Consider the following 144,179-nt stretch of genomic DNA (forward strand, 5'->3'; position numbering starts at 1 on the left):
TTTTATAAAGGGGATTTATTAAGCTGCAAGTTACAATTATAAGACCATGAAAATGTCCAAATTAAGGCACCAAGAAGAAGATACCTTATTGGAGGAAAGGCAGCTCTGTCACATGGGAAGTCCTACTCTCCTGGCTTCTGGTTTCAAATGATTTTCTTAGTTCTGGTGTCTCCTGAGGCATTTTCCTTCTGCACCTCCAATCATCTGTGTCATTTCCAAAATGTTCCTCTCTTAAAGGACTCCAACAATCGGATTAAGACACACCTTGAATAGGCAGGGTCACATCTCCATCTAATCAAAAGTTCCCACCCACAACTGGGTAGGTCACATCTCCATGGAAACAACCTAATTAAGAGGTCCCAACAACAGGTCTGCCCCCACAAGACTGGGCTAAAAGAGCATAACTTTTCGGGGACACATAACAGCCACAATTTGTCCCTCATCTCGGACACAAAGTGTGGTGTGTGGAGTATGGTGCACTTAGCCAACGCTGGCCCAAGCAGCTGTTCTCCCCCCGGCCATGAGGGGATCTTTTCCATGCTCTTCTGGACTCCGTGAGCTTTGTACGTAATGAAGAAGTCATCTGCTGGGAGTCTCTGTTATGCCTAAGCCTGTGCCCCCACGATGCATGAGCGACTCGGCTACAGCAACACGAGCGACTGCACAATGTGGAGGAAATAGGCTTCACTAAAACAGTTCCCTTAGTCACTAAACAATTAAACCAACCAACTGCAACAACCAGTTCTGGGAGGGGGGTCCATACACAGAATTGCTACAATATATTCACTAAAATGTCCCATTATCAATGAAATAATACAAGGTGAGAAACAGGAAGCACTAGCGTGGGATCCTTACAGGAAAACAGAAGACAACAGAAAATGCCTTTGGGAGACCCAGAAGCTGCACTTCCCAGACAAAGACCTGAACACAGCTATTGTAAAGATATTCAAAGACCTGAAAGGACCACACATGCAGAAGCAAGGAAAGTGTAGTGACCATGTCTCATCAAATAGAGAGTGTCAATAAACACTAAAATATTCGACAAATGTAAATTCTGCAGTTGAAAATTATAACAACTGAAACGAACAATTCTCTAGAGGGCTCCACGGTAGATTTACCCTCCACAGTAGGTTGGCAGAAGAAAGAATCAGTAAACTTGAAGATGAACTGATAGAGCCTATGCAATCTGAAGAACAGAGAAAAAAGAATAAAGAAAAATGGACAGAGCCTTAGAGTAACAGGGCAAAATTAAGTACTAGCATCTATATAATGGTAGTATTGGAAAGAGGGAACAGAGAGTAAGGCACATAAAAAAAACTTTGAAGAATTAATGATTGCAAACTTCTCAAATTTGATGAAAAGTATTAATGTGCATATCCCAGAAGCTAAATGAATTCTAATTATTATAAAAACAAGGAAATCTATACCCAGACACATCATGGTAAAAAGTTAAAGGGCAAATACAAAGAAAATATCTTGAAAGCAGCAAAAGAAAAGTTACTGGCCATGCACAGCATATGGCAGTTAGGTTCAGGTGTCAGCTTGGCCAGCTGATGATGCCCGGTTGTTCTGTCACTGTGGACTTAAATCATCAGCATGTGAAATTCATCGATGACTGATTACATCTGCGGGTGGCTAAGGGGAGTGCTTTCCACAATGAGTGATGTTTAGTTTAATTAGCTGGGGGCTTAAAAGAGAGAGGTCAGACGAGAGCTCAGCAGCTCAGCACCCCTCATCTCAGCACTCGGTGCTCAGACCCAGAGGTCTGGAGATGTAGAGAGGAATTGCCCTGGGGAAAGCTGTTTGAACCAGAAGCCAGGAGGGGAGCCCAGCAGATGTTGCTGTGTGCCTTCCCATGTGACAGAGAAACCCAGGTGAAAGCAGCTGCCTTTCCTCTGAAGAACTATCAATTTGTAACTAAATAAATTTCCTTATTAAAGTGGCCAATCCATCTCTGGTATGTGGTGTTCTGGCAGCTTTAGCAAACTAAAACATAGGCTAAGATCAATAAAATGACCAGCTGCCTTTTCATCAGAAACAACAAAGACGTCTTCCTCCAAACAGGCAAGGTATTCAAAGTGCTACAAGTTAAAATCTTAACTTTTAATGAAGAATTAAAAGTTAATTCTTCAATTAGAATGAAGAATGAAGAATTCTCCGTCAATGAAGAATCTTAAATCCAGCAAAGCCACCCTTCAAAATGAAGGCAGAATAAAGACCTCTTCAGATAAACAAAAACAGAATACTTATTCTTACCAGATCCACTTTTAGAAGGATTACTACAGGAAGTTCTTCACGCTGAAAGCAACTGACCTCAGACAATAGTCATTTAAAAAAGAGCATCAATAATGGTGATTATGTAATTATAAAAGAGTAGAAATGCTTATTTCCCCTCCTTTCTTCTCTTAACTGATTAGAAATAAATTATATAAAACAATATGTATACAGTATATTGTTGTATCTATAATAGACAGAACGTAGTAATATTTTACTGTAAGAGCAGAAAGTTGATGGATGAGAACAGAGCTTCATGGAAGTAAGGAATGACAACAGAGAGTAACTTGAGTCCACAAGAATGAATGAAAGAAGCAAAAGCTGTAAATAAAAAGTTTAATATAATGAATTTTGTAAATATTGACTTGTACTCCTTTCCTCCACCACTTTCTTAAAAGGCATAAAATTATACAAAATAAAACCATAGCAATGTATTGTTCGACTTGCTATATATATGTAATATGCATAAAATACTAGCACACCAAAAGTGGAAAGAGGCAATAGAGTAACATAGGATTAATGTTTCTATATCTCACTGGAATTATTCATATATATTTTAAGTAAAGTCTAGTAAGTTAAGATGTATATGGTAGTGCCTGGAGCAACCACCAAAAAAAGACACCAAAATATAATTAAAATAATGAAAAATGGTACACTAGAATATATTCACTTAATGACAAAGAAAGCTGTAAAGGAGGATCAGAGAAATAAAAAGGTCATGAGACCTATAGAAAATGAAAGGAAAATGGTAGACATGAGTCCAGCTGTATTAGTAATAACAAAGCATGAATGGATTAAACAACCCAATCAGAAGATATTGACAGACTAGAGAAAAAAATAAAAATAAACAAAACGTAGCTCTACAGTAGCAACATTTTAAATCCAAAGATAAAAATAGGTTGAAAATAAAAGGATGGAAAAAGAAAACCATGCAAACAACCACCACAAGAAAGCTGCAGTGGCTAAATTAACTTCAGATGATAAAATAGACTTTAAAGGAAAAAATGTTCCTAGAGATAAAGAGAGAGATTTTATAATGAGAGAAGGACAGAGCATCAGCAAGATTTAATAATTTTAAGCATATAACAAAGACCACCAAAATACATGAAGCAAAACCTGATAGAACTGAAAGGAGAAACAGACAATTCGACAATAATTGAAGACTTCAATACCTCACTTTCAGTAATGGGCAGAACGACCAGGCAGCAGAGTGACAAGGAACTAGAGACTTAAACACTTATCAACCAATGCACCTGACAGACATCTGTAGAACACCCCATCCAACAAGGGCAGAATACATATTCTTTTTACGTGCACATGGAATATTTTCCAAGACAGACCTGCTAGACTATAAAAGTGATTGACATCATGTAAAGTGTATTTTCTGATCATGGTGGAATAATAATAGAAATCAGTGACAGAAAGAAGCTTGGGGACTCAGTCTCTCTAAGTCCAACTCTGCAAGTGAAATCCCTGCCCTTCCCGCTACGTGGGACATGACATCCAGGGGTGAAAGTCTGCCTGTCGACGTGGGAGATGACTCCCAGGGATGATTCCAGACCTGGCACCATGAGATGACAACTACATCCTGACCAAAAAGGGGAAAAGAAGTATAATTAATAAAGTATCAGTGGCAGAGACAGTTCAAATAGAGTTAAGAGGCTACTCTGGAGGTTGCTCTTAAGCAAGCTTCAGTTAGACACTGCTACCTATCATAACCTGCCAACCCCCAACCTGGACCATTCCAGCCAATCCTAAAGAACACCTAGGACAATATATAAGATTCCACAAGGGTTCCAGGCACTAGAGTAACTTTCCAGAAATCTGCAACCTCCATATGGGTCCCTGGTCCAGATAAGTCCTGAAACCTGGCCCAGCCTCTCCAGAACATCATGTAGTTCCATCTCCCTACCCCGTATTAGTGAAGACTCTGCCAATATCAAAAATTTAGAATTGCCATAGCCCAAACAACCCCAAAGAGAGGTATAGAAAGATTAAAGGTGAGGATGGAATTATACATAGAAGATAGAATTTAACAAATGAATATGAATGCTGAATCATTTATCTCTTTTAGTCTCCAGTATTTTAGAGCAGCTAGAAGTAAAAACCTGAAATTGTAACCCATGTCCAACTCTGAAATATGTTCTACAAATAATTATGGTGCTGCGCTTTGAAACTTATAGATTTTTTGTATATATGTTATTGTTCAAAAAAAGAAGGAAAAAAGTCTATTGTGATAAAAAGAAGTATTTAAGCCCTCTGGCTTCCTATACTCTGGAGCAACTAGAAGGAAAAATATGAGAGGGTCGTATGGTAGCCCATGACAAACTCTGGGATCTGTCCTGTAACCACATGTTGAAGAGTGCTTTGAAAACTATTGCTTTTTTATTTATTTGCTTTGTATGTATGCTATGTTATACAATAAAAAAAAAAAAGTTCCCACCCACAATTGGGTAGGTCACATCTCCACAGAAACAATCAAAAATCTCCCTCCCAGCAATACTAAATGAGGATTAAAGAACCTGACTTTTCTGGGGTACACAACAGATTCAAACCAGCCCAGATGCTGATCCTTCTATGGCCTTTTAGAAAATAAAAGCTCGTTTATTAAAAAAAAAAAAAAACATTATGCTAAGTAAAATAATCCAATCAACAAAGAGCACATATTGCATGGTTTTATGCATATGAAACGTCTGAAATAGTCACATTTATAGAGATAGAAGTAAGTTAGTGGTTGCCTAGGACTGGAGAATTGGAGGGAAATGGGAGTGATAATTTATCAATGGTAATTTATTGTCAGCCTCCTTAACAGCTTTGGTCCACAGATAGATCAAAATAAGGCATACCTAATTGTGCAGTTTATGGGGATAGAAAATACTTTGAATTTTTCTCAGATAATCCTGCTAGGAAGTTGATGGGCTACCTAAAAAGAACCCTCCCCTTGATAACCCATTCCACTGCAATGCTGTGAGACAGTAGATCTGTGGCTATGCCACAAAATACCTGTATCCTGAACTAACTTTGGTTTATACCTCTGTGCATCACAAAATCTGGGGCCTTGGAAGAGGTCACTTCTGCTAGGGATGGTCAATGATTTTAAGAGTTATGATTTCTGATTTGTTGGCATAAAAGCCAAACACAATGTAAGTACTTTTCTTAATTAATACAAGTTACTGTGTTAACTTTCCAATTATTTTTCTGACTATTAATGTTACCTGCAAAAATTAACTAGACTTCAATGTATTAGTCAAGGCTCTCTAGGTCAATAGAACTAACATGAGACATTTGCAAATATGAGATTTTATAAATGTGTCTCATGCAGCTGTGGGGATGCCCAAGTCCAAATTTCACTGACACCTCTGATAAAGGTCTTAATGAGTAGCCCAGGAGAGGCTGGCTGCAAGAAGCAGAGAGAGAGAGTCTCTCTTCTGACTTCTCCTTTAAAGCCTTCAGCTGATCAAATTAAACATCACTAACTGCAGAAGTCATTCCCCTAAGATGACTGCAGGTGTAATCAGCATGGATACAATCAAGGTGCTGATGATTTAATAAACCAGTTTATTAACTAGCCATGAAATGTCCTTGCAGTAACAGTGAGTCCAGTGCTTGCTTGACCAGACCACTGAGACGCATTACCTAGCCAAACTGACACATGAGTCCAAACCAAAACAGTCACTTATATAGTGTTGTAACCTTCATCACATCAGAAAGAACATCTTGGAAATAGCTTATCTCTCTATTCATTCCAAATGGGATTCGAAAAATGTGAAATAGATCATTTTATGAAAATCAGAATGCAGAATTGGATGAAATTGGTTTTCGTTGGAGGAAAAATGAGCATTAAATAATTACGATATCGGAAACATCAATGCTAATATAATCCATATAGAAATGTGACTACAGAGAACTTGCAGCCTTTTATAAATTCCTCTCAACCCCCATTCAATAGGCAGCTCTTTGTTTCTCGGTGAGTTAATGCTCAAACAACTTGCTCAGGGACTCAAAGGCCCTTCCTAACGTAACGGGGAATCTTCTGTAGGTAGCTTAATACTTCAATTGACAAGGTGAATAAGTACTTCTACCTTTTCTAATTAAATAGTATTTTCGCATTCTAAAAATTCCATTTAACTGTGACAGTACATATGGTTTTCATTCTGAATATCCAATACAGCCCTCCCAAAAAACTAATTTTCCAACATGGAACACTTGGTCTGAATGGGAGAAACTGGTAAAAACTGAGCTAGGTGCCTCGCAAAGATAAGGAGAATTAAAATTTCTTGGGAGTTAGCAGCTCCCGGGAAACTCATTTGAATTCCGTATTTCACATTTAATGGACTCATCTCTGTGGTTCCATTCCCCCCTCTTGCAGCACGTGAGTAGAAGGCAGTTCACACAGGCAAATAGCCAGGGTTAGTTTTCTACAGAAAAAGATGCTTTACATTTTCGAATTACAAAGTAAACAAGAAAGAATAAACCTTATTTTCAAATGCTATATAAAGCAGAGAATGAATAAATCTCTAAAGTAACTAATACGGCATCATCACTCCCCAATTGTGATGTAGTGTGACCAGTCTGTCACCACCCCAAGAGTCCTGTTACTCTGTTACACACTTTCCCCCAGCAACAGGACTGGACAATTCGATATTATGCCTCACTACTGCCCTCTATGGAGTGCTAGTCACATTGCCTTAATCTCAGTTAAATGTCAATTGTAGTAAACCCGAAAGGAACAAAATCAAAGTAACAGATCACCAAAGCACAACAATAAAATGGTTGTGTTCCCAGCATTTTATTTCATCAGTGCTATTTGATTCCCTGAGCAGAGCAGTAAATGTATGTTAGGGCATAAAAAACTTAGTTTTAAACTTCAATTATATAAATGCAACATTTAATTTGATTAAAAGAGGCCTTGCTTTGACAAGGGCAACTATTTTTAAAATTATGCCAGTCTTACTCCATCTCACAGGTTTACAATATAAGCTATAAAAATAATGCACAGTATGAAAAAAACTGGCAAACCATAATATACTATATATATAATATAATATAAACTATATTTAAATGTAAAATATTCTATACAATTTAACCCATAATCGAAATGGCATTTTTGTTTTGTTATATAATTTTTTTTCAAAAATTCCACAGCTCCATTTAAAAGTCAAGCTAGGCTGCTAATTAAATATTCAGGTTTAATAGGTAATATCACCAAAAATAGATTTCTTACATATGATGGCTTGGCAGGCCATTCTTATTGTCTTCTCATTTCTATAAAAATAAAAGGGTTATATTTGTGCTCTAAAGTCATATTTATATTTTGGTTCTGAAAATGGAACTCTGAGTATGGTACATGGAGACTTTAAACATGAAAGCGGATTTGATTCAAACTTCTGACTTTGCTGAAATCACTGAGATCCATAAAGAGCATGAGGAATTTAATGGAGTTAAGTATCAAGTTCACTGAGACTTGACTGTGGGTTTTAAGTTTTATATATATATTTTTATTATATTATGATTTTCTTTTTTTTTTTTTTTTTTTTTTTTTCATCATGGGCAGGCACCGGGAAACGAACCTGGGTATCCAGCATGGCAGGTGAGAACTCTGCCTGCTGAGCCACTGTGACCAGCACAAGTTTACTATATTTTTAAAAAGCCCCTCTAGGTGTCTCACCACCTGTCTTTAAATCTTGCCTGAAATAATAAAATACTAGTAAACAACAAAAGAAAAATAAAATAGTTTCAATTGTCTGTTTAAATACATTCCTTCCTTCCATTTCTTTCCCACCAGGCATGTAACGCAAGTAGAACAGAAATTTTGCAGAACCGAACACAACTGACATTGCACGACTCCTTATCCTTGGCATCCAGTCATATAACAAGCAGCTTAACAAATCTGGAATGTCTAAGTATCTGCAAACATCTCAGTCAGTATTTGTCACAGATGTAAAAGATCACTGTCTGGGATGTTTCCCTTTTATATGACATTTGTAATTTTGTTATGGCCGCTTGGCTTTGGCATTTTGTTAATGCAAGCATAAGCCAAAATATAGATGTGGGCCACACTTTTTCATGCAAACACACGGGTATCTAACGGAAATCATCCTTTAGCCTGTTTCTCTCCTGCCTTCAGGTCTCTGTGGCTCACCTTCTGAGCTCCAGGCACTTCTCTGCCTGAAGAGCTCAATTACAAACAGGAAAACTACACTGAAAGCCGATGCCCGCATTTACAAATGGGCAACGTGCTCTGAGGAAGGTGAAAAAGACTGATATGAGTTCGGTCCACTGAATATAACCTGCAGTGTTATTGCCAGAGAAGACAAGAATTTAAATGAGGCTAGGTTGGAGAAATAAATTACCTTGTTACCTCCAAAAGCAATCTCCCTCTAAAGCCTTTTCCTTTGAAATTGTGTGGCAAATCATCCCTATTGCTTTTTTTTTTAAGATAACTAGGTGATTTGGACATTTTTGTGGTCAGTGATCTGATATTTTTTCACAAATTGTCTTCTAGAAGATGGAAATTGTTCTCCTTAATTGAGTGGAAATGATGGAGCTAACAAATGTCTTTCTCAAAATCCATCATTATGTTAAATCAAGCAATGTCAGGGCACTAATAAGACTTCTTCCTTCCGTATTTATTTTGCCTCTCTGGGTTGGCATGTCTGTATGTATCTACCTAATGTCAACAGAAGAAGAAGTTAAGAATATTGTTCAAGAAATGTGATTCTGCTGACATTGACTAACTAGGTACTGCCTTGATAAAACAGTAAACATTTCATTTAAAACACAAAATGTGAGGGTAGTTCAGGGGTAGAATTCTCGCCCATACAGGAGAGCCAGGTACAATTCCCAGTCCATGTGCTTCCCCCAAGAAACAAACAAGCAGCAAGCAAAACACAGAAACAAACAAAAATTCATCAAATGGTGCTGCAGTAAAGGGATGCTAACATGGAAAAAGAATGAAATGTGACCTTGCCATATAGCACACACACAAAAAAACCCCAAACAAACATAAAAGTGTATTTGTGTCTACAAATATATTACCCTAAGGAGAAAAACAGCCCAGCCTTGAGAGTCAGCACAGGGCCTTGTGGGTTGTAAAGGGCAGAAGGCGGCTGGCCCGGGTTTGCGAGCCCGATGTCCAGGAGGCAACGTGCGCTCTCTTCCCCGGGACAGTTAAGACTTACATTACTGCCACTTTACAGAAGGAGAGCCGAGCCCAGTGAGGCAGAGCCGCAAGTCCAAGGCCACTCGGAGAGTCCCCCGGAAAGGTGAGGCGCCACGTGGCCAGGGCCTGGGGGCTGGTAAATTGTGCAGCCCAGCTTGGACACGCTCCCCCTTCCTCCGCCCTCCTGAGCACTGCAAACGGGCGTCTGGAAGATGATGCTTAGGGACGGCGGCGTGGGAGGGGCTTCATCTGGGTGCCTGGAGGCCTTGCAAACTCGTACACTTTGGGGAGGACATGACCCTGGACGCGACGCCCCAAGGGATGCTGCAGCCAGCCCCAGAGCCTGCGACCCCGAGGCACCAGCCTCTAACCTCCGCCACTGTTGCCAAAGCCACCACTGCGTGGTGTGTCTCCGCAGCCAGCGATCTAAGGCAGCTCCCTGGTCCTGAGTCCCCGGGCCACACGTGCGCCCGCGCTGCGCGCCTAGGCCACCGGCTGCCCGAATGGAGTGACTCTTGGCTCATCTATCAGGGGGGGTCACGTGGGCGAGCAGTAGCCCTGTGCGTTGTCGGATGCTCTAAAAAAATTCATGAGCAAAAGTTTGCTTTTAATTAAGTTGATTGGAAACAGGAGCATACATAAAAGAAATTTCAGTTTAGCCTGAATAATGGGGTAGGATTTTAATGAGGAAGATGGGAATACAGTGGGAGAGTAAAGGAGGGCATTTTTTGAAAATGCAAAGGATCCACGAGTGAAAAAAAATGTCACATTTGAGGAATTGGAAATAGTCTGGAGTGACTAAAGCGTATTTTTTTTTTTTTTTTTTTTTTTTTTTTTTTTGCATGGGCACTGGGAATCGAACCTGGGTCTCGGGCAGAAGCCACCATCCCACGGCCCTGAACCTTAGGTTTTCGAGAAGCATGGGTGAGCAGACTAAATAGGCCACAAAGGCCAATTTGGAATATTCAGAATGCAAAATTAAGATGGGTGGTCTGTGGTTTTTAAACGTTGGGGGGCTATGGAGAATTTTGAAGTGAGACAGCACAGCCATGAACAGTTTGGTTATTCTGGCACTGGGTGTAGACCTTTCTGATAGAACAAGAAGATAATTAAGGGGCTATCACTAGGAGACCTGAACTTCAACAGTGTGGGAGTAGTGAGCATGGAGAGGAATGCAAACAACCATGGGAAATGTGTTTATTGTTCCTGCTTCTTGTGGATGTCAGTTGGATTTTTCAGTTCTTAGGTCTAATATTTGTCCATGTGGGCATCAAATTAAAACACTGACATTTTTTTGGAATTTGACCTAAGGACAATGACTGTGAAAAATTATCCAAAGAACTTGAATTATGATTTTAATAGAAATAGTAAATGAAATTAAGAGCCATGATGCCTATATTGGTTTGTCAGGGCTGCTGTAACAAAGTACCCCAGCCTGGTTGGCTTCAACAACAGGAATTTATTGTCTCAGTATTGGAGGCTAGAGGTCAGAAATCAGGGTGTCAGCAGGACTGTGCATTCCCCGAAGTCTGTAGTGTCCTTGGTGGCTATCCAGAGACTCACAACTCAGTCTCTGAGTCCATCACATGGCTGTCTCTCTCCCCGTTGATCTCCTCCTACTGCATCCAAATTTCCTCTACTTATAAGGACTCCAGTCATACTGGATTAAGGCCCCCGATTCAGTTTGACCTCAGCTTAACTAATAGCATCTTCAAAGACCCTATTTACAAATGGGTTCACACCCATGGGACGGGGGAATAAGGGGGTCGTAAGACTTGAGCATGTAGGGAACTCGATTCAATCCATAACCAAACCCACTGCTCCCTGCACTGTCTCAACCTCACAAAAACATGCATCTACCTAGACAGACAAAGCCACATCTGCACCAAGATACCTCTCCAGCCTACAATCACTATAGGAAGCTGTTTATAGACTATTGGGTTCTAGGGGGGTATTCAGGGTTATCAAAATCTTGATATATTTTAGCCTTCATATAAACACCCTCTAAGAGCTCCTTTTATAGAAGACTCAGGGTAAATTACCAGAGCCGCACTTCCATTAAAGAAAAATCTTGAAACCCTGTGAGGTTGTTGATGTTTTTGAGTCCTAACACAGCAGGAATGTCACTATATATCATATCAGCATTGCCACTGAATTCCAAATTGTTCTATCCATCAACTCCAGGATTCAGACAGGCAGCGGTCTTTCTTTTTTGCCAGATCTCTTTGTGTCATTTGAAAATCAATAAGCATTTTCTTCCAAATTTTATTTAGACATGCCTTTTTTCTCTTACCCATTTTCTTACACAAGTTTTCATTCATTATTCAGTGTTACATATTTTTTCTAACAGATTTATGGGAATAAAAGCATCTTTCAACTTATTATGACTCTAAATGTTATCCGAATAAGCCATTATTATTATTATCTTCACCATTATTATTGTTTTTAACCAACTATTAATAACTTCTACTAATATCAATATGATTAATATTATTTTGAAGCCTACTTTGCCACCCAAAATAACAAGATATTCTACACACACATCATAGGAAAAAATGTTATTAGAAACTTTTAGCACATAAACCCACATCTTAAATTGCTTTGTTCTCAAGAATTTATCACAAATTCTGGAATCAGTTTCCATTCCTTCGTATGTACAGTGATGCTTGCAAAGATAAGGTCAGTAAAGGCCATGAAGACACAGGAAATTTCACTACACCTTGAAAATAATAAATCCCTGACATATAAAGCCGGGAAAAGAATTCCTTCAGAAACTCTCAGAGAACGTATGATGGTTTTAGTTCATATGACTCATAAAACTCAAATAATTAGAGGCAGTAGAAGATTAATATAATCATCTCACATATGGTTTCTTATTTTACCAATTCTGGTACATTTGCATCCTGAGATCTATATTAATATTTCAAAGATAAATTAGCACATCTTCATACTTGTTAGGTAGGAATTTGTAGGAAAAATGGACATTAAATTTTCCCTATAAAAGGGAGCAAAGGTGGTTTATAAATGAGGTGTTCATAACAGGAATGACATTAATCAGCTTTCAAAAGCTAAATTTGCTTCAAACTCATTATTATTCAAAGCAATGAATTTTCCCTGGTAACATGTCACAAAGAGAATAAGGAATGGAAGTTCCAAATGATAGCCCAGTAATTTAGCACAGTGTCTTAAATCAGTAATCTGGAATTTATGCGCATAAGACTGATTATATGTGCTAAAATTCAATTCTACACATATTTTTAGTCATGTCATATATTTCAAAATTCCAAAAATATATATGGTTCAGTGTATACCAAAATTAAGAAGCATTTAAGAGTATGCTGCTTTGCTAAACGGAAATGATCATTAATTTCCCCTACATTAAAGCCATGCAATAAAAGCATTTACAATTCCTCATTATGTTCAACATTGAAAAGTCACAACAAATTGATGAATTGATGACACTTGGGATGAATCAGGGATAAATTCTGTCAAAGGAATAGTAATACACTACTAAAGTTTGATACTTTAGCAAATAATTTCCCACAAAAAACCTCTGACAATGTGTTATTTCTTTAAAGATATTTGGATCCCAGAAATTTTTTTAAAACTGAGCATGTAAAAATTTTTAAATTCAGTATTTTTCAAAAAGGCAACTATATGAGGTCTCAGGGAGAGCAGAGCAATGGATGGTCTTCATTCAAATACAGCAGCTTCTCAAGTAATCTTCTCATATGTGTTTCCCATCCATGCACCTCAAGTTCTTAGATTGGTTTCCAAGGATATGGATGCTGGGATGAAGAGATGTGTGCAGAGGTTGCTGAAGGAAGTCTCAGGAGTTGCTCCTATAAGAAGTATGGAAGACAGAGGTGGACCAAGGAAGAAGCTGTTACTGAGGCCTTGATAATCTTCAGGGGAGCTCTGAGCTGGGATGGTAGTTAGAGTTGTTCCAAACTGACATGGGATGGGCCTTTTAATGCTTCACCAGCCAGTTACTGGACACACATTATGCTCTGGGAAGACTACACATGCCCCAGAAGAGAGAACCCACCAGGTCAGGCTACTCCCACCAAAAAGGAGCATCCACTAGTCGTGACACAATACATAAGCTCATCATTGACTGGTGCCCTAGAAGTTGCTCTATCGTATGGCCAGGTAAATTACCAATTTAATGAAATTGTAAATGTCATTTAAAACTTAAAGCTCAAACAGATTCCAAAAATGCTGGGCTTTGCAGGCTCTGAAGGATTTCTAGACTCAAATGTTTAAAGACACAACAAATGACAGCTTCTCCATCACAATCTCAACAATGACAATGTAAACATATTTCATGCCTATTTGGTCTTCACAGAGTTGGGTACTATGTTAAATACTTTACATGATCTGTCTTATTTAATCCTCATAACAATTCTGTGAGGTAGCATATGCCACAGAGGAGAAATGGAACCCAGAAAATCAGGAAACGTATCCAATATCAAACAACCTAAGTTGTAAAATAGGGCGGTCAGAGTCCTTTGTTTTAATAACTTCACTAAACCACCTATAAAGCCTGACTTATTGCTGTGAGTACAGTACTTGACTTTTTTTTTTGTCCGACTGTTTTCATTCAATATTATGTCCTCAAGTTTCATCCATGTTGTCCCATGCTTCAGGACTTCATTTCTTCTTATTGCTGAGTAATAGGCCACTATATGTATATACCACAGTTTGTTTACCCATTAATTGGTTGCTGGACACTTTCCATCTTTTGGCAATTTTGAATAATACCACTATGAACATTGGTGTGCAAATGTCTGCTTGTGTCTCTGCTTTCAGATCTTCTGGGTATATACCGAGTAGCAGAATTGGTGGGTATAAGGCAACTCAGTTTTTAGTTTTCTAAGGAAGCATCAAACTGTCTTCCAGAGTGGCTGTACCATTTTACATTCCCACCAGCAGTGAATAAGTGTTCCTATTTCTCCAAATCCTCTCCAACACTTGTAGTTTCCTGTTTGTTTAACAGCAGCCATCCCAATATTTGTGAGATGATATTTCTTTGTGGTTTTGATTTGCGTTTCCCTAATAGCGAGTATTACTGAGTATCTTTTCATGCACCTCTCAGCCATCTGTATTTCTTCTTTGGAGAAATGTCTGTGTATGTCTTTTGCCTATTTTATAATTGGGTTGTTTGTCTTTTCATTGTTGAGTTGTAAGATTTCTTTATATATTCTGGATCAATATGTGGTTACCAAATATTTTCTCCTACTGTGTTGGCTGCCTTTCCATCCTTTTGACAAAGTCTTTTGAGGCACAGAAGTATTCAATCCTGAGGAGGTCCCATTTATCTATTTTTTCATTCATTGCCTGTGCTTTGAGTGTAAGTTCTAAGAAGCTGCCTCCTATTACTAGATCTTAAAGATGCTTCCTTAGATTTTTCTTCTGAGAGTTTAACGGTACTGGCTTTTATATTTAGGCCTTTGATCCATGTTGAGTTAATTTTTTAATAGGGTGTGAGGTAGGGATCATCTTTCATTCCTTTGGATATGAGTATCCAGTTCTCACAACACCATTTTTTTGGGGGGATGGGGTGCATGGTCTGGGAATCGAAGCCAGGTCTCCTGCATGGAAAGTGAACATTCTACCACTGAACCACCCATGCACCCTAACACCATTTATTGAAGAAACGATTCTGGTCCAGATTAGTGGATTAGAAGCCTCTTTAAAAAATCCATTGACTGTAGATCTAAGGGTCTTTTTCTGAATTCCATTGATCAATGTGTCTATCTTTATGTCAGTATCATGCGGTTTGGACCACTGTGGCTTTATAAAATGCCTTAAAATCAGGAAGTGTGAGTCCTCCCACTTCTTTCTTCTTTTTCAAGATATTTTTGGCTATTCATAGCCCCTTTCCCTTCCAAATAAATTTGATAACTAGCTTTTCCAATTCTGCAAAGTAGATTGTTTGAATTTTGATTGGTATTGCATTGAATCTGTATATCATTTGGGTAGAATTAAAATCATAAGGACATTTAGCTCCCCCATCCATGAACGTGGAATATCTTTCCACTTATTTAGGTTTTCTTTAATTTCCTTTAGCAGTGTTTTGTAGTTTTCTGTGTATAGGCCCTTTATATCTTTGGTTAAGTTTATTCCTAGATACTTGATTTTCTTAATTGCTATGGTGAATGGAATTTAGTTTCTTAATTACCTCTTCAGATAGCTCTACCGCTTAGTTTTGCATGTAACCTTGTGTCCTGTGACTTTGCTGAATTAATTTATTAGCTCAAATAGCTTTGTCATAGTTTTTTCAGTATTTTCCATATATAGAACCCTGTCACCTGCAAATATGGAGAGTTTTACTTTACTTTTTCTTTTGCAATTTGGATGTTTTTTATTTCATTTTCTTGCCTAATTGCTCTAGCTAGAACTTCTAGCACAATTCTGAATAACAGTGATGACAGTAGGCATTCTTATCTAATTCCCAAACATGGAAGGACAAGTTTCAATCTCTCACCATTGACTATGATGTTAGCTGTGAGTTTTTCATATATGCTCTTTATCATGTTGAGGAAATTTCCTCTGATTCCTACCTTCTGGAGTGTTTTTATCAAGAAAGAATGCTAAATTTTGTTGAGTGCTTTTTCTGCATCAATCTAGATGATCATGTGGTTTTCTCCCTTTCACTTTGTTAATGTGTTGTATTATATTAATTGATTTTCTTGTGTTTAACCAAATTTGCATTTATGAAATAAAACCCAATTGGTTGCTGTGTACAATTCTTTTAATGTGCCATTGAATTCATTTGCAATTAATTCATTGATAATTTTCACATCTATATTCATTAAGGAGATTGGTCTGTAGTCTTCCTTTCTTTGCCATTGGGGTGATGTTGACTTAATAGAATGAGTTAGGTAGTGCTCCCTCTTCTTCAATTTTTTGGAAGAGTTTGAACAGGAATGGTGTTAATTCTTGGAATGTTTGGAAAAATTCCCTTGTGACTCTATCTGTCCCTGGGCTTTTCTTTGTAGGAAGGTTTTGATGACTGGATGAATCTCTTTACTTATGATTGGTTGGTTGAGGTCCTCTATTTTTTTCCTGAGTCAGTATAGGTTGTTCATGTGTTTCTAAAAAATTGTCCATTTCATTGAAGTTGTCTAGTTTGTTGGCATAGAGTTCTTCATAGTACCCTTTTACAATCTTTTTTATTTCATCCGGGTCCATGGTAATGACCCCCCTTGCATTTCTGATTTTATTCATTTGCATCTAATCTCTTTTGCACTTTGTTAGTCTAGCTAAGTGTTGGTTGATCTTATTGATCTTCTCAAAGAACTAAATCTTGGTTTTATTGATTCTGTCTGTTGCTTTTTTTTCTCAATTACATTTATTTCCACTTTAATCTTTCTTATTTCTTTCCTTCTGCTTGCTTTGTGTTCAGTTTCCTGCTCTTTCTCTAGTTACTTAGGTTGTTCAGTTAGGTCTTTGATTTTAGTTCTTTCTTTCTTTTTAATGTAGTCATTTAGGGCTATAAATTTCCCTCTCAGGACTGCCTTCACTGTGTCCCATAAGTTTTTATATGTTGTATTCTCATTTTCATTCATCTTGAGTTATTTACTAATTTCTCTTGCAAATTCTTCTTTGACCTACTGATTGCTTAAGAATGTGTTGGTTAACCTCCATATATTTGGGAAATTTCTAGGTCTTATTGATCTAGTCTCATTCTACTTTGATCAGTAAAAGTCTTTTGTATAACTTCAATCCTTTTAAATTTATTGAGACATGTGTCATGCCTGAGCACATAGTCTATCCTGGCTGTGAGCACTTGAGAAGTATGTATATTGCAGCAGTCTATATATGTTTGTTATATCTAATTCATTTAGCATACTGTTTAGGTTCCCTTTTTTAATGTTACTGATCTTCTATATAGATGTTCTATCTATAGAAGAGAGTTGTGTGTTGAAGTCTCCCACTATTATTGTAAAGATATCTATTACTTCCTTCAGTTTTGCCAGTGTTTGCCTTATGTACTTTGGTACACCTTGATTAGGTGCATAAATATTTTATTATTGTTATTTCCTCTTGATGAATTGCCCCTTTTATTAATATATAATGTTCTTTGTGCTGGTTTGAAACTGTTGTGTGCCCCAGAAAAGCCATGTTCTTTTAATCCTGATCCAGTATTGTAGGGTAGAACCTTGTGATTAGGTTATTTCCATGGAGGTGTGGCCCAGTTCATTTAAGGTGGGTCTTGATTAGTTACTGGAGTTCTTTAAAAAGGGGATAAAAAAATAAATAAATAGAAAGGGGACATTTTGGAAAAGCACAGTTGCTTCAGAGCAAACACACATTGGGAGATGCAGTAGATGCAGAGCCCAGCAGGCATCGCCCTGTGCCTTCCCATGAGATGCTAAGCAAAGATCCACGTTACTGAAAAGCCAGAACTTGGAGAGAGCCAAGGGAAGCAAAGAGAAGAAATCCAGTGTTTGCTCCAGAGAAGCTAAGAAAGGACCAGCAGACAGTGGCCATATGCTTCCCTATGTGACAGAGGAAACCTGTACACCAACTGGCCTCTTCTTCAGAGCCAAAGTATCTTTCTCTGGATACTTTGGTCTGGACATTTCTAAGGGCTTAGAACTGTAAACTTGTAGCTTAATAAATCCCCTTTATAAAAGCCAACTCATTCCTGGTATATTCCAGTTTTGCATTCCAGCAGCTTTAGCAAACTAAAACGTCTTTCTTTGTCTCTTATAACATTTCTGTATTTAAAGTTTATTTTGTCTGGCATTAATATAGCTACCCATTCATTTTCGACCTATTTGTATCCTTGGGTCTAAAATGAGTCTCTTGTAAACAACATTTAGATGGATCATATATACATTTTTTTTTCATTCTGCCTATCTGTGTCTTTTGTTTGAGAAGTTTAATCAATTAACATTCAATGTTATTACTGTAGAAGACATCCTTTCTTTGACTATTATGTCCTGTGGCTTTTATTTTTCAGCTCTATTATTTTTCTCCCTTCTTATCCTTTTAGTTACCTTTACTAGTAATCATCATTTCTATAATCTCTCCTCCAAGCCTCTCTCTCCTTTTTTTTTTTTTCAGCCAACAGAACTATGTTTAGTATTTCTTGCAGTGCAGGTCTCTTGTTAACAAATTCTCTCAGCTTTTGTTTATCTGTAAATATTTTAAGCTCTCCCTTACTTTTGAAGGACAGCATTACTGGATAAATAATTATTAGCTGGCAATTTTTCTTTTTCGTAATCTTAAATATAGCATACCATGACCTGCTCGCCTCCATGGTGCCTGATGGTAGTCAGTGTTTGGACTTATCTAGCTCCCCTTGTATGTGGTGAATCACTTTTCTCTTGCTGCTTTCCAGATTCTCTCCTTCTCTTTGGAATTTGACAGTCTGATTATTATGTGCCTTGCAGTGGGTCTGTTAAATTTATTCTATTTGGAGTACATTGGGCTTCTTTGATTTGCATGTTTATATCTTTTATAAGCATTGGGAAATTGTCCACAATTATCTCCTCAAATATTCCTCATGGCTCTATCCTGTTTTCCTCAACTTCTGGGACACCTATGATGCTTATATTTGTGCACTTCTTGTTGTCAATCATTTCCCTGAAATCCAGTTCAAATTTTTCCATTTCCCCCCCTTTTGTTCTTTTGTGCATTCAAATTTAGTGGCTCAGTCCTCTGGCTTTCTGATTCTTTCTTCTGCCTCTTCGAATCTGCTATTGTGTAGTCTCTAGTTTGTTTTTATTTCATCTGCAGTATCTTTCATTTCTATAAGATCTGCTATTCTTATGTATTCTTTCAAATTATCCTTTATGCTTGTCTAGCGTCTTCTTGATATCCTAAATCTCTTTAACCATCTCATTGAAGTTATTTAGGAGATTTATTTGAACATCATTGATTAGTTCTTCCAAATTCTGTGTCTCCTCCAACTTTTTAACTTGATCATTTAGCTTGGTCATATCTTCTTTTTGTTAATATGCCTCATGATTTTCTTTGCTGGGTTCTAGGCATCTGTTAATCTTGCTAAGATTATTTTGAAAATTAATTATCCTCTCTTGTCTAAGATTTTGTTGTTTCTTGGGTTCATGCTGAAGGTCTCGTTTTCCCTTGGTTTGTACTTCCCAGCCAAACCAGGCTAGAGTCTTATGCATGGAGTGTAACCCTCTCTAAAAGCTCTCAGAGGATGGGCAGAAAAGCAGCTTGCCAGACTGCACTTAGTTTTCCCAGCAGATGGTACTCTTTATCTATTTCGCACAACCTCACCTCCCCCTCAACCATAACAGCCCACTGGGCAGGGTCTAGACTGGGTCGAGGTCCAGTCCAAACTTGTGGTACCAAAAAGGTAGCACTCTTCAGCCAACTTTTAGCTCAGGACTGTTCTTCTTCTCCCTCTTTTCCCAAGGGGAGGACTTTGTCTTACCCAGATCTGGGCATGCCTGAAGCTGCCAGCCTTAGGGGTAAGAGATGGGCACTGTGCTCTGCAGTAAAGACTCTGCTTGTGGGCACAATGGAACTTGCAGTTCCAAGACTCCCATTTGGAAAGTCTTTCGGCTGTGGGCAGCCAACTCAGGAGGGCACTGCATTTTGTCAAACTGCAAGACCCAGCTCAATGCACAGTTGCCAGCCTTGGGGGTGAGTGAAGGGCACCTGGTATCACAGTGGTGCTCCCTCCCTCACCCCTGCCTCTGCATTCATGAAAGCAGCCAAGTCATGAGCTCCTTGGTCCCCTGTGCAGAGAGGAACAAAGCTGCAGATCCCAAAGTTTCTATCTCACTGACCATCCATCAGATCAGTATTGTTCTCCCCGTCCCCCATCCCCACATCCCCTCCATCTCTCCCAGATATGGGCACCTTAGGGTGGGCACTAGGAACTGCAGCAAGGACTGTGTATATGGATATAATGGATCTGCTGGCTTCCAGGCTCCGGTGTGGAAACACTCTATGTTGCAGGATTTAAAGAGTTAACTTCACTGGCCAGCAGCCAAAATAAGAGTGTGCCACTTTTTGTGGGCCAACAAGATCCATGTTAGTACACAGCCACCAGCCTCAGGGGTGGATGCATTTGAGTTCACTCATCCTATTTCTCAGTCATAGTTTCTCTACTTTTTCACCCAGCCCCTCCGTTGCAGTGATCCTTCTCTGGTCACCTGAGCCCCAGAAACACTGCTTTGGACAGCTTGTTCTCTAGTTGTTTTGATGGAAGTGAGAGTTCTACCTGTCCTTATTCCATCATCTTCTTGGAAGTCTTCTGACCTATCATTGGAGGGGATAGGAATAGGTCCTAGGGACAATGTAGTCCCTAGAGCTGAGAAATCCAAATTCAATGACCACATCTGTGGTGAATGTGGTCAATCTTGTGACATCACTGTTGAGAAATCTTTACTTTTGAACTAAGAGATGCAGTAGATGGGATTTGTGCCTTCCCTAGATTGTTGAAGGCCACAATTTTTGGAAACCCCACCACCTCCTAATTTCTGTTGTTGTTTCTGCAAGAAAATTATAGAATTGGAGTGGAGGTGAGATCTGTGATTGGGAAAGCCTTGACACTTTACGTTTAGTTATAAGGTTAAATCTTCTGTAGTACAAATATTAAAAAATTAACCTTATACTTATTCAGAAGTCACATGTCCAATGATCTTAACTCTTCAAAATGTTGAGAAGAACAACGAAGCAAGTTTAAAAGCTTTGGGTCCCATTAGAAATAGAGTAGCAGGGCTTGTTTTTATCTTCTGCTTTAAACCAGAAAACTGGATAAAATATATATTGTATTCATTGTCGAATACACAGCAGTCCTTGGGAAATGATCAGGAAAGAACTATAATCACTGAGAAAAGGAGTAAGCCAGGAAGACCCCAAGTGTCCCGTTCAGGAAGGGTGCCCTAGCACAGCTCAGTGTCTCACTGAATTGAAGACCAGATCTAAGTGAACAGGTAAAGGTGGCTAGGCTTTGCAGAGCAGAGTATTGGTGAGACAGGACCAGAACAGAGAGAACCACAGAGCTCTACAGAGGGTCCCCTTGAAGCTTTGACTGGGTGCTGATCTGCTCACACATGAGAAGAAACTCCCCAAGGCCAAAGAAAGAACCACCAATAAGAAGTGGAAGGACACAGGGATGAGGACCATTTGTGTCTCCACACACAGAGTGGAATGACCTTCTTATAAATGGCGTGTCAGGTAGAATACCTAGAAGCCTATGGCTTCAGTAGTGACACTAAGTACCCCCTTTACTACAAGCTGCTCTGTACCCAGTTTATCACAGCTTATCAGAGCTTCAAAGAGAGCCAACTCATTCCAGTAACCCAACTGCATGCCACAACAAAATCCAACATGATCTAAAGGAAAACAATAAAAAAAACAACAACCAACAAAATAAAATTCACATTGTCTGGTCCCAGTCAAAAATTCCCAGTTATGAAAAAGAAAGTAGGAAATATAACCAATGAGGAGAAAAACAATCATTTAGAAATAGACCCAGAAACACAGAAATGATGAAACTAGAAAACCTGGTCCAGAGGCTTTAGTTTGCTGACCCTCATCCTAGAAATAAAAACACGATATCAGTAATGAAGACTGTCCTGAGTAGGAATAGCACAGATGGGACCCTGCAAAAAGAAAAATCAGTGAAACTGAAGGTACAGTAACTATTAAAAATAAAATAAAATAAGAAAAGATCAAAAGGAGGAATGCAGAGAGCAGAATTACCTGTGGAATCTTATTAAACAGACGAGCATATATGTTATTATAACAGTTGCAGAAGAAAAGGAGTAAGGGGACAGAAGAAATACTTGAAGAAACAGTAGCTTTTTTAAAAAATTCAAAATTTGTTCAAAATGTACCCATAGACTCAAAGAGTTCAATGAACTTCAAGCAGATGAGGGAACTGAAGCTGAAATTCATTAGATAATTTTCCCCAAGACATTTTAATTCCATCTGTGATTCAAATCTGTCTGCTGATTCAAGAACTCATGTTCTTACTTGTTCCCAAGCTTGATAGAAAGAGTCTAATCTCCAGAGCAAGAAGGAAAGTGAAATTTATTGAGAGAGGAGTTCTGGGAAGATGGCAGAATAGGATAATTTGTGTTCACCCCTGCTCCAAAGAACAGCTAGAGAAGGGACAGGAAGGTGGCTGGGACAGCAATTTCAGGGTGTAAGTGACCTGAAGGGAGTGCTGGTTGCAAAAGCTGAAGAATTAGGACACAGAGAACTCAGAGACTGTCTGGCAAGTGCAAACAGCCTAATGCACCCCTTTCCAAACAGAACCCCAGAGCCCTCAGGAGTGCAGGGAAGGGGACATTTTCACAGCCTTGCCTTATTTTGGACATTTTCACAGGCTTAGAACTGTAAATTTGCAACTTCATAAATTCCTCCTTTTAAAAGCCATTCAGTTTCTGGTATATCGCATTCCGGCAAGTTAGAAACTTGAACAATGGTTAGTATAGAATGCTTAGATAACAGCCAGAAATGGTAGAGAAAGACACAAAGCCAGGTCTTCTTTTTAAGCTGCACTCTCCCATGGAAGTTTGTGCATGGAGTATCTGAAAAGGAAATAAGGTATGTATATCATGTAACTAGAAACTACGTCGTTTAGAAATATTTTTAAAAGTTTTTGGTAAAGAAGGAAAATGAGGCTTTCAATTTAACCATTGGCTTAGGCAAATACTGGCACTATACAAATTGCCGACAGTGAATCTCAGAGCCAGCACAATAGCTTTGAGTATGGTTATAAGACTTAAATCATAAAGCATAGAATTAGGAAAAGCTTACAGACCATAGTATACAAATCCATCTTTCAATTTCCCACCATCTTTCTGGGGAAATTGAAACACATACCAGGAGGTTATATTTTTTTTGCCTAAAATAACATCACTGGTTATTTATCCTTTCTACTAAGCTATCCCCAATTCCATTCCTGAAAATCTAAATTATTCATGTAGAAAGACAACCCAATTCTATTTGGCGGGACAGAGACTTCAATGAGTAGCAAATTGGTTAAGTGCTGTGATTTATAAATCTGGGTCTCTTTGGGGAATGAGAGTAAATTACTCTAACACAATTCAACATACTAAGAGTCAAAGAGTGTTAGAGAGGAAACTTATATTAATGACAGCCCTCCCTCTTGTCAGATGTTAAGTAAGTCAAGATAATTTGTAACTCTACTCTGAAAAATTAAACATGAATCTTGCCATATATTAAACAAATCTTCAGCAGTATATATCTCAATGATGTACATGCATACACAAGCACTTATGTGCATACATACATCCATAAACACGCAAGCACATACGCCAGCCCGTGAAGGCAGGATTACCCTGCTCATAACACGTTCCCTCGTGCAGCAGGTGAGACCATAGATATTCAGTATTCATTGAATGAATAAGAAAAATGGATGAATAATCGGATACATAGGAAAACATAGTTCTAAAACCACCCATGCAATGTCCTCTAAAGTACTAAACACTGGGCAGATGATAAATAATCATTCTGTATAATATTTATGGATTAGTTTTCATACATTAGCCATTATGCGTTGTGTTTCTTCTCCCTTCTATTCCATTTAATCTTGTCTTGGATTCCGCACAATATTAGGTATTTTTTTTCTGGATTAGACCATTCAGGCCTTAAATGTTTTGGATATACGATGGAAAATTTAGGATACCAAGAATATCTGTGTCTTCCCGGCAAGGTTCCAGGTTTTAGACTAGTGATGGAGCATAGCGGTGACAATAAATGTCAGCAATTGTTATCAGTATTATTTGTAGTAGTGATAGTAGATCTGAGTTTTCCCTCACTTCTCTATCTAAGGTTGAGAATTTTAAGAAAGTCTGAGGGAACAAACTGGTATTGCTGGCTCAAATTTGGGGCCATTTACTCAGGAAATTAGTGGAAATGTCTTGGTACATTCTTTTAATCTTTGGAGATAATATAGCAGAAGTGGATTTTAACAACAAAATTTCCTCAAATCCTTCTTGGGGTTCAATCCCACTAATACTTGCTGAGCATAAGCCATGTCCTGGAGTCTTAATATCTAAAGAAAGAGAAGCCCCTCTTCCCAAATAGATTAAAGAGAGATCAGGGAAGGGAGGAAGGACATTAAACCATATGGATATGTCATTCATCCCTCCTTAGAACACCCTTATTCCAGCCAAAATGAAGGTTCTTCATATGAGGAAAGCAGTAACCCAGTAACCCATTCTTCCTTAAGAATAGGCATCTCTTTGTAAAATATTTTTAAGTTCACTTAAGGAAAAATTAATGAAAATGTTCCTGCAAATTTTTTAATAATCCATATATACTAACCCCATGAGGTAGGTTTTGTGCTCATCCCTAGTTGGAGAAAGTGAAATTCATAAATGTTAAATAATTTGCTTGAGATCTCACATCTAGTCATCAGCCCATGATTTTTTATGCTATGTGCTCCTTCCTCATGGATTCCTCAGGATTGCTCCATTGAGGCCATATAAGAAATGAACATTAACTGAATTCATTTCTGTGGCGTCCTCTGCGTGTCTCGACTCTTCCTCTGATTTGTGCTGTTCTTGGTTCATCCTCTGCTCAGCCTTTCCTTATAACAGGGAGGTCAGGAGAGGAAGCTTGGAGAAGGGCTAAGCTTTGCAGCACCACCCAGCCACAGTGCCTCCAACAAACCCTGAACTCTCCACAGGAGAAAGCAGGGAGGTCGGTGCTGATTGTCCCCTTAACCCCACATGTTTCAGGGTCCTATCGATCAGCCTAATACTATTATCATATGCTCTACAGCTTATCTATTAACTATCTTCTAGATGTTTCCACAAGCAACTTATTTCTATCTGTCACTACTTGGTTTTGCCTCTACTAACTGTGTAGCTTTGGAGAAGTTACCCAAGTCCTCTAAACCTCACCTGAAAAGTGGACCTAAATTAGTACAGAACACATGAAGGTATGATAACTCAGTGAAGTAATTTGTTTAAACACGCCGCACAGTCCACACAGTTATGGCCAACTGATTTTCAACAAGGGTGCCCAAAACATTAAGGGGGTAAAGAATAGCCTTTTTAACAAATGATGCTGGGAAAACTGGATAACCACATGGAATAGAATGAATCAGGACCCAAACTCATACCATACACAAACATTAACTCAATATAGATCAAGGACCTAAGATGCTTAGCGTACTAGTAAATGTAAACCATTCGATATGCACAATATAGCATTATTGGTGGAGAGCGTCTTACTGTCTTCTTTAGTCTTTCTCATGTTCATCTGAGAAAGGAGGGGCTTAGTGTGTCAGCCTGCAGGCAGGACATCAAACTTCAGTTCTCATCAGTTGATTCTAGGCTCTCTAGACAGAGGCATATGTTCAGGATCCCCAAACCGCATTTGGAACAGGCAGGACCTTTGTATGTTAGATGTCATCAATCAATGCCCCACCCAATGGCAGAGTGTATAATCACTGCCAATTCTCCTCCCTGCAGGCACTGGTGTGGAAAGGTGAGTCCATGTCTTCCTGTCAGTGGGGCAGAGCCATGAGTGTCCCACAAGTTAGGTGCTACTCTAACAAAACCTAAGTTACATGGCATCATCTTTGGGAGCTGGAAAAGCAGCAAAAGTAAACTACTATTGCAGGCTAGAAATATGGTGAGCCTTATTTTATAGTGCTGAAATAACTGAACAACCTGCCACCTGCAATAACTGAAAAATAAAAACAGTGGGTGAGGGAAATGAGCATTTGCCATCAAATGGCACACTGAGGTAGACTGTACAAACAATTGGTCAGACATTCTTCCTGTCCCTGCACTCATACCTCTGCAGGGTGGCTTTGCAGATCTGTCAAGAGGTGGATGCTTATGGAAGCTGGGTTGGCATTGAGACTTGCCTTGGCTAAGGGAACATTAGCCAACATGAAGTAAGTAGAAGCTTAAATACGTTTGTGCCCTGAGGCTGGCTTCCTTTCGCTGCTTTTGGAAACCTGCAGTTATCAGCATGTAGAGAAGCCCAGGCTGTCACCCTAATTAACAGTTTTCATACAGAGGCTATTCTCTCTCTCAGGTAGCCCACTGTCTTTTCTGGTGAGTTTTGACACACATTATTCATTGCCTAGCACATTCCTCTTGGGAGCAAGTTGCCCACGGAGGTGAGAAGTTCTGCTTTGCTCGCCTCATGACATAAATCCTACAGGGACAGGGCTATCTCATGCGTGGAAGCCTGGCTTCAGCACCGGCCAAGACTGCCTCAGTGCTTCTGTTTATGGAATTTAGTATCAAGAACTACACCTGCCCAGGATGGTACATGACATCCCCCCAACCTATTTTTTATGGGTGACATTTTGTTCCCATCTGCTTATTTCTTTGTCTTACTGCCATGTTGGATCAGAATCTATAAGTGAAAGGGAGATATTACTTATCTGGACCACTCAAGGATCCCAACAATGAAGATTTCCTTCTTCTGCATAGACAATTAAAGTTCAAACCAATTTTATCCATCTCTGAGCGGTCAGAGGAAGGCATTAAGGGTTTCTACATATCCAACACTTGAATATATTTGACAAAAATAAAGATATCCATTACTGGGCAATGGTAGAAGTCATGGCAGGGCTCTTCCCTGCAGCTGGGTGCCATGACATCTGGGCACCCCTTCCAAGGACCCAACACAGAGTATGCCTGGAAGTGTAAGAAGAGATTCAACACCAACTTCTCCAATACAGCAGCTCCTAGGAGTCCTTAGGTGGCCCAATTTGATTGGTTTAATCCAGGAAAGCATTCTATTTATAAATGAGCCAAGAATGGCCCTGTAAATCGGCTCCGATGTTGTTCACTTCTTCACAGAAGCCTGGGACCATTGACCTAAGTCCTGCCAGTACCAAACTCAAATCTGTACACATCCACACACATTTGTATTGGTCAGGGCTCTCTAGGGAAACAAATCCAACAGGAGCTACCCGTAAACATGAAAGTTTATAAAAGTGTCTCACACAACTGGAGATGCACAAGTTCAAGTTCTGTAGGGCAGGCTGTGAGCTGAAACCTCCAATGAAGGTTTTCAATGAATTCCCCAAGAGACACTGGCTGGCTGAAGTGGAGAGAGAGATTCTCTCTTCTGACCTCTCTTTAAAGACTTCTACTGATTAAATTAAACATCACTAATTGCAGGAGACACTCCCCTTGGCCAACTGCAGATGTAATCAGCCATGAATACAAGCAACCATGCTGAAGATTTAATAAACCAGCTTTCTGGTTTATTAACCCACCACTAAATGTCCTTGCAGTAATGGTTAGGCCAGTGCTTACTTGAACAGAGAATTGGGCACCGTCACTTGGCCAAGTTGGCACATGAACCTAACCATAACAACATCCAATTGCTTTTAAAATAGCCCAAATAAGCATTTGTGTAACTATTTAGAGCCTGCCTACTTTGTGCTCCCTGCAAAATTGCCCCTGACATCTGCTAGCCATGGGAGACCCCAAGCCACTGCTGCCCCTTGGTGCTCTCTGACCCAAGACGCTCCCCACCGTGCAGCTGAGAGGTGTCACCTCGACCTGCAAGACCCCTCCCGGATTCCCCTCTCTCCTGGGAGTTTCTCTTGTCCTCTTCCCCTTCTGGATGGGGGCCCTTGCACTGCTGTCTCTGGTCAATCTCTGGAAAATCTCCCGTTGTCAGAGATGTCCCTCTTTCATGCAAATGTATGCAAGCGCCACCCACATAAAACTCGTTGTATATTACTGCCACCTCATGGTCATATCTTTTCTTTGATCAGCCCTAAATCCTAGAACTCACAACACACTCCCATTCACCAAGGTCACTGGCCCTTGCCATTGGTTGCAATCATATGCCACAGTCACTTCTCCATTTGCTACAGGAGAGCAATGATGTTTCTGGGGTTACAACCTTTAGCAGAATCACAGGAAACAGAAATGAGAAAGGCAGGTGAAAAAGCAGGTTCTCTCCTCCACAGGCTGCATGGTACTATGAGCAGGATACCAGAAGGCGGCTGCTCGTCTCCCTTGGTCCCTCCTTCTCCTCCGCAGCCATGACTTTGTCTGTTACGATATGTGTTCGCTGTAGGACAAATGAAAGGGAGGGGAAGGGAAAGGATCGCATATATGATGTGTTCTAGATCCTGGTCTTATCTTAAATGCAGCCCCCTACGACCTTCCTTAGAACAGAAAAATAACGTCCGATTTTTTCCATGCTTGTGGCAAGCACTCAGAAAAAAGAGACAAATTGTGGAAAGCATCAGTAACATTTGGTGATGTCATAACTATCAGAGTATATTATAATTTCTTAGACATCTCAGTCATTAGTTATATTCCATGGAAGTAAACATGAAAAAAATGCAGAATACTTCCCATGAGCTTATTTTCTAGGAAACTCCTAAATTGAGGTGAAAAAATAGATTATTTGGACATTTCAGGAGTAAACTTCAAGCTAAAGGGGGTTTTCAAATGATTGCAGAGGCACTGAGTGCCCAGAGCCCTTAGCCTTTTGGCCGGCAGGCACTCTCATTGGATGTCTGTCTGTCCATGCTGACTGTGCATGTTAAAAGGATCATGTGACCTCTGCTTTGTTTCTTTGTTTCTAATTTGTTTGGGTCAGAAACAGGAAAGACTGGGGCCCCTGAGATCTATGGGAGGAAAAGATAGAAAGAAAAGAAGGAGGAGAAGAGAGAAAAGTTGCAGCAATAAGTACTTTCTGCTGTATGAGTTGTGAGAGAATATGAGTGAGTGTGATTTTGGCAGAAATGACCTGGATCCGTGAGTCAAGAATTAACCCGCAGTGATGCCAGGGTAACATCTCTTGAGGCATGTCCCTAAATTACATCAAGAACTTCTAGGAAGGTTTTGTAAGTATCAGACAAACAAAGAAACAGAATCAACTGTATGAGAGCTGTCTGTGTGTTTTAACCTCATTTGCATGTGTGTTGGCGAATAAAGTTCTCTGCATATGTGGAGAATAATATAAACATCAACTATGCAGTTCGTAATATTCTGAATTTAAAAATTATAAATAAAAGAACTCAAGCATGCTCTTAAATGCCGGTGTTGTAAAATAGCTCACTCTTTCAACTCTAAATTAAGAAGAAAAAAATAAGCTATAATAACAACTAATACTAAGTAGACACTATTTGATTAAGACGGTGCATTTACTGACCGGTTTAGTAGCATGTAATTTTCTAAGTGGTACTAGATATCCCAAGATTCCAGATTAAAAGGGTAGGAGATATTTACTGAATTCAAATATTTTAAATAGTTTCAAAGTTACATAGTTCATAAGAAAGATATTCCTATTTGTCTGTCGCATTTACTATTTTTTGAGTGAAAAGAGGGTTGAGAAATCCCTTAATGCAGGATTTGCTTTTGGGTTTTGATGATCCTAAGGGTCTTTCTTGCTTTAAAATCTCATGAATCTAACTTTGTAAAATGTGAACATGAAAACATGGTTTTAATATGCCCTTCTCAGTGATTGTTGTCAAGTGATTTTTTTCCCCCTAAAACCGTAACAGGTCAAGTTCCCAAAAGTGAACGGACACTTCCACACCCTTTTCCTTGGGTCAGTCCATGTGTTTTTCCTCGGTGTGCTGGGCTCTGCAGTGTACGGGAGGGAACCAGGCTCTGCGCTTCAGCTGAGGTCCAGACGAGACAGAAATGAACCTCTTGTGCTGCAATTAGCTGAGACCAATCACCCACAGGCAAGTTCTTCTGTGCGGACATTCCTTACTCCACACCATTTGAAATGTTTCTTTTCTAAAGTCCAAGTACTCTCATAATATGAGAAGATATCATCTAAACAGGGGTTATTTTGAGGATGGTGTTAAATTTTCTTAAATTAGCTGAATGTTTCAGGTAAATTAATTTGAGTTGGTCAAGAATTCCTGTCGACGTCACTTTTCTGTGCTTTCTTGATGTTGGAATTATATTCCAGGGCTGTATTTAGAAACTAGAAATTAAGTAGCTACTAAAACAAAGCATATCATCGTTGTTAGAAATTGTTAGGAAATAACAGCAAAATATGATAATATTTTCATGAATACTATGCTTAAGGTTAAAGTTTTAAAATCTTTATTAATTAATTGATATGCTCAACATGACATCCTTCATTATATTAGTTTAATTGCTTATAAGATTTTTATTAAACTTAGGGATTTTAGTTTGCCTCTCTTGAGAGGTAGCGAATTTTTGCATATCGATGAATGATATGACAGGTATTTCTGGCATACCTTAGGGGTTCTGGACATTACAACTAGTGATTGTCCTGGTTCCTGGAGCTATTTTCCATCTTTATACTTCATGCAAAACATCAGTCAAGAATGCATTCTTCAAAAGCCCATCTTCGCTGTGATTTATATCCTCTCCATTTTGCTAAGAATTAGCCTGGAGGTGATAGCATTTTGGCTTCAAATTCACCTCTTTGGTTGCCTCTTTGCTTGCGTGATGTTAGATCTCTTGAGGGAAAATTTGGCATCATAAAATGTATGGGGCCAGGACACTTTGAAAAGACAATTTTTCTCACTGCAATGTATACCTTCACTGTAATTACAGTGGTGTTATGTACTGCTGAGATGTTTGAGATCATATTTAGAAAATTATGCCTTCTAATCAATCCATCAACGACCGACCGGTTGAGTTCCTACTGCCGTGCCACTGGCATTTATTAATATCTTAAATGTTTGTTTTTTAACCTTAGTTAAGTGTGTCTGAAAAATATGTCCAACATAAAATATAATACTAAGTTCTAAGGCAAAGATTCTTGCATAAATATTCCATTCCATTTTAATTTTGTGATTCATTTTAAAGAAAATACACGTGGAATTTATGTTAAATAGTGTGTGAATAGCTCTTTTATAGGGCTGTCTTGCTTAGTCTCACTTGATGACAGCACATGGAGGCAAGAAGATGTTATTATCTCTTTTTCACAGAGTAGAAAAGTGAGGCTCGGTGAGGTTAACGTGCATCCCTAATGCCAAACAACCAGAATAGAAACCTAGTTCTTCTGCTACAGAGAATTCATTTGTCTCTCCCTTTCAGTGTGCAGCTTTCACTTTGGAGATGTAGTTACTATTTACAGTCATGCAAGACGTAACTTACTTAAGCACAACATGTGAATTAATGATTGGCTCATTCTATAGTTTAATCATTAATTTGAAGCAATGGAGCCAAAACCTTTTCAATATTTGACTCATTTATATTGACATTTTTGGTATTAAATTATATGGAAATGTAGCTATCCCATCAATAAAATGTGCTATAGACATATGCATGTTTCCTTGTTTTTTGTTTAACAAACCCAACTCTGTGCCCATGGATAGCTTGTGATTGTAGCTTCTGTGTTCAGGATTATTGAAGTGAAAAGTTTATTTATATTAGCCTAGGCTGTCTAGATACTTATGAAACTATTAAACAGAGAATTTGATATCAATTCAGGGTGTGTTAAAAATCTTTCTGCCTTACTAGCAGGCAGATATTGATCTTATATCATTTTGAATCCTCACATTGGTGATTTATTATTGGTGCCTTATATTTATTATTGGTATCTTTTACAGATGCTTTATTAGTAAAAGTATAATCAGTCAAATACTGAGGCTTTCAATTTTTTCCTTGAGCATTGTTTCATCTGTGTTAATATCATGAGTTACTGGATCTAGGATTTCTAAAATCACTGAGGTCAGGAGAAAATCAAACTTCCCTTCATTCAGCAAATAGCTGTGACCTGTAATACAGCATTTATTGCATTAAAAGCTTCACATACAATGATAGCCAAGCTTTCTGCCTTCATGGGATTGCCTTCTGGTGAGTAGTGCAGTTGCATGCTAAGAAAGTAGGGGCTGGTAGAAATAGCCCAACCTGAAGGGAAGGAGAATTTTTTTTCTTTGTTTAGAATCACTGTTGCTTGATATATTAATTAAAAAAACAAGCAACACAATCAGTTTGATTCTTATTTTCAAATTCTGTATAGATAATGGACTCTCTACTGACTGCACCCAAGGTGGGACACCTCCACCACTCTCCCTGACTCCCCCCAACCTTCATTATGGGCTGTGGTGGATGGACACATTTTACCTTGTTGGAGGATGGACAGTTTTGTCTATGTATAAATATTCTTAAACTTTCTTCTGTGTTTCAGTCTCCTGGGCTGCTTAAAGCAGACAGCATGAAATGGGTTGGCTTAAACAATGGGAATTTATTAGCTTACAGTTTGAGGCTGAGAAAATGTCCAAATCAAGGCATCCTTAAGGTGCTACTCATTTCCCAAAGACCAGAGCTGAAGTCTGAAATCAGCAAAGAGAGAATTCTCTCTCTCTCTCTCTCTCTCTCTCTCTCTCTCTCTCTCTCTCTCTCTCTCTCTCTCTCTCTCTCTCTTTCTCTCTCTCTCTCTCTCTCTCTCCCTCTGCATTTTTTTTATAAAGTACACCAGTAATAGAATTAAAGCCCATCCTGAGTGAGGTAGGCCACACTTTAACTGAAATAGCCTCATCCAAACATCCTACTTATGATGGATATAAACCCACAGGAATGGATTAAATTTAAGAACATGTTTTCCTGAGATCCACACAGCTTCAAATCACCACGCTGTGGAACACAGTGGAACTTGGAAATAGTTTGATCCTTTCTGCTTCCTTGAAAGGCTTTCTAGATGGATTTACTGAGACAAATCCTTCCTGAATTACTCTACAGGTGCCCCTTGGATGGCTTGGAAATGCGATACTTCCACCCCACCATCCTCATCACCCTGGAGCCCACCCTGGAGGACTCATGCTTGCAACCTAAACTGTTGTGGTTCCAGGAGGCAGATTGTCATCGCTGCCAAGGAAAGTAGGGAGGAGAAGGGGCAAAAGGATGTTCTCCGGGCTCCGGGAATCGAACCCGGGTCTCCCACATGGAAGACGGGCATTCTAACCGCTGAACGACCCATGCACCTAGGAAGGTCATTTTTTAAAAAGCCTGCAGCAGATTTCCTAAACCCCACTGCCCATCACAAACAAGCCCTTTCATCAATTCTCATTCTATTCTGACTCATCTTCTAGGCTTGAGCATTGTAAAAAATATGCCCCTTTCACGATAAGGTGTTCAACTCTGGTGGTGGGGAACAGCTAGCATTCCCTGTGTGAATCTTGGGAGTTGCTCCTTCTAACCATTTCTGGTGGTTCTTTCCCTGGAAAGATGTTTAAGGACATGGCACTGATCAAAACTCAGTTGGAGGCTGGGGAAGGGGTCTCTGCAGCTCTCTGGAGCTCTGACTTTGCAGCTCTCACTTTCATGATAGGCTTCCCTTTGAAATCTGGACTCTTTTACCTCCTGGGCTCTGCCTGCCATTGGACGAGGTAGAAGGATGGCATTTTTCTAAGCCATCAAAGAGCACTGCTTGCCCCTACTTCTTTTAAGTGAGGATACACAGTCTTATATTTAAAGGTACAGATCAGTCAGGTGAGAGAGCTGGTTTGGACAACAACTGTAGTTCCTCACTGACCAACTATTCTATGATCCATTATATTAGTAACTGTCTCTGGGTATTACCACACAGCTATTTAGTCCTGGATAATAAATACCATCTATAAAATTCAGATTAAAGTATAAAAGCTGATTTTTCTCATCAAAATGTAAATATAATAAAAATTAATATGAATGTCAAAATTATACAAATATCTAACCATTTAGAAAGGTATTTAAAGTCATTTCATCAAAAGCCATTGGGTTGAATGAAATCATTTAACCTGAGGTTACTCAGACAATTTTTAAATGAAGAAGTTTGAATACTGCATATCAAAGCCCATGAAATATGACCAAAGTTCAACACGTAGAAACTAGACAGCTGAAAGTTTATTTGTTATTAAAGAATAATACATGCAATTCAAAAAGAAAAACTAAGAGCTTCCAAATAAAACCAAGAATGACAAAAAATTATATAATAAGGTAATAAGTATAAAGGCAGAAAAAAATTAGAAAAAAATGCTGAATAGATAAATAAATTGAAGATGAATCTTGAAAAGATCAATAAAATAAATAAGCTTCTGACAAATCACGTCCATTTTAGAACAATAGTACTATGGGATTCTTATGATTTATGTAAATTTATATATCATTATTTGAACTATGGTATGATCATCCAAATATGCATGCCATAAAATCTACGACAACCAGTAAAATAAAAACTGCACAATGGTGGCACACTAAAGACAATAAAGGAGATTGCACAGAATCATAAAATACGCACAATTGATCCAAAAGATGGTAGAAGAGAGAAAAAGGGAATAAAGAACAGGTGGGATAAATAGAAAACAAAAAACAAGGCAGTAGAGCTAAACTCCAGTACAACAAATTGCTACATTAAATATATAAAAAGCCTTAATACTCCAAACAAAAAGCAGAAATTGTCAAAAGAATTTACAAGAAAAGCCAGACCCAATTCTGTATGAGAACTCCACTTCGAATAGTTTAATATATTTAAATGTTTGCTATTTAAAACATTTAAATGTGATTACAGCTAGATAATAAAAATAATAGTGGAAAAATATATCATGCAAATAGTGAGCATCAGAAAGCTGGATTGGCTAAACTAATTTTAGAAAACTCAAGTAGATTTCAGGTCTAGGAATATTACTGAGGATAAAAGAAACAGTTAATAATAATAAAGGTATAATTTCATTAGGAGGCATAATAGTTGTAAATGTGCATGTGACTAGTGAGAGAGCATCAAAATACATGAATGAACACTGAGAGAATCGAAAAGACGAATAAATCCAATTATAGCTGAAGATTTCAACCACTTGAGAAAATAGACAGAAATCAGAAAGGATAGAAGGACTTAAACATTAAATTGCATTACCAAATAGTTGATATGTAGAAAACACTCCATCTAACAATAGCAGACTATACAGTCTTTTCAGGTCACATGAAACATTCACCAAGAAGTACCATTTGCTGGGCGATAAGGATGAAAATCATACAAAATATGTTTCCTGATTACAAAGGAATTAAATTAGAAATCAATAAATTAGACTAGGGGACTTCCTGGAAGATGGCGGCTTAGTAAGACGCGCGGATCTTAGTTTCTTCTCCAGGACACCTACTAGGGGAGTAGAAACGATACAGAAAGCGCCCAAAGCCACATCAGAGATAAAAAAGACAGCGTACCCCATCCTGGAACGGCTGGCTGGCTGAGAGAAGCAGCTCGGGTGAGATCGCCGAGGCGCGCGGGCCTTACCGGGCGGGGTGGCAAGCGGCCGGAGTTACTCCCTTCCCCCTTCCCGGGCCAGCTGGGAGAATTGGAGAGGCGGTCCCCTGAAACCACCGCGGCTGGCGCCCACACCACGCGCAGCCCCCGGACCAACTGAGAGAATTGGATCGGAAACCCCCAGGCCGCGGAGAACGGTGACGGGTGGGGGAGGCCCCTTCCAAACCCGTGACTCCCGGGGAACGTGCACTCTCTTGGGCGGGCCGCTGCCGCTGGCGCCCTCCCACCACGCTTGTTGCCCAGGGCCGACTAGGAAATTCGGACGGGCTCTTTCCCTGGCTGCAGCGACCAGCAACCCTCCCTGCGTTCGGACACCCTCCCTGCGTTCGGACCCCGGGCCGGCTAGCGAACCCCCAGGACGGCGAGAGTTTTCCAAAGTTTAAGGTCCCACAGTACCTTTTACTGGTGGGACCCGCAGACAAACGGGTGCCACGAGCGCCACCTACTGGGCAGGATAAGAAAAACAGAAGCCAGAGATTTCACAGAAAAATATTACAACCTTGCTGGGTCCAACACCAAGAGAAATCTGAATAAATGCCCAGACGCCAGCAGCAGAAGATAACTGTCCACGCTCAAAAGATTGAGAATATGGCTCAGTCAAAGGAACAAACCAATAGCTCAAATGAGACACAAGAGCTGAGACAACTAATGCTGAATATACGAACAGAAATGGAAAACCTCTTCAAAAATGAAATCGATAAATTGAGGGAGGACATGAAGAGGACATGGGCTGAACATAAAGAAGAAATAGAAAAACTGAAAAAACAAATCGCAGAACTTATGGAAGTGAAGGATAAAGTAGCAAACATAGAAAAAATAATGGATAGCTACAATGATAGATTTAAAGAGACAGAAGATAGAATTAGTGATTTGGAGGATGGAACATCTGAATTCCAAAAAGAAACAGAAACTATAGGGAAAAGAATGGAAAAATTTGAACAGGGTATCAGGGAACTCAAGGACAATATGAACCACACAAATATACGTGTTGTGGGTGTCCCAGAAGGAGAAGAGAAGGGAAAAGGAGGAGAAAAACTAATGGAAGAAATTATCACTGAAAATTTCCCAACTCTTATGAAAGACCTAAAATTACAGATCCAAGAAGTGCAGCGCACCCCAAAGAGAGTAGACCCAAATAGGCGTTCTCCAAGACACTTACTAGTTAGAATGTCAGAGGTCAAAGAGAAAGAGAAGATCTTGAAAGCAGCAAGAGAAAAACAATCCATTACATACAAGGGAAACCCAATAAGACTTTGTGTAGATTTCTCAGCAGAAACCATGGAAGCTAGAAGACAGTGGGATGATATATTTAAAATACTAAAAGAGAAAAACTGCCAACCAAGACTCCTATATCCAGCAAAATTATCCTTCAAAAATGAGGGAGAAATTAAAACATTCTCAGACAAAAAGTCACTGAAAGAATTTGTGACCAAGAGACCAGCTCTGCAAGAAATACTAAAGGGAGCACTAGAGTCAGATACAAAAAGACAGAAGAGAGAGATATGGAAAAGAGTGTAGAAAGAAGGAAAGTCAGATATGATATATATAATACAAAAGGCAAAATGGCAGAGGAAAATATTATCCAAACAGTAATAACACTAAATGTTAATGGACTGAATTCCCCAATCAAAAGACATAGATTGGCAGAATGGATTAAAAAACAGGATCCTTCTATATGCTGTCTACAGGAAACACATCTTAGACCCAAAGATAAACATAGGTTGAAAGTGAAAGGTTGGGAAAAGATATTTCATGCAAATAACAACCAGAAAAGAGCAGGAGTGGCTATACTAATATCCAACAAATTAGACTTCAAATGTAAAACAGTTAAAAGAGACAAAGAAGGACACTATATACTAATAAAAGGAACAATTAAACAAGAAGACATAACAATCATAAATATTTACGCACCGAATCAGAATGCCCCAAAATACGTGAGGAATATACTGCAAACACTGAAAAGGGAAATAGACTCATATACCATAATAGTTGGAGACTTCAACTCACCACTCTCATCAAGGGACAGAACATCTAGACAGAGGATCAACAAAGAAATAGAGAATCTGAATATTACTATAAATGAACTAGACTTAATAGACATTTATAGGACATTACATCCCACAACAGCAGGATACACCTTTTTCTCAAGTGCTCATGGATCATTCTCAAAGATAGACCATATGCTGGGTCACAAAGCAAGTCTTAACAAATTTAAAAAGATTGAAATCTTACACAACACTTTCTCGGACCATAAAGGAATGATGTTGGAAATCAATAATAGGCAGAGTGCCAGAAAATTCACAAATACGTGGAGGCTCAACAACACACTCCTAAACAACGACTGGGTCAAAGAAGAAATTGCAAGAGAAATTAGCAAATACCTCGAGGCGAATGAAAATGAAAACACAACATATCAAAACTTATGGGACGCAGCAAAGGCAGTGCTAAGAGGGAAATTTATTGCTCTAAATGCCTATATCAGAAAAGAAGAAAAGGCAAAAATTCAGGAATTAACTATCCATTTGGAAGAACTGGAGAAAGAACAGCAAGCTAACCCCAAAGCAAGCAAAAGGAAAGAAATAACAAAGATTAGAGCACAAATAAATGAAATTGAAAACATGAAAACAATAGAGAAAATCAATAAGGCCAGAAGTTGGTTCTATGAGAAAATCAATAAGATTGATGGGCCCTTAGCAAGATTGACAAAAAGAAGAAGAGAGAGGATGCAAATAAATAAGATCAGAAATGGAAGAGGAGACATAACTACTGACCTCACAGAAATAAAGGAGGTAATAACAGGATACTATGAACAACTTTACGCTAATAAATACAACAATTTAGAGGAAATGGACGGGTTCCTGGAAAGACATGAACAACCAACTTTGACTCAAGAAGACATAGATGACCTCAACAAACCAATCACAAGTAAAGAAATTGAATTAGTCATTCAAAAGCTTCCTAAAAAGAAAAGTCCAGGACCAGATGGCTTCACATGTGAATTCTACCAAACGTTCCAGAAAGAATTAGTACCAATTCTCTTCAAACTCTTCAAAAAAATCGAAGTGGAGGGAAAACTACCTAATTCATTCTATGAAGCCAACATCACCCTCATACCAAAACCAGGCAAAGATATTACAAAAAAAGAAAACTACAGACCAATCTCTCTAATGAATACAGATGCAAAAATCCTCAATAAAATTCTAGCAAATCGTATCCAACAGCACATTAAAAGAATTATACATCATGACCAAGTAGGATTCATCCCAGGTATGCAAGGATGGTTCAACATAAGAAAATCAATTAATGTAATACACCATATCAACAAATCAAAGCAGAAAAATCACATGATCATCTCAATTGATGCAGAGAAGGCATTCGACAAGATTCAACATCCTTTCCTGTTGAAAACACTTCAAAAGATAGGAATACAAGGGAACTTCCTTAAAATGATAGAGGGAATATATGAAAAACCCACAGCTAATATCATCCTCAATGGGGAAAAATTGAAAACTTTCCCCCTAAGATCAGGAACAAGACAAGGATGTCCACTATCACCACTATTATTCAACATTGTGTTGGAGGTTCTAGCCAGAGCAATTAGACAAGAAAAAGAAATACAAGGCATCAAAATTGGAAAGGAAGAAGTAAAACTATCACTGTTTGCAGACGATATGATACTATATGTCGAAAACCCGGAAAAATCCACAACAAAACTACTAGAGCTAATAAATGAGTACAGCAAAGTAGCAGGTTACAAGATCAACATTCAAAAATCTGTAGCATTTCTATACACTAGTAATGAACAAGCTGAGGGGGAAATCAAGAAACGAATCCCATTTACAATTGCAACTAAAAGAATAAAATACCTAGGAATAAATTTAACTAAAGAGACAAAAAACCTATATAAAGAAAACTACAAAAAACTGCTAAAAGAAATCACAGAAGACCTAAATAGATGGAAGGGCATACCGTGTTCATGGATTGGAAGACTAAATATAGTTAAGATGTCAATCCTACCTAAATTGATTTACAGATTCAATGCAATACCAATCCAAATCCCAACAACTTATTTTTCAGAAATAGAAAAACCAATAAGCAAATTTATCTGGAAGGGCAGGGTGCCCCGAATTGCTAAAAACATCTTGAGGAAAAAAAACGAAGCTGGAGGTCTCGCGCTGCCTGACTTTAAGGCATATTATGAAGCCACAGTGGTCAAAACAGCATGGTATTGGCATAAAGATAGATATATCGACCAATGGAATCGAATAGAGTGCTCAGATATAGACCCTCTCATCTATGGACATTTGATCTTTGATAAGGCAGTCAAGCCAACTCACCTGGGACAGAGCAGTCTCTTCAATAAATGGTGCCTAGAGAACTGGATATCCATATGCAAAAGAATGAAAGAAGACCCATCTCTCACACCCTATACAAAAGTTAACTCAAAATGGATCAAAGATCTAAACATTAGGTCTAAGACCATAAAACAGTTAGAGGAAAATGTTGGGAGATATCTTATGGATCTTACAACTGGAGGCGGTTTTATGGACCTTAAACCTAAAGCAAGAGCACTGAAGAAGGAAATAAATAAATGGGAACTCCTCAAAATTAAACACTTTTGTGCATCAAAGAACTTCATCAAGAAAGTAGAAAGACAGCCTTCACAATGGGAGACAATATTTGGAAATGATATATCAGATAAAGGTCTAGTATCCAGAATTTATAAAGAGATTGTTCATCTCAACAACCAAAAGACAGCCAACCCAATTACAAAATGGGAAAAAGACTTGAACAGACACCTCTCAGAAGAGGAAATACGGATGGCCAAGAGGCACATGAAGAGATGCTCAATGTCCCTGGCCATTAGAGAAATGCAAATCAAAACCACAATGAGGTATCATCTCACACCCACCAGAATGGCCATTATCAACAAAACAGAAAATGACAAGTGCTGGAGAGGATGCGGAGAAAGAGGCACACTTATCCACTGTTGGTGGGAATGTCAAAGGGTGCAACCACTGTGGAAGGCAGTTTGGCGGTTCCTCAAAAAGCTGAATATAGAATTGCCATACGACCCAGCAATACCATTGCTAGGTATCTACTCAAAGGACTTAAGGGCAAAGACACAAACGGACATTTGCACACCAATGTTTATAGCAGCGTTATTTACAATTGCAAAGAGATGGAAACAGCCAAAATCTCCATCAACAGAAGAGTGGCTAAACAAACTGTGGTATATACATACGATGGAATATTATGCAGCTTTAAGACAAGATAAACTTATGAACCATGTAATAACATGGATGGACCTAGAGAATATTATGCTGAGTGAATCCAGCCAAAAACTAAAGGACAAATACTGTATGGTCCCACTGATGTGAACGGACATTCGAGAATAAACTTGAAATATGTCATTGGTAACAGAGTTCAGCAGGAGTTAGAAACAGGGTAAGACAATGGGTAATTGAAGCTGAAGGGATACAAAAACTAGGACTAGATACAAAAACTCAAAAATGGACAGCACAATAATACCTAATTGTAAAGTAATCATGTTAAAACACTGAATGAAGCTGCATCTGAGCTATAGGTTTTTGTTTTGTTTTGTGTTGTTTTGTTTTGATTTTACTATTATTACTTTTATTTTTTTCTCTATATTAACATTCTATATCTTTTTCGGTTATGTTGCTAGTTCTTCTAAACCAATGCAAATGTACTAAGAAATGATGATCATGCATCAATGTGATGATGTTAAGAATTAATGATTGCATGTGTAGAATGGTATGATCTCTAAATGTTGGGTTAATTTCTTTTTTTCCGTTAATTAAAAAAAAAAAAAAGAGAAGGGATAATTGGAGATGAAGGGATACAGACTGTACAACGGGACTGGATATAAAAACTCAGAAATGGACAGCACAATACTACCCAATTGTAATGCAGTTATGTTAAAACACTGAATGAAGCTGCATGTGAGGTATAGGTTTTTTGTTTTTGTTTTTTTTTCTTTCTATTATTGTTTTAATTCTTATTCTGTTGTCTTTTTATTTCTTTTTCTAAATCGATGCAAATGTACTAAGAAATGATGAATATGCAACTATGTGATGTTATTAAGAATTACTGATTGTACATGTAGATTGGAATGATTTCTAATTGTTTTGTTAATTCTTTTTTTAATTAATAAAAAAATAAATAAATAAATAAATAATTAGACTAGGAATATGCCCAAATATTTGGGGAATTTATAGTATACTTTTAATAAATTATGGATCGAAGAAAAAAATTAAATAGGAAATTGAAACCTACCTTTAACAAAATGATACTGAAAATCTTATTCATCAAAATTTGTGGAAAGCAACTCAAACAGTGCTTAGCAGAATACTAAAATTTCTACACATTTTGTTAGAAAAGAAATTTAAGCTTATCACCATAAGAAACTATGAAAAGAACAATTTAAACACAAATTAAGTACTAGGGAAATAAAAATAAGAGTATAAAACATTGAAATAGGACACTGAAAGACAATAGAGAAAATCAGTAAAACAAAAACTAGTTCTTTGAAAAGATTACTAGAATTGATAAATTAACCACATCATAAATGAAAAATGGGACATCATAAGTCAACCTAAAGACATTAAACTTATTATAAGGAAATATCATGAATAATGTTATGCTAAATAATTCTTTAATGAAATGGACAAATTCCTTGGAAGGCACATATTACTAAAACCTGACAAGAATAAATGGAAAATATGACTAAATCTATACTTATTAAAGAAAATAAGTTTAAAATTAAAAGTCTCCCATGAAGCAAACTCCAGCTCAGATGGCTTCAGTGGGAACTCTATCAAATCCTTAAGGAAGAAATAACAATATTCCACAAACTTGGAATTAGGAAAGAATACTCACCAGTTCATTTAATGAGATGAGCATAACCTTGACATCAAAAATTCCTATCACTATATTAACAAATGTAACCCAGCGTTATCTATAAATTTCATGATCTGGTGGGATTTAACCCATACATGTAAGGTTTTATTTCTTTTTAACATTTGAAAATCAGGTAATGTAATCCAACTGTATTAATGGAATAAAGGAGAAAAAATATATATCATCTTAATAAATGCACATAAACGCATTTGATTAAATTTAGCATCTATTAATTTGGTAAAAAAAAACCCTGTCATTATAAAAGGGAACTCCCTCACCTTGATAAAAAGCATCTAAGAAAAAGGTAAGGAAACATCCCATTTTATAGTGAAAGAATGAACAATATCCTCCTATAATCAGAAGAAAGACGAAGATGTCCATTTTACCATTTCCATTTAACATTATTCTGCAAAGAGATAAATAACACGAATTTCAACTATTTACTCAGTAAGTGCAATAAGACAAAAAAAAAGCAAACTACATAGATTCTGGGAAAGAAGGAAGAGCATCTTTCTTCACAGGCAACATGATAATGCACATAGAAAATTCTAAGGGACATACTAACAGTTATGACTAAAATTAATAATTGAATTTATCAAGGTCAATAAGGAAAACTTGATCATATTTCTCTATGGTAGCAAAAAAGTGAAAGTGAAATTTTCAAAAGAAATGTCATTTACAATAGGGTCCAAAAAGCATGAAACACATAAGGACACATTTAACAAAGTATGTGCTACACTTGTACAATGAAAACTACAAAACAGTGCTGAGAGAAACTAGAGAAGTTTTTAAATTATGAAACAGTAAGCCCATTCATTGTTTGGAAGCCTTAATCATTTATAATTTTTTGGTAGCTTGGAGCTCTGTACCCCAGAAAAGCACGTTCTCAACCTCAATCCATTCCTAGTGGGAAGCCCTGTAAATGGACCTTCTGATGAGGTGATTTCAGTTAAGGAGTGGCCCAACTGAATCAGGTTGGGTCCTAGTCCTATTACTAAAGCCCTTTATGAGCAGAATGAAATTCAGACACCCAAGGAGAAAGCCTGGGGGAGAAGCAAGAAGTTGGAGGTCAACGGAACCAGAAAGAGAAGGAAGATGCCACCAGACGTACCGCCATGTCACAAAAAAAAACAAGGACCAAGGATTGCCGGCAGCCAAACGCAAAGCACACAGTCTTTGGGGACAAAGCATCGCCTTGCTGACACTTCGATTTTGGACTTCTGCTTATGCAAAAGCATGAACCAATAAATCCCTGTTGTTTATGCCAACCCATTGCATGGTATTTGTTTTGGGCATCAAGGAAACTAAAACAGACAGCAGGGGCCTTTTCGCAGATTAACTCATTTAATGTTCCCCACAACCCTATGGAGAAGGAATTATCATTACTATTTTACAGATGAGAAAATTGAGACACATAAACTTTAAGGAAGAGTGCTTGGCATTACAATCCAAGGTGTTGGTGTTGCATTTTGACTTGTATAATGTCCAAACTTACTATAAAGCTACAGTGGCCAAGCAGTGTGGAGTTGGCATGAGGATGGACATATTGACTACTGGAACAGAACAGAGAGGCCAGAAATTGCCCTACTTATATAGAGTCAGCTTTCTTTTCTTTTCTTTATGGGCCAATGTAATTAGATGGTACTGGAACGAATGGAATTCATTGAAATATCAGCTTCATGTTGGGGATTTGCTAGGGCACTGGTCCTCAAGCAGGGCTACAAATTAGAACTTTATGAAGCCCTTCTAGAATTACTGACATTGAGGATTCAACCCCAAACAACTAAACCAGAATGTCTGGGGTGATACCTGATACGAGTATTTTTTTAGTTGCGCTAATCTGTAAGTGCAACCACGGCTGGGAATCAAGGAGAAATAGGAAATGAGTAAAAGAGAGCATGGCCACTGTGCAAGCTCTTGGAAAGGGTGGGGCTGCTGCTCCTCAAACCCAGAGGACAAGCCCTGGTTCAACAGATGACTCTCAGACCTTGGAATCTAATGGCATTTGTCCTGCAGGGTTTTGGAACTGTTTGGTATTGGTGCCCTCTGGTTTCCCTCCAATTTCGCTCTGTGGCAAAGGAAATGTTTACCCTATGACTGTCCCTCCTTTGTATATTGGAATGAGATAACTTGTTCTACATTTCACAGAACTACAGCTGGAGGGAATTTTTGCCCTAGGACAGACCACACCTATAACTGATTTTTATGAGACTTTGTACTATTAATTGATACTGAAATGACTTAAGACCTTTGGAACATTGTGATGGAATAAATGTTTTTTCATATGGAAAGAACATGTCTTTTGGGGATCCAGAGGGTGGTGTGCAATGGTCTGAAGCTGTGATGTACCCCAGAAAAGATCATGTTCTTAAAGCTAATCCTTTCCTATGGGTGCAGAACTATTGTGGGTCAGACCTTTTGATTAGGTTATTTTGGTTGAAGCATGCCCCAGGTGTGTCTTAATCCTTTTACCAGAGCTCTTTTTAAGAGATGAAATTCAGGAAAATTCAGAGAAGCTGAGAGAGAAAAGCCAGGGAAGCTCACAGAGAATGGCCAGGTGCTGAGAGAGAGGGACTCCCAGAAAACAGGCAGACAGAAAGCTGCAGGTAGAGCGGCCAGAAGGTGCAAACAAAGAAACCCGGAGAGCAGGAGAGATCAGCAGATACGAAGTGTGTCTTGCACATGACAGAGGATCCAACATCGCTGGTCGCCAGTCTTTGGGGAAAAAGTATCACTGATTGATGCTTTGACTTTGACATTCTCACAGCCTCACAACTGTAAGCCTGTATATATATATATATATCCTTCATTGTAAAATCCAACCCATTTCTGATACATTGCATTTTGGCAACTTCAGCAAACTAAAACAACTGGAAACTGAGATAAAATAAAGAAATGAAGATAAAGTTCATTGGAGGATGTAAATGAGGTGTAAGGTCCAGGAGGATGAAAGTATAGGATGGAGAGAGAGAAAAAAGATCTGAAGTCACTGATGGTAAAAAGAAAAGTTGATGCCCGACTGAACACTCAGGAGCAAGAAGAATGCTGAACGCCTTATCTGTGCATTCATACAAGATAATGATTGTGAAAAAACTTTGGAATTTGTTAACCATGCTACAGAAATAAACAATGATAGACCATGCATTCACTAAAATATACTCTAGTCAGTTTGGTACCTAAGTTTGATCTCCCTTAAACTTAATGTGTTCAGTGTTTAAGTTGAGAAAACGTTTATTTAATTCAATAAGTCAACTTAGAAAAATGTGAATTAAAAAGCTAAATCTACCATCTCTCATATTAAACAAGAATTTAATTTTAGTTTCTGAGATCATGGAAATGGACATTCTTCATATAATCTGTGAAGCCGGAACTGATCATTCCTGAGTGGTGCCAAACGCAATGAATGCCTTCCTTCACTCTTTTCTCCCAAAGAAAACGTTCTTTGTTTTCTTCTTAGGTTTCCCTTTCAACCAGGGAAAAGGAATCAGAAAAAGATAGAACCAAAAAAGCAAATCACACGCTCTTCTTGCTCTCACCAGCAGAGGGCGGTGGTGCCGCACGGAGGAACGGTCCAGGCTTTTAATCCTCCCTGGGTTTGACAAGCCGTGAGCCAGGTGAGCTAAGTTTGTCCCGACTGGGGACCCATAATTGACTTGATGTCGCCAAGCAACGAGAGTGGGCGTGGCTTTCCTTGCGCGCGGCTCCGCAGCCGGAAGCGGAAGTGCCGGTGGCTCGCGAGCAGGAAGTGGTGATCCCTGCGGAGAGATGGATACGTTCGTGGCGCTGCCGCCGCTTCCCCCACAGTTTAAGAGCATCCAGCATCACCTGCGGACGGCGCAGGAGCACGACAAGCGGGACCCCGTGGTGGCCTACTACTGTGAGTCCTCCCAAGCGGACACCCCTCCTGACCACCGACGCCCGGGCTCGCTCCCGCTCTGACGGGCCCCGCCCCGGGTGCTTCACCTGCGCTTTACCTGCGGGCAGGCCCCGTTCCCGGGCCCTACACCTGAGCACTGTTCCCGGGCCCTACACCTGAGCACTGTTCCCGGGCAGGCCCCGTCCTCCGGGTGCTACACTTGAATTTTGGCCTCTGGCCTGCCCAGGGATGCCATGAAAGCATCTAAAGCACCCTGTCGACCACTCCGCTGCTCCTGAGGTGAACTGGGGAAAGCACTGCCTGTGGCTCTCCTTCTGAGTTTAGCCAGAGCCTTGTGTCCTTGCTAAGGGATCCTGCATAATTGAATTGGGGTAAAGTGAAAACAGTAGCGACGTAAGCAAAAGGAAGATAGGCAGCAGTTGGAAGCAGTAGTAAGTGCAGGTGAACTATGACAAGGTGCAAGGCCATTCAGAAACTCACGGAGGTTTCCGTGGGAGGCGTCTGCTGCCAAGGGAGAAGTTCAGTTTGACCTTTTCACCCATATTGTTCTTTCCCCGAAAGAGAATTTTCAGTCTTGAGTTCCTTATATAATACCTGGGTTCAAGACTTGGATAGCAGAATTTTCAGTTTGGTTGATTCAGATGCATAAACTCTACAATTGATGGAAGACACAAATTAAATTTGTTCCAAACTTTTCCTTTTCAGTGAAGGGAGTGGTTCCAGGTGTCTAGACTTTATTTTTACTGGTACTTCTCTAACTGCCAAGAGGATAAATGATAAAACAACTGTAAATCTTCTGACAAGGGTTTTTATTTTTGAGGTGTTCAGTGTACTGTGTCGTTCTGTGTTGTGGATGCCTTCAGGTTAGCTGGAATTGCAGGCTCTTCAGCATCATTCCTACTGTACTCCACCCCATCTTCCTTTCCCATATGTGCAAAACTTCCAGGCTTTCCTATCCTTCACTCTCTTGGAACACCCACCTCTTTTCTCCAAATGGAACACCACTGATTATTCAGGATCCAGCTCAGATGTCACCTCTTCTGTAGAGAGAAGTCAGTTCTTCTTTGCTTTTCTTTTTACCTCATTTTTGTTCAAATCTTACAGCATTGTTTCCATTATACCTGTCCTTCAGGTTTCTCCACAAAAGACTTTTAACCATTCAACCTGTATTCCCTGCACTCCTCCCACATGTGAGGTATTACTAGGTGCAGGGGTCACATCTTCACAGTGTGTGGGTCTTGAGGGCTATGAAATGAATGTGTTGCATAGAATAATGGAAGGTTGGGCTCCTCCGTGGTGGTAGAGAGTGCTGGGAAGTTTCAGGTTCAGAGTGCTCAGGGCAGTTCTCAGCGAGGTCTCAGAGCAAGACTTGAAAGAAGTGAACAGGTGGTCGTGCAGCCGTCTGGGGTAGAGTCTTAGAGGAAAGAGCGAGTGCACAAGTGCTAAGGCGGGCCACACTTGAAATGCCCAAGTTGGAGCAAGGAGGCCATCGTGGCTGGAGTGGGTAAAGCAAGGGTGAACATGAGAGGAACTCTTGCTCCTCTCTAAAACAATTCCTTGTCCTCTGTGACTGCTCAGGGACCTAGGGCAGCTCTTCCTTTTTGCTATTTCTGTCTGAACTTGCCCCAGTCTCATTTTTAAAAAGCTCTCACCTCGACAGCACCCAAACATTGCAGTTCCATCTGCCTATCTCCATAGGTAAGTGGTTCTGTACTGGTCTTTGCTTCTCCATCCCCACAGCCTTCTTAGCCCACTGCCATCTGGTTTTCACACCAATTATTTCACTGAGACTGCTGCACCAGGGTCATAACCCAGTGTTTCCATTGTGAAATCCAGATGGCACTTAATGAAACATGTGCATTAAAAAAAAACATGTACAATGTATGTTCAGAATTAAAAAACAGTAAAACCTACACTGATGTTCCTGCCGCACTTCAGGATTTTAGACCTTTAAATTTTTGCCCATCTGGTGGGTATGAAGTGGTGTCTCATTGGAGCAAAATTTGCAAGTCTATGAGTTTTGATGGGGTTGAGCATCTTTTCATATGTTAATTAACCATTTGTAATTCTTTTGAAATGCCTATTCTTTTTTGCCCATTTTTCTTTTGCATTGTCTTTTCTTAGTCTAGATACTAATCCTTTGTTATATGTGTTGCAAATGTCTTCTCACAGATCATCGTTTAATTTTTCACTCTATTTAGGAAGTTCTTTGATTTTCAAATTTTTCAATTTTAAAATGCAGCCGATTTAGCAACCTCTCCGTTTAAGGTTTATATTCTGACTGATCTAGACCTTGATTTCTTTTTTGTGCCTTGCCTAGCTGTTGGACTACCAGAGTCCATAGATTGGTATCTTTCATCAGTTGTGGAAAATTTTCTGTTATCTGTTCAAAATTGCTTCTCATCTATTATCTCTGTTCTTTCCTGAAATTTTGATTAGACATGGTCATACCCTTTCCCTTAAATCCTGTCTCTTAACTCTTACATAGGTTTTGTCTTTGTATCTCTGTACCCTCCCTTTCTATATTCTGTGTAATGTTGTCAGGTTTGTCTTCACTTTCATATATCCTACTATTTAACCAATGTATTAAATTTCTACTGTCACCTTTTATTTCTGTATGTTATATTTTTGTTTTGAAATCAGCCTAGGCATTTCTGATAGTCTCTTGTTCCCAGTGGTATTTTTAAAATATTCATTTCGTTAAGCACTTTAAATATATTTATGTTTGTGTTCTCTGATAGTTCCTGTAGCTGCTGTATTTGTGGGTCTCGAGAGTGCTTCTGGAGCCCCCAGGCACATCTCTTAACCTGTGCTCCTCAAATGGGCTGGGCAGGTGATTCTGAGGGCCTCTATTTCTCCATTCTCAGCTTCCAGGTCTTTCCCTTGATCTTCCTGACAGAGCTCCTGTGGTCAGGAAGCCAAGTGGTGCTGCTTCTCCTTTCCCACCACCCTGCCCCAGTTGCCCTTCTGCTGTAAAAAAAGGAAAAAGGCATCCTTTCACCATCATGGATACCGAGAAGGTGTATTGCCCTGAGGGAGAACCTGGAAAATCCTCCAGCAGACTCATAGAGAAAAGGACAGTTCAAATTACTGGTGAAACCTCCTTGAAGCAAGATATCAGATAGAGCTTCCTATCTTCCGCTGTCTTATGTGGGAAAAGTCAACCACAGCAAAGAAGAAACCTTTATGGAAAATACCTGGCATGAGAAAGTTCTTGATTCAGAATGTCCCAGGCATAGGAAAGGAAGATGCAGTTTTCATAAACTGGGGATGAGGATGCGGCAGGAGTCTGTTTCCTTTCAGGAATAGGTGGTCAAGGATGGATCTAAGAAGAGACAGGATTAATCTTTAGAGATTAGCAGCCATTGTTGGGATCCTTTGGGATTTTTCCAAGAGACATGGTACAGGGTCATATGCAGGAGAGGATGAGAGGGGGCAAGGACATGGACGGACCACAGTGGGAAATCTCAGTCCTTTCAGAGTCTTACGCTTAGATGCGTCTTTGCTAAGGGCACTGCTGGGTGTAAAGACTGGGCTCTGTTGCAGTACTCTCTGCATTCTGCAGTAGGTAGAAGTTCTCAATGAGAAACTTACATCTGCCTTCTTGGATCACTATTTAGAACACCATTCCTGAGTTGAGAGCAAAGCAAAAAGAGTAAGAGAGAAATGCTGAAGGTGGTACTATCTTATTTCCTCCAGGCCACCAGCTCATGTAAGGCTCTGGCTTATCTCTAGTTTAGAATTCAGAAATGAAGTGTGTTGTATGTGTTTTAACTCTATAAAGATGTATTTCCAATAAAATTTTACTTTTACTTTTAATGATTATTAAAATGGATAATATTTATGTTGTTTTGACAAATTTTATATTGCAATAATTGCAAAAACTCAGTTGCAGAGAGAAAGTTTCCTTATTTCACAGGAAATTTTGTAAAAATTTAAATTCCAATTTTATGCACTTTTTGTTGCAGAGAAATATGAAAGCAAAATCAACTTTTGTACAAATAAATTCCTTTATAATATTTTATAGATTAAGTAAATGAAAGTATTGTTTAAAAAAAGAACAATGCAAAGTTTCTGACTCTTAAAGTGTTTTGTATTTTAGATATGATAGATACCATATTGCTATGGTATTTACGTTTGAACAAGTGAAAGGATAATTTTAATATGTCAGTATTTGTTGTAGCACAGAAATCACAATCTTAAACTTGTGATGAAAAGTTTTAGATGTCAGCTGAAGGATGTGTGAACAGGCACATTTCTGTAATCTTAGCGCAAAAAATAATACTCTAAATTCTAAAATCAAAAAGGAAATCTTTGTGAGAAAAAAATTCGGAGTTAATTTTACTAAGCTACTGGCTGATTCACAAACGCGCACTGTACTGTCTTTTATTTCTGGGATGTTATATATACTCTCAGCCTGAAACGCCCTCCGACTGCCTGTTAACTTGGCTAACTCACTCCTTCTGACCCGGCACAGATTCCACTTCTTAGGGTTGCCTTTTGTGACTTCTTAAGACTGGTTAAGAAATTCTTCCAGCATCCTGCTCATCTCACCACACACGTTCTGGTGCGTGTGGGCTTCTCTAGAGGACAGGAGTCAGGATCTGTTTCCCTTTACCGCTGGGCACCTAACCGACATTTCTAAGTATTTCATGAGTACCTCCTCTCTAGGTGCTAATACTCCACTGGAATGTAGGCTCTGAGAGCAAGGCACAGGTCTTACGGTGATAATCATTGAATTTCTGGCTGCTGTTCCAGAGCCTGGAACCTGCTGGGTCCCTGAATATTTTATCTGTGGTGTGGAGAAAGGAGCCATGTAGCCATTCATAGCCCTGTAACGTGCTGTGGCTCATCAGTGAGAAGGAATAACGGAGACCACCTCACCATTGCACTGTATAACATCCCTTCTGTGCTGTAATAGATTTGGACTAACTCAGGTATACAGGCAAATTATGTGTACATTGTGCCACTGTTTTCCAGTATCTGTGCCTTCCAATAACAATTTATCTCTGACTTTAATGGGATTTATGTAGTATTTGATCATTTTTTGAATTGTTACCTTAATATTCCTGTATTTCTAAGTTTTATGTTGTTTTGTTGTTTTTTCTTTAAACAGCAATGAACGTTGAAGTACATCAAATTGCTTTTTGACTAAGGAAGTGCTAATATGCTTTTGGTTTCAGAATTTAGTGTAGTGAGTAATAGCAAGATAAGTTTTCTAATATTTAAAACATCCTTCTATTCCTGGAAGGAATCCCATTAATTTTTTATTTTCCTGTAGTTATTAATTTCACTCTGGAATACCAGAGATCCTCTAGGGCATCTCTTGGTGGTATCGTGCCCTGTGATTAAAGTCAATGGGAAACTGCAACAACCCGATCCAGGCAGGACTTACTAATGACCCAGAACTTCAGGAATGAAGGTTTGTGTAGCCCACCAGGCAAAGAACCACAGCCAGCCGACATTTTTGCTGAGGGTAAAAGGGATACAGAATGGATAGTAGAAGAAGATAGTTTTAAATATGAGTTATGACCAACATGACCAGTTACAGAAATGAGGACTGTAATGATTATTTCTTTCTTATTACGAGTATGTTTGTATATATAAACATATACAGGAATCTTTCTTTTCCTTCCTCTCTTAGCCCCTTATAAGTTATGTTAGTTTTGTGTCATAGTATTAAAGTTATAGGGGGATATCAAATTTAAAAGTGAATGTTATCCAAGGACTTGCACCCTATTCTGGGGAAGGTTAGTGTGTTTCTGTTTGTGCAGGACCTTTGAGTATTGTTATGCAAAAATGAGTTACTGTTTTGGTTTGGAGATTGGACTTGGTTTAAAGAGATGTATCTAGCTGCCAAGTTGATGGCTGGGTTCGTGTGTCATCTTGGCTAGGTTATGGTTTCCCATTGTTTGGTCAGGCAGTCTTGGACTGATTGTTACTGTGAGGATATTTTGTGAATTTGAATCATTAGTAAATTGAGTGCATCTGTGGCTGATTATATCTATAATCTATAATCAGCTGAGGAAAATGCCTTCAGCAGTGCTAGAAGTCTCATCCAATCGGTTGTAGGCTTTGAAAGGAGAAGTGGTATGTCTTTCTGATAAAATTTAAGTGTCTTCAGTGTCTAAAACTCTGCACATCTTTTGATTTGAACTCTGAATCATCTTTTGTGCTTTTAATCAAACTGAATTTCATTCTGTTTCTGGAACCTCATTCACTTTCTCTTGACTCCAGACTTTGGACTTGCCATTCTCTCTGCCTTGGCTTCAATTTCCTACCCACCCACCTCCCACTCCATTTTATTCTTCGGCACTAGCTTGAATGCCACTTCTTCTGGAAGGCCTCCTCTCAGGCCCATCTTTGGGTGCATCTTCTCTGTCCTTCTTGTACCTTGTATGACTTCATCTTAATTACATCTTCGTTTGCCTGTCTTCTTGACTGGACTGCAAACACTTGAAGGCTTGGGTTCTGCGGGGGCCTCCGTATTCACCCATTGTACCTCTAGAGAAGCTTACCAGCCAAGAGTAGATGCTGAAAAAACATCCTTTGCTTAAAAATGTTTGTTCCATTGACCTCAATTTTAAGGCAGCAGTGGTCCCTGGAGGGACCATGCAGTAAAGGGGCCCAATAGCTCCGTTCCTGGAGCTCTTTAAACTTGGACAAAGGCTTTCCTTTAGGAAATCTGATTTGATCCCCACAGTCACTGTCGTTCTTTTAGTAAGTTATGGATCCAGGACGGGAAGGCCAGATGCCAGATGAACATTAGTGGGGAAGGGTTGAATGAGAGATTGTGGGTAGTAAGTAGTAATTGGGGGACCAGTTACAGATTGAGCAGTAGAGTGAGTGAGGGTAAAGGGACTAGATAAGTTGGTGACCTCCAGGTGAGGGAAGCCAGTGAAATGGTCTGTGAGATCCCTGAGCAGAGGGCAGGCATGGGGGCAGGCTTAATGCCATTCACGTTATCTCTGAGCTCTGTATAACGAGAAGTTACTGGAGCCCCTACTCAGAGCAGGATACCATATGATATTTTGACTCTTACCAGGTTTGCTGCTGTACATAATTTAGAGAGATCATTTTAAGTTTACTGTAAGTAATTGAAGATACACTTTCAATTTTAGTTTGTTTTAAAAGTTTCCTCTAGGGGGTGACATTGTAAAATTAATAGACTTTCAATGAGTGTGTAAATGTTCTTGAGATTCCTCATTTGTTATTTATATTATCCTAGAAAGGTAAATTAAATACATTTGTTCAGAAAGTTGATAATGTTTATGGTTACTCCAGTTCTGAGATGTTACAGAACATAAAGCCCTGTTGTCAAAGTACTTGTCATTATTTTTATCGTAAGCTGATTTGTATACTTTATTGTAGCAATGACAGGTCACAATAGCATTCCATTCAATTATTTTATGTTTGTCTTTGCAAACAATTTTATGCAGATATTTTCATTTTATTCTGTAAAAGTAGTCACTCTAATCATTATTCTCCTTTTTTGATTAATCCATCACTTCTCTGGAGGGGTAGGGTCTGTGGTAACTAGTAACAACTCCTTAACTTTGGTTGTCTTTCTGTTGCCATTCATTTAGGTTTAAACATCTTTAATAAGGTATAATTATTATTTATGACAATGACATTTCATTGTTCAAAGACAAAGCTTACCTACTCTTGAGCAGCACAGGGTTATATATAATAGTTTCCATAAACATGCCTAATAAGTGCCTGCTTACACTCAAAGTCACCACTGGGCCGTTACGTTTACATTCTTTATTTTTCTGTCTCTTGTCAAGGATATTTTTTCCAACTCAATATCTGTTTCTCTTTGGAAGCCTTATTCCCCTTTGTAGTCAGGGCTGCCTGATGTGGTGTAGGGCATCACTGCCCTAAATACCGTCGGCCCCCCCCAGTCATTGTGTTAGCCAAAGACACCGAGAAAGGGACCTCCATGGCTTTTCCAGCTCCCCAGGGAGGTAGTGTGGCTGCCCCTTAACAGGCATTAGTCAGAGTATACAGCTCATTGTGGAAAGATTGGCATGTACCGAAAAGAAGAAGGAAGCACTCAGTGGCCCACTCAAAATCACCACTGTTGGCATTTTGTCATATTTTCATTGTTTTCTTTGGTGAGGTTCATTTTCTCAAAGTAATTAAAATTTAAAATAAAATTTAAAATCATATTTTCTATTTATTGTAACTTCAGAGGCCCCTTAGTTTCTTCTTTGGAAAAAAAGGAGTGGATCATTAAGTTTCTTATTGAATTAAAAATACTCTTGGTCTATGATGATTGCAAATTGATTAAACAATCACTGTATGAAGAGAATGAATACTGGACTTCTTAATGCAGTAGTCCAATTTATTAGAATTTACTTAAAGGAGATAATGACACAAGTGTAAAAAAATACTCAAATATATTCTTAGCAGTTTTATTATTATTAGTTTATAATAGAGAAAACTGTGAAACTCCTAAATGCCCCTCAACATGGATGAGTTCAGTTGCATCAATAAACTACAAAAAATGTTGCAACAATAAACCATGAAAATGATGTAGAGCTGCATTCATTACAGGAGAAGATGCCCACAGCATACTATAAAAAAGGAGGATACAAACCAGTTACACGGTCCTTGTATGTAAAACTTGTGGGTATGTGTAATTCCATATGCACCTGTAAACTGGTATCTTCTGGAAAGTGAGATGTGTGACTTTGGAGCTGACCCTTGGAGTCACATCCCAGCCACCACTCACTGGTTGTGCAGCTTTGGGCAAATTTACCTCATTTTGAACTTCAGTGTATTCATTTTTGAAATAGGGGGAATAGTAAGACTCACTCCATAGATTTGAGATTTTTGGTGGGTTACTTGATTTTTCTGCTTTTCAGTGTTCAAGTCATTGAGTGGGCCAGGATGAAAATTAATTTAAGCCTAGCTATTACTAATGTTATTGCGATTTCTGTTCAGGTGATCTTGGGATAATTTGTGTTTTCTGTTTTATCCTTTTCTCAAATGATTGCAGTTTTTACAGTAAACATATGCATGGTAAAGGAAAATAAAGTTATTAAAAAATTCAGAATTAGGCACTGAAAGTATAGATGGGTGACATAGGATATGTTAGGTTAGAACATACTGATGTATACACACATAAATGTGTATTTTCCACTCTTGATTTTATTGAATTCACCATTCAAGTCATCTAACCTGTGTTTTCCTTATGGGAATATTTCACATTATAAATTAAATTTCTTTAATAAATGTAGAACTAGTCAGATTTTCTGATTTTTCTTGAGGCTATTTGATGATTTGTGTCATTCATGGAATCTGTCCATTTCAATCAAGTTGTCAAAGTTGCCCAGAATTGTTTGTGGTATTCTATTTATATTAGTCTTTTAATGTCTGTAGAATCTTCCTTCTTTTATATCCGATACCGGTGTTACATGCCTTTCTTTTCTTTCCCTTGAATAAATCTAGCTGTAATGTTTATCAATTTACTGTTCTTTTTGAAAAAATATTTTTTGGTTTTATTGTTTTCGCCATTATTTTTCCATGTTTTCTTTCATTGATATTTGTTATTATTTCCATCCTTTTACTAATCTTAGGTTTTATTTACTCTTATTTTTCTAACTTCTCAAAGTGAAAGATATGATCATTGATTTTGGACCTTTCCCAATATAAACATTTAAAACTACAAATTTCTCTCTGAGTACTGCTTTCTTTGACTGCATCACATGAATTTTGGTATGCCTTTGTTTTCCTTCATTTAAAACTTTTCTTTTGTGGTTTTTTTTCTTCGACTCATTGGTTATATAGAAGTGAGTTTAAATTGCCAAATATTTGGGGTCACCCTAAATACATTTCTTTTTCTTGACTTCTAGTTTAATTTTTGCCAGAAAATATTGTTTGCATGATTTCTGATTTTATAAATTTATTGAGACTAGTTTTATAAACTGGAATTTGATAACTTTTTGGTGCATATTCCATATGCACTTTAAAAGAATTTGCTCTGTGGTCGGGTGACATGTTCTGTAAATGTCCTTAGGTCAGATGGTTAAGTCTGTGGTTCAGATCTTTTGATTCTCTGTCTACTTGATCTGTCAAACACTGAGAGAAGACAAGTGTTAAAGCAAAGTGTCACTTTGTGCATAATTTTCTTTTTTATATCATCTCTGTCAGTTGAATTTTGAAAATTTGTCATTGGGCTAATAGCCATTTAGGACTTCTGTGACATCTTGATAACATGGTTATGAAATGTCCCATTTTATCCTGCTTACTAATTTTTTCTGCCCTGAAGTTTTCTTTGATACTAATTATGACTAATATATTATCATGATTATGGTATTAACAGTAATATTTCATATGATTACTGGTTGCATTGGCTGTTTTTCTGTTCTTTTAGCCTGTGTGTGCCTTTTATTTAAAGCAAGTCTTGTAGATAGTATATGATTTTTGTAGACAGAATATGATTGGGTCTTACTTTTTTATCCAATATAACAACCTCTGTCTTTTAATTAGAGTGTTTAAAACATTTATATTTAATGGGACTTGTTAATGTGTTTAGGTTTAAGTCTACCATCTTACATAACTTTTCTGTTTATTTGTCTGCCTTTTTGATAACTGGAATATTTTTAAGAATTTCATTGTACCTCCACTATTGGCTTATTAGATAGTTCTCTTTATTTTTTTAAGTGATTGCTCTGGTATTTAAAATAATTTATCAGAGTCTTCTGTCATATAGTATAGCATTTCACATATAGCTTAAGAACTTTATGTGCATTTTCTCTCCTGTCCTTTGGCCTTATATGTCATACATTTTATTGATGTACATGCTATAAAACCCATAATACAATGTTATTTTTTAACCATCTGTTCTGTTTTAAAGAAATTTATAAAGTGATAAAAATTTTAAATATTTTCCCACAGAATTACCATTTTCAGCACTCTTCATTTTGTTATATAGATCCAAGTTTTAAATCTGGTATCATTTTCCTTCCTCTTGAAGAGCTTTATTGTCACTTATAATGCAAGCTTCTTGCCAGTTCTTTCAGCTACTGTTGTTCTGAAATAGTGTTTATTTTGCCATTAGTTTTGAAAGACAATTTTGCTGAATGTGAAGAACTGGATTTACTTTTTTATTTTTTCTTCTTTCAGAACTTTCTTGCCGTTCTCTACATTCCTTTTCTGGGACACCAATTACACATTTGTTAGGAAACTCACTATTTCCCCACACCTCACTGAGACTAATTTTTTTGTCCTTCTTGCTGTATTTTGGGTAGTTTCTGTTGATATGTCCTCAGGTTCACTCGTCTTTTTCAGCTTAGTTTGGAAGTCCCCTCCCTACTCCCAGCTTATTTGTTTCCTTCCACCCAGGCATTGTGGTCTCCCACAGTCCGTTTCCGGTGTCCAAGAACTCATTTCATATACTTTGTCCGGTGCTTTAGTTTCTTACAGTCAGATGGTAAGTCTAGTCCAAGTCACTCCATCACAGCCAGAAGTAGAGCCTGTGGCCTCCTTTGAAGAATCAGGTTGTCAGTCCCCTGGCCCCTGCCCTGTGCCAGTGCCCTGCTAGTGTCCAGCATCCCAAGGGGCATTCGCTTATCTGGTGGGGAATGAAAAAACAGGATATTCTTTCTTTATATGTTGGTTTTCCTTCTATTTTTAATTTTTAACAAATTCAAGGATAGTAGCTTTCCCTTAAAATTGCTATGTTATGACAGGATATCTAAAAATGTTTGTTTAATGAATGGATGAGTACATAAATCCCCTTTATTAGTAGATATTCATTCTTCCCCCTCCCCAAACCATGTACACACATTCATTTTGTGTATTGGAACGTAGTAAAATATATTCAGATATGATGGTGGTGATGGTAGCACAACATTGTGACTGTAATTAACAGCACTAATTATATATGTGTATGTGGTTAAAGGGGGAGCTTAAGGTTGTATGTATGTTACTAGAATAAAAATTAAAAGAACAAACATAGGACCATACAATACAACACAGGGAGCCCTAGTGTAAATGATGGAGTGTCGTTAATAGTACAATTATATAAATGTTCTTTCATGAATGATAACAAATGTACTACACTAAGGGAAGGTGTTAATAATAGGATGGTATATGAGGAAAATAAATAACAATGCACTCATGTAAACTATAGACTGTATTTAATAGTACAGTTACAGTATTCTTTTACCAGTTATAACAAAGATACCACACTAATGCAAAGTGTTAATAATTTGAGGGGGTTATAAAGGGGAACTCTGTATTTCCTCATGATTTTTCCATAAACCTACAGCTTCTCTAATAAAGCAAAATTAGTAAAATATTTATATATTGATTATAAAATCTGTACATTGTAATTTAGCTCTTGATTTAGAAGATAATACTAACTAGGTAACAGTTGTTTGTAATATACTATTTGATGATCAACTATTTCGTTCTCTTTTTGGAATTAAATATGCTTTTTAAAATATTTTTTATTAGAGAAATTGTAGATTTATAGAAAAATAGTGCAGAAAATACAGAGTTCCCATACACCTCACATGCGGATTTCCTTATTATTAAAACCTTGTCTTAGTGTGGTACATTTATTACAAATAATGAAAAAGTATTATTACTGTTGTACTATTAACTATAATTTACATTAGGATTCACAGTATTATCCTGTTTTGTTTTTTAGTTTTTATTTCAGTGATATATATATAAAACCTAAAATTTCCCTTTCTAATCACATTCAAATATATAATTCAGTGCTGTTAATTACATTCACAGTGTTGTGCTGCCATCACCACCATCCATTTCCAAAATTTTTCCATCATCCCAAACAGAAATTCTGTAACAATTAGGCATTAACTCCCTATCCTCTACTCTTACCATGGCCACTGATAACTTGTATCTAGTTGCTTAATCTGTGAATTTGTTTAGTTTGATAGAGTAATAGATTCCTTTATCTTTGTTGGAATAAAATTTGTTTTCAAACATCTGTACATGTCGTGCTGACTCCTATTTGAATGCCGCATTTATTTAAGCTATTGAAAAATCAATCCTTATATCTTATTTCTATATGCTTATTAGATTGAATTAATGAATTAAATATAGAAAATCTATGTAATTGGTATGAAGTGTTTCAGCTTTCTGATTTTTTAAAAATCTGTTTCTGTGAACTACATTGCAAAGCCTTGCATTATGAGTTATATATATGAATTTTATAATAACCATTTTCAGGTTAGCTTTACTATAGAATGTATTGGTTTGGTAGAGCAGTTCAAAGTGAGACGTCAGATGTCAAACAGATTTAAACAGTTTTTTCTTTTAAAATGAGATATTTCACTTACCACTGATTCAAGGATTAAATAATATATTGTGTTTCAACCACATGTACTGGCGGTGGGCATTAGTAAGCATCAGTATGTGGCTCCTGTTTAGTTATGGCCATGTGAGGAGTGATGCTGGTAAATTCTCTGAATAGAAGCCATGTCTTAGATTATCACTAATAAAATTAGGTTTAGCAGATTGAAAACTTGCTGCAAAATACTGTGCATCGTATTATGCTCTTTATATTTTGTAAATAGTTACTGTAATGTAATAACATTCTCTTATTTTCAGAATTATTTGCAAAAGATTGTTCTGTTTTTTTCTTCACTCAGGCTTAGACTTGTGGCAGCCATGCATGAATTGTTTGAAAATATTTTGAGACTAAGAGAATCAATAAACTCTTGAAGAATTGGAATATGATGGTATGAAAAGCCCAGGGCTTCACTATTCATATTTTTTGGTAGGAATGATGTGCTAATAAATTGAGGTTAAAGAGAGAAAAATGATTTTTCTGAAGTTGTACGGTTGGATCTCCCTGTTCCGAATTCCACCCCATTTCTCTTTCCAGAGTGCATCTGTGCCACTACTTTAGACTCTGTAATGAAGGGACCTCATTAAATAATACAAGGGCTTTAAAATCTGTTTTATATTGTAAAGCGTGTTATAGGATCAGTATAATTTTAAATTATTATTTTTTCTACATATGTTTTTTGAGTACCTGCTGTAACCTGAAGATTCACTAATGAAGCAAACAGAGAAGTTTCTGATATTATAAAGCTTACATTACTTTGCATTCCAAAATATTCAATGTATTCAGCTTAAGTTGTAATAGTCTCAGCATGCATGGTTGGTTCAGTGGTAGAATGTTCCCTTTCATACGGGAGACCCAGGTTCAATTCCTGGACCATGCACCCCAAAAAAATAAAAAAATAAAATTTTAATACTCTCTTACAAATTTGAAATGGAAAATTGCCGAGCCACCTGTGTAGTATCTGTGAGTGGGGTGCTGCTCAGTTCTGTCTCTTATTTGCCCAGTTTTGGGTATTTAATTTGTGCATTCCATATTTGTATATTTCTCATAGATAAGCAAGACTATGTTAGAATGTTCAAGTTCAGCTTTCATGGAACTTTGAATTACACATAACTTCAGGATAAGTGAATGTTTGTCTCCTAAATGCCTCACGTCAAATTAAAGTCGGTTAGGAAAGCATTTAATCCTTTTGCAAATATACTTCATTACTCATCACCAAATAATATTTATTCATAAAAATAAACACATTTCCTTGAGGAAATAAAGCCAATATATTTTCTTATAGATGATTTTAGCTACAAGTTTCTGTTTTAACAAGCATTTTTCCGTATTAGACATCAATTTTTCATCATACTGCTGCTGCCACAATGAATTGCTTGTCTTGAACCAGAGTTCTGTATGAAAGGGGTCCTTTATTCCATCCTTTATGGTAAAAAGGCCTTTCAGTATACTTACTAATTTTCATAAATGGATCTAAGCTCTTTTCACTTTTATTAATATTGGAGAACGTATCTTGGGATTCGTATTCTGTATTTGGAATTGCAAACCACAGAAGATATTCAGAAGTATAAAGCCAGACCAATTTTAATCTTAAATTTTTCCAGTTCTCAGATGATCGGGTTTTTCAGTTACAGGTATTGCTATATAATTATGTCTTTGCAAAGACTAAACAGGCTGATAGGCTGAGATAAAGAAAGTGCATGTCCACCAAACCGAAGATCTGTGTTGTCATTACTCACTATATTTCAGGGGTCACCCATCTGTGTGGTGTTTAGCTTTTTGAAGGACAAGAGTTGATGTTTGTTTCTATTTGTTTGTGGGGAGGATTGTAATCATTTTGGTGATAGTGAGTTGGAATATTTTGATTTTTACCTCAAAAAATAGATATCTGCCCTCACCTGCATGTATATACATGTGTGTATGTACATATATATATACATTTTTTATCGTAAGCAATGTAAAAGCAGTTAAGAGTACCAAAGTAGCAGCAGAGAATTAGACTTTTTGCATAAAAATAAATCACTTTTGTATGGTAATATAAAAGTGTTGGGCAGTGCGATGGTGGCTCAACGGCAGATTTCTCGCCCGCCATGCCAGAGACCCGGGTTCAATTCCTGGTGCCTGCCCATGCAAAAAAGAAGAAAAAAGACTGTAATTAAAAGTGTTGTATTAATCTTCTGCGTGTCTGCTTAATCCTGAGATTAATCCTGTCTCTGTTAAATTCTGAGACAACTGCCATAAAAGTGAATGGGAACCTATAAATTAACTTCACTCCTTCATAACATGAGTTATCCTCTGTGTTGGAATTCCCATTTATCCTCCAGAATGACCTACTTAGTAGCTAATGCCCTGACGATGGTGGGGTTCACGTCATGCTCACAGTGTGGGGAGACAGCACAGGGAAGGGTCTGCTGGGGAGGGAAGCCGTGTACACACATACACCCATTATCGTGTTGCCACCTTGGTCAGTGCATGTGGACAGTGACATCATTTTCTCTGGTGTGCATTTCAGCGGGGCTGTTATATTAAGATTGAAGTGCTCTGGAAAGCAGTCATTTGAGATACTGGGAAAACACGTATTAGGCCCACTTGAGGTTGATAATTGTAACATTGATAGTAATATTCATCTTCCAGTGGTTTCTGTTGCTTGGTGTAGGCACAGAGGAGGGTGGTGGGTACAGAGGAGATGTGTGGCATGTGGGCTTGGCGGGCACAGAGGAGGGGGGCATGTGGGTGTGGTAAGCCCGGAGGTGGGGGTGTCATGTGGGCGTGATGGGCATGGAGGAGGGGTGGCATGTGACTGATAGCACAGAGGAGGGGTGGCATGTGGGAGTGGTGGGCACAGAGCAGGAGAGTGACACTGAATATAGTAAGATAAGAATTTCATAGAAGATGAGCAGTAGTAATAATCATGAAAAATATACTGTAGAATGAAAGCTGGTTGCAGAGGGAGGTTCACAGAGAGAGGGTGACAGGGAGGCCAGTGGGCTGGAATCCTGCTGAAATAGGCACAGCTGAATGGCGGGAGACAAGGAGTGTGTGCTTGGGGCAGCTGTCCAGGTACTGGTTTGGGAGGAGAGCAGCGTGAGATGTAGTTTACTTAAGGCCTGACTGGTGTCTTCAGAGCACCATTTATTGGAGGTTGGGGTGGATAATTAGTAGTATTAGATTTTGTGTACTAGTAACTATGTATTAATAGCATTAGATTTTGGTGCTTATCACAGAAAATTCCAAACGATGATGGATGAGGAAAGTACGGACTGACCCCTTTGTGTGAAAAAGAAAGTCTAATGTCATGGGTACCCAGTGCCAGCTTTGTGCAGTCATCAGGGCCTAGCCGCTTTCATTTTTACCTCGACCAGCCAGTACATGTTACTCTGTCCATGGTTGCCTCCTGGAACAGGAAGGCTCCGAGCGCTTCAGCTGCCCCGTCTTTATTCCAGGCACCAGGGAAGAGAAAGGGAGGAAAGGACAGGAAGATCTTTGCCCCTTTGAAGGAGACTTCTAGAAGTCTCCCTGAAATTTCTAGTTATATGGTATTAGGCTCAGTTACAAGGCTCTTTGATGGGGTCAGGAATCCTGGAAAGTGTAGTCTTTTGCCTTCGCACCCTCTACCCACAGTGATAGGTTCTTGGTAAGGAAGATGGAAAGAGCAGGTATGTTGGGCAGCTGGCAGCCTCTGCCCAGGTCAGTTATTCATGTGAACAGTGATATCACCTTGTCTTCAAGGTAATGGAAAGACCCCATATGTTAGCCTTATCTCCAGTATTTCTATTTATTTACATATATATGATTAAAGCAGTTCTTGCTATAAGTCTCAGCTTAAGTCTCACCTTTATCCCAACATATAGCCCGTACTTTACCCGTGTCACTTATCTGGCCCTGGGCAAGACTCTTGTACAGAATTAAATTGTTAGTCCCTTTGGCAGGTTAGGACCTAGTCCCTTTTTTGAAACAGAAGGTCCTACTTGATAAAGATTCGTTATCATCATCATGGATCTCTTGTATTCTCTGCATAATATTTTTTGTATCTTTATTTTTGTAAATAAAATTAATAGTAAATCAAAATTTGTTTTATTTCTAAATTTGCTTTAAATTTTAAATTATATGTTCAACAGAACTTTTAAACATTGAGTCATAGAAAAGGATGTTTATAAATGAAAGTGTCCAATCATCTTATTTTTCGTCTTTGTAGGTCGTTTATATGCAATGCAAACAGGAATGAAGATTGATAGTAAAACTCCTGAATGTCGTAAATTTTTGTTAAAACTAATGGATCAATTAGAAGCCGTAAGTTAAACACAGAATATTTATTTGGGGATTAATGTTTAAGATGCCATTTTATGTATTTTGTGGTAGGCTGGGGGGATGGGGGATGGGCCGGGTTCTTTCCTTAGCAGCCACCAGCAGTGTCAGCATAGCTGAAAAAACACACAGGTTTTGTTTTTACTATTTACTTCCTATCTCTGGGGGAAGTGTAGGCATAAATTTAAAAAGAATTGAAATATTTTTGCATCTTCTTCCACATTATTGTAGGTGGCCTCTGAATTTTCCCTCCTAAGTGGCGAATCTTTTCTAACCTCCCCTCCCATAAAGTCTGTAAGCATTTAGCTCTTAGGATAAATATTCAGTGGAGAGACAGAGAAGGAACTGAAGCAGCTGGCTGGTGGCCCTCCTACCAGGCTTGGTCCCAGCAGATGCTCTCCTAGTCCATGCTATGCCCCCCAGTCTTTTCTGGCATGACCCTGGTAAGTGGAGGGCAGACCCCTGGGCCTTGATGGTGCCCCATGAGCCACTCTGGAGGTGTGAGAGTCTCAAGAGGGCCGGACTAGCCCAGGGCCCTACCTGGCAATCAGGCTCCACAGGGCGCCTGCCACCCCAGCCGTCCCTGGCTTCTCTTTTACGGTGTTGAGGTTGCCTCCCCTAAGACTGCGGTGACCTGCTCAGGAGACTGAGAAATAGCTACCTATTTTTTGGGTCAGTTTCATTGTCTTATTTACGGAGTCAAAATTCAGGCACGTATAAGCTCAGGATATTTGTACTGGTCAACCCAGAGCTTTTACAGTATCAAAGCTATTATTCAGGTCTCCACCAAGAGGCCTTGCCTGCTGGCAGCAGCCCTGGGCAGTGGCGTTCTCTAACTGCTACGGCTCTCTGGTTGCTGGCCTGTGCCCTGCCACCCCCCTCTGTTGACCTCCTAGAGGGGATTGTCCCACACCAGTGAGAGGACAGCCAACAAGCCACGCCCTGGGTCTGTCTGCCCAGGACCTCTGTGGGGTGAGAGGAGGGGTTTAAGTGTAAAATCTCACATATAGAAGGACCGATTAGCAGTTTATTGTTACTTAAAATAAAAAACAGGCTAAGTTTATATCCTAGTGCAAGCGCATCTACATGTGCTATATAGCATTTACAGTACTGTATTAAAATCTTCATGTATATTATGATTTTGCTGCCGGATATTTTATGCTCAAGATGAGATTGCATACTCCCACTAGAACATTTCTAGAATTAAATCTTCCTTTACCAATCATTTCTCACTGTGGGTACAGTCAATAGCATTATCTGTGTGCTTTTTCATTTTTGTTCAGACTAAGCATAGCCAAATTTTCCTTAAATTCCAGTATTCGATCACTCTGGACATTAAATTATTCTTTTGTAATTATGACAGTGCTAATTACAGTTTCATTTTTGTTGTTGTTGTTTTTTGAGAAATCTGGAGGCCTTTTTATGGTTTATTTTTTTAAACAGTAATGTGGTGTTCAGACCTTATATTCTAGAGAGTCGTTTTATTCTAATAAGACAGAATGGAAAATAAGAATTTAGGATTATGTTTAAGCAGACACCTCTGTGCATCTAAAATCAAAAGCTTTGCATCTGATTTTATTTTAGCTTAAGAAGCATTTGTGTGATAATGAAGCTGTTACTCAAGAAATAGTTGGTTCTGCCCATTTGGAGAATTACGCTTTGAAGATGTTTTTATATGCAGACAACGAAGACAGAGCTGGACGCTTTCACAAGTGAGTAAATCCCATCATCCAGTTTCTGTTGAATGCTTTCTGACCTCCTGATTAACGATTTGGATGTATTTTTTGCAAAATTGTTTGTAGACATACATAATGATTTTGGGTGACAAGTGCAAGAGAAGAAATACCCAGATTTTTGTTTTTCCTCAGTAAATGTACCCTATTCGTTTAAAAAGTATTCACCAAACACAACAATTCATTAAAATGAGCTGTCATTATTATAGAATAGTTAAATACTAAGAAATGTGTTATCACTTGATATGGAGTCAGCTAATACTCTTAAGTACACTTTCTAAAATAGAAAGCATACAATGAAAACAGCTACATTTACCAAGATATGGATGGTGTTACTTTCTCCAGATATCAGGTTAGAAAAGGAATTCCATTGTCTTCTTGAAATCTGATTTTATTTTTAAAAATTAACTTCAGAATGCTTTTTTAAGCATTGGAATCTTTTTCTTCTAGCTGTATACTAATTCTACATTTTAATGTTTTCCATTTATGAGACCAGCTCTCTTTTCTCTTCCAGAAACATGATCAAGTCCTTCTATACTGCAAGTCTTTTAATAGATGTCATAACAGTGTTTGGAGAACTCACTGAGGAAGTGAGTGTACATTCTTTATTGTCTCCTTGGCTGAAGTAAGAGTGCTGTCTGCCACTTTGGTTGTTGCATTGTTTGTTTAGAGCGGTGCATCCATCAGAAATGTGGCCAAGCCACAAAAGTAATTTTAGATTTTTCTAGTACCTCATTTAAGGACATAAAAACAACAGGTGAGATTATTTTTAATAATGTCTTTTACTTTTGTACTAAGCTCTTTAATTCAGTGTGCTGCAGCTTGCACTTCAGCACTTGTGCAGCTGCTGTATCGGAAAGTACTGATGTGGAGTGTGAGTTCAGACATGGACAACCCTGGGTGCTGTTAAGTTTCTACTCTTCGTTTGATAAACACACCAGAGGACAAGGTTTTTCGAGGCTGTTTTCCTTACTTGATTTCCAGACAGTATTATTGTTTATGGTTTGTTCTGTTGTAAAATACGCACGGACTCAGTTGTTTACAGAGTCTTATGCATTTTATCAGTTGGATTCTCAGTGCAACTGCATCAGGTAAGGAGGGTGCATGTTCATCCTCTCCATGAGGCTACACACGGACAGGTGTTGTGGGGCCCTATCTTCCTACTCGCTGGCATGGAAAATTGTTTCCTGGGAGGACAGAAACTAATCAAGCAGGGAGAGGGAGAGCAGTTGCACATGGGACTGAAGTGGGACGCTCTGTTGGTGACTCAGGTAGCATGAGGAGCATCGCTTTCTGTGATGGGGCAACTCAACACGGTGAAGTTCCCGACAATGCAAGTACAACCCAGGCATGAGGTATTTATATTCCTGTAAAACAATGGATGTCAAAACCGGACAAAAAGTTCTTTACGTTTGTGTGTGAAGTGAAGTGAAGTGAATCGCTGGACTTGATCATGATGTGCAGGTTCTCACCAGCATGAAATCATGTGGGACGTTTCAAAGTTGTGCAGGATGAAGCATAATTTTATATCGTGGGCCGCTGTCCCCTTTGTACTACAGTGTGAGTAGCAAAGCTCTGCAGAGCTTTCCAATCTATGTCTTCTGTGAATGCTTCCTCCCAAGTCTCCATTTGCCATTCCGAAGGCCTTGTCCGTCTGCGCGCTGTACCCCTTCCCACCTCCATAGCCCGCTGTTGCTGATCAGGGTTTGCTTCCTGTTCTGCTGTGAGGCTCTGTGCTCAGCCGTGGATTAGATTCCACATGGCAGAAAGCTCTGAGTGCTTCAGTAGGTGGTGAAGGGCATTAGTGAGAATTCAGACCACAAGCAGAGGGTTTGCAGTCTGAGATTATGGACTTTTGAGTAAAGAGCTGCTATAGGGCTATACTTTGGGTACTTGGTGTGATGGGAGTCTACAGACTTGGCGAGGGGCACTGGGGGCACTTGGCAGAGGACCTAGTTAATGAATGAGTGCTGTGCAAGAAGGGTGAGAGATGCAGGCATGTGCAAGGCTGCTTCTGTTTTGAGGAAAAATAATACATTCAGTCTTGGACTTTAAAATTTGAGTTATAGTATGGCATCCAAAAAGAAATGACCAGAAAATCCTTAAAAATAAATGGGAGGAATCAGCAGAATGGAGGTGATAGATAAAGTTATGGGGTCACACAAATCCTTGGGATTTGAGAGAGAAAGGATAGCTGAAGATTTATCATTGGCAAGTGGAATAAAGGAGTAAAGACAGTCTGAGGAGAGGCTGAAAAGTTAGAGTGTCAGAGCGGGTGAGGAGAAGGCAGGGGCACACCAGGATGCCGAATGCCTCCAGGGCCCTTGCCTTCCTCACTTCTCCTTCCTGAGACAAACTGCTTTTGCTCCTGGGTCTCAGAAGCAAACATATGGTCCTTTGAAGTCAGGACTGCTAATAATGGGGGTCTAAGGCAGTAGGTAAAGTAATAGACCTAGGAAAACAGACAAAATTTCCAGAAGTCCTGAGTGAATACTGGGGACACTGTACAATGAGGGTGCAGTTCACCTGCTTTTCACAAGAAACCTTGAGATGTATGTATTGGTGTCTGCAACAAAGAATAGCTTCCTTATTATTTGAACATAGGAGTTTGGACAGGGACTCTCCAGTGAGGTAAATGTTAGGGCTTCCCGAGGTATTGGGGGGGTGTCTTGAGGCTCAGGGCAGTAAAGAACACAGAGTGAGCATCAGATGGAGATTTTCACAAAACGTTGTCACTTTTTTTTCCCTGTCTCACCTTCCTGTATCCGCTGCTCCCAAGCCCTCCTCCTGCCTTGCACTGGCACTAGAATCAAGTAGGAAGCGGCATCAGTTTTGGTGGTTGAAGGATTCCAGTGTCTACGGAGGGCTCTAGGGTCCAGCAGGAAGAAATCAGCTGTCCCAAGGCTGGAGTGGAGGAGTCTCCAAGGCCAGGGTGTAGGGGTGTCCCTGCGCAGCTGGTTGGGGTGAGGTTTATTCTCAGGGCATCATGTCAGTCCTGCCTGTATCAATTGAGAAAGGTGTGTTGCATGGTTAATGTGTGATGTCAGTGCTCTTAACTGACTTATGAACATTCATTATGATGCACAAGGTTTGTACTTGCAGCAGGAGTTGTGCAGATTGAAATTTACAAATTGCTTTATTTTGTAAATTCTCTTCTCTTCTCATTACCAATATGTGCAGTGATTTTATCCTTGCATGGCTGTTGCACTTTTTGACCATGGACTGAGGTTGGCTAAAGTTGTACAGTAGAGTCAGCCAGCAAGGAGAGTGAAGTAAATCCTAGTAAGACTGGCCACACCATTAGTACGGTCCCCGGGCCAACCAACTTGATCAGCCTTGTTCCAAATCTTCTTTTTTCTCATTTCTAATACTGTGTTCCATCATTCTCAGTTTTTAGAAATGGCACTTTCACAGTTTCTTTCGACACTCTGGTTTCTCAAAACTGATGATTTAAAATGTTAAATAATTGTTAAAAAAAAAAAAAAAAAAGCTCCTGTGGAGTGTAGTGGGGGTTGTTTCGAATGAGCTGATCTTGCCACGCTTACAGGTGTTCAGGAGCAAGATGCTGAGGCACGCCAGCCCCCCATGTACTCACTGCGGTCAGGTCGCCAGCACCACCACCATGCCAGCCCCCCACGTGTCCACTGTGGTTGGGCCAGGAACGTCTAAGGCGGGTATTCACTTGCGGTTTAAGCACTATATACCTAAAACAAGACACAAACTGTTGCAACATGCCTTATTTCAAAAAGCTAATTAAAAGATTAGATGTTTAAAAAACCATCACTATAAACTGGTTACTTCCAAGCATTTAGCAGTTGTTACTCATCCCTTCTCTTCCCCTTCCTCTTTAGTGTCCTTCTGTACTTGCAGATACTAGCAGAGACAGGGAGAGGAGATAAGTGGGGGAAGAGTCTGAGTTTAAGTAGGCAGATTATTTTTCTTTAGTGTATACTCTCCTGTAGTTATATTTCAGGACTTGCTATAACCTATTTGTTCATTTGTAAAGAAAATGGTGGTTATGTTCTTAAAGCTTTTTAAAATTTAAAGTTTAAAACTTTTTCTTAAAGTTCTAGAAACTTGGCTTTTGTCTCTTTTCAGCTGTAAAAATTTATTCTAGTAATAAGGAGTCAGTGGCTGTACAAGAGACCTTCTGAGGTCCTCTGCAGCTCTGCCAGTGTTATGATTTCATGTCCCAAGCATGCGAGAAGGGATGGAAAAGGAGAATTAAAAACAAAATGGAAATGCAGTTATTTAAAATTAAAAAAAAAAAGGATTAGAGAAACAAAAATAGTTTTAGATTAGAAACAGCAATAAATGACCAAATTAAATCACCCGAGGGGACACAGAATTTGGAACGGCTGATTAAGCTTGTTCAGAACGAAATGAAAGACATCAAGAAGACATCGAGGGAGTATAAGGAAGAGGCAGATATGGTTCAGCCAAATGACCAAATTAAATGATCCGTAGGGGACTCAGAATTTGGAACAGCTAATTAAGGTTGTTCATAATGATATAAAGGATGTCAAGAAGACACTAGAGGAGCATAAAGAAAAACTTGAAAGAATAGATAGAAATATATCAGTCATTACAGAGATGAAAGATACTGTAGGCCAAATTAAAAACATATTAGAAGCTTACAACAGTACATTTCAAGAGACAGAAGAAAGACTAAGCAAATTAGAAGACATGACAAATGAACTTGAATATTCAGAAGAACAAATGGTAAGAAAGATGGAAAAAATGCAACTTAACTTCAAGGAGATGATAGATAGCATGAAGCAAACAAATACAAGGATTATTGGTGTCCCGGGGGAAAAGAGAAGAGTAGAGGGTTAGGAAGTCTAGTTGAAGATAAAAAGGGGGGAGAGACTTCCCAGTTTTATAAGAGACATAAATATCCAATCCAGTCCAGTGAAACCCAAATAAAATAAATTTGAATAGGCTTACTCCAAGACATGGACTTAGAATGTCAAGTCGTGAAGAGCAGCAAAAAGTCATGAACACAGCGAGAGAAAAGAGATTTATCACATACAAGGGAAACTGTGTAAGACTGAGCTCAGACTACTCAACAGGCACCACGGAGACAAGAAGGCAGTGGTCTGATGTATTTAAGATTCTGAACAAGAAAGACTTGCAGTCAAGAATTCTTTATTTTTTTAAGTTGTCTTGCCAAATTGAGGGAGAGATTAAAATCTTCACAGATGACAATGGCTGCAGGGATTTGCCAAGAGACCTGCCCTATAAGAAATATTAAAGGGAGTTCTGTTGACTAAAAAAAGTAGAGGGAGGTCTGGAGGAGAGTACAGAATTGAAGAGTATTAGCAAGAAAAACGTGAAGGATAAAAAGTGAGAGAGGGAAAAGGTTGTATAGATCTGACAAATAAAATCTATAGGATTGGAGTGGCAGGAGGGAAGTACCTGAAACTGTTGAGCTGTGTTCCAGTAGCCTTGGTTCTTGAAGACGATTATGTAAAGATACAACTTTTGCAGTGTGATTGTGTGATTGTGAAAACCTTGTGTCTGTGCTCCTTTCATCCGGGGTATGGACAAATGAGTAAAAAATATGGATAGTAAATAAATAAGGGGGTAAAATAAATTGGATAGATAGAAATACTAGTGGTCAATGAGAGGGAGGGTAAGGGGTTTGGGATGTATGTGTTTTTTCTTTTTTATTTCTTTTTCTGGAGTGATGTAAATGTTCTGAAACAATGATCATGGTGATGAATGCACAACTATGTGATGATTCGTGAGCTATTGATTGTATACCATGTATGGACTGTATGTGTGTGAAGATGTGTCAATGAAAATATTTTTTAAAAAAACTGTAGGATAAGATGCTAGACCCAAGAACTGCCTTTACAGTAGTACTTTTGAATGTTACTGGACTAAACTCACTAATTAAAAAACAGAGATTGACTGAACGGATTAAATAATACGTTCTATCTATCTGCTGCTCATAAGAGACTTGTCTTAGACTCAAGGATACAATTGGATTGAAAGTGAAAGAATGGAAATAGATGTTTTATGTAAGCTGTAACCAAAAGAAAGCACAAGTAGCTATAGTAATATTAGATAAAATAGAGTTTAAATGTTTTAAGAGATAAGATTTTCACATTAATTGTAAAAACTTGAAAATGTTGAGTAGCATAGGTCATTACTACAGCAAAGTTGATGTTTCTAATTATTTTCTACTTGATATTTTGAGAATGTACAGTTTTTATAGCTAATCAAGTGTTTAAGTTAGTGTTTAAAAATTGGAATTCAGTAAGCTCTGATACCTGTAAAAAAAAAAGATGACATGGTAAAAGGAAGGGTGAAAAGGAGATGAACTATATGAGTAAAACCTCTGAAAATAATGACAGCCAGGGCGCTGAGCATGTAGGGCCTTGCACGTAAGTGTAGGCAACCTGAACACCTTCTGGAAGCTTTCAACATGGTATTTATGTATGATAGTTTTGAATCTTCCAGAAACAGATCAGTGATCTTTTAATTAAATTCTAGCCCTTTGCAGGCCACTGGTGCATGAGTTAGTCACTGCAATTTACTTGATTCATTTCATTTTTCTTCCTGTTTTGGGTTCTTTTTCCCTACAGTCCTCTCTGCCTCCATCATTGTGTTTTTTTGAAGAACTTTCTGGGACTTTTTCATTTCCTGGCATTGCAAGTTTAGACCCCTGACTGATTTTTAGGTTTCCAGAATGTACTGCCACAAGTGTGCCATTTGCATTTCATGTTTTTCCAGACCAGACTGCTCACTGTGCATGCAGTTTTCACCTTTGGGACTTTGGGTCTCCATCCTGCTTTGCTGCATCTATCCTTCTCTCAAGTCTTGGCTCAAGTGCTGTCTGTCCCTAAAAGCTTTCCACATTATTCTGGCCCCTGTATGGGTTTCTCCATTCTCTCGACTTTCTCTGCCTTTAGTCTTGAATATATGAAAATCGTACAATCAAGGCAGTGGCTTGGTTTGTCTTATATTTTGGAGTAAATTACACCATAAGCCCTTGAGACCTGGCTTTTGTTTCTGCTCTGGCATCAAGTACAGAGTCACAGACTGAGAAGGGCTTGGAGTAAAAGAGTGGCCGATGAGTTTATATTTCAAAAGTTGCTCTGATTAGCTTTCCATTTTTCTCTCTGTACATGGAAATAATGTTCAGACTTGTTTAAATAGAATTTCCTTTCTAACTCTTCTAAAAGGTAATACATCTCATTTGCTCATAGCATTTTTCTTGGTCACTTGCCTGACTTTTTTTCCCCTTTTAATTTTACATCGTTGCTCATAGTTGTGCAAAATAAATAAAGTCTCTGTTTTCCTTACTCTTCAGCTGCTTTTTAAAATATTTATCTGCCACTCTCCTGTTCCTCAGTTCTCCATTCCCTGGTTTAGGTATTTTACTCTTTTAACTGTACTTCCTGTGATGCTGTTCAATGTTAAATTTATTATCATGTGACTTCTAGCATCCTGTAGCTCTCTTGGAATCAGTGTCCCAGGGTTAGGCATAGTATCACCAGTGTACATATGAAAATTTTTAAATATAAGCATAAGTATTTTATTTTCCTACTATAGCTTCTTGTATAATGCTCAATGTAGATGCTTATTTTGATTGACTTTATTGTACTTTAGGATTATTTTAGTACAAGTAGTGTTTGAGGAGTTCATATCTTCTTACCTTCAATCTTTAATTTAGGTTTAACTGCTAATTTATGAAGGATATGCAAATTTCAGGTAAAAAATAGTACTCTTCTTATCTATTGCATTTCTACTAATTTGGGGATTCAAAATGAAGGTGATATGCTTTCCTACCTCCAAGAACCATGTGTTCTCACTTGGAAAGAGAAGTAAAATAACCATCTCTGGGGGTGAGTGGTGTGGCAGTGAGGAGTTATGGGGTAAGGGTTCTCTTGCGTTTCCTGCCACGAACCTAGTGCTGTGCGTAGGTACTGCAGGTTGATCTCACCTCACCTCCCACAACTCTAGTTATAGTTGAGAAAACTGAGGGTCAGCAGAATGTCATACCTCGTCCTCATGTGAGAAGCTGACATAATTCAGGTCTGTGTTTCTCAGACTCTCTGTCATGAAGGCCCAAAGTTCCACCTTTTTTTTTTTCGCATAGGCAGGCACCGGGAATCGAACCCGGGTCCTCGTGCTTGGCAGGCAAGCATTCTTACCTGCTGAGCCACCGTGGCCCGCCCAAAGTTCCACCTTTTTAAAAATAATTTCATATATTGAAACTGATCATTCTGTAAAATACAAGTAATAATTGAGTTATTAGGAAAATGAAACTTGAAAGACATGAGATAGAAACCTAATTTCTATAACTTTGCTAAATACACTGCTGCTATATGTCTTCTCACCAACTGCAAACCAACAGTTTACTGACCAGCCGATTGTGGGACCACCTGTGGTGGACACTGATCCGGGTCCCTCAGTGACAGCCCCTGGGCACCTGTGGGGTCCTACCTCAGACTCTCCCCGCTCAAGAAATAGGGCTGCCCAGTCCCTGGGGCGGGAATGTACGTGGAGCTGGCTGGGAGGAAGTGGTCTGGCGAAGGTGTCTGTTTGCCCTGGAGGGTCCTGAGCTAAGCACTGGCTGTAGAGGCTGTGGTTCCCAGTGCAGGCCGTGGCTGTCCTGCTCTCCAGAGTGCTGCCTGAGTAACCCATCACAGAGCAGGAGACCCTCCCCGGAGGACAAAGCAGGCGTTCTGTTCACTGTGCACCTGGACAGCTCCTTCTCAGCACCCAACCACATAAATAATCAGAAAAATGTGAGAGTGGTGTGTCTCTTAACAGAGTGGAGACCTCATGTGTCTAGTTTTCACTTCTGTGTTATTGCTGTTGCCAAGAACAGAGGCTTGCATGTAACAGTCACTCCATTAGTTGTGAATGAGTGGAAGATTTTTACATTCAGGTTGGTGTAATGTGATTTTAGAATCCAGGCATTGACATCAGTATCCCCTCATGCCATTCCGTAATTGTGTAACTTTGGATAAGTTATTTAACTTCCATTAACCTGTTTCCTCATCTGTAACATAAAGAAAACTATAGTATCTGCTTCATTGTGTTGCCATGGGGATCATGTAAGAAACTGGGCATAAAACCTTTAACAAAGACTCTGGCAGATAGGAGATGCTTGCTCTGGGGTGACAGAGAGACTCTGATACCCAGAAGGTGATTGAGAAGACCTATCAGGAGTCTGAGTTGAGATTTTGAACAAAGATTAGAGAGTGGGATTGGAGCCAAGAAAATATTTCAGACTGAATCATATGAAATTGCTATTATTAGATCATTTTTGACCCACAAAAGAGAAATTTCTTATGGTCCAATCTAAATTATAGATAATATATCTGTCCCCATTCCTGATTTTGGCCTTGTGGCCCAAGTCTGAAGTGTGGCTCTATTGTGTAACAGTATAAACCATGTTTTCATATATTGTAGTGTACTGTTTTTACAGAAGATGTAAGTAGATGCGTGGAAATCGTAATGGGAACTGTCCTAAACTGATGTCATTTATTTACTTTGTATGTGGGTTAAATAGATAGGCATTGCGTGTTATCATTGTGTTTGAGAGACTGATGTGTGCAGAGTTTGAAAAGAAGAGTAAGAAGGGTAATGAAGAAAAAAGATATTTAAAGAAATAATGACCGTAGGTTATCCAAGTTGGGTAAGAAAAAAGTTTACAGGTCCAAGGAGCTCAGTCAGCCTCAGGCAAGATTAAAGACAAAGAAAACTACCCCTAAGGACATCATAGTTAGACCACTGCGGTCTGGTGAAAAGAGAAAATCTTGAAAGCATTCATGGGAAATAGCACATCACACACAGATCAACATGATTGGAAGGATAGCTGCCTTAAAAAAAAAAAAAAAGGCCAGAAAACAATGAAATGACGTAAATTTCTTAAATAATAAGAACAAAAAACTATCAACTCAGAATTCTATGTATAGCAAAAACTGGGCCTTAAAATTGAAGGTAAAATAAAAGATATTTTTAGGCAAACTAATTCTTTGCTACCATTTCTGCACTGAACATCTAAGGAACAGCTAAGAAAAAATTTTTTAGTCTGAAGAAAAAAACAGTTGTAAACTTGAATTTATAGGAAAGAATGCAGTGCACTAGAAATAGTAAAATGCGGGCATGTATAAAAGATTATACCTTTTATTTAAAAGATGTATAGCTAAGTAAAAATTATTAAAACTATGCATACATACTTGGTAAACAAAAAAGAGGGGAAAAACAGATGTAACTTACAGAAAGCAGGTAGCAAATTTTAGGTCCAAACATAGGTATGTCAATAAATATTTTAAATGTAAATGAACTCAACACTCTAATCCAAAAGTAGGTTTTCAACTAGATAAAGAAATCAACCCCTAAGTAGATACTGCATATAAGTTAACCCTTCAAACTATAGACACAAATAATATTTTGAAAATTGAAAGACGGAAAAATATATTTAATGCAGATACCAAGTAGATAAAATTCCAAGAAGCCATATTAAAAGAAGACATATTATAATGATTAAAAGAGTCAGTTTATCAGAAAGATATTACAGTTATAAACCTCTGCGCACCTTGTAATAGAGCTCAAACTATATGAAATAAAAACTGACAGAAGTAAAAGGAAAATATAAAAATTACAATCATAATTAGAGATTTTATACTCCCTCTCAGTAATTGATAGAATAACTAATTTTTAAAATTCAGTCAATTTAGATGAAATTTTAAAAGACTGACCACACCAAATGTTGCCTAGTATCTGAAACAAATAAGAACTCTCATGTACTGCTTTGTGGAAATATTCAATATTATAACCACTTTGGGAAAAGGTTTGGCAGGTTTTTAATAAAGTAATCACACACCTACCCTTTTACCCAGCAATTCCTTTTCTAGGTATTTATCCAAGAGAAATGAAAACATGTGTCCTGAAAAAGACTTGTTCAAGACTGCTCATAGTCCAAAGCTGAAAAAGAGGTCCACCAGCAGGAGAATTGGGGGGAAAATTGTGGTTATTACTCACACATAAAAAGGAATTAACGAGTGGGCCACAGTGGCTCAGCAGGCAGACTCCTCACCTGCCATGCTGGAAACCTGGATTCAATTCCCAGTGCCTTCCCATGCAAAAAAAAAAAAAAGAATTAACTGCTGATTCACCCTACAACATAGATGGAGCCTGTACCATTATGCTGAGCAAGGGAAGACAGAAAAGAGTGCATCCCGCTTGAATCTCTTCAGATAAAATGCTACAATAGATAAAAGTCTATCTAGTAAAAAAAATTAGGAAAACATCCTCTTTGCAGTGAGGGAAGATTGACCTGGGAAGGGACATAAAGGAACTTCCTAGAGAAATGGGAGTATTATACCTTGATAGATTGGTTTACACAGATATCAGAATGCATCAGATTATACATTTGAGAGTTATACATTCACATTTCAAGGTGTATACAATTTTAGTTAAGAAAGAAAAACACCCACAGTTAATGATTGAACTGTATAATTAGTAGATTTTGTTTTTCTTGGTATATGGGTTGGCAGTTCTGAAACTACTTTCTCTGTATTTTAGGATTGAACAAATGAGTAAATGTATTTAGGATGATGGGCACCAGATATCTCACTGTTAGAAAAGGAGTTATAAATACAGAGTGAGAGAAAACTAGAATGTACTGTGGTGTTGGATGGGGATTAGAGGTATCAGTATCAATTCATGCTTTTAAATATATTCTTTTAGAGGAATAGAGCAAGATATGTATATGTGTGTATATAGTGTATAGGCCTGTACTTTGTATGGATCTGTATATATAATCTGCATTTGTGCATATAAATGCATATATTCATGTATATGTTCACATGCACAGTATATATTTAATTCCTTTCTCTGAATGCTGAAAGGACCTAGAAGCAATGATGCACCAGTTGCAAGGAGCACATTCTTCTCTATAGGGAACCACAGCCCTTATAGAAGAGGCTGAATCTAGGATTGGATCAGTGAAAGTACTAGATGAATCCAGACCTTTTTGTGCCAGAAAGTAAGGAAGTGCTCACATAATCATGGAGACATGTCGGAAGAACCCAGAAGCCACCATAAAAGAGTTTCCACTGGCTAAATCAGGGTCAGTTTGATCCTGATTTATAAGAAGGTAGTCATGTTGGAAAAGTCATTGAATAAAATAAAAATCCATGAGTCCATCCTGAAATATACAGTAAAATGAATGAATGAATGAAGGATGGAAAAGAGAAAACTTTACAATAGAATGTTAACTGATGAAGAGATGATCATGTTAGAAGTCATCACTAGGTTTTAAGAGTGAGTGAAAGTCAAATGATGAGCTGGGTATTTAAGTCTCTAAATTTTTATTAGCTCCAAAGGAGAAAATAGTAGCTCTGTGTTCTAATTTGCTAGTTGCTGGAATGCAATATATCAGAAATGGAATGGCTTTTAAAAAGGGGAATTTAAGAAGTTGCTAGTTTTGAGTTCTAAAGCTGAGGAAATGTCCCAGTTAAAATAAATCTATAGAAATGTCCAATCAAAGGCATCCAGGGAAAGATACCTTGGTTCAAGAAGGCCAATGAAGTTCAGGGTCTTTCTCTCAAATGAGAAGGCACATGGTGAGCACAGGGTTTCTCTCTCATCTGAAAGGGCATGTGGTGAACACAGCGTCATCTGCTAGCTTTCTCTCCTGGCTTCCTATTTCATGAAGCTCCCTGGGAACCATTTTCCTTTTTCATCTCCAAAGGTTCCTGGCTGTTGGGCTCTAGACTTCTCATGGCTATGTTGTGCTGCTCTCTCAGAGTCTCTCTCATTGTCCGAAATGTTTCTTTTATAGGATTCTAGTAAACTAATCAAGACCTACCTGAATGGGTGGAGACATCTCCACCTAATCCAGTTTAACAACCACTCTTGATTGAATCATATCTCCAGCGAGATTATCTGATTACAGTTTCAAACATACAGTACTGAATAGGAATTAGAAGAAACGGCTGCCTTTACAAAATGGGATTAGGATTAAAACATGGCTTTTCTAGGGTACTTGCATCCTTTTAAACTGGCACACTATGTAATGGAGAAGCTTATCAGGCAGCACTTCAACCAAGTCATCAAACCCAGCACCACCGACATGAGGACAGACCTGCATCACGTTCCTCCTCATGAGATGAAGTTAGAAAGGCAGGCATCACCTCTGTTATTCTTGCCCAAAGTGCATAACCTGAATCTAATCGGAGGAAATAGCAGACCAATCCAAAGTCTACAGGTAAGCTGGTAATTTTTTAAATGTCAGCGTCAAGAAACACTAAAAAAAGTTGATCTAGATTAAAGAAGGCTAAGAAGACATGACAGCTAAATGATGCCTGTTCTTAGATTTGATCTGGACCTCGGGGAGAAAGCTACAAAGGACATTATTTGGAAAATTGACAGAATTGTTGGGGCTGTGGATGAGGCAGTAGTGCTGAGTAAGTGTTGAACTTCCTGATTTCAGTATCTGGTGTATGAGATTGTCCTTTATCTTAGGGAATGCACACTGAAAGTAAGGAGGCACAGTGTCTCCAGCTTTTTAAACATTCTGTAAAATAGAGTGCACCATGTTAAGAGTAGAGAGAAAGAGAAACAATTGGGGAATCTAGGTTAAAGGTATAATGGGCATATCTTGTACTTATTAAGATTTTCCTGTAAGTTTGAAATTATCTAAAACACAGAGTTATTTCATAAAACTATACTTTGTTTTTATTTTTTTATAAAAGATAATTTTGGGTTTCTTTTCTTACCCCAAGGGATTAAGTATTAAACAGTCATTGTCTATGATTTTTTTGGAAGTTTTTCAACTAACTGGCATGTACATTCTAAGTGTTATAATGAAAACAGTGTAATTAAATTTAAGTATTTGAGTATTAAGTTATAATTATGATTTTGGTCTTCTGTTCCTTCATTTTCAAAACTTGTTTTATGAAGTTATGGTTGATTTGAGAAATATAGAAATTATATAACAATAAAATTATTTTTCCATCAGAAAATACTTGAAACTCATGATTATAAGTACTTGAATATTTGAATCATTGTGATAATAGATTCTATACTATCTGTTTTTCAAATATTTCTCATTATATTACATCCTGATGTTCTTGGGAGTTATAAAGAGTTCTTGTTGTTTGTATAAGATACATGGAAGAATTGAGAGGTTAAGGGCATAAAGGTCTCATCTGTGAAAACTGGGCTGCTGTTTCCAAGAAGTGATACACCATGTTAGAGATTCCTCTTTGAAAATGTTATGAGAGCTCTGGATTCTTTCCTGTGATAATGCATTTTTGCATAGCATTTTGAGATTTCACCCTATCTGTTACTCCTTTCCTGAAAGCTTGCCTCACCTGTGTGCTCAAGTTTAATGCTGACATTTACTCCTTACTAAAAAATGTTTTACTCCAGCCCAGTGTTTTTTATTGTGGTTTCAGAAGAGCTGGTTTCAGAATCATTTGGGGTACTTGATTTATTTTAAAAAACAAAAACAAACATGAATTCCAGTGTCTGCTCTCCATTCTTTCATTCACCAAATGTTTGCCGAGTTGTACTCTCTGCCAAGCAGTTCTCAGCACTAATGATTCAGCAGTGAATAAAATCCCTTGTCCTTATGGGGATCACATTGTCTTGGTGGAGGAACAACAAACAAATGAATAAATACTGTATGTCAGGTGGTAAGTGTCATTGAGAAATTCAAGTGTCAAAATAGGTGGGTTAACTTAGGGTGGTGGAGAAGGCCTCTCCGAGAAGGTGACATTTTAGCAAAGCCTTAAAGAAGATCAGGAAATGAATCCTGCAGCTGTTCCCAGAAAGGCAAGAGAAAGTACAGAGATTCTGAGACAGATGAGGCCACCTGTTCATGTTCAGGAAACAGCAAGTTGGACAGGGTGGCTGAATCATGAGTAAATGAGTAAGAGAGTGGTAGGAAATGAGGTCAAAGGTGAGGGGTTGGATGGGGAGGAGGGTTCAAACAGGGATTGATAAGATTTGACTCATGTTTTTAAAATATTGTTCCTTATTGATCCACTAATGGGCAAGGGTGGGACTAGGGATATTCGTTAGAATGTTATTAAATAATCAAGGTGCATGATGAGAATTTCTCAGAATAAAATTCCGGCTTGTACCAGAATTTGCCATAGAACACATGGTGAGAAGTAGCTAGATTCTGGATATATTTTGAAGGTAGAACTGACAGAACTTTAAAGATTTGTTGATGGAGTGTGAGAGAAATAGAAAACTTTCGAAGAACTCCAGGGTTTTTTATTACAGCAAGAATAGAGTTTCCATTTACTGAGGTGGGTAGACGGAAGGATGACATTTGGTAGGGGGAGACCAGGACTCGGTTTTGAACAGGTTAAATGTTGAGATGCCTATTGAACCTACAGGTAGAAAAGTCTAGTTTCAGACTTTCAGAAGAGAGGTTCTGAGTTCAGAAGAGCTGTCTGAGCAGAAACACGGGTGCTGTTTCAAGCCATTGGACTAGATGAGATCATCAAGGTGAAATGGAGAAAGAGAATACAGGAAGTCTGAGAACCAGACTCAAGGTCACTTCCCATCCTGGGGATGTGAAGGAACAAAGAAAGTGAAATGGACTTGGAGGGAGCACCCAGGGACATGAAAGGAGAACCAGCAGACCCTGAGTACCAGGATACCAGTGAAGAAGGGGTCTCGAGGAGGGGGCAGGCAGCAGCTCTTCATGTGGAGAGGGAGTGATAGCATTGGATTGGGCACTGCAGAAATAATCAGTAAACCTTGACAAAAGTGGTCACAATGAGTAGGTTCAAGAGAAAAGTGAAGGAAAGAATTGGAGACCATCACCATAAAGCTGCTCTTTCAAGATGGCGTCTTTGTTCATGAAGAATAATAGTATATCAGAATCTCCATAGTTTGGGTCAGCGATTTATATTTTTTCCCTTGCATCCTTTCGTGATTCTTCTGTACACTAATGCTTGAGACCTGAGCTCCAGCTTCTGGTTGGTGTGCTCTAACCATCTGTTCTCCAGCGCAGCCAGTGCAAATGATTTGACAAGGAAAGGAAAATACACCGCTGAGTCTAGCGGCCAGAATTTACAATTGTCATTGATTCTCATCATTCCAGTTACAAAACAGGAACTTAGAGGCCAGGAACAAAAGTAAAAGTTCTTTCTCTAATTCCTATTTCCCAGAAAGGATGTCTGATTAGCCAGAAGGAGTCAGTGTGTTTCAATAATATTGGCATCTTGAAATTTTCCTCTTAAAATATTGTTTAATGATTAGTATCCCTTATTTTAAGAAAAACAAAATTGAAAGGTGAATTAGTTTGGAGTTACAGCTGCCAAAAAATTCTGCTAAATTATAAGCACCAATTTGCACGGAAAGGGGTGGGTTAGAAACAGCATGAAATAAGAACCATACCTAACTTCTGCTTTGGAAATTCTTTAGAAATGTATTTACTAAAAGAAACACAATGCGGCTTAGGGGATGTGCTTTAAACTTTGCATATTAATGAAACCTAAGATGGTATAGTTTGTCTGCATCATTCGTCCTATGAAGTTTTGTAGAGAGCCTTCTAATGTCATAACAAAATGATCAACTCCTTATGGCAGAAATAGTGTGTTGACTTATTTATATCTCCCAGATTGTCTGATTGTCAATTAATAGCAGGTATGTATTGGATCTAAAATATGTTAGGTTTAATTGTGTCTTAGATTTTCCCGGAAAGAACAGCTTTAAGCCACTAAAAATTTAAGATTGGGAACTTAATTCTCATTGCCAGGCTACAGATTAATAATGAGTATTTAAAAATAGCATGGTTCTGCAGGCACCCAATTCAAATGAATGTGTAAACCTGCAATCCCAACTGTTCAGGATTTTGAAAAATTAAAATTTTTTTCCAAAAGTATTTTGGAAAACCCAGTGCTTTAGCATAGTCTTTGCTCAAGGAATGGTAAGGAAGTAAAAAAATAGTTGAACCATATAATACTGCTCTTTCTAAAGTTAAAACATTCAAATACTGGAAATACCAGATTGTTCTACCTAATTATATGATAAACTTACTTGAACTTCCTAAAGCCTATAGTTATTATACTGCTACAGAAATAGTAAATCTGTGTATTCAAGAGAATAACATCATCAGAATCGATCGTGCCATCATACATTGGAGATGTGTTTAAGGAGATTTACACCGTCATGCTTCAATTTCACTTGTGTCTTTGGAACCCAAGTATTTTGTTGAACAGCTGTGTGCTGATCACAGAGCCAAGTGCTCTAGGTACCATGAATGGCAGAGATAGACTGGTGTAATGCGCTTATATCAGGGCAGAGCTAGGGAGACTTACACACAAACATATATATAAATACATAATTCTAACTTGTGATATTGACGAGCACATTTCTGCAGAGTCCTACCTTAGATTGGGAAAGTCAGGAAAACGTCTCAGAGGAAGTAGCATTTGATGAGCAGTGAGGGATGAGTTGAGAAGGCGTTAGCGAGATGAAGGAAAAAGACACAGGCATGAAAGCAGCTTGTGTGGGCCTTGGCATGTTTAGGGACAGAGAAGGTACTGCAGAGGGGATGAGAAAGTGGGACCGTCAGGAATAGGTAGAATAGAATCTTGTAGCCCAGGTGAGAGTTGCTGAGAGTTTGTATTGTCATTTAAGTGCATTGGGAACCTAATGAAAATATTTAAACAGAGGTGAGACATGGATTGATGTACATTTTAGATCACTGCTCTGAATCCTGGGTGAAGACCATGTATGTCTGGCGGCAAGACTGCAAGAAAGGAGACAGATTAGGGGACTGTCGATTGAAAATGGGGAGATGCAGACCAGTTCAATATAATGTTTCAGAGCCCAAATCTGGCAGATTTGATGAGAGAGTGAGTGGAAGGGCAGAGGACAAGAGGGCAGTGCTGATGGTGAACTCACATTTCTGGGAGGGGCACTGGGCAAATGGGGTTTCTTGGGGGACCAGGCTGATAGATGATTTGAGTTCAGTTAGAGCAAATTAATCTGACTTGTACATGAGACCTCTCAAGTAGAGATGTCATGGTGTTGGCTGGATGCTTGTCAGAAGCAAGTCTGACTAGAGATAAATTGAAGAATAACAAAAATGAAGATAGTCCTTTAAAGCAGGGGAGTGGGTGAAGAGATGCACAGTCAGGGTACTTCAGGCATCTAGTGAGTGTGATATGGCAGTTGGCCCCTTGCAAGAGAATCAAGGTGGGGGCGTGGTGTATGAACTAAGAGAAGAGAGGGTGAGTGAGCACCAAGAGATGCACATGGCCTAGTGGGGCTGTCTACCCTCACTGCCAGTGACCACAACCAGATTGATCTTCTGTCTGCTGCAGAGCAGTTAGAAATTGGGTTATTTCCATGCCCTGCCCAATGTTTAAATGTGGAAACCATAATTCATATTTTAAATCCTGAATGAGCCTGCACTGATTGGGCCCACTAGCCTTAAGTAAGGTAGTACAAAATTGTTTGGGAGTCAGTGAGATGAGCTGCCCAAGGAGACAGGAGGGGAGCTGGGAGAGATGGCACCAGAAAAGCATGGCCCATGCATCCTCTGCAGGGGTCAGGGTCCAGCTTAGGTGACACCTGAGAAGGGTCCCTTGGGTGCTCCAGTGTGGAGAGGCTCTAGGTGACATCCAGAGCCTGGCCTGCTGTTAATGGACCCAAAGGCACAGATCTGCTGGCCTTTGTTAGCCTGGCCAGGGACAGGAAAAGAACGTCCACCGCTGAGTGAATTGAATGGTGCAGAAGTGAAGACTTGAAGTGTGGACCCTCTTTTGAAAAGCTGTTTGTGACGTGAAACAACATATGCTCATGCCTGGAGGAAAGTGAGACTCAGTGTGCAGAACATTTTTTAGAAATGAAATATCTAAGAGGAATGTTTAAAAGGAAATGAATTGTGAGCCAATTCAGAGTTCAATGTTCTCTGTAGGACATTGCAGAATCTCACATCAAATCTTCAAGTCAGTGCCTGGGGCGCAGGCAGCATTGTTGCCCTGTGTCAGAATTGAGAATTCTGAGATTTTACTCTTGTATTTTTTTAAAGTTCTGTTTTATAGCATATAGCAGGAATTTTAAGGCAGGGAAGAAGAAGAGGCACCTAACAGGTTCTTCAGTGATGTTTTCATTTCTTCCTCCAGCAACCCACGGAGGTATTTATTTGCTCCTTTTTAAAATCCAGGCAGCCGGGGCTCATACTACAGGCTAAAGGTGATGTACACCTAGCTCTCAGTCTCGGCATAGTGTTTTTAGTTGTTTGTGATCTTTATTCTCACAAATGTATACACATCAGTCCTTTTTTTTATCTCTAGTAAAAATAGTTCAATCTATTGTTATCTTACAAATTTTATTTTAGAATCCTTTTTAGCCTAGTTCCCCCGGGTGCATGGTAGTTGTAAATGTTGCTGGCAGGACACCCCCATATTTTCCTTGCAGATCTTTTATGAAGGATGGATCCAGGAGAGCTGAGCACACATGTTGAGGAAGTAGGTGCCCCCGGGCGCTCTGGCACTCAGCTTGCTGGGGGACGTCCAGGCTTTCAGAGCTCTGTCTGCAAAAATCAGTTTTGTCTCAGAACATGGGATAGGTCATCCTAAATGTATGTTTTTATTTGACTGCTTTGCCACAGTCTAATACTGACATAAAAAAATATTCTCTTTTAGAATGTGAAACACAGAAAGTATGCCCGGTGGAAGGCAACTTATATCCATAATTGTTTAAAGAATGGAGAGACCCCTCAAGCTGGACCTGTGGGGATTGACGAAGATGATGGTGCGTACTTACTTATTTGTTCTCAATAGAACTGTGTCATAGACTCATCATTGTCTAGTATATTATCATTTACAGTTTTCAGGAAGGGACAATACAGTTTTATTCCCTTCATAAGGTCCAGAATCCCTGAAAACTAGGTGTACAAATTTAGGGGCAGAGAGAAATTAGAGCCAACGTGTGGCATCTGTCCATGTCAGCAGAGTGACTTGGCTGTCTGCTGCCTCTAATGCTTTCATTCCTGCTTAGGAACTGCGGACCATTTATGGTTTGTAATCTAAATCACAAATAACAGGGTTGTTTTTTAGTGTCTATTTGAGATTTTTTTGAGTATGTAATACATTCACGTGGTCCAAAAATTAAAGAATATATTAAAAATATAAAGTAAGACTTCCGGAGAAGATGGCGGCTTAGTAAGACGCGCGGGTCTTAGTTCCTCCTCCAGAAAAGCAACTAAAGAAACAGAAACAATACAAAACAGCTCCTGGAGTCACGACAGAGACCAAAAAGACAGCGTACCCCATTCTGGAACGGCTGAACGGGCAGGGAGAATCCGCTGCGGTGAGATACCCGAGGGCGCGCGTTTTCCCGGCCGGGGCGGCTGGCGACTGGGGACCCCTCCACGCACGTGGCTCCCCAATCTGACTGGGAACGTTGGTTAGCGGGGCCCTCCCGTCACACTTGGCGTCTCGGGCCAGCTGGGCAATTTGGACCGGCACTCCCCCAAGCCGCGGCCGGCGACCCCCCCTCCACACGCGGTTTCCCGGGCCGACTGCACGGCAGACAGACGAGCGCCACGAGCACCACCTACTGGACAGGAAAAGAAAAATAGAGCCCAGAGATTTCACAGAAAAACCTTTCAACCAGCCGGGTCCCACACCCAGGGAAATCTGATCAAATGCCCAGACACCAGCAGAAAATAATGGATGACGCTCGGAAAATTGAAGATATGGCCCACTCAAAGGAACAAACCAATAGTTCAAATGAGATACAGGAGCTGAGACAACTAATGCTGAATATACGAACAGAAATGGAAAACCTCTTCAAAAACCAAATCAATAAATTGAGGGAGGACATGAAGAAGACATGGGCTGAACAAAAAGAAGAAATAGAAAATCTGAAAAAACAAATCACAGAACTTATGGGAGTGAAGGACAAAGAAGAAAAAATGGAAAAAACAATGGATACCTACAATGGTAGATCTAAAGAGACAGACGCTACAATTAGTGAACTGGAGGATGGAACATCTGAATTCCAAAAAGAAACAGAAACTATAGGGAAAAGAATGGAAAAACTTGAGCAGGGGATCAGGGAACTGAATGACAATATGAAGCGCACAAATATACGTGTTGTGGGTGTCCCAGAAGGAGAAGAGAAGGGAAAAGGAGGAGAAAAACTAATGGAAGAAATTATCACTGAAAATTTCCCAACTCTTATGAAAGACCTAAATTTACAGATCCAAGAAGTGCAGCGCACCCCAAAGAGAATAGACCCAAATAGGCGTTCTCCAAGACATTTACTAGTTAGAATGTCAGAGGTCAAAGAGAAAGAGAGGATCTTGAAAGCAGCAAGAGAAAAACAATCTGTCACATACAAGGGAAACCCAATAAGACTATGTGTAGATTTCTCAGCAGAAACCATGGAAGCTAGAAGACAGTGGGATGATATATTTAAATTACTAAAAGAGAAAAACTGCCAACCAAGACTCCTATATCCAGCAAAATTGTCCTTCAAAAATGAAGGAGAAATTAAAACATTTATAGACAAAAAGTCACTGAGAGAATTTGTGACCAAGAGACCAGCTCTGCAAGAAATACTAAAGGGAGCACTAGAGTCAGATACGAAAAGACAGAAGAGAGAGGTATGGAGTAAAGTGTAGAAAGAAGGAAAATCAGATATGATATATATAATACAAAAGCCAAAATGGTAGAGGAAAATATTATCCAAACAGTAATAACACTAAAAGTTAATGGACTGAATTTTCCCAATCAAAAGACATAGAATAGCAGAATGGATTACGACCCAGCAATACCACTGCTAGGTATCTACTCAAGGGACTTAAGGGCAAAGACACAGACAGACATTTGCACACCAGTGTTTATAGCAGCATTATCTACAATTGCAAAGAGATGGAAACAGCCAAAATGTTCATCAACAGACGAGTGGCTAAACAAACTGTGGCGTATACCTACGATGGAATATTATGCAGCTTTAAGACAGACTAAACTTATGAAGCATGTAATAACATGGATGGACCTAGAGAACATTATGCTGAGTGAGTCTAGCCAAAAACTAAAGGACAAATACTGTAAGGTCCCACTGATGTGAACCGACATTCGAGAATCAGCTTGGAATATATCATTGGTAACAGAGACCAGCAGGAGTTAGAAACAGGGTAAGATAATGGGTACTTGGAGCTGAAGGGATACAGACTGTGCAACAGGACTAGATACAAAAACTCAAAAATGGACAGCACAATAATACCTAAGTGTAATGTAACTAGGTTGGAACACTGAATGAAGCTGCACCTGAAATATGGTTTTTTGTTTGTTTGTTTGTGTGTTTGTATCTTTTGTTTTTGTTTTTTTCTTTTTCCTTTTTATATATATATATATATATAATTAGTATTATTATTTTAATTCTCTTCTCTATATTAACATTCTATATCTTTTTCTGCTGTTTTGCTAGTTCTTTTCCTAAATCGATGCAAATGTACTAAGAAATGATGATCATACATCTATGTGATGATACTAAGAATTACTGAGTGCATTTGTAGAATGGAATGATTTCTAAATGTTGTGTTAATTTCTTTTATTTTTTTGATTAATAAAAAAATTTTAAAAAAATATATATATATAAAGTAAGATTATCATTTCCATCCCTTCTTCCCATACCCTTCCCACACCCAAATAAGTAGTTATTGTTTTTAGTTTTTGTGTGTGTCCTTCTAGAGGTTTTTTTTTTTGAAACTTAAAAGCGAAAGGGAACATACATCCTCCCTTTTCCTACACAATTGGTTATATATTTTGTCCTGCACTGGCTTTTTATTTTTATTTTTTTACTTACTATATATAGGAAATTTTTACCCTCATGTTATAAGTGGTTTTAAAAATACAGTCATGCAAGCTGAGGGTCTTATTATTTCATTTGGCCTTTCACTTAATGTGGTATAAACAAAAACCTTTTTTACTTGGTTTCATTTACTAGATATGTAGGAAATTACTGACTGTTAAAGAAACAACATTCACTCTTCTCTGAACTGAGAAAATTCCAGTGATCAAAAATCAGCTACTTCTTAGCCTTGCTCCTTCACCATCCCAGCTTTGTATCTCCCCAGTTGCTGAAGATGTTATACCTGTATCTTCATTATCATCACCATAACTCAGTAATTGGAGTCCAGAAGATCCAATTGCAGGATAATGCCTGGTGCTTTGGAAAGGATGTGAAATCATTGGGGCCGACCCCACAGTGAACTGGCAGGGAGCTCCAAGGGCCTACCACAGTCTGGCCACAGCAACCCAGTCCATTCTGATTGAACCATCTTGTGGTGGTTTTTTGTTTTGTCTTGAGTATTAGTGGGGCCGAGTCTGAGTTCTGCAGGGGGGTGGGACTTTCTGAAAAGGGCTAAGATTCCAGAACTCTCTGAATGTGCCGGTGCCTATTTATTCAGCCTCATCTGGCCAGTTAAGCTGGGATTATTGAGAAACCTTTCCTATTACATCCTTATCTCCACTCCCTCCTCCTCCTCCTCCTCCTCCTCCCCCTCCTCCTCCTTCCTACACCCACCCTTCCAGAAGCGTAAGAACTTTAACCTGCCCCTTTTAAGAATGGTGCTGGGTGGCAGACAGGAACCATTCGATTATACCGAAATGTACATTATCACAGAGCTTTGCTGTATTGGAGTCAATTTCTGGACTTTCTTTTCTGAACATCAGTTTGTTTGTCCATCCATTGGTTCCGCTCTTTTAACTGGAGAGACTTCTGTTGGGGGTATTAATACTTGTAGTTATTCCTGCCTCTCCATTTCTAATCCTCAGTTATTCTGGCTGTTCTTTGCTTATTCTTTCATATGAGCTCTAAGGATGAATAGAGTGATTTAGGTAAAAAGGAAAAAACTATTGTTTTTACAGTGATCACATTAAATTTATCAAGTGACTTGCTTATAGTTGCTGTTTGTATAATATCAAGTCTTCCAATACAAGAACCTGGTGCAACTTGTCCGTCATAGGATTTTTGTAAAGCCTTTGTTTCTTTTTACATTTCTTGCTAATGTAATCAGGGAAACATAGCTTTTAATTGTTGCTGCAAGTGGAAACTTTTCCTTCCGTGCCTTCTCATCAATTGTTGTTTGAATATATGAAACATTTTTATTTTTATATTTTAATTTTGTGTTTACTACCTTAGCACTCATCAAAGTCGTTTTTCACTTGACTTGCTTGGTTTTTTAAAGAATGCAGTATTAGCATTCACCCATATTACCTGCTTTTTCTCTTGTTCTAATTTTATTCCTCTAATTTCAGTCAAATGACTCTAAACTAATATTTCACATAAAATTTTAAAAATCAGTGGGTGATAGTGGACAAATTTGTTTATTTCTAACTTGAATGAAAATGAATCTGGTGTCTTCCCATTAAGGACGATGCTGGCTTTGAAGTGAGACAGAAAGAAATACCCATTTATTCTTGTTCCTGAGATTTACCCCATTCCATTTTGTTATGCAGCTTCAGAGAATCTGTGAAGATGATCTTCTAATGCAGGTTTGGAAAACTTTTCTTAGAAAATCAAATAGTAAATATTTAGGTTTGCAGACTACGTACGTGGTCAGTGTTGTGGTTCCGCTCTGCTCTTGAGTACACAGGCCGTCGCAGGGAGTGCGTCAGCAGGCACGCGCGCTGTCTTCCAGGAAAGCTCTGTGGTACAGTGTCAGCAGGCATGCGCGGCTGTCTTCCGGGAAAGCTCAGCGGTACAGCGTCAGCAGGCGCGCTTGGCTGTCTTCCGGGAAAACTCAGTGGTACAGCGTCAGCAGGCGCACGCGGCTGTCTTCCAGAAAAGCTCTGCAGCATGGCGTCAGCAGGCACGCGCGGCTGTCTTCCAGAAAAGCTGTGCAGTACGGCGTCAGCAGGCACGCTCGGCTGTCTTCCGGGAAAGCTCAGCGGTACAGCGTCAGCAGGCGCACACGGCTGTCTTCCAGAAAAGCTCTGTGGTACGGCGTCATCAGGCGCACGCGGCTGTCTTCCAGAAAAGTTCTGCGGTACGGCGTCAGCAGGCACGCTTGGCTGTCTTCCGGGAAAGCTCAGCAGTACAGCATCAGCAGGCGCACGCGGCTGTCTTCCAGAAAAGCTCTGCGGTACGGCGTCAGCAGGCGCACGCGGCTGTCTTCCAGAAAAGCTCTGCGGTACGGCGTCAGCAGGCACGCTTGGCTGTCTTCCGGGAAAGCTCAGCGGTACAGCGTCAGCGGGCGCACGCGGCTGTCTTCCAGAAAAGCTGTGCGGTACAGCGTCAGCAGGTGCGCTCGGCTGTCTTCCGGGAAAGCTCAGCGGTACAGCGTCAGCAGGCGCACGCGGCTGTCTTCCAGAAAAGCTCTGCAGTACGGCGTCAGCAGGCGCACACGGCTGTCTTCCAGAAAAGCTGTGCGGTACGGCGTCAGCAGGCACGCTCGGCTGTCTTCCGGGAAAGTTCTGCGGTACAGCGTCAGCAGGTGCATGCGGCTGTCTTCCAGAAAAGCTCTGCAGTACGGCGTCAGCAGGCACGTGCGGCTGTCTTCCGGGAAAGCTCTGCGGTACAGCGTCAGCAGGCGCATGCAGCTGTCTTCCAGAAGAGCTGTGTGGTACAGCGTCAGCAGGCGCGCGGCTGTCTTCCCTGAAAGCTCTGCAGTTCAGCGTCAGCAGGCGCGCGCAGCTGTCTTCCGGGAAAGCTCAGCGGTACAGCGTCAGCAGCCACGCGTGGCTGTCTTCCGGGAAAGCTCTGTCTACAAAGACAGGCGGCCAGTAAAGTATTTTCTTCTACTTTTTGATGTGGTGAATTATATTAAGAGATTCCCTTCGATCTATTCATAGCATGAATTCTATTTAAAAATTCCCATATATCTATTAGTCTAATAGAATTCATTGAAAAATTCAAAAACCTAGAAGAAATCTTGAATTCTCATTGCATTCTTGTCATAAACTCCATGTGGCCATGATATGGGGTTTTTTTTTTATTATTATACTTAGATTCATTTTGCACCTTTTTGTTTTCATTATGAAAATGTCCCTCTTTGTCTCTTAATATTCCTTGTCTTAAAGTATATTTTGCCTGATAGTAATTTAGCCACTCTAGATCTTTTATGGTTACCATTTACATGGTGTGTCCTCTTCCTTTTATTTACAGGTATTTGGGTCTTTGAGTCCCGTTTCGCTCTTATATAAAGCATAATTGGATCTTGCTTTTGTCACCCAGTCTGGCAGCATCTACCTTTTGGTTAGACCAGGATTTGGTCCATTCAGATGTAATGTAATTATTTTTATGGTTGGATTTGTGTCTGCAATTTGGCTGTTTTTTAATGTTTTTCATTGTGTTTTGGTTTCCCTTTTTCTTTTCTTTTTCAGTATATAATTTTATTTTTTGTTGTTACTTTCTTTGTATTTGCTCTAGGGATTATCGTTTGCATCTCTGAATTGAGCACGAGAGGCCCCCATCCTCTCTGATCCATCTGTGAGGTTTGAGGAACCATGCACAGCTCAGTCTGTTCTCAGGTCCCCCTTTGCTCTCTGTCCACCTTCTCCTTGAAGTCAACTAGGGATGTGTGAAGACCTCACCCAGCCCAGCTGTGGCTTCCTCACTGCTAGAGTTCTGTCCAATCCGTACCATAGCACAGCTGGGCTTCACTGTTCATTCCTTCCAGAATCACCACTTTTAGCTATGAAAGCCTTGGATTTTCACCTCCTGCCCCAGATTGAGTCCATGTACCTCTGGAGCTATGGCATATATACCCTATCGTTTTAAAGTTCTTTAGAAGCAAACGTTATATGCAGATACTTTAATTGCAGAGAAGTTTAGAAAAAGAAAGTGTCATAATTCAATTCCTACTGTGCATTTTTGAAAGAAAGGAAACCTTATTAAATGTTTTATTATTGACTCCATTTATTTTTGCTTACTCATTTTATTCCCATATAACTTACCTGATTTGTTGTTTCTCTAGGATTTTCTTTGTTTATATTTCATAAACTGTTCTACATCTCTTGCTTATACTTTTATAGTGACAGCAGCATTCTTTGTGAGGGCTAACCATGAGTTCTGTAGAGATTTCATCACTGCATTCAAAGTTATATAGGTTAAAAAAACAAAAACAGAAAACCCTACCAGAAATTTTAAGCTTTTATATGTTTATGTTTCTCTAGTCAAGAACTAATTCAGAGGCTAAACCCTTTTCTTAATGTCAAAATCCAGAACTGTTGTGTCAAAACTTTGGAGCCCTTAATTTTTGTGAAATGTTTATTGCCATAAATAATAAGCATGATTTATTAGTGATACTTCATTCCAAAGTATTTTTGGCATTTAGAATAACAAATGGATTTTATGAATAAAATCCTATCCTCATCAAAGGTTTTATAGTTTTTAATCCATTTGATGTTATGCCCGTATAAATTAATTCTGGGATTTTCCCATTCATGATCCAGGTGCCACACCCGACACTTTTAGACAGCTGCTGTTTTTTGCCAGTCATTAAATCTGTTCTTTTAAGTGTGTCCATGAGAACCTGTGCTAGGAAATACACCCCTGGTCCTGTAACTTCAGGCCAGTCATCTAAGCTCCCCACCAATCAGTTAAATGAAGATAACCATTTTTAACTCTCAACTGCGAATGGTGTCTTTTACTTTTTTAATCTTTCAATTCAGTAACAAACATATTTTAAAGTATTTTGTTTCAGATCAACTATACTAGGTGGTAAATTCTTTGAAGAAAATAGGAACCATATGTTAAATATCTTGGTGCCCTCTGTCCTCCTAATACTGCATCTCACTGGGGCAGGCTGATTAAATAAATGATTTTTAGGTTCATGTGAATGATATTTGGCCTGTTTTAGTGGTCTGCCTATTGCTTGCAATTTTTCAAAAAGACATTCTGCTGTCATTCTGCATGGCATACCAATAAGTACAAAAATGCCTAAGTATCCATTGATGAAATATGACCCTATGTTGATTATTCCTTTGTGTCATTTAAGAATGGGTGACAAATAAGCGCATGAAAAGATACTGAAATCTTTTAGCCATTATGGACATGCAGATTAAAACCACAAGAAGATAAACCACACACCAACTGGAATGGCTGAAATAAACAAGCTGACAATTCCAAGTGCTGAAAGGGGTATTGAGCAGCTGGAACTCATACTCTGCTCATTGGAGAAGAAGAGTAAAAGCATTTGGCAATTTCTTATTGAAGTAAATGCATGCGGGTGGTGCAGTGGTGGATCAGTGGCAGAATTCTTCTTGCCTGCCATGCGGGAGACCCAGGTTCAATTCCTTGTGCCTGTCCACACACAAAAAAGTAAATACATGCTTTAGCATAAAACCTAGCAGCCCTGGTCCTGGTAGTTATTTACTCAAGATAAATGTGAACACGTCTGCACAAAGACCTGTTACACAGATGTTTATGGCCACTATATCTTTCATTGCACAAAGCTGGAAATAATCCAGAGGCTATCAACTTGGGAATGGATCAAAAAATTTTGGAACACGTGTACAGTGGATACTACTTGGCTGTCAGAGGCAGTGAGCGACTAAGATGTGCAGCAACATGGACTAATCTCAGAAGCTAAATGGAATCTAAAAGGCTACTACTATGTGGTCCCATTTTTGTGACCCCCCTCTGTACACCCCCCACCCCCAGAAAAGTCAGTGCTGTCAGGAGAGAGCTCACATCAGTGCACGCAGGGCGTGAGGGGAGAAGAGGGACTGCAGGGGGTCACAGGAGGAGTTGGGGAGGTGGCAGGGATACCCCATATGGTGGCTGTGGTTGTGGTTGCACAGCTGTATAATTTAGCAGAGCTGGACACCCGAAAAGCATGGATGTTACCTGTGTAAGCTATACCTCAGTAAGCCCAGTGTAAGAAAGAATGAATGAGGAAGACCAGAAAGCCTTTGTGTTTTATTTACCTTGTCAGAAGACTATTTAGAATTTATTGAGTATTGTGTGTAAGTTATTTAGTAGTGTGTCTCCCAGAGATCTGAGCTATCACTCAGGATTTCAAGTTAATGTTTGGCTCTAAAGCAGACTGACGCGTGCAGAGTGCTTCTTAGAGAAACTTTATATGGTAAATGCCTTAGATTCATATAGCACCTTAAAGCTTTCGGAGTATTTTCACATATATTATCTCATATCCTCAGTGTCTGGGTTCCATGGCTTGGTTTTGAGTACCAGCTATATGCCACACCATGCCATTTGAATAGACATTATACACAACTAATGATGTAAAGGAAATGGAAAATAAATAGTTGAAATTCAGACCACTCCTTTCATATGGCAACTTTATTTTGATATTATTTCAAATTTACAGAGAAGTTGCAAGAATGTTTTAAGAAACTCTAGTATACCGTTTGCCCAGATTCAACTTTCTCCCGTTCATCCATATTGCCTCTGTTCCCTCCTGCTGCTTCTCCTCCTCTTCTTCCTCTTTCTCTTCCTCCTCCTCCTTTCCCTCTCTTCTTCCCTCTGCATTTATTGAAGTGATCATATGATTTCCTCCTTTACTATGTTAGTATGATGATTGATTAGTTTTCCAGTGTTAAGTCAGCCTCTCACTCCTTGGTGAGCTCTCATTGGTGGTAATGTATTATCCTTATAATATATGGCTGGATTTAATTCTTATATATTTTTTAAGGATCTTTGCATTTGTGTTCAAGTCATTATGTGGTTTTGGTATCAGGGTTTCACTGACCTCATAAAACAAAAATACTCTGTTTTCTGAAAGTATTTGCATAAGATAAGTATTTTTTTCTGATTTAAATGTTTGATATAATTTACCACTTAATCCATCCCAGCCGTGCATTTTCTTTGAAGGAAGGTTTAAGGTATGAATTCTGTTTCTTACAGAAATTGACGTAGAGCTGTTCAGATTGTCTTTCTTGGGAGAGTTTTGGTAGTTTGTGTCTTTCAAGGAGTTAGTCCAATTCCCTTTACTTCTTCAGCTTTTAAGTTTACTATTTCCATGTTGTCCTCTTTATCCTTTTAATGTCTGTAGGGTTTGTATTTTTTTAAAAGCAATTTTATTCACATACCATATAATCATCCAAAGCATATTATTAATGGTTTAGTGTCATCATATAGTTGTGCATTCATCACCACAATCAATTTTTGAACATTTTCGTTACTCCCCCCCAAAAAATACATGTAAAAATAAAAATGAAAAAGAACAACCAAATCATCCCATTCTCCTTACCCCCCATTATTTATTTATTCATTCATTCATTTTTAATGCAATTTTATTGAGATTTTTAAATATTTTTGTAGGATATGTATTGATATTACCTCTTTCATTCCTAATTTATAATATCTATTTTCTTTTTCCCCCTACTAAGTTTTGATAGAGCCTCTTCAATTGTATTGATTGTTTCAATAAACCAGCTTGCCCTTTTTTAGAATTTTTTTGCTTGTATGTCATTGATTTCTATTCTTAATCTTTTTTTTCTTCTCTGTACTTGAAATTTAATTGCTTTTAGTTTTTTTTTCTAGCTTCGTAAGGCAGAAATTTAAATCTTTAATTTTTAAATCTTCTTTTCTACGTATTTAAAGTTACCGATTTTTTTCTGAGTGCAGGTTTAGATGCACTGCACAAATGTTGACACCGTTCATTGCAAAATATTTCTAATATCCTTTGTGATTTTGTTCATTGATTGATTTTTTAGAAATATCTTGCTTAATTTCAAAAATATTTGGAGGTTTTCAAGATATGTTATTGTTACTGATTTATAATGAAATTTTATTTTAGTCGGAGGACATCTCCAAGATTTTAGTATTTTGAAGTTTACCAAGATTTTATTTCATGGCTGAACATATAATCTTGGTGAATGTTCCATAAATATTTGAAAGTATGTTTATTTTTCCTTGATAAAATAACCCTTCTATTTTTATGAAATGTCCCAATCGAGCCCTGCTAATTGTACTTGTCATGAATTTTGTTTTGTCTGTTATTAAAATTAACCATCCATCTTTCTTCTATTCCATAGTTACCTGGTATATCTATTTTCTTCTTCTGCTTTAACATATCTGGGTCTTTTTATTTAAAATGAATCTATTACAAACTGCATATAGGTGGGGTTTTTTTTATCCATTCTGTTTACATCTGCCTTCAGAGTAACAGATGTTACATAGTTACTTTAGTCCATTTACATTTAATGTAATTATTGCATTAGCTGGATTTAAGCCTACTATTTTTCCATTTGTTTTCTCTTAGTTCTGTTTTTGATCCCCTCTTACAGTTTTCATTTATCTAATGAGTTTTCCGTCTTTCATTTATTATAACTGTATTTTAATTTATGATATTGAACATATTTAAAGTTCCTTTCTGCTAATTTTAATATCTGGGTCTGTAGCCTACTTTTCTCTTGCTGTGATCACATTTTCCTTATATTTCCATATCTCTAGTAATTTTACTGTTTATAACATGTTGTAGCTACTCTGGATTAACTCAGGGAGTTGACTGCCTGAACCCAGACTCTGCCCATCCTTTCACCCTTCCAGCTGCTGCTTTCTGTCAGGCCCCTTGACTTTCCCAGGATATCCCCTTTTCACTCTCCCTCTCCACTTGCTCTGGCGTCTTCAATCCAGGAAGATGGTGGCATAGGCTTAAGTTTGAGCTGCCAGATGTGGTCCAGACTGAGTGCCTCATGTGGAAATCCCCACAAGCTCTGCTATTTAATGCATGCCCTCCTTGACATGATGCATTTACTCTCAACCATGGTATCCTCCCCAGGAGACAGCACTAGTAGCACCTCCCCTAGTGGTGTGAGAGTCCATGAGATCCTTTATATGTGCACTCAGCATCGTGCCTGCAGCTGCTTTGCCTGGTGAGCCTCCTCTTCCTTCCCCACTTGAGGACTCCTGCCCATTGTGCAACAGCAAGCTCAGATGCTATTTTCTCAGAGAAATCTATTTATTGACCTTTCTAAAGAAAGTCAGATCATGTGTCTTTGCTTCTCTACACTATTTATCACTGAACCTCACTGTTCTTATCATGCTGAGCTGTAATATATGGGAGCTCCTCTTCCAGTACAGGGTCCAGCACCCAGTGGGTGCAACAGCCAGAGTACTGCAGTGGTGCCAGCACTCAGCATTCTGCGAGCAGGCTCCCTCGCGAGGCAGAAGCCCAAGGAGCACCATTATTGTTTGGCAGTGACACTGAATTTTTTACTTTTTGTTTATTAAAAAGTGGTATATTTAAAACTTGACATCTAATATTAGGTATTTGGATGTTTTCATTAAATCTTATATTTAAAGATAGCCTCTTGGCCTCTTAAAAATAAAATTGTAAATTTCCAAAGAGGTTTGTATTTGCTTCTCTACATTCCTTACTGTGTTGTGTAATTAAGTAAGATGTCAGACAACATGTAGTGCCCTGCCACCCTTCAGCGTTCCATGCAGGACCTCCACTGGCCCCCTTCCGGCATCCTCGAGGCTAATGACTTGGGTGTCGCGAGGTGCTACCCTGCATTAGAACCTCTCCAGTAGCCAGCCAGAGATAACGCCGTGAAGCCACATTTTTCTTTACCTCCTCCCATTCCTTTAAAATGTGAACGTTATTTTGTGGTGTAGAAATTTCAGAGTGATAAGCATGGTAACAACATGTTAAATCAGATTCTGTGGTACTGTTTCAGTGACAACTCTTTTTTCATGTAACTATTCCTTTTAAAACAAATTTCGAGCATTTTTGTTAGGTGTGTTCCCATGTGATTTGAGGAGTAAGATGATGTGTATTTAAAACTCCCCAAGTTTAAATTAGGGCAAGTTGGAAGTGTCTTGATAGGAACAGGACTTGTTTTTTCCTCCTCTAAAACATGAGGGAAACTCATTCTGCATCACTGACTCACGATGTGCTAAGTGGGAGGTTTCACGCTGTGCACGTTGGTTAGGAATTAATGTTCTAAAAGGAAACGTCATGGATTAAACTGACAAAGTGATTCTGTAGGATTGGTTTAGCAGCAATAATCAAGTTTTTTTAATTCTCTTATTTCTTCCTTAAAAAATATTTAAATCTTACAGTGTTTATTTAGAATTTTGTCATACTTAACCAAAGTGTCAGACTTCATTCCAGACCATTTCCTTTGTTTTTATTCGTCTAGTACTCCTTGGATCTGATTACTTGGAGTGTCAGTATATGTACCATTAATTGTATTTTTACAAAGGAATATGATTTGCTTTACAGCTGTGAAGAGAAAGTTTCACTAATTAAGCTTTTCTTTTTTGTATATCCACATTCTTTCTGATGGGTGTTTACTTTCTGTAGAAATTTTGATGATTAAAAAGAAAAGAGAGGAAATGGGAAATAAAACCTCAAACTCTCTAAGTAGGAGAAAATGGTATTAGTGTATGTAAATTATAAACACATCTACAAGGTCCAGGTTGCCAGTAAAAGTGCATATTAGAGTGCAGGGAATGTTAATTTTCTTTTTCATTTAGCTAGATTTGGCTTCACTGAGCATGAACTATGTTTGTAATCAGAAAAAAAATTGTGTGAAAATTAGTTAGAAAACATCAAAATCTTTCCTGTCCCAGAAATCTGTAGTTCTTCCTTGTTTTTTAATTTTAAATTATTGAGATTCCCAAAAGCAAATTGTTGCTATTTTAAATAAACTCACAAGGTTTAGTTTTCTCAAACTTTTGTGAAATTCAGCTAATGATAATAGTATATTTTAAAAGCCTCAATTTTAAAAGTTATCAAAACAGTCCCATTATTCCTTCCCCATAGATGGTTTGATGTTGCTTATTTGGTGTTTTTCCTTGGAGACGCCTGGTCTAACCTGGTGCCTGTACTTTGTGACAGCACTTGAGGAGCAGGACGACGCTGGCGCCGCCTCGCTGCCCAGCCAGCCTCCTGCACCCTGGCCTGCCACCTACGACCCCAGCAGCGCGCCCGGCGGCTCGGTGGGAGTGCGGATCCCCCCTGGTGCCCACGCCCCCGCCAACACCCCTGCAGAGGTGCCACACAGTGCAGGTGGGATCGCTTTCCGTCGGCGTCTCCTCATCAGTTGTACGTCAGCCAGTCTTCTGAGAAATGACAGAGTATGCACATGATTGTTACTAACCTTAGGTTTTACGAGTGTCAGCAGTTTCTAAAGTCTCCCATTTCCTGCTGTTTTTCTTCCCTTCCCTGTTGTCCAGGAATCACACTGAGGTGAGTGGGACTTGCTCTGGGATGTGTCCCCTGGCGTGGCAAGGTGGGGGCTCTTGTCCCCTTCCCTTAGGGTGCTTCCTAGGCCCTGGCACAGGCATTATTGCTGATGGGGAGGGAATGCCATTATTTTCACATCACAGATGTGTTACGTTATTCAGGGGAGAAAAGGCAGGGAGAGATATCTGCTGTCTTTGAATAAATCAATACTGCATCTCTGTTTTCACAGGGAAAAGATCTGACAGAATAGTTTTCAGGTAAAAGTAAAATCAATAAATGCACCCAGTAAGTTGCAGGTACTCTTTCATTTATGCATTCTTGAAATATTGTCACCCTTCTAAATAGAAGACATTTAAAATCATAGTTTAAATCTTATATTTATTTTTCTTCTTCCCAAGAAATATTCTTTCCTAAGAAATATTTCAAACATTTGCTTTTATTCCAGTGTAAGGGTGATCTGTGGTACTAAACTACACAGACCTAAAAAAACAACATTTCTTTGTGAAGATTTCTCTGGCACCACTTCTGCCGGAGAACCTACTGTTACTTCATCTTTTTTTTTTTTCTCCCTCAGGGAGAAGCAGGGAGGAAAGCAAAAAATATGGAACGCTTCACGAATTTGCGTGTCATCCTTGCACAGAGGTCATGCTAATCTTCTCTGTATCATTCCAATTTTAGTTTATGTGCTACCGAAGCAAGCATGCTTCATCTATTTTTACTTGTCAACATCATTGCACCCCAGCCGTTTCAGTTATTTTGCATGAGTTGCATTACATTTAGAAATTCTTTATTTTGACCATTTTGTCAGCAATTATGATTAACTTCTTTCCTCCTACATTAAAACTTTCAAACATACAGGACCGGCAAGTCTTGCTGGTATTTAATCTTCGCATAGTGAGAGTAATCTTTGTGCCATCATCCTCTGTGTCCTAACCTGACTTTTCAGTTCTTTATGGACTATTAAATGGCATTAATAAGCACACCAATTTGAAAAGTAAAATTTCATGGTACTCTGTTTTAAATATTATCTTTTTAGGAAATCTTCAGTATTTCTAGTCTAGAATAGCATAAGCCATTATCTAAGGTGTATTTGCCTTAAAGTAAATACTGCTGAAGAGAACTTTACTCAACAGTTTGAAAGCACTGGTCAAGAGCCCCATGTGGTTCTAACCACTGGTCAAGAGCCACACACGTGAACTTCGAGAGGAGCAAGGTGAGAATGGCATGCATTTCCTAGTCAATGGGAAATGTATCCCACCCCTAGACTCATCTTCTCTCCACCTAGGTTTTTCTCTTTCTAAAATAAAATCAATCATACCTACTTCTCAGGGTTGTTTTAATTAGTAAAGGGGAGAAAATATGAAAGTTGACTCCTATTATGCCTTGCACAAAAACAGTGTCCAGTGAATTAGCTTCCTGTTTTGGAGGGATAGGGTTGTGTATGGACCAGGAATTGAACCCAGATCTCCTACATGGAAGGCAAACATTCTACCAGAGAACCACCTGGAATTAGCTTCCTCTTGTCTCAAAGAAAGGCAACTCGCTTTGTTGAAACTTAGTGAACTTTTAAAATCATTCTGTGAATGCAGAGAAGAGTGGCTCGTTGGGGCAGTGTGCTGATCTTCAGGAAAGTTGCCTGAGGTTGCTTTAGACATGTGTCTCAGGGCAGAGTGTGTAGGCCTGTGGACATGGTTACTTTACATATTACATTCTTGCAGCAGCTCTCTCAGACACTGCATCCCTGATTTACAAACTAAAGAAAACAAACATGCCTAGTAAATGGCAGAATTAAAAATTTATTTGCACTTCATCCCTCTGATTTCATGTTTTTGCCAACTCCCCTCTGTGTGCCTTCCAAGGAACTAAAAGCCTGTCAAATCAAAACCTACTTTTTTGGTCATATATTTTTCTTGAAAGTTGGTTTATTCATGATATTAGACTCTCCCCTTCTTAGCTTCCAGATTTCTTAGCTCCCAGATTTTTTTCTATTATACTTAAGACAGTTAAGAAAAAAAAGAAGTTCATAGTTGCCTAATAGAAAATGCAATCACATTTTTTGTTTATAAATATAGCAGATGTTTCCCCTCTCAGTCACTTTGGGAATGATTTACTTTCTCTCATATAAAGGTCCAGGATGCACTTTTATCAAAGGGAAATCCTTCAGATAGCTGAAAAGAATAGTGTGTACTAATATACAGTTTTGAGTTCTTCCACAAAAAGCAGAGGGCGTGCAGGGAAGGCAGGGATGGTGATTGTTTAAACGAGCACAGTGTTCACCTCCAGTTCTTCAACCACAATGTAAATATCAGATGTAGGCGATAGCCTGCTGTTTTTTATTTTCTCCTGAAACATACCCTTTTTACAATCTGTTGGCAATAAATTAAAATCTGTTAAAATTACAGAATTATTGTATAACTAATGCTAGCCTTTTAATTGTAAATGCCACTCTACCTCAAAAAGACATAGGAACTTAGGTTTTTTTTTTGTTGTTTCTGTCTTTTTAAGTGTCATTTGAGTTCTCCTGTAAGGCTTTGCTGGTGGCCACACCTGGCCTGACCATTCCATGCACACGCTGCATCTTCAGCCATCCCAGACCCCCCTTTTATTAGCTGTCTGAGGCCGTTCCTTGAGGAGCTTGTCTTCCTCCCCTTTTGTCTGCCTCTCCAAATGCTCTCCTCCTCCAGCCTTCTCTTTAGTCCTGGTTTCTGAACGCTCTCTGTTTTTAACCAACACCCATTTCTCCCTTTTCTCAATCCCTACACCAGCTGCTCAATAAGAACAATTTAGTACCTAATTGGAAATCGTGGCATGTTTAATTCTTTACTGTGTAGAGATCACACCTAATGTACTATAAAACCAGGTGCTTTCCACTGTCTGGCTGTACTCATTATTGTAGTTTGCTAGCTGCTGGAATGCAATATACCAGAAACGGAATGGCTTTTAAAAAGAATAAGTTGCTGGTGTACATTTCTAAGGCCGAGAAAATGTCCCTGTTAAACATTTCTATAGAAATGTCCAATCAAAGGCATCCATCCAGGGAAAGATACCTTGGTTCTAGAAGGCCGATGAAATTTAGGGTTTCTCTCTCAAGTGAGAAAGCACATGGCAAACACAGTCAGGGCTTCTCTCTCAGTTGGAACGACACATGGAGAACAAGGCGTCATCTGCTAGCTTTCTTTCCTGGCTCCCTGTTTCATGTTTTCCTTTTTCATCTCCAAAGGTTGCTGACTGGTGGACTCTGCTTCTAGTGGCTATGTTGTTCTTCTCTGCTCTTTGTGAATCTCTTTCATACTCTAAAATGTTTCCTCTTTTATAAGACTCCAATAAACCAATCAAGACCCACCCAAATAGGTGGAGACATGTCGTCACCAGATCCAGCTTAACAACCACTCTTGACTAAATCACATTATCCAGGGAGATGATCTGATTACAATTTCAAACATACAGTATTGAATAGGAATTATTCTACCTTTATGAAATGGGATTTTGATTAAAACATGGCTTTTCTAAGGGGCATACTTCCTTTCAAACCAGCACACTCATTAACATGTCTTTGATGTTAAATAATAGAAAGAAGAAAAGGGCCAGCCTGACATGCTGTCCCCAGGGGCTTTTCTGTGGTCTCCATACCCCAACACATAGTTGTCAGGGGCCATAGCCCATTTGCAGGCTCATAAAGGGGACCTGTCCAAATCAGAACAGATAAATAAGTAGATTCAAGCATCTCAAAATGTCAATAAAACCATTGCCCACATACCACTGTGTGTGTACACTGTCACCTGCCCTGTTCCCAGCCTGGCCCCCAGCGGTTCCTGGGTCAGAACCCTGGTTTCCAGGTCAGCTGAGTGGCTGTGACCACCTGTACTTAACAAGCTGCAGGCCACCTGAATTTGAAATACCACTCAGATAGAGTTTTATTACATAACTAAATGTTTCCTCTATAGATTCTAAGTTTTATTCCTATTAATATTACTTATTTAGTTAATCATATGGAGATTCACAGATAGGCATGTAAAAGTTCTTGCAGGATGCTGACCAGGTAACATACCTTCTCCACAGAGAAAGGGGTTTGCTTCGAGGCGTTTAACTTCAGCAAGAATACAAGTCAGTTAGTAAAGAGCGGCACTGACAGACCTAGAGGATGGTGGTCTCCCTTGTTTTAGAAGACAAGTGCATGCAGTTGTCTGCTTATGTGCCAGGGACAGCACCTCTGCAGCACTAGACTAGATGGTCTCCAAGATTCCTCATAGATCTCATGTTCTAACATTTTTTGAAATATATAGTTATAAGCCTTTAAATGTTTGACAAATATTATGGTGAAAAATATGCCAAACATTGCTAGTAATAGTTTAATCTTTTTTTAGCACTCAGCAAAATCAAGCTAAAGATACTTATTGAATTGGTCGATTTAAAATTTATGCCTCCTGATTTTGAAATTCTGTTTCCATCAATGTTTCCACTAACTATACACACACACACACACACACACACACACACACATAATATATAAGACTATTCACTGTGGCATTATCCATAGTAGCAAAAGATTGGAAACAACCTCAGTGCCCATCCCACTGCACTTAATGTCCTTATAAATTTTGATTTAGACACTGGGACACTGTGTAACCATTTGAAAGAGCAAGGCAAGTTTATATAGATTTAATTTGGAATTAATTAATTGCTAGCATCTGGTACATGAAGCTGCATAGAATAGTATAGTTTGCAGGACATGTTATCATTTGCAAAACACACACAAAATGTCCCTTTTCCACAGAGAACAGATTCACTGGGAGCATTTAAATTTAGTGAAGAACACACATATCAGAGAGTAACAGCTCTGCTGTGTGTGGATTAGTGAGAGGCACACAGCTGCATCTGCACAGAAGCGTGCTTTAGAAACTAGGAAGAACCTTAAAGGGGATCACAAAAGGTGGGGGCGGGGAGGAAAGGCACGCTTTTCACCTACATTTCTTATGCTGTTTGAAATGTTATAGACTTTTCATCTGTATCTTTTTGTACTCTTTAAAATTTTATTAGTCTGTGTTTTGATTTTAAAAAATTAGATTTTCTTGACTTTTAGCAGTCCAAAGGCAGTAATTGATAATAGCTAAATCAAATGTAGATTAAAATAAAATTGAATTAAATGGTCTATATTTAAACCTTTTTCTCCCGTGGATTGGGAATAGAGGCCCATCAAAGTCAAAACTTCATACCTGCAGAACTGTATTTTAAAGCTTCAGTGAGCCTTTGCAGAACCATCATTCTAGAATTCTTGTTGGATATGTATTTGTGCCCCTAGCAGCTTCCTCGTCTGTTGTCTTTCTTTCTTCTTTCCCCTTATCCGAGTGTCTTTTCCTCACCGCCATCTTTACAGATTGCCCATTTGAATTTCACCTATTTGCTTGGCACAAATGTATCCTGTTTTGAGACACTGCATTTATTTGGAGGAAACAACTTTTCTTCTTTGCCTTTCTGCTGATGGAATCATTTAAGCTCTTTGAGGAAGTTTCACCGTTTCCTTTTTGCTAATTTTTTAGATGGCTGGTAATCTTTAACACCAGTACATTACTTAGCATTACGTAGGAATGCCAATTACTCACTGCTTATGAGAGTTATGACAAGTTCTAACAGGAATTTTAAAACTTACTGCTTATTGAGTATGAAAAATATCATTTTAAACACTGCTAAACTGGAAAATTTGGGATGTGTAATTTATAACTGCATGCAGTGATGAGATAGATGGCATTATCCCTGTAAATTAAACTAAAATAAACAGTTACACCTTTGTCCCCAAAATTACTTAATTGGCTAAGCAGTTAAAAGGTAGGAAGGGAATGTCTGTTCCTTCTACAGACATTTGGAAAAGCTCTAATTGAGAGGCAAGTTGAGGCCTTAAATACAGCAAAATGCTTAATAGGAAATGGGTAGCCAGTATATGTATGAAAACATATTTATAGAAACATACAAAATGATGTATGTTTTGCTTGCCAATAACAAATGAGATATCAAACTAGAATCCACTGAGGTTTTAAGGAAATAAAGATTTAAGAAATTTAAGTAATGGAATTCCTCCGTGCTCCCACTGTGCTTTCCTAGTACATAAGTAAGGGGTACCCTCTTCATTTGTGGTTTTCTCATTTACAGGTGTAACAAGTAACACTCTCCAGCCCTCCCCCCAGCCTCTCCCCGCCATTGACCCAGCGCTTTTCAGCACCGTCTGCCAGGGTAGGTTGCTGACTGTTTTGTGAGACACGGTGTATCTCCAGTCTGGGGATGTTGTTTTGTTTTCTTTACCCTGTTAAGCTGTCAGTTTTATTTTCTTAAAATATTTTTAAGTGTGTAAGGGCTCTGAAAATTTGCCTGCTGCATATCCTCTTTAAGGAAGTTACTTGAGGCTGTACTCCATCAAGATGAGGGTGATAACCAAGAAAAAGAGAGAGATGAGATATGAAAATGGTGACGCTAACCTAAGTAGACTGAAGAGGGATAAGTTCATGCATAGCTTTCCCATAAGCTTGAGAAGTAACTGCTCTGAAATTAGAACAGGGCATCAAAGAGTGTTCCTCTTTTAAGAAAAAGGTAATGAATGGATTCCATGTAGTAGAGTAAAAGGCTGTAGAATATTCAAGACATGGATAAGAAGCCAGAGTTTTTTTCCCAACAAGAAGAGCAATTAAAGTAAATATCCAAGGAAAACTGTAAATGGTAAAAGGAATTTCAAGAAAGAAGCAAAGTAAAATATGCCATGATTTTGAACAGTAATGGAATTCTGAAATATAAGAAAAGAGATGTCATCTGATTTGAACACCAGAGGTCATTCTTCAAATGGCACAGGGCTTATCACAAAGCAGAGAATTAGGATCAATTGCATGTGTTTAAGTGTAAGAGGTATATCAGTTTATTCTACTTTTCCTGGTCTTATCAAAAGCAGAATGAATTATGAAGCCTGAAATCCAGAGCTACATCGATGTTTGAATCTTACCTGGCCTAGTGTAAAGTATTTGTGTGTTTCACATTTAGGGAAAAAAAAAAGGAACATTTGAAACAAAACTGCTCTCTGTGAGTATGTTCCCATGTGTGTGAATACATAGGAACAGTCTGGAGAATACCCGGACTAGAAGCAGTGGTTACAGATCCACAGGCCGCCCACCACCGCCCACCTTAGGACTCTCTGGGTCCTCTCCTGCTGCCTGTTCCCTGAGGACGTCCCCACCCCACGCTGCCTACAGCAGGTTGTTACTCTGTCTGCTCCCCCTGCCTGGGACCCAGGCTCCGTAAGGACAAAGCTTCTTGACTGTTTTGTGCTCTGATATGTCCTGGCAGCGGAAACAGGACAGCACCTGCCTGGTATACAGTAGCAGGAATTAAATATACGAGCAATGAGTTTATGGCCAGCCCTGGGGAGCAGGGTGGGATTAGGGGTGAAACGGCGTGGGGTGGAAGCACTCTCACTCAGGGTACCTTTCTACCTGGTACACCTCTGGGTAGTGTTAGAGTGTGAATAACAACAACTAAGCATGGGAGGTTTTTTGAGAAGTAGATGGCAGAATAGTGACAGCACTGGACATGGTTCCTGCCACTAGGAGCAGGCTCTGGCTGTGGTGGCGTGTCTCAGCAGCGCCTGGCACCCAAGGCCCGTACTGCGGCCCAGGCATGGCCACCCACCCTGGAGCCTCGGGGCACTAGAAACCCATCAGCCGGGGCCCGCGGTTTCAGAGGCACCTGGTCGTGCAGGAACGCGCCTCCAGGGACCCCTTTGGGAAGCATTCCCAATAGCGGGGCGCCCTCTGTCAGGACCGCCAGTAGGGCGCTCCTCAGGGAACCACGCCCTCTGAGCCGGCCTCCCCGCTCCTGGGACCCCTTTGGGAAGCATTCCCAATAGCGGGACACCCTCTGTCAGGACCGCCAGTGGGCGCCCCTCAGGGAAACACACCCTCTGAGCCGGCCTCCCCGCTCCTGGCTCCGCAGTCCCGAGTGGGCCCGCGGCCGCGACTCTCCCCACCCCTCTGCCCGGCTGCCCCCGAGGGCAAGAAGAGCTGGTGACCAAGGATGGCCTGGCCTCCGCCCACGGGAACTTACCTACCCACACCTCAGACAGCCCCCACCCCCACCCCCCGCACACCTTTTAGGCAACTTTTAGGTCCATATTTCGCTTACTTTGGTTCTGGCTGTAGCTTCTGGTAAATTTTAATGTTAAGGGAAAAGCAACTTTTGGGGGGTACATTAAGCCTGAATTTACTGTTGTAAATATAAAATCAGATAAACTGAAATGGAATAACTGTTTTCTTCCTGAAATACGCTTTTCCTTCTTATTTTTATGTCTTTGCTAATTTTTTATTGGATGGATTTTGCTTTTATTCAGTTTAAAATTTTAATTCACGTTTATGACTTGTAGACTGTTTTTTTAATGAAGGAAAACCTTATGTTGCAAAATCGCAAAAATATAACCTATTTGATACATTTTAAAATTCTATTTTTATTGTATAAAATAAATTAACATCTTTATAGAGTGTCTAAATCTGTTAGTTATCTCATTATTGCGTATTATCTGAGTTACATAATTCATCATATAGGCTTGTAGCTATAAAGCCTACAAAATATCTGTTATATTTTCTTCATTTGCATTTTATAAACAGTGAAAGTATTATTTCATGTAAAAATACAACGTTAGTGGTTTAAGGTAGTTTTATCATTGGTGGATAAGTTTAGCTTATGGAAACTAAAATAGTAACAGAATTCTTGCCATTACACACATTTTATCCTATTAATGAATGACATGTCAGCAGAGCCGTCCTCCTCTGCAGTGCTCAGCACTGTGAAAGCCCCTTGGTCTTGGGCCTTGGCACGTTGTTCCAGCAAGCCCATTGAAGTCGAGACTGAGCCTTTTATAGCTCCACATTTTCCTGAGATTGCAGGAAAGAAGTAAAAAAATGAGCTGTGTTAGGGTGAACTTGAAGAGCTATACATCTCTGTGACTAAACCTCAGTGTATCCTAAAGAGTCATCAGTGATTTCAGCAGGTATTTTCAGGAAAATGTACAAGGGGACGAGTCTACGTGAGAGCAGATCTACAGGATGGCCACGTTCTAGGTTGACTAGGGAGCACCTGCCGAGTCACTAAAGCGGTTTTGATTCAATTTATAATTACTTTAGTTTGATTTGTATTGTTTGCGTTTTTTTAACAAGACAGATTTAAGGAAATTAAAATGATTGTGAGTAAATTTGAAACGTGCAGCCTCTGAGTCGCAGCAGTAAGAGCACAGCTATCCATTGTCTTTCGTGATATCAACTCAGTGCATATTTGAAGACTTACTGTATGGCCCACACTGCATGTAGAGATAAGGGTATCATCTTAAAGTCTGAACTTTGATGTTTAATTTAGGAGAACCTCATTTGTTTAACTGTGTGGGAACAGTTGAAGGTACAGACCAGCTTGTTCTGCTCACTCCAGAGTCGCTGCCTGGCGTGGTGGGGACAAGCGTGCCACTTTCGCTCTCTCTGCTGGTTTCAGAAAATCATAATGTGCTTCACAGTTTAGTATCAGAATACCTTAAGTTGTTACAGAAAAGAGATACAATGTCATTTTTAAAATTTTGTCTTCAGAAACATGTTCAAATGTATTCAAATCTTTGAGTAAATAAACTGCTTTTAGTCTGTTTTTTTGGCCCAGACTTCTTAGTTGGGTCCTACACATATATACCAAATATGTAACCTGAAAACTTGGTAACAGTAAATTTTGGAAAACTAATCTGTAAAGATTGTTTACATGTTTAATTTTGGATTTTAATATTATAAAATTTTGTTAAGCTTAAAGGTTTTTGATATGGATGGTACAAAAATGTAAAGCGTTTTCATGCTAAAAAAAAATTCAATGGCTATGTAATTTTATTTACAGAGAGTTTGTCTTTCATTTTACTTTTAATTGTGGGTTATGTTTATATTCTGGTTCAAATGAAGGCCGACTGGTTTACCACGGAGAGGCTCAGTGGTTCCCACAGCCGCGGCATCCATCTTACGCAGATTATAATCTTTTACAATCACTTTTGTAAAATAGAAGAGCTTCTCAGTTTGTTTCTGAAAGGCAAGTCTTGCTTATTTGTTTTTGTGTTAACATAATATATGGTTTATATTAGTGATGAAATTGAAAAGCATGAAGAAAAATACAACTGGGATTAATATTTAAAAAATTAAATACAACAAATTAAGCTTAAAGTTTTTATAAAACTTTAAATATCTTCTTTAGTTTTGAATGTAAGCATTTCCCTAATCTTATAACTATCCTCATTATTCTCTGCTTCTAGGGGACATCCGTCTAACACCAGAGGACTTTGAGAGAGCACAGAAATACTGCAAATATGCCGGCAGTGCTTTGCAGTACGAAGACGTGGGCACTGCCGTGCAGAATCTGCAGAAGGCCCTGCAGTTGCTGACCACAGGCAGAGAATGAGGTCCTTGTGAGGCAGCTTTGGGTATTTTTGGCCTAAAGAACTAACAGTCTATTACTCTGTCCTCAGCTCTCAGCAGCTCCATCGTCAGAGAGCCTTCAGCTCTGTTGAACGTGACAATGAAATCTGTGTTTGGGTAGCACAGGCCTCTGGGGCATTAGCCAGCAGCTTCAGCCAGTTTTCATTGTCCTGAGTCCATCCAGTGATTTCAGGGTGTATGGGGCTGATGTTAGCAACATCCTAAAAATGCCCATTGGACCCTGCTTCAAAAAGGAAAACACACTTCCATAAAATGTATATTGGGAATAAGTTTTATATCTTAATTTACAGACATGAAGGGAATTTATTTAAACAAGCAGACCATTCTTTCTTTGCTAAAAACTCTAAATTTAACTTTTAATAAAGATTGCAAGAATATTCTAGATTAGCAATCATGTATTTGTTTTCCTCAGAACTTGTAAAACAAATAGGAATGTCCTAATTGATTCCCCTTCATTGAATGGGAAAAGGATTTTGTTCAAAACTTAATTTATATTGTTAAGTACAACTAGAGTAAACGTTTAAAATCTCACTGAAGGAAATATACCAAGGTAATGTGGTAGAGTCACAGTTGTTATAGGCTTAAGAACGATACTGTTTCCCCCACTGCTTTGCCATATGCATTGCAGCTTAATGGGAATCAGTGTTTGCTGCATAGAGATTTGCATGGATTAGAGAATGAAAAAAGATGTCCATAGAAATGCCTGGAAACTTGGTGCTTTAAGTTAAGCTCTCTTCTACTGGTAGTGTATTCTACTCAGTTTGCAGCCATGAGTGATGTGGAAGCTATATGAGTTCAGATTCTTGGTTGTCAAATTGATAAGCCTGTGAGGAATCATGGACTGATTATGTTATTTGGTTGTGCTGTGTAAAAAATAAATGAATGCAAGGATTCTTGTGACCAGTTCACCTTTTTATAGAGCTAAATGTCTGTTTTGATTCATATGCCAGAATTGCCATATTTTTTAGTTACAGGAATATGAATGGGTGTTCTATACTGAGACAAGTTTTTAAAAAAGGTAAAATTTACCTGAAATTGATCTGGTCCTTTTCATTCACTCCACTAAGATTAGTGGATCATCTGACACGGGTCAACAGTCGTGGCCCGTGGGGACTGCCCAGTGTCAGTCACCTTTCTGGATGTGACCACCCCACTCCTCTACTCTGAGGGCAGCAGTTGTGTGGCCCACAGCTCTGAAAGTTTACCTGACCCATTGGGAACATATTGCCACCCTTTTCTAACAGTCTGTTTGAAAGAAAATGAATCATTAGTTCACAATCATTTGTCTACCAAATATTGTTTGCATAAGTGTAATAATGCAGGGTTGAGTTGAATGCATGGTCAGACAGAATAAACTATTCTAAGTTATTGAGGGGAAAAAAGCCCTCCTCCCCACCAAAAGAAAGAAAAGCATGCTGTGGTGATAATTCTGGATCCATTTCTATTTTCAAAGCAACATTTTTAAGACTCCTGAAAAGTGTCTTCATGTCTTTCACAAGTAAGTTCGTCCATTTGTAAACGTTCAGCATTTGCATCTGGAAATGCAGAGCCCTGAGATACTTCTCACACTTACCAGTGGTGGAATGTGGTAAAGGTCCTTAGTGTTCAGAGAGGAAAGCAGAGCTCAGCAGGCTTTTGTTTTCATTGTTTTTTGTTTTCAAAAAGAAAATCCTAGTTTTGCAGGTAGAAAAACAGGGAATCCTATAGTTAGAGTGTGTGTGTGTGTGTGTGTGTGTGTGTGTGTGTGTGATGAAAGAATTCTTTATGAAAGTAATTTTAAAACCGTGTGAAGCAAAAGCAGAGAAGGCCGCAGCGGTCTGTTTGCTGTTGGCAGCTCTTTCCTGCTGGGCTTGCAGGTGAGCTCCTGTCCCTGCCCGTGCGGTGGGTCGGCTTCCCCCGAGGAGGCAGCGCAGAGCCGGGTGAGGGGCTCGGAGCCAAGGCCTGGAGGCTGCAGGCACTCGGTCCAGCTGAGCTGCACAATGCCCGTGCTGCCCCGGAGGCTGCCCCTTCGGGGGCCATGCACAGGAGACACAGTCAGAGGTGCAGTTTAAGTGCCGAGAAGAAGTGGTCACTACACAGCTACTGAAAGTTCTGTTTCACGCTGGGGGAGCTGGAGCAGAGCATGTCCCGGGGCATGACGCCTGAGCGACATCTGTTAGAGGGAACAGGATTCCAGTAGAAATGTAAGGTGGGCAAATAAGGTAAAAAGGAAGCGTTAGAGGGAAAACATAATTGTGGGAAAGTACATGATGGGTTTTTTCAGCTGCAGCGAAGTAGCTGTGTGGTTGGCCAGGAGGAGAAAGTGCTGGCAGAACAGGTGTAGTCCGATCTTCTTGGGAAGTGGACAGACAGCAGCAGGCACTTCGGGGTGGGTTGGGTACGTTCTTTCTGTAGCTGAATGTCCGTCTACCTGTAGATCCCAGCTTCCTCGGAGCTCCCGGCCCCTTAATGATCTCCCAGCCTGACTTCATCGGGACACCTGAAGGTGAAGGGGAGGGACAGACTGACCAGGTTGTGGGGATGGCGTGTGCTCTGGAGCTGTGGAGGAGGAGGAGGGAAGCCCAGGGCAGATGGAGGGGTGGAATGTTAGAAGTGGTGGTGACATTTCCTGAGGTCCCAGGACTCATCAGCGGTTATCGTATCTGGTTCAGCGAGTGCTTAGGGAAAGTTAGCACCAGGCTGTAGTTCTGTGAGAAAGGTGTAGACAGATTCATGTGTTCACAGAAAGGGTTCCCAGGACCCCAAAGCTAATTCCTCTTCCATCTGGGTGTGAATGGGTTTGACTAGGACTGGACATAGTGGATCACTCCAAATGAGTCTTTGAACAAGCAGAAATACGTCTTATTTAGTGTGTGTTAGAGATAGTCGCAATTTACCTTCACAGGAAAGCATTAAGTGTTTAGGAATTTAAATTCTGAAACTGCTTTGGGAGCTGAGTAATCCTGGAAACTTGAATTCGGTCTTATTGAAGTGTTAAAAACTTTAGTAGTGTTTAGAAGGTACCTTCAGCTCTGCAATCCTGAACCCCTGTGCTCCTGTAACCGGAGGGGAGCCTGGAGATGGCCTCGGCTGGCCCCCATCTCACCAGGGGGCAGTGGGACCTGAGAGATGCAGCCGCTGGACTGGGATCACACAGCTAGTTAGTGCCAGAGAAAGAAAGAAGGAAGGAAGAACAAACCACTGCCGCCACCACCCCTGACACCCAGACCAAGGAACTGCCCACAGCTTGTTCTGAAGACTAATTCAAAAATTCCCTCAGCTAATGGAGCGCCTTCTCAAAAAGTGCATTTTCACTAAAATATATGTAAGGCCACAGGAATCATAATGTCAGCCACTTCATAAACAGTCATTATTATCCTTAAAACCCTCAAGCTCCACAAAAGAGCAAAGATAGGTATCTCCTCCTCTTCTGGAGCCCTAGACTGACGGGATGACAGGACACGGGTGCACACAAAAGATTTCCAATGTCCCAAGACAAGTGTCATGAAGGTTTTTGTTTGTTTGTTTGTGTTTTGTTTTTCATGATGTTTTTAATGAGAGGGAAAAGGAGGGTTTGGCTGTCCTTTGTGCATGGAAGAGTGCTTGGGAGAGCAAGAGGTGGGAGAGAGGCCGAGAAGGGCTAGAAGTATCCTGGAGGCCTTGTGAGGGAAGCAGATTGAAGATGTCAACAGAAATAACAAAACTAAGCTTCCAGGCATCAAAGGGCATTCGTTTGGGGTCTTAGAATTGCAGTTTGTGGAGCAGCAGACTCAGGGACCAGCCCAAATTGTGTCCTGTCTTGGCATTTCCAGGCAAGGGTTTTTAAAGGAAAAGAAGTTGCTTGTGGTTGGTGGATACATGGGGTACTTCAGTTGTCCTTCGGTTAGATGGTTAACTGAGTTCATACCTTGTGGGTTTTTATATCTGGAGGTCCTTTGGGTTTTGAGGAACATGTTGCTTGAGGCTTTGCACACTTTGTCGGTTTGTGATCCTCTAGCTGCAACCTGCCTAAGAGTCACCTCCAGAGTGACCTCCCACTCCATTTCACATCTCTTAGCCATAGAAACTCTATTTTATTTCTTTTAACAAAGATAACAGGATTTTTCTGGAGTATTATAAGAGCTCCCCCTTCCCTGCCGTCTCCTTTCAGACTTGCTGTCCTGCATACTTTGAATGGCTGTTATAAAAGGGTCTGTACACTCCCTGGCACTGCCGGGGCACCCCAGTGTCAGTGTATTTCATTTCATGATGTCTCCTTAGGGGGGTTGCTTGCTTAGCTGGGAGATGGGACTGTGACTTTGGGTGAAGAAATACCATCTTCGGTGTATTAACCTCCTGCTGAAATTTATCATTTCCTTCAATTATGAATATACACAGCAAACCAGTATTAGCAATTTCTGTGGCTTCGTCACCAAATGAAACTACAGATATTCTCCTACCTGATTTCAGTTTTTGCAGTTGTTACCGATATACTGAAAAATGGTTTCTGCTCAGCCCTACTGCGAATTTAGGGCCTTTATTAGCCCCAGATCTTGCTGAATGGGTTATTTGGTTCCTATGAGTGTCACTGAGTTACTAATAGGTCACAAACTTTGTTTTTTGCTGTGTATTTTAACTCCTGATTTCTACATAATTATTGTATCCATCCTCCTGCTGATCGCAAACAGATGTCCACAGATCCCAGGACCTGTGAATACGCTACAGGGCAAAAACACTTTGCAGAAGGGATCAGTAAGTGCCTCGGCATGTCATCCCACAAGTTCTGGAAAGCCAGAGCAGTTCCCTGCTGTGGTGAGCAGGGTGGCAGTGGAGAGCGCTCCCCCCGCCCCCTCCCGCAGGCCCTGACAGCGGAGGAGAGGGCACCAGCAGGAAGGCTGGCAGCCTCCTGAAACTGGGACAGGCAGGGAAACTGAGTCTCCTCTAGAGCCCAGTGAGACTCATGCCCGGCCTCTCAGCTCCAGGGCTGTAAGGTAATAAACTGATGTTTCTTAAGCCACTAAGTCTGTGTTAATTTCTTATGGCAGCAGTAGAGAAGTAAATTTTATTTTAAGCATTTAAAAACATTGCTCTGAGAACTTTGTCAGTCAAAGCTGTTCGTGCCTGGAGGAGATTAAGACCCTGCCTTATGTCGTCCAGCTCCAACTGGGAGGAAGGCCATGGGCTGCAGGGAAGTCCAGCCCGCCTCTGCTGGGACCCGTAGGAAAAGCTATATATGTTTTTCACAATTATCCAAGTGTTCTAGTAGAATTTTTTGTAGCGCAGTCACAATCGTAGTTCTCATTCAAGTTTGGCTTTCTCCCCCACTTCCTTTCTCAGTGCTGCTTATTTTTTCTGGCTTCCACCATTCCCAAATCTGGATCGTATTCACACATGCACCTCCTTCGCGCAGGAATGACAGGCGAGGGAGAGTGGCTTTAATGTCACTAGTTGACAGTATTACTTTATGAGCTTCCAAATGAACCCAGCAGCTACTAAAATGTCCTTGGAGGGAACTGTCAGAGGAAAGGAAGACCCTGCAAAGGGGTGCCTGCCAGTGGGGAAGTGCTCCCAGCGCCCAGTAGTAGGGTGTCCGGATAACCAGTTTGCTGGAATTCCTGGGATCAACTTCTAGTCCTGATGCAATGTGTTAACACCAATTTTAAAAAGAATTTCCCTTTTCCTATCTGTTACATGCAAATAACAGTTTAGTCTCTGGCTAATTAAAATTTGTTGTGAGATTTGGGTTCTGTGAAGTTTCAGAGAAATGTTTTGTACAGTTTTACCGGTGCATTCTTATCTTGTTTTTTAGGAGTCTGCCAGGAAAGAAAAAAATCCTCTTTTGTAATTCTAAAAGAAGAGATGTTTCTCGCAACCACAATCGTAAGCAGCCAAACCTGAACGTTTCTCAGCAGCAGTGTGGCACCCATGCAGTAAACTCATCATGTCCAGTCTTGTTAGATGTGTGCATTTGAATCTTAAGAAATAAGAAATTAAACTGCCAGTCCGAACTTTATGAGATTGTTAATTATTGATCAATTTGCTATTGAAAATATAAATGAGACACTTTCATCAGTCTTTTCCAGGACTGGCTCCTTTGGTTAATGAAAGACAAGTTGGTTTTACCCAGGTCAGGAGTATGGGTGTGTAATAAAGTATGATATCTGGACCTTGGACAAAATTTAATGCCAAAACTAAAATGTTGCCAGCTTTCCACTGTGCACAGTCTAATTCAGTTGATAAGCACATGAACCTTGATGTGTTTTCAGGAAATCAAAACTCATATTTCTCTTAAGAGGTTACAGTCATTCTGGCCTCAGATACATGAAGCTGTGTTAAATGATACCTATTTTTACGTGGGAGATGTTCAGAATGTCTTGCAGAGAGTTTTCTAAAAGGTGAAAGTTCAGCTGAAAAATACATAAAAATTTAAATTGTGCTTCATAGTTTTAAATTACGTTTTCACTAAAGCAATTGCATAATCCCTCTGTCTTAACAACCACCCTCAGCTGAGACCAGTGTATTATTGGTGTTTTCTTAACAGCTCTCCCTCCATGCTTGTGCTTTATGGTGGCAAATGGTAGCACAGAAAAGAAAACGATTTTTGGTAACACCAATCATTTGCACATAGTAGATATGATTTTTTAAGCTAATCTTACTCTAGAGCATATAATTTCATTTTATGCTATTATGAGACATCTGGAGGGGTCCATGTTATCTCAGGCAGCACGGTCTGAAATGCCCCTAGCTTCAGCACGGCAGGCTTTGTTTCTTGCTCACATGAACATCTCTAAGGGGTGTTGCTGGTGAAAGGGGGTTCATCTGCAGATGGTGATGGATGGGTCCAGCCTCCTCCTGCCCTGTGGCTCCACCACCTCTGGAGTCTTCTCTCCATCGACATCTGGCTGGAGGGATGGGAAGGAAGACTCAAATGGGGGCCACCTCTTGGCGCCTTCCCCCATTAGCAGTGTCCGTCCATCCACTCAAATCCCACTGGAGAGACCTTGCCACACGCCACTCCTGACTGCAAGGGAAGGTGGGCACAAGGCTATGAGAAAGCCGGTTTGGGTGGGCAAGCTCTGCCTAGGGCAGTTCCTGTGAGTCACATCATTTTAGGTTGATTTTGATGGGATGAGGTATAGAGCTTCTCGTCTTGGATAAATAACCTGTTTTCAGTGGTAAAAATCCAAACACTTTAAGACTTTAAGGGAGGAAGTAAAAAATCACCAAAAGCTAGAGGTAATCATTGTCGACATGTTGAAACACAAGTTCCCGCTCCACAGGAAATATATTCAGTGTTACATGCTCATTTGTGGTGTTTACATCATGTCATAATACTACTCACGTAACTGTATCCTGATGGAAATTTAACTATTATACAATTTCTTCATATCAAGTCTATCAAATGCGACACTAAAAAAACTATACCATCAGTTTTAATGGCACATAGTATTCAGTTTTATGTGTGTACTGTAACTTAATCTCTGCCCTTTGTGCGATCATGAACAATTTTTAATAAACATTTGTAAATGTAACCTTTGCTCTTCAGGTGGTTTTTTTTTTCAGCTCAGATTTATATGAGTGGGGTTACTGGATCAGGGAATGTGCACGTTTTATATTTTGAAATGTGTTCTCAGGCCACGCGCCAGGAACTACCAGCCCCACCAGTGGCCTATGACAGGAACCATTTCCCGGCACCTGCGTCACAGCGCTGCGCACTTGTCCCATAATTCACTCTGCGTGCATTTCTCTCACTGTGGGTGAAGCTGGCTGTTTTCAGTCCTTTTGGTGCCATTTGTCTCCCCATCTGATGTGTTTCCTGGTGTTACCCATCGCCCGTTGTCCCTGGAGACTGTTTCATTACACTGATTTGCACAAGCTCTTTGCATAGGCTTATTGATCATTTGGTTCTCATATATATTGCAAATATGTTTCCAGTTTGCATATCATCCTTAGTCATGCTTTTGTATGTAGTATTAAGGAAAAATGTGAATTTTACAAGAGTTAAATTTGATTTTTATTTTCCTTTTTTTGTTTGTTGTTCTGGGACATGCTTAGAAAGCCTTCCATCATTAGACGTAAAAATACTCATTACAACAGATCTTATAATTCAAGTTTTTAAATAGTACAACTTGGTTGCTTTCCCAACAACAGAAAAAAATTAAACCTCAATGTTGATTCATCACACTGCAACAAACTTCAGTGAAAGGAAGGACTAAGACTAAAAACTAGTTTATTAAACTAGGACCAAGGTGTAGTTCCCCAGCTGCTGAAACAATTAGCCCACAATGCATTGGCTCATGGGTTTGAGGCTAGGGGAAGTCCAAAATCAAGGCATCAGCAAGGCTATGTTTTTTCCCCGAAAACTAGCTGCCAGCGACTCCAGTCTTTGGCTTTCCCATCACTCGCGATGCCCATGGCAGCGTCTCCTTCCTCTCCCGGCACCCGCTGACTTGCAGCTTCTCCCTGGTGGCCTCTCCCTGTGGCTTTCTCTCTAATGGCCCCAGGGGTTAAGCCCATCCTGATCCAGATGGGCCACACCTTAACGAAATACGACATCTTCAGAAGGTCCCACCGCAGATGGGCTCACACCCACAGTGAACAGCAATTGAGGATGTGTTTCTCCGGGGTGCATGGAGACTGTCTCCCACAACAGGGATGCGCCGAGGCCTGGGAAACACGTCCAGGTGTTTGTTTCCGTAAGGTCAGACCTCAAATTTAACTGATTATTTTCTTGAATGACCAAATGTTTAGTTGTGGAATAAAATACAGCTTGTGTGCTATGCTAACGCCTGTTTTGTTTAATAAAGATGATGTTAAAAATGAACCCAGAGACTTTTTTTTTTTTAACACAGGTGTATTTGGAATGATGGAAAAAAACAGTCAAGGTACGCATTCCTGTTCATTTATATTTATATTCTCAGGTACATAATTCCTCCTTGGATTCTTTTAATTATGAGATGCAATCAAGTCATATTTTAGAAATAAACTTTTCCAAAAAAATCACGTATTTCAGGGGAAACCTCATTTAAATAGATTTCATATGGCATGAGTTCGCAAATTTTAATTCATGGTTCTGAACTCTGATGGATAAAGCAATTAAAATTACTGCAGGAATCCCTGCCTCTCTGAATAGGCTAAATAGAACAGGGACCTCCCGTCACCCTGAAATGCTGCAGGGAGGTGACCACCGCCAGGCGGCCACCGCTCAACTCAGCCCGCTGGACCCAGTGGGGTCTGTTCCTCTAAATGGTTACAAAGCGCTTGTGGAATAGACCGTCCTCTGTCCATCTTTTCAGGGCCTGGGGTGAGCAGTGGGTTTCTGTAATGACAACGTCTATGGATGGTGGCGCTGCCTGTGCCAGGCCCCTCGCCCCTACATGAGGCGCTGTCCAGCTCTGCAAGGTGGGACAGGTGCTGCTGACCCTGGGGCATGCGCACCAAAGAGGCTGGGTGGCCGAGGAAGGACGCGGGGCAGGCTCGGAGCCTGAGCCCTGTGGCTTCCAGGCCAGCCCTGCAATGTGCAGCTCTGAGCCCCGTCACAGGGTGTCCCCGACAGGTCCTGGCGAGGAAGGCGTCGCCGCGAGGGGCTCAGGACCGCTTCTCATCCCACCAGGTCTGGTTGGGATTTCCCTGTAGTTCCTCCAGTTTAGCTAGGTGGTTATTGGTGGGGTGTGACATGCTGTTCTGGTTTGCTAGCTGCTGGAATGCAACACACCAGAGACGGATTGGCTTTTAATAAAAGGGGATTTATTTTGTTGGTTCTTCAGAGGAAAGGCAGCTTACTTTCCACTGAGGCTCTTTCTTACATGGAAGGCACAAGATGGTCTCTGCTGGTCTTCTCTCCAGGCCCCTGGGTTCCAACAACTTTCCCCAGGGTGACTTCTTTGTGCATCTCCAAAGGCCTGGGCTGAGCTGCTAGTGCTGAGATGAGGAATGCCGGGCTGCTTAGCTGTGCTACATTGTTTTCTCTCATTTAAGCACCAGCCAATTAAGTCAAACATCACTCATTGCAGCAGACACGCCTCCTAGCCGACTGCAGATGTAATTAGCAACAAATGAGGTTCACGTACTATTGGCTTATGTCCACAGCAACAAGACTAGGTATGCTCACCTGGCCAAGTTTACAACTGAATCTAACTAACACACATGCCTCAGGTGAATTCCTTTTGATAACAGATTTTTCTCTATATACATCTTCAGCATTTTGGGAAATTAAGACAATGTAGGGGGAAAGTATATGCACAGTAAGGATCCCCCATCCTCCCACTGCCCATGGAAAAATCACGCAGGTAGACCACCCGCCGTGCACTGCTGTCCCCCCTCTTCCCGGGGGGACAGCGAGCCTGAGGCTTAACTGTTCAGCCATGGGCAGGGATCCCGGGCTCCCTTTGGATTCTCCCCCGCTGCCTGGCCTCTGCCGCCCTGCCCTATCACCCCCTCCCTGCTGGCCACGGCTCATCCAGGTCCTCAGGCCCACACTCACCCACTAATCCAGGCACCACTTCCTGCTGGAATGTCTCCAGATGCCAACACACTCCCCGGGTCAAAGCTGAACTTCTTTGTACACCCAAAACCCCGATACCGGCCCGCCCACAAGCGTCCAGGGGATGGACCTAAGAGTAGGACCTAGAGTCACATACTCGCTACTCTCACATCCAGTCCTGCTGCGTGTGAGCCCCTGCATAGCTCTCTGACTTGTGCATGGAAGGCTCTTCAGCTCCGATCACCGTGACCTGAATCCCAGCTCCACGCCTGTCCCACCTGGACTAGTCGAGACCATCCAGCTATTCTCACGCGTCAGAGCCACCTTTTAAATCCCTCAGTTGCATTTCTCTCCCCTGGTGTTGAAATCCCCTCCTTATGGTCCCATTGCCCCCTCTGGATAAAAACCAGCATCCATCACAGGACCTCGAAATGCAGCATCCTCGGATCCATGCCCCCCTCTCCCCTGCCTGCAGCACTTCAGCCACCCCAGGCTCTCCCACCCCAGGACCTTTGCACATACATAGAGGATCTTTACTCCCAGTTTCAGATTTTAGAGTTCTTTGACAAATTACAGCACAAATGTTTTATTAGTAGTGTGTTTCTTACCCTTTAGATAGGTTATTCAAGTAGTAAAATTTCTACATTTCATTATAAAACTTAAGTGCACTAACAGTATTTTTGTTACTCAAAACCCTACCCTTCACCACTACAAACTGGCACTGATTGTGTCAAGCTCCTAAACAATGCAGGCCTAGAAAGAGACCCAGGGTTCTGCGTCACAGAACAGGGGTCAGCAAACCAGTTGAGCCGTGGGACAAATCTGTCCCATCGCCAGGTTCAGTGGATAACATTTTACCGGAGCACAGTCACACTCAGAGTTTTTCTGTGGCTGCCGTCACGCTGTATGGGACCCTGAGTGGCCGTGACAGACACGGTGTTGTCCACAGAGCCTGCAATATCCACTTCCTGGCCCTTGCAGAAAGTTTGCTGACTCCTGTCATAAAATAATAACGCTACGGTTTTGCCTGGAAAGTTCAATGCCAGGTGCCCTGGTGACCCTGAAAGGCCTGCAGTAAGAATTCTTTAGAACACCTACTTTCATTGCCCTCTGGGCTGGTGGGCATGCCGGGAAGAGGCGTCTGCAGAGTACACCAAAGTGGCTGAGTGAATTGATTTGTCAGAAGAGTAACTCGGAATTGTACATTTAACATTTAAAAATGCCTGTCAGTGTGTGTACATATATTTTTGTAGAGGTTAATGTTATGATGTTAAGCTCTCCTATCAGAGAGGGGTAGGGGTACGTTATAAATGTACATGTCCACAGGCACTGGGTGGGGTGGGTCATGTGGGTGGGCCTGGAAGCCCTTCCCGTCACTGGACGTCTAAGTTGAAGATAATCAGTGAATGGGGAAAGAGCGTTGCACATTTGCGGTGTGCATCTCAGAGAGAACAGAAAGCACAGCAGTGCACCGTTTTTATTCAAGGATGTTAACTTGATATGCACAGAACTGTAGCATCTTAAAAAAAGAAAGTAAAATATGAAGGAATGTCTAAATAAAGTGGGGGGTGCAAGGGGTCATTTGCCGGGTCACCGTGGCTGGGCTGTGGTGTCCAAGTATCTGGTCAAACTCTGGCATCAGCGTGGCTGTGAGGTGTCTCGTGGACGGTCGGCTCTACCGTCAGTTGCCTTCTTGAAGGATGCTGACCCCGCAGTGTGGGTGGGCCTTGTCCACTCAGCTGGAGGCTCACAGCCAGAATTGTCATTTCCGGAAGGAGAGAAAATTCTGCCTCAGGACCACTTCTCTGACTTTCCAGCCTCCTGGTCTTCCCTGAAGATTTCAGACTCAACGTCGCACCGCTGTATTAATCAGGGTTCTCGAAGGGAACAGAGCCAACAGGAGACACCTGTAAATAGTATGAGATTTTATAGAAGTGTCTCATGCAACTCTGGGCGCGCATGAGTCCAAATTCCACTGGGCAGGCCGTGAGCTGGCAACAGCGATGAAAGTCTGCGATGAATTCCCCAGGAGTGGCTGACTGGCTGAAGAAGAGATGAAAGTTCTCTCTTCTGACTGCTGAAGTCATCACCTTTCTTCTTAAATGTCTTCGATAATTGAATTAAGTACCGCTCGTTGTGGAAGACGCTCCCCTTGGCTGACTGCAGATGTGACCAGCCATAGCTGCAATCAACATGCTGATGCTTTAAGTCCACGAAATGTCCTTGCAGTTACAGGCCATGCTTGCTTGACCAGACAACTGGGCACCATCACTTGGCCAAGATGACACCTGAGCCCAACCATCACAAGCATCAACTCTAACTTGACTTTCCAGCCTAAGGCTTCAGATGTGAATTAAATTTCTTAATTCACACACGCACGCACGCACGCACCCATACATACATACCGCTACATCCTGTTGCCTCTTTTCCTCTGGGGAATGCTGACTGGCACAGAGGTATAATTTTTAAAAGGCAGTGGATTCTTTTTCTTTGAAAACGGAGTTAAAGTAATGCTTCTCAAATGCCCCCCTCCTGAATGGACCACTGCCCAGTGGTCTGGAGGTGAGCTGTCATTCTGAAATCAGAAGTTACATCTCGTCTCATGCAAATGTTATATTCTCCATCATATTCTTTTTATTTGTTATAAAAATGTTTGTCTTAAAATCTCAGTAAAAAGCTGTGCCTTTTGGGTTCCAGGGCCTCTGACCACAATCTGGCCATCAGTTAAGAAGCACAAGGTACAGGGCTTTGCCTGCAAGCTCCGTGCCGGTGCAGGGAGCTGTCTCTAGGGAATATAGTAATTTAGAGGGAAGAGAGTGTATCTGCTTGGACAGTATCCAAACTGTGAGTGATCATGATGATATTTTTCCCTCCAGCCCTATTGAGTTAAAGTGAGTCAGTGTTGAAATAACCCTTTGGGGAAACTGGTAGATATCTGCCGTAAGATCTTTATGGAAGGGATCCGGAGGAAGCCCATGGTGTAATGGAAAGAATGAGGATTTCGTGGTCAATGGATTCGTGGTGTCCTCAGGGAGGTAGACACCTCCTCCCTCCTTCTGCAGGGGACAGCAGGGAGAGGGGGAAGAAGGGGCTGTGCAGTGGAGAAGCCTCCCAGCCCAACCCCCACTGGTGGTCAAGGTAAACGTCCACAGCAGCAGGTGGCATTGGAGGCGGCGCCCGGTAGGATGTGGGGACAAGACAAGAGCTCTGCATTCTCCAGGGCCTTTCTCCCAAACCCATTGCCTCAGGCTACGCGGGAGAAAACCATCCGGCAAACCCAACTCAGGAACTTTCTACAGAATGCCTGACCATCAGGTCATCAGGTCATCAAACACCAAGAAGGTCTGAGAGACTTTCTCAACCAGGAGAAGCCCAAGGAGACTTGACAACTGAAGGGAACATGGGAGCCTGGGAGGGATCCTGGGACGGAAACCCAGGATGTCAGAAACAGAGGTAATCTGAGTAAAGTACAGACTCTATAATGACAATGGATCAATGCTGGCTCATTGATTGTGATGGACATGGCACAGCAAAGGTGAGATGGTAACGACGGGAAATTTGTTTAGAGGTAGATGGGCACTTTCTGCACTATCTTGGTAATTTTTCTGTAAATCTCAAACTGTTTTAACATAAAAAGCTTAATTAATATGAGCTCATAATTTTCCCTCCCAAACCTTGTTCTTCTCTGATGTGCCCTATTTCTGTCAATGTATCATGGTGGGATAACCAGGATTTTGCTCTTCGTATCAAAATTTATAAGGCACACAGATTTTAGTGAATGATGTTTTATTAATTTTGAGATTAATGTCTGAGTTGAGACCTCTGTGGCAAGAAAAATGAGTTAAAATAGGAAGAGTCCAAAGAGCCACTGTTGTAAGGACACATGTCTGGGACCACATCGTGAATACAAAATGAACCCTGACGACTCAGAATCAGAAAACTGTGAACTTCTTTTTCTATAACTCAACTAAACTGCCTCATAAGAGCCAGCCCACCCAGGGACTTCTGCCTTTTCTACTGGAAGAAAAAGCACTTTATTTTGGAAATGCGAATTTATTCAGGTCTTTTCCAGTTCAAACCCTAGACCCATATTCCCAATTAAATCAGTGTCTTGAATAAATATCGCCCTGAATTTTTCTCCTTCGTATCCTACAGACTGTCTCGGGTAGGCTGTGTGCCCCGTGGCGCAAGGAGAGAGGATGTCAGCTCTGCCACCCTCCTCTCCCGGGCGCTGCCACCGTGGCCTGGATGGACATTGCTGGTTGCTGAGTACCGTGAGTGGCCTCATACCACGAGGCCCAGCTGGGGCCGCCTTGCTGTCTGGGCTCCATCCTTCTTCCCACAGGGACCTCCTGCAGGGGCCTCTGAGTGGTGGTGCTCCGTACACTCCAGCCTCCGCCCCCAGACCTCTGGCCTCTTCCATTTCTTTCACTTCTTCTATATTCCTTGCCAGGAACCTAGGAAGTCCTAGAATCCTTGACCTCAGATGCAAGACTTGCGAACCAGCAATGGCATCTAAGGCCCACTCACCTAAGTCTTGGTAATTCTTTGCCAGGGTGCCATGTTACTCTGACCTTCTCAAAGGCCTTCTCGAAGGAGCCATGCCCGGGAAAGAAGGAGGAAGTCCTCTGGCTTTGAGATGGTCCCAAACCTATCTGGGTTTTCTACCATTCTGAGTGGCCCCAGCCCCTCTCTCTCATAACTCATAACTGTTTCTATGAGTTATAGAAAAAGAAGTTCACAGTTTTCTGACTCTGAGTCATCAGGGGTCATTTTGTATTCATGATGTGGTCCCAGACATGTGTCCTTACAACAGTGGCTCTTTGGACTCGCCACCTTGCTGGGTCCCCCGTTGACTCAACTCCTGGTCTCTCCTCTTCATGTTTAATTGTGCTCATGGCTCACTTGCTCTGTCTTTCTTGCTTTCGTGAGCAGCCTGCCCACCTCGACTCCTCTCCCAGACACAGAAAAGCCTTTGATTTCCTCCTCCTGCCTCACAGGGATGGTTCTTGTATCCCAGCCACCTCCTTCCTACTATGTGGTTTATATAAAACTTTCATGCTACAATCCTCTGGAGATGACTCAATATTCAAAGCCTAGCTTTGGAAATTCTTAGAAACACCTTTCATCCATCATAAAGCAAGGCTCTTACAAACCATAACAACCTTGTTTCAAACTATTATCTCCCCAGAGACTTCAAAAATCTCTATTTTGAGCTCAAAGCAGAGTATCGATTCCCCTTGTCCAGCAGCATCTTCCCTGGGCTGCACTGGGCACGGGACCCTCGATGGCAGAGGGCTGCCAGGGGCAAATCTCAATTGCCAAAAGCAAAAACTACCTCAGGGATATTTGGAAAATTACCCTAAAGTAAGTGGTTTTACTTTACTTCCCTCAGATTCAGGTGGTGCAGGCCGCCGTAATCACCAAGGTTGGTAAGGGTGGCACGTCCTTTGACATCTTCCTTTGCCCCTCGTAGTCGGTCAGCCAAGAGGGGTCAGTGATATTGTCACTGGGATGTCTGTAGCATCTGTTCGCTCTTCCCACTCCCATGAATCCAGCTCTTACTTTTCACCTGGAGTATTTCTGCAAATTTCTAACTTGTTTCACGGCCTGAAGTCTTGCTACGGAGCGCTCCTGGTGATTTTTTCTGCTCAGGTTGGGGTGATATAAACATGAGTTCTAATTTTAGCTCCTCATCTACTAGCTCATGAATTTGAGAACATTTTTAAACTTCTGACTCCTCAGCCTTATAAAGCTGTCATGAGGATTAAACAAGGTGATATACTGAGCACAACTAGCTCCGTGCCTGACCCTGAGCAGGTGTCAAAGCAAATGGTAGTTGCTCTTATGATGAGTGTCATCACTCATTCTGCTCCATGGCCTGTGATGTGTTTTGAGGCTCCATGGTTGAAGAAGAACTTGAAGTCAGGGAAGGTTCCAGAAAAGTCTAGCAGTGGGGAAAGTTCATGAACACAGGAAAGCACAGAGCTGTCAGTAAGCAACTGGGTGGGAGCTGACAGTAGGGAGGGAAAGGGGGCCAGGAAGGAGGTGAAGCACAGGGCTGACCATTTCTAGGACTAAGAATTTGAATTTTATTTCACAGGCGATGATGAGGTTTTTTGCATTATCCTTACAATAATCATGTGTGTATGATTTCTAAAATAAGCAAAAGAGAAGCCTCAAAAGAAAACAGTCCTTTTGGCTCTCTGAGCAGCTCTGTGGAAGTTGCCAAGAACAAACGCCTTCCAAAAGGTGGCAGAGAGGGAGCCAGGAAGAAAGTGGCCGATCCTTTATCTAAGAAACATTGGCATGATATGAAAGGGCCAGCAATGCTTAATATAAGAAAGACTGGGAAAACACTAGTTACCAGGACTCAAGGAACCAGAATTACATCTGATGACCTTAAGGGTGGTGTTTGTGAAGCGAGCCTTGCTGACCTGCAGAATGATGGAGCTGCGTTTAGAAACTTCAAACTGATCACTGAAGATATGCAGGGAAAAGCTGCCTATCTGACTTCCATGGCCAAGATCTTACCCACAGCAAAATGTGTCCCGTGGTCAAGAAATGGCAGACCATGCCTGAAGCTCATGTTGCTGTCCAAACTACCAATGGTTATTTGCTTTCTCTGTTTGGTGTTGGTTTTACTAAAAAAAATGCAATAATCAGATTTGGAAGACCTCTTTCACTCAGCACCAACAGGTCCACAAAAATCCAGAAGAAGATGATGGAAATTGTAACTCAAGAGTCAACTGACTTGAAAGAAGTGGTCAGTTAATTGATCCCACTCGACACTGGTAAAGACATAGAAAAGACTCGCCAACCTACCCATCCTCTCCATGACACATTCGTTAGGAAAGGTGACATGCTGAAAAGCCCACGTTTGAACTGGCGAAACTCATAAGGCTTCAGGGTGAGGGTTGCAGTTCTGCCAAAGCAACTGGAAATGAGGCTGGAGATGAGGCTGGAGATGAGCCACCAGTTCAAGAATCTGTTTAAACTTCAGACTTTTAAAAGTGACAAATAAAAAGCTTTATTTATGAAAGAAAATATAGCAGAAACTAATGAGTCTGACCCTTAAAATAAAAAGTGCTTACGTTTTCTGAAATTTTCCTTCTGATTTTTTGTGTAAGAGATAAATCCTCATGAATACAGTTGAAGTATCATGTTTTCCCTTCCCCATCAAAAAAAAAGTTAGGTTTTTATACAGTGTCTTTTAAAGATTTTAACTTTGTTTAACCTATGTTCAGCTTTTCAGTAAGGTCTCTCAACCTCCAAATGCATTTTCTTTTAGTAAATAAAAAGGTCCAGAGAGAGAAAAACACATTAGGACTGGAGAGAAAGGGGGAAAGGACATGAAAAAATCACTAAGAAATCATGAATTAGGAAACCAAACTCAGGATAAGCTTTGAGGATAAGGTGAGCACACGGGAGGGAGTGCTGCTTAAACAAAATGGCAATAAATGAACATAACCTATAACTGTCCAATACCCAATAACGCGTTCCCCCCCCCACCCCTCAAATAGAGGAATAAGCCATGCAATTAGGTATGTAAGAAACTGGACCCTTTTTAGCTTCAGAAGAGAAAGATTCCAAGTGTGCCTTGGGCTGTGGCATGGGGTGAGGCTGAAATGTCACCTACCTGGAGAAAGGGCTCTGTCTGTTCCCTCCTCAGCTGGACAATACCTTCTTGGAGAGTAGGTTGCGGCAAACCTAGTTTGACTTTACATTCTGACTGAGGGACCTTTTATATTTGTATTTTTGCCCTTCCTGGCCCATTAGTGTGAAGCTAAATTCTTTAGCATAACTTCAGACAGCTCAAGGACCTAGAGGTTCCCTTATCCTAGGTTCTGGGACCTCGTGGAGGAGATGAGAGCTGGGCAGCTGGGCTGTTCCAGAGGGATGACGTTCAAAGTGGGATCCTTATTAAATCATTCTCCCTCTTATTCTACCTTTTCCAGTCTTTCCTGAAAGACCATTGGGTGTTCTGTCAGACATTCAGAAGAGGATAAAAAACAAGCTGCAATGGGTGAGTTAATAAAGAGTAAAAACTCAAGAGAGGGTGGGCAACGGTGGCTCAGTGGCAGAGTTCTCGCCTTAGAGACCCGGGTTTGACTCCTGGAGCCTTCCCATGCCAAAAAAAAAACCTCAAGAGAACACCCCATGCCCCCATGCCCTTTCCCCCATGTCCTTCAGGCTCTTAATTTCCCTGCTTGAGTGTGCAAGAAAAATAGGATCTTAACTCCCAGTGGAGGAGGCTTCCTTAAACCGTGATGGTGCCCTGGAAGTGTCGTCATTAACAATGAGACCGTGGGAGAATGACTAAGGCATCCCAGCTCATTAAAGTTCTCCCAAATGATACGTCCCGTCTGTGGCTGCAGCTTTCCACTAATAATGAAGACAATTCCCTCATTTTAAAACTCTACGAAACAGGGCCTTGGAATACATCTGTGCTAAGGAAGGTCAATCCATTTGGTATGAAGAATCCAGTGTGTTTTCTCTTTCCTTTTCTCCCTTCTCTCCTGTGACTAGGGTGGAAGCAGGAGTGAGCTAAGTCTTCTCTTCTTTCCAGGCCTCTCCATGAGGTCCCGGTTTCTCGAGTGGATCGGCAGAAACCAGGCGATGGCAAAGACGGGAAGAGTTCTGAAGGCAGGAAACGCAGGTTCCATCAGGCCTTCGGGTGCCGTATTTGCTGCTGGCGGAGGCTCTTTCACTTCCCGTATTCACTCTCTGCTCCTTGCCAGCAGGTTTATCCTGTTCAAAAAAGCCTCAGTTTCTGTCAGTGTTCACTTTCTAAATATCAGAAAATAAAAATAAACCTAAATTTAGATGAGCACAGAAATAAAATAGTAAAGAAGGGAAAAAAATCTGCTCCTTGAAGAATTAAAAAATCACATTTCGAGGCACATGTATGTCCAAGGGCAGTTCTAACTCACCTGGGTCTTTCCCAAACCAGCCTTTCTAATTTTGCAAAGCAGGTGCATGTCTTCATTCTTATCCCCTTTTAAATCTGCCATCATTTTCTCAAAAGAATGAAAATGTTTTTGAAAAAAAAAAAAAAAACAAAGAAAATCCACACTTTGGACCAGAAGAATCTAATCTGCTTGGATTTTAAATGAGCCCCTATTCACTTCGGTATGTCCTTAGGCAGCTGAGGTGCTACCAAGCAGCCATGGGAATAAGTTCGAGGTGAACTGAGAAAGTTATTGACTTGAAAGGAGAACGTCCAGATTTGATTTTTATTAAAGTTCCTGATTTTTTAGGCTCAGCACAGCCCATAACGGGAAGGAGCTGAGGCTGCCTGAAGAAATTCTTCATGACAACAGGGTAAAAATCAGAGACCAAATCGAACCCCTGTGTCTATCCACTATTCTGAGGAGGCTTAAAAATACAAAACACATGACGAAAGTAATTGAGTCGCTATAAATTCCACTATATAAGTTGTCCAGTGGGAAAAGCCAATGAGTCCATTAAAAATAAATCACAACAGGCGCCCTTGATGGTGGAAAAGATTACAAAGGATTTGCAAGCTGGCAAGAAAATTACAAGTAAACAAGTTCTGAGAATAGCAGCCTGGTGGAGGGAGCCTGTCTGTGATAAATGATTTCAGAGGAAAGTGCAACGCTTAGAAAGAGCCCGGCAAAGCAGGTGGAAACGGCCAGAGCTCCAGAATGTGGCTTCTCTGACTCTCCCCTGGCTTCAGTTAAAAGGAAGAGCATTCATTAACCTCCCCAATTCCTGGTGGGGGTTCCCAGTCTCCCCTTGTCAGAACATTTATATGTGTCCCCCCCACCTGGTAGCGAGGGTCTGGCTTCTTGGAGGAAACCGCAGGAACTGCAAACAGTCCTTACCGTGAGCATGTCCAGCGAGGAGCATAACCCCCAATCTCGAAGGACACATCCACGAGCTGTCAAGTGAAGCCAGTAAGAGTCGGTCCTTTGGGAACTGCAGGCAGGCGAGGAGCCGGCAGGAGCTGATTGTCCCCTCGCAGTCGGGCACTGGGGATTTGGAGCCAAAGAAGCCCTGGGCCTTTCCACCCATGACAGCTGAGTGCAGGAGACAGACAGACAAATACGTGGGTTTCAGTACAAAGTCATCTGCGCAATCAATAGAAGGAACAGGCTAAAGAGCCCCAAGGAGGGACGTCCAAACGTGCTGGGAGGCAAATCCCTTAACCTCCGCGGCCTGGACTTTTCCACCGGAAAAATGGAAACAAGGGTAACTACAGCACATGGGGCTGGAGAAATCTGGTGGATTATTATTACAGGGGAGGATCCAAAGAGCTGAGAATGCCACCTAGACGTGTTCTATTACTAATACACCTCTGAATAAAAAGTCCCCTCTGTGAGCTAAGCACCGCTATCGCCCATCCCAATGAAATGGGCACAAGTATTGCTCCCACGTCATGAGTGAGGACACCGAGACCCACCTCGGCGGGGCAAGTGGTACAGGGTCCTACTGAGCTGCCCACCCAGACACCCGGCTCGGAGCCCAGGAGGTCCCCCTGGCGCTAAGGAAGCCAAGATGTCGGGCCTTCTCGCTTGCACGGACCCCTCCGAGCCTCAGGGCCCCCGAGACTCCACCAGACCATGCGTCTTTCTAAAATTTGCCAGAGTGAGATATTCTAACCCACTGGCTAAGAACACTGTCCCTTTCGGCTCCAACTTCAGATCCTCACGCTTCCCCCTTGCCAGTGGGAGTGTCGTGTGGGTTTTGAAAGCTCCCTAAGGGCGAGTTGAGTGGCCCACATGTTGGGTTGGGGTTGGGTGAGCTCTGGTTCCCAGCCGCGCGGCCACTGCCTTGTCTGGCTTCTGGGTGGTGTGTCTGACGCCTTTGGAGTCGGGCCTCGCCCTGGTTTGCCTTTCTGGGCCTCGTGTCCACACACTGGCCTTGACCCCGCACGTCGAGGCCCCGCAGACCTGACCCTGCTCCCCAGGTCCCATCCTGACCCCTCGTGCCCTGCCCCAGCTCTCCACGCTGGGTTCCCACACTCTTTCCGGGACCCAAATCGCCTCGCCCTGCCACATCTGCACAGGCTCTTTTTAGTTTCTTGTTGAACTGACAAAACGCAGCCATCAGTCATCAGCCAAGCCAGCGGGAACTCCTCAGGACAGCAGGTCAAACTGGCGAAGGAGCGTGGGCAGCTCAACAGGTATTTAAAATGAGCTGTGAGACAAGGAAACCTGAAATGTCTGAAAATCCTACAGCTTATATATGAAAAGGAAAAACAAATAAACAAACAAACAAAATTTGAGACTCTCCAGACTTGACAACAAGCCTACAATTTTTTATGACTCTCCCAATAATGAGTTTTGAAGCTGTAAATTCAGCTACCAACAGGTAAAGTTTCTTTAACTACAATTATTAACTGAAAACTATAGCAATAAGGATAATTATTGATTAATAATTTTAGTCTCTTCTGATGGTGGAAATAAAAAATTTTCTTTCCATTCTCGCTAAAAAAAGTGATATTTAGGAGTTGTTATATGCAGCAAAAAAAAAAAAAAGTAGTCCTGAGTGTGATAAAAAGTGTAGTCGGCAGTTGATTAATAAACAGTTTTGGATTTCCTGGCATGTGGTATCTGTCCATTGTTTCAAACAGGAATTTGCTGTTACTTTCTTTCCTATTCTTAATAAATATTTGTCTTCATGCCTAATTTCTTCTTTTCCTTAATGAGGGTTCCACACATTGTTTAAGATTCAGAATCCAGAAGACCTGGACCTGTTCCCACTCTGAACGCCATCCTTTCAGCTGTCCCAATTCTTCCAGATTGTCTGGAAGAAAGCACGGCCTCGGCTAGGCGGATTTGGCTTTGTAAGGTTGCAGCTTTGCTGGAATGTTTATGTGCCCCAGGCCAGCGGAGACCCTGGCCCGTCCTGCCTCTCGCCCTCATCCAGCCTCTCCTGCCATCCTCCCACCTGCAGCTTCCCTGGCCGCTCTGTGGAAGAAATCCCCTCCTGTCCCCGCTAGGGGCCCGGCTTCAGCGCGGCCGACTGGCCCCCGCCCTTCCTGGGGAAGGCTGTCCTGCAGGGGCAGGGCTCCGTGGGGCCGGGCCTCCCGCCGTGGTCATCAAGGCCCCCCGGTTCTGCCCCGGTCCACGGGCTTCCACCCACGCCCCGCGTCCCAGGCGCCCGTCTCCCCTCTGCAGCCCCGGAGCCCCTTTATCAGCACGCGGAGGGCTGGAAGGCCTGGGTCCCAGCTGCTGGCTGGGCGCTGGGGAAGCCCCTGCAGGACAGGGCGGCTGCGGTGGGCATGCGGCTCTGCCAGGACGAAGCTGGGGGCACAGGCCACTTTCTACCCGAGGGACAGAGCAGGTGACGGGGGGGGGGGGGGGGGGGGGAGCGGGGTGGGAGGCGGCTCAATCAGGAGCCCCCAGGGCAGCCCTGCGAACAGTCACTTCTCTCTGTGCTTCCCCAGCCTGCTGAAGACAGAGCCCCGCAAGGCTTTTGGTGATGGCAGATGGGGATATTCTCACCACTCCGGTGACTATGATGACGTTTCCTTGGTGATTCTCCGCACAGCAGGCTGAGAACTGCTCGCCCTGGCGCTGGGCTCTCAGGACCCAGGGGCTCCTAAGCATCTCCTGCAACAAAGACTGGTCTCAGAGTCAGATCCATTTAGTTTGATCGTTTGAGTTAAATACGGTATTCCCGAGGGAGTGACCCTGCCATGCTGTCCCGTACACAGACGTCCCTGCCACCCTGGGACTGTCCCTCATCTGTGCTATCCAATATCCCCTGAAGCTACGGAGCACTCGAAATGGGACCAGGCAACTGAGCAGCTGAAGTTTTGTTGTTGAATTGCATTTTAACTAATTTAAATATAAACAGTGGTGGGTGGTGACCGGCTCCTCCCCTGGCTGTTGGGAAAGGGACAGAAGGGGCCGGACGCCTGGAGAGGGGAAGCAGGACCTGGGAGAGAGACAAGGAGGGAGACGACATGGAATTAGAATTCCAGGGAGAGTGGACGCACGGCAGACGCAGCTCTGGGAATGCCTACTACCCTCTGTTCCACCCCAAGATCAAGCCAAAGAAGACAGCTTTGGCTGCGGCTGTCCTCTGACCACTGGAGCCTGGCCCTGGCCAAGCCCTCCGGCTCATCCAGGGAGGCAGCCAGGGCCAGTGCAGAGAGGCAGATGCCCCGGCCAGGCCACCTGGCACAGCTGAAGTCGCTCACTTTCTCATTTGGGAAGCCCCAGTGCTAGCACACGAATGGCCACATGGCATCACACAGCTGGTGGGATATTAGACATGGGTGGAAGCCCTTGGACTGGGACAGAACCCTGAGAGCTTGATGACTGTGGGGGAAGGTCTGACCCCACGGAGCCCTGCCCCTGCAGGACAACCTTCAGGAGAAAGGGCAAGGGGGCTGCACACATCAGGCGAAAGAAGTGTCCGAGTCCAACCCCATGGATACGCCCCTTTGCCCCCGTCCTCTCTGCAGTCCAGCGCCCGGAGCCGCTGCATCCGTCACTGAACAATGAATGTCTTTCATCCCGACAGTTCGCATTGAACATGGCTCCCTTAGGAGTTCACAGACACAGGGGTCCAGACACCCGGCAGAGAATAAGAGGACAGCCAGGGCTTATGGTCACCCTCAAATCACTTTTACTTTCTTAATCATATTATAGTTGTGCTAGTCAGGGTTCTCGAGAGAAGCAGAACGAACAGGAGAGATCCATAATCATGAGATTTATAAAGGTGTCTCATGCAACTGTGGGAATGGAAGAGTCCAGAATCCACGTGGCGGGCTGTGAAGCTGGTGGCTCTGATCAAGGGTCTGGACGAACTCCACAGGAGAGGCTTGCTGGGTGAAGAAGCAGCGAGAGTGTTTCTTCTTCCTTAAAAGTCTTTAACAGATTGGATTATCGTATTGTAGGAGACACTCCTTAGTTGATCACAGATGTGATCAGCCATAGATGCAGTCAACTGACTGACGATTTAATACACCAGCCTTCTGCTTTATCAACCAGCCACAAATATCCTGGCAGCAAAGCTCAGACCAGTGCTTGCCTGGCCAGACAAGTGGGCCTCATCCCTTGGCCAAATTGACATCAGGATCTAAACATCACAGTGGTGTATTGGTTTGTTAAATGCTGCTGGAACGCAGTATACCAGAAATGGAACAGCTTTTAAAAAGGGAATTTATTAAGTTATACAGTTATAAGACCATAGAAATACTCAAACCAAGGTATCCAGAGAAAGCTACTTTAACTTAAGAAATGCCGATGTCTGTCACATTGGAAGGCACATGGCTGGCATCTGCTGGTCCTTGTTCCTGGTTCCATTGCTTCCAGCTTCTGATGCCAGCAGTTTCCTCTCTAAGCATCTGTGGGCCTTCACTTAGCTCGTCCAGGACACAACTCTGGGTTCTGGCTTGCTTAGCATTTCATAGGAAGGCACATGTCTACATCTCCAAATGTCCATGTCTAGATGTCAGCTCTCTCTATTGGCACTCCAAACATCTCCAAATGTCTGAGTCTCTGTCAGCTCCGAAGCAACGATTCTCCTCGTGTCAGCATCTGAGGTTCTCCAAAATATTTCCCCTTTTAAAGGACCCTAGTAAACTAATGAAGGCCCACCTCATATGGGTGGAGTCACTTCTCCATCTAATCAAAAGGTCACACCCACAACTGGGCATGTCACATCGCCATGGAGTAATCTAATCAGAAGGTCACACCAAAACCTGAGTGACCAATCTCCATGGAAATGATCTAATCAAAGGCTTCCATCCCACAATATTAAATCAAGATTAAAGAAACATAGCTGCCCCTATAAATTGGATCTGGAAAACAACACGGCTTTTCTGGGGTATATAACGGCTTCAAACCAGCACATATGAGTTAAAAAGTTGGCAAAGAAAAATCTTCATGTCTTCTTTGCAAAACAGTTCCAAACAACCTTGCAGCTACTCCCCCCACCTCCCTTTTTAATGTCTTGCTTCTGCCCCTGACCCTCAGGCTTCCATCTTCCTCCCGGTGCTTGGACCTCTCCATGTGTCCCACCCCACTCCTCTTTCATGCACCACTTCACCCCATCTGCTTCCTCCTCCTCGGTCTGGCTCTTAGGGTGGGGGGACTCCCTGCCCTCTCACTCTGGTATGTATGGCCAATGAAAGGCAGGGACAAGAGTTCAGAGGCTGGGGGGAGGGAAGAGTACCCTCCGGCCCCTGCTCCCCGCTGCCCAGCTCTGGTCTCACAGGGCTGTGGGCTGAAAGGCGGCTTCCCTGTCCCTCCAGGCCTCGGGCAGGGCAGGGCCCCACTGACCTGAGCCATGGCGATTTATCAGCTCACCTGTGCACAGGGTCAGTTCACTGGTTAAAGCCCTTTGCCTCCCTGCTCCCAGCTCTCCTGTCCCCCTGGTGGAGAGCCCTCCCCCATGCCCCTGCCCTCCTCCACCTGCGCTCATGCCCTTGACCACAGGACGGTTGTCTGCAGCATCCAATCCAGGGCACAGCCAGGCTCTTCACAGGCTCAGGATGCACAGGATGGAGGCCCACCTGGGGCAGCTCAGCCCCTGTCCCACAGCCCCCCAGGGATGCCGATCGGCTTTGCAGACGTGCCACCTGAGACCGGAGAGCCTGGGTATGCATTCTGAATGGAGAGTGAATGAGGTTCAGGAAAAAACTGCAAAAACAGACCAAGGGGTAGGAGGGATGGTACTACCCGGTGGCCCTGTGGCCGACGACAGTGTGAGCATTTGCAAGACCACAGTCCGCCTGGCTGCCCTCCACAGATCCCACGAGTGGCTGCTGCCACCCCTTGACAGGGCGGCCCTGCCTCTAGACTGTTCCTCCTGACCTTGGCCCTGGTCAGTCTGGTGTGCCCCGGCCAGGAATTGACGGGACGTCTACAGCCCTTGGAAGGAGCAGCTCCCTTCCCTCCTGGCATGTCTCCTCCCAAGGCCAGCCTCCCCGCACCACGATGAGCAAGCAGGATTATTTATGTAATGCCACAGAAAAAACCCTCCAGGAAAATATTACAAAGCTGAACGTGTGCTCAGAAACACAGCCTCAAATGCAAAAGCAAATTATTTGATTAAATGTATAAATCTTTCGTCATAGTAGGGCACGTTAGCCCTTTTCTCTCAATAATTGATTGATGAAGCAGACAATTAATTGTTGTCAAACTCAACCAACAAGCTTAACTAATGGGAAGATGCAGAATTCAGCCCCCGGCAGCTGAGAACACAGCCTTTTTCAAACACACATGGAACCTACGTAAACACTGAACACATAAACATTCATAAAAAAGTTTTTAAAAATATGAAATTACATATATATATGCACATATATACCATATTTTTGAGGTTTAAAAGCTTCTTTCAACAATTGTGTTTCTGAGGTTTTAGAAACTATTTAGAACAGAGAGAGGCTCAGATGAGAACCAGGTGAGACTCTATTGAAACTTTCACAGAAAAAGGTAAAGTCTAAAATACTCATGTGAGAAGAAAAGTTGAAAATAATGAGTAACCAACAACTTGTAGTTAGAAAAAAAACTTACAATGAAAGGTAGAAGAAAGAAAAAATTGACAAGAGCAAAGAAATGTAATAGAAACAAAGCGTAACATACAGGTTCCACAAAACCAAAAGCTATCTACTCTAATCAACATAACTCTTGATTAAACTCCAATGGAGCAATCAAGAATAAACAATAGAAAAGGTACACTGTAGTTATAATAGAATTTTAAAATAATAGTAGACTTCATGAATAACTTTGTTAGCAAATTTGAGCATGTAAAGTGAACAGCTTCATAGAAAACTATTATTTGTTCATTTTAATTAAGAAAATTTAATTAGTATTTGTAAACATGTCCATAATTTAGAAAGGTAAAAGGAAAAAAAAAGTTCCAGAAAAATGCCAGGCTATAATGATTTCTTTGGCAAATTCTATCTTTTCTTCAGGCAATGTATAATACATATCTGAAGAGAATTGTTCCAGAGGATAAAAATGTGCTGAAATTCCCCAACTTATTATATCGAGTTAGGTAGATTAGGAAAAAGGTAGAATAAAGCACTCCAAATTTCTCATGGGAGTATAAAGAAAAAGGATAAGGGTGGTGAAAGTATTCTAAAGTTCTCATGTTATAGGAATGGTGGAGAATTAGGGAAACATAGAGAATTAGGGAAAGCATCTTGAAGGGTAAACTGTAAAGTTCTCTGGGAACATGGTCGTGTCATTTGTGACTGATTAGGAAAGCAAAGAAAGGAATTTAACTATGGATGAAATGTAAAATCCCAGTAGAAATGCCAAAACAAGGGAGTGAAAAATGAGGTGGATAAAAATGTGATCCACCTACAAAAGTAATAAACACACCAGAGATGAAATAAGAACCTAAAGTAAGTAATAAATCTGACGTAAGAGGTAAGGAATAAATCAAGGCTATGTGTCATCGCACCAAATGTGAATGGCCTGCATTCTCCTATTAAAGAAGAGTCTGTCAGGGTGCATTCTGCAAGGTGTCCCAAAACTTGAGAAAGTAGGAAAAACGTAGTGTTCAAGCGGTTAGTTAGTTATAATTTCAACAGTAAAATCAATACATGTATTTTTTTAAATCTCCAGGCACATCTTCAAGCGAAGTACCTCTAAATTTAAAGCAATGACTCCAATTTTTTTTAGTAGCTCCAATTTTAAATGCTATACCAACTGTCCCCAATATCTGGAAACACAAGAAAGATAGTGCATTTATTACACCTTTTTCAGATTAAAAATCAAGACAGTGGTAAAATATAAAATGAATAATTTTGTAAGAACCTATGCAAAGAACAAGGGTAGAGAAAAAATCCTCTTGGCCAATATTGGAAGCCCAGAATTGTGTACAACTTCAAAATTAAGTTTCTATGCGGCAAAAAAAAAATGTCAGAAGTATGGTCAGGAAGTAACGATGATGATGGGAAAATATTTGCAATGTAGATTTCAAAGGATTACTATCTACGCTATACAAGGAGCTATTAAAAATGGTCGAGAAAATGAACAAAAACACAAAAGAATACCCTCTAGCATAGTCTAGAGTAAATAAATCATAGAGGAGCTAATCTAAATAAGCAAGAAACATTTGAAAGAAATGTTCATTTGAAAAAAAAATGCTAAAACTAAATTTATGGAGCGATATCACTTTGTACTCATCATGCTGGTAAAATTTAACAAGAACTGTTACATATTTTGTTGGCAAGAATGAAAGGAAAGATTACTTTCATATGTTTCCAGTGGAAATGCAATGTGTTACAACCTTTTGGAAAGCAATCTGGCAAGATCTACTGAAATTAAAATCCTTTGACCTAGCCATCCCTTACTTTGGACTCTCTCCCAATGAAATAAAAAGTATTAACAGCAAATGTTAATACCTTTTAATACGGAAGTGGGTGAACAAATTATAAAACACTTGTCTACCCTTATTCATCCCTTAAAAAATTGCTAGAGGCCTCTTACCTCTCACCCCTCTTTTCTTGTTAGTGTGCCCACATGTTCTCTCAGATGCTTTCTTAATAAACTTTCTACCTGCCTACTCTCTATGCTGTGCTGTGTCCTTGAATTCTTTCTTGCCGCACAGCCCAGAACCTAGGGAAGCCAAATCTGGCAACATGTTTTGGCGAGCCAGCCAGGAGAACTTCTCTCTGACTGTCTGGAATGGTAAGTCATGGCAATTCACTTGAAGGCTTGGCTGCACGCTTTTGCTTTTTTCTTGGCCCTTAGTTATCTTCTCCTATGTCTTCATGCAAACCTGGTGTCTCTAAGAATCTAGGGGCTGTGATCAGGCTCCCCTAGGGCATAAGCTGGGTCTACTCTGAGTCCTTTGGCTCCCTCCTTGGAGATTATGGGAGCCCATCTCCATGCCGTGCAGATCCAAGGAGACTCAGGACAGTGGGTGAAACCACCCTTGAGATCTGACTGGGGGCTTAACCCCATGTCAAGCAGGAGTCCAATGGAAGCCAAATCAAGTCCCCTTTTTTCCTCTCTCTCTCTCCTCAGTTCTCTGAAACTTCCTTACACACTGTCCTTTCCTCCCCTCTGGGAACCACCTCTTGATACGATTTCCTTGTCCCTCAGCCCTTTCTTCTGCTAAATCTGTTCCTCTTTTCACCTCCTCCACAGAGGTCCTCTCCCTTTTCTCCATGAGAGTATCCCTCTTTCTCTTCTATCTGACCTTCGATGTCTTCTGAGACAGCCCATCTTTTATAACACAGAATTCTGGGCTAAGGATTCTGGAACCCAACAAGGTGTTGACTTTGACATTCTAGGGAGTCACCTCTGGTTTAGGCCCATGGGAATTGGGTACTTTCTAATGGGAGTGTCTTCCCTTCAGGTCTTGATTGTTTAGTCTCTGTTGAGAACCATTGCAGCCCCATATAAAGCTTCTCTTCTAGAGCATGCTTCCCTTTTAATCCTCAGGAAACAGGGAACGTAGAGGACAAAGGTATTCCTGGGAGTGTATCCTAGACTTCTCAGAGGTGGGGTGAGCACCCCACCTTGGGAGTATAGGTCTAGACATCCCCTGGGGAGGAATGTCTCACAGATTCCTGGCGACTTGTTCCATGGATGCCTGGTGAGTTTATTCTCCGTGTTCCCAAGAGATGAGGCCTGCAGAGAAGGAAACACCAAGCTCTGATGTGGATTGGAAGGCCACGCAAATCACACTGGCACTAGTAGGACTCCTTTATTTCCTTTTCCAAAGAAAATGGGAAAGGCCAACAGTTAATAGAAGCTAAAAGATGGGGAAGCATAGTCCTCCACTGGGACTTGGTTACAATATCATCCCCAAGTATGTAAAAGACAGGGTAAGTGGTCAGAAATTCCCTATGCTGAGGCATTTATAGTTCTCTATCAAGACAAGGAACTGAAAAGGACTTGTTGTGTGTGTAATGTCATATCTCAAATACCATTAGAAAAACGATTTTAATAATCTGCTTTTAAAAACTTCTTTGCTAAAAGGCATGAGAAAATGAACCACCAAGCCAGTTAATTATAATAAACTAAAGGAGATCACTCAGGAGATTCAGCCCTGTTCCAGGGGAAGTTAGTAGAAACCCTTAAAAAAAAAAAAAAGAGGTTTACTAATGTAATCTGGGATTCTTGGGAAGGTCAAATTTTGTTGGGCACTCATTTTATCAGCCAGTCTGCCCCTGACATTCAGAGAAAGCTGCAAAGCTCTCCATGGGCCCATAAACTCCCAGTAATGACTTTTTAGGCCATCTTTAACAATTAGGACAAGGCAGAGGATGAGGAGAAGGAGGAGAGGGCAAAGAGAGGTAAGCAAAAGACCAGAATTGATATGGAAAGTTATGGAAGGTTTAAGAAAATGAATTGTTTGTAGTCATTGCTACCTACAAGTCCTAGATGGTTACAGAAAGTTGTGGAAGGGTTAATAAAATGAATTTTCCTTGTAGTCTTTGCTGATGACAAGCCCTGAATAGATATGCAAAGTTGCAGAAAGTTTGAGAAATTGAATTTTGTAGTCACTGCTGACTACAAGCCACAGATGGATGTGGAAAATTGTGGAGAGTTTGAGAAAATAAGTTTTGTTTGTAGTCACCGCTGACAACAAGAAGTTATAGAAAGTTTATATAAATAAATTGTGTCTGTCATAGTCAATGCTTCTCTGTTCAACTGCTTTTAATGAAAGCTTATAAAATATGTTTTTCTTAACCATTTAAGTATTGTCTAGTAAACAAAGCTTTTATATCATATCAGAAAAACATCCTGGTTCATGTTGACCTCATTATTTCAAAAGACTACTAACTCTTTCTACTCTAAAAGGTAAATTTTAAGAAAAAGAACAAAATATTTGTTCTTTCACCTTGTAAAATTGAGGTGCTAAAATAGCTTAACATAATACTTAAAGGAGTGTTTGGGAAGAATTACAATAATTAAAATTAGATTTTCTATCCTTCTGTTAAGCTAAATTTACATAAGCGAATGTCATTCATATATTTAAAAATTGTATAAAAGTCCTAAAAATTTAACAATGTTCTCACTATCCATGTTATACTCTAATACTTACTGATCTGTATGTTAGAAAAAGTTACAGATCATAGAAACAACCTAATTCAGCTTTATTTGACACAGAACCTAGAATAAAGGATAAAATCCTAATCAGAAAATAAAGAAGTATTTTAAAATTTGCAAATTCCTTAGAGGACTACAAAAAATTTAGGACTATTCTTAAGCAATAGAGGCTACCTATGTAATAAGCTAAGCCTTCAATTTTGAGGCTTGCCCTTAGAAAACTTATATCTATAATGGTAAAGCTAAGCTCACTTATAGTTAATGCTTAAGAGTCACCCCCAGAGAATCTCTTTTGTTGCTCGGATGTACTCTCTCTTACTAAGACAAATTCTGCAAATAAACTACTAGCTTTTCCCCTATGTGGAACATGGCTTCCAGGGATTTAAGTCTCCCTAGAAATGTGAGACGTGACTTCCAAAACTGAGTTTGGTTCTGGAATTATAAAATTAGTTAACCAAAAAAAGAGAAATAAAACTACTTTGGCTAAGAAGTTTCAAATGAAGTCAAGAAGTCATTCTTAAAGTTTTTTTCTATGCAAATTTCAGCGAGATATTGCAAACTGCAACAGTATGCCAAGACCTACCCAACATGTTCCTAAAAACTCTAAGAATACCCTGAGTTCCATCCTGCTCCTGCTTCTGTTCAGACCATGTGTGCAACTGCTCACCCAGTTTGCTTCTTCCAGGTTAGAAGCCTTTCACAGCAAACTCCTCATCACAGGCTATGCTCCTATCTCCCACGCTCAACCAGCTGTCCTCAGTTGCACAGCCAGAGACTTCTGTGCTCCCACAAGGAGGACGTGTGTCCCACTGTCAGCTTTGAGCAGCTATATCAGCCCACATTCCTTTAAGATTGAAGGCACTAGAAATCTCTGATGGAGAAATGAGGTAGGGTTAGAATTAGGGTGTTGGCTTGGCTGAGCAAGAGGCAAATTCCCAGAAGTGGTCAGGCCTCAAGGAGAAAGGTATCTCTGAGCACTGCAGCAGTAAACAGCACCTGGAGGCCAAAGGACCCCACCTGAGTGAGTCATCGGTGGGGAAGGATGGAGCCAACTGACCCACCCAAATGTATTATCTGCCACTTTGGAGAGAAGGGAGGGGAGGAGAGCACTGCCCTGGAGAGAGGATAGGAGAAAGAGCTCTGAACAAGGAAGGGGGAGGGGGTAAGTAAAGCTAATCTATAAAAGATTGTGGCACAGTGCTGGGGCCTGTCGCCCCTCAACCCTGTTTGCTTATGAGAGTGCCTGCGTGTTCTCACACATGCACTCATAATAAACTTTCCACCTGTTTACTCTAAAAAAATGCTAGACTGGTTTACTTGGAGGTATTTTCATTAGATATCTATGAACAGAAAAAAAAAAATATCCAGAATCATATATAATATGATCGGATTTTTGTAAGACAATTATTTTCATTTATATAAAAACTTCATTTATTTATTAATTTATTTATGTTGTTATAAGGAAAGATCAGTTTCTTATCTCACTCTTCTATTCCCATGTTCTAGTGGAAATGGGAAATTGATGTATGACAGATCACTAGGGAATCAATAAATGTTTACTAAACGGTGCTGGGACAATTGCTAATGGGAGAAAAAGATGAAATTAGACCTGTTATGCACATTAAATAGAATTAAAAGTTCTGAAAAAATTCAAGACCAAAATTTGAAAGAAAAAAATTAAAAGTCTCAACATGAATAGAGGCTGGATTGTTATAATGTTTGAGAAAATATTTTTTTTAAATGCACAATCCACAAAAGAAAAATACTAGTAAAACTGGCTTAAATTAAAACTTCTATACACAAAGAGACAATTAACAGAGTGGGGAAATAGGCCACTGACTGGGAGAAGATATTGAAACTTCAAATACCAATCAGATATAAAGGCTACTAAAAATTAATACAGAAAGATAATTCAACAGAAAAATATGCAAAGGATTGATATTAGTTAAAGCAGGGCTGCCTACTAGCTTCTCTAATAATAAACCCCCAAATTGCGTTGGATTAACACAAAACCTAATTTTCCATTCACATCACAGTCCTCAGGGGACAGTCCTGGTTACTGGTCAGCTTTCCTCCCCATGGTGATTCCAGTCCTAGACCTCTTCCACCTTGTAGCTGTTCATCTCCTAGGGCTTTGAGTTCTTCTCATCTGGATAGAAGGGAGAAGAGTGGAGAAGGCACTCTCACTTCTTACCCACCATTGGCCCAGGTGTAACACATGTAATTTCTGGTCATATTCCGTTGGTAAGACCAAAATGGCCCCATGTATATGTAAGCACTTCCTGGAAACATAATCTCTGACTGGTATTACTTATCAAAAACAGCTCTGCA

At 40.4% G+C, this 144,179-nt stretch overlaps 2 protein-coding genes and 1 non-coding gene across 5 annotated transcripts; 2 read left to right on the forward strand and 1 right to left on the reverse strand.

Moving 5' to 3' along the window:
• Positions 1-29,018: 29,018 nt before the first annotated feature.
• On the forward strand, positions 29,019-31,624 carry GJE1 (gap junction protein epsilon 1). Its single transcript, XM_077143712.1, is given in 6 exon segments — positions 29,019-29,249; positions 29,910-30,002; positions 30,004-30,099; positions 30,629-30,698; positions 30,701-30,834; positions 30,837-31,624. Coding segments are annotated over 6 exon segments (657 nt in total). The 5' UTR covers positions 29,019-29,210; the 3' UTR covers positions 31,062-31,624.
• A 14,631-nt stretch (positions 31,625-46,255) lies between these two features.
• Positions 46,256-111,301, forward strand: VTA1 (vesicle trafficking 1). 3 transcript variants are annotated; one of them, XM_077143340.1, is made up of 9 exons: positions 46,325-46,436; positions 60,068-60,157; positions 63,962-64,056; positions 65,656-65,783; positions 66,319-66,394; positions 85,454-85,562; positions 99,577-99,747; positions 106,069-106,149; positions 110,225-111,301. In XM_077143340.1, exons 3-9 carry the CDS (start codon positions 63,976-63,978, stop codon positions 110,368-110,370), a joined length of 792 nt encoding a protein of 263 aa, XP_076999455.1. In that variant the 5' UTR covers positions 46,325-46,436; positions 60,068-60,157; positions 63,962-63,975; the 3' UTR covers positions 110,371-111,301. The 3 variants fall into 3 exon arrangements, with proteins under 3 accessions (XP_076999454.1, XP_076999456.1, XP_076999455.1); XM_077143339.1 differs by lacking the exon at positions 60,068-60,157 and having other exon boundaries at positions 46,256-46,436; XM_077143341.1 differs by lacking the exons at positions 60,068-60,157; positions 99,577-99,747 and having other exon boundaries at positions 46,257-46,436.
• LOC143669399 (U6 spliceosomal RNA) lies at positions 100,520-100,626 on the reverse strand. The gene has a single exon (XR_013168911.1). It is a non-coding gene; the product is annotated as a U6 spliceosomal RNA (small nuclear RNA).
• Positions 111,302-144,179: the final 32,878 nt, after the last annotated feature.

This window comes from Tamandua tetradactyla, chromosome 25 (assembly GCF_023851605.1).
Source record: "Tamandua tetradactyla isolate mTamTet1 chromosome 25, mTamTet1.pri, whole genome shotgun sequence".
Lineage (NCBI taxonomy): Eukaryota > Metazoa > Chordata > Mammalia > Pilosa > Myrmecophagidae > Tamandua > Tamandua tetradactyla.

Bases quoted from the DNA above. Each gene is read 5' to 3' on its own strand.
- VTA1 (XM_077143339.1), top strand. From the start codon at position 46,325: ATGGATACGTTCGTGGCGCTGCCGCCGCTTCCCCCACAGTTTAAGAGC. The intron at 64,057-65,655 runs GTAAGTTAAACA...ATTTTATTTTAG, and splicing joins TAATGGATCAATTAGAAGCC to CTTAAGAAGCATTTGTGTGA. The intron at 65,784-66,318 runs GTGAGTAAATCC...TTTCTCTTCCAG, and splicing joins AGAGCTGGACGCTTTCACAA to AAACATGATCAAGTCCTTCT.